The 135,000-nt window shown below is 41.7% G+C and overlaps 2 protein-coding genes across 7 annotated transcripts; one reads left to right on the plus strand and one right to left on the minus strand.

The window, feature by feature from the left end:
* The first annotated feature begins 44,737 nt into the window (after positions 1 to 44,737).
* On the plus strand, positions 44,738 to 83,212 carry fxr1 (FMR1 autosomal homolog 1). Of its 6 annotated transcripts, none has more exons than XM_061883843.1 (18): positions 44,738 to 44,884; positions 53,342 to 53,394; positions 53,489 to 53,582; positions 58,231 to 58,302; positions 58,739 to 58,887; positions 60,872 to 60,965; positions 61,142 to 61,258; positions 61,348 to 61,518; positions 65,590 to 65,668; positions 69,594 to 69,703; positions 69,796 to 69,891; positions 71,060 to 71,288; positions 74,280 to 74,373; positions 74,524 to 74,627; positions 75,997 to 76,197; positions 76,390 to 76,467; positions 78,363 to 78,445; positions 81,766 to 83,212. In XM_061883843.1, exons 1-18 carry the CDS (start codon positions 44,834 to 44,836, stop codon positions 81,943 to 81,945), a joined length of 2,055 nt encoding a protein of 684 aa, XP_061739827.1. In that variant the 5' UTR covers positions 44,738 to 44,833; the 3' UTR covers positions 81,946 to 83,212. The 6 variants fall into 6 exon arrangements, with proteins under 6 accessions (XP_061739827.1, XP_061739826.1, XP_061739828.1 ...); XM_061883842.1 differs by having other exon boundaries at positions 44,739 to 44,884; positions 75,994 to 76,197; XM_061883844.1 differs by having other exon boundaries at positions 44,739 to 44,884; positions 69,799 to 69,891; positions 75,994 to 76,197.
* Positions 83,213 to 84,580: 1,368 nt separating this feature from the next.
* On the minus strand, positions 84,581 to 90,490 carry dnajc19 (DnaJ (Hsp40) homolog, subfamily C, member 19). The gene is made up of 6 exons (XM_061883848.1): positions 90,333 to 90,490; positions 89,804 to 89,855; positions 89,611 to 89,684; positions 84,944 to 85,023; positions 84,781 to 84,851; positions 84,581 to 84,718 (listed from the first exon to the last, which is right to left on the minus strand). Exons 1-6 carry the CDS (start codon positions 90,333 to 90,335, stop codon positions 84,651 to 84,653), a joined length of 348 nt encoding a protein of 115 aa, XP_061739832.1. The 5' UTR covers positions 90,336 to 90,490; the 3' UTR covers positions 84,581 to 84,650.
* Between the last annotated feature and the right edge of the window lie 44,510 nt (positions 90,491 to 135,000).

A 135,000-nucleotide genomic window follows, 5' to 3' on the forward strand; every position in this document is an offset into this window, starting at 1 on the left:
TCACTGCCGTTGTGTCCTTGGGCAAGACACTTTACCCACCTGCTCCCAGTGCCACCCACACTGCTTTAAATGTAACTTATATATTGGGTTTCACTATGAAAAGCGCTTTGAGTCACTTGAAAAAAGTGCTATATAAATATAACTCACATTATTAGGGGGAAAAAATGGAAAAAACACAAAATATGCAATATTTTCACCCATAACACTTTTTGGTGGAGTATTTGGGATTATATAATAATTGTAGCCTTCATTTTGGATTTTGATTCATTATTATGTTGGGAGCAATGACACTTAAAACAAATCACACAAATAATCCAAAAGTCTCCTACTCATTAAAGTGTTAAAAATAAATTATATTTTTTTTTTACTGTTTACTTTTAGCACAATCAACTTCAGATCCATCCGTCAATTATTATTTTTATTGTTGTTTGTGTTTTTTGTTTGTTTTAAGCACTTCTTTAAAAAAAAACAGCTCAGTTTTTTTATAAAGCAAACACAAAATATGCAAAATTTTCCCCCCCAAAAAATTTTCAAAGTGGAATATTTCATGTGACGTAATCGGAAACGGTAATTTTGGGCATTTTTCCAGTTCAAAAAAACTATTTTTTATTTTGTCCTGATTAAGACAAATGATTTGACGGTTAAACGGTTGAAATGCTTTGAAAAATGTGGAAGGAGTAGCCGGCAGAAAAAAATGGTGGAAATGCAAGAATTCAGAAAATCCTGGAATTTTTTTTCAAACTTGGAAAAAATATAGTTTGAATTTCCAGGATGGTGGAATGTGGTGAAGGTGGAATGTTCCAGTAGGTTGACAAATGTGGAAATGGCGAAAGTTTGAAAAATGGCCAATTTATTTTGAATGGGAACATTTTCCCGGGAAAATCTGTGAATTTTCGGAATTCGTCGTGGGAAAGTCTGTGATTACAGAATAGACTGAAGAGTTTGAAGTTGTGGGACGGTTTGAATCGGGTGAAAATGTGGGAATTGTGGAACTTTGAAGAATGTGACATTGAATTCAATGGGAATTTCTCAAAAAATTGGGAATTTCGGGTAAAGATGTGACTTTAAGGTTTTACTACTTATGTATAAAATACTACACGGTCTAGCTCCATCCTATCTTGCCGATTGTATTGTACCATATGTCCCGGCAAGAAATCTGCCTTCAAAGGACTCCGGCTTATTAGTGATTCCTAGAGCCCAAAACAAGTCTGCGGGCTATAGAGCGTTTTCCGTTCGGGCTCCAGTACTCTGGAATGCCCTCCCGGTAACAGTTCGAGATGCTACCTCAGTAGAAGCATTTAAGTCTCACCTTAAAACTCATCTGTATACTCTAGGCTTTAAATAGACCTCCTTTTTAGACCAGTTGATCTGCCGCTTCTTTTCTGCTCTGCCCCCCTCTCCTTTGTGGGGGGGTTTACAGGTCTGGTGGCCACGGATGAAGCGCTGGCTGTCCAAAGTCGGGACCCGGGTAGACCGCTCGCCTGTACATCGGTTGGGACACTGCACTGCTGACCTGTCTCCACCAGGGATGGTCTCCTGCCGGCCCCACTATGGACTGTAGTCTCACACTATTATGTTAGATCCACTATGGACTGGACTCTCACACTATTATGTTAGATCCACTATGGACTGTAGTCTCACACTATTATGTTAGATCCACTATGGACTGGACTCTCACACTATTATGTTAGATCCACTATGGCCTGGACTCTCAGTATTATGTTAGATCCACTATGGACTGGACTCTCTCACTATTATGTTAGATCCACTATGGACTGGACTTTCACTATTATGTTAGATCCACTATGGACTGGACTCTCACTATTATGTTGGATCCACTATGGACTGGACTCTCACTATTAGATCCACTATGGACTGGACTCTCACTATTATGTTAGATCCACTATGGACTAGACTCTCACTATTATATTAGATCCACTATGGACTGGACTCTCACTATTATATTAGATCCACTATGGACTAGACTCTCACTATTAGATCCTCTATGGACTGGACTTTCACTATTATGTTAGATCCACTATGGACTGGACTCTCACTATTATGTTAGATCCACTATGGACTGGACTTTCACTATTATGCTAGATCCCCTATGGACTGGACTCTCACTATTAAAAACCACTATGGACTGGACTCTCACTATTAGATCCACTATGGAATGGACTCTCATTGTTATGTTAGATCCACTATGGACTGGACTCTCACTATTATGTTAGATCCACTATGGACTGGACTCTCACTATCATGTTAGATCCACTATGGACTGGGCTCTCATTATTATATTAAATCCACTATGGACTGGACTTTCACTATCATATTAGATCCACTATGGACTGGACTCTCACTATTATGTTAGATCCACTATGGACTGGACTCTCACTATTATGTTAGATCCACTATAGACTGGACTCTCACTATTATATTAGATCCACTATGGACTGGACTCCCACTATTATGTTAGATCCACTATGGACTGGACTTTCACTATTATGCTAGATCCCCTATGGACTGGACTCTCACTATTAAAACCACTATGGACTGGACTCTCACTATTAGATCCACTATGGAATGGACTCTCATTGTTATGTTAGATCCACTATGGACTGGACTCTCACTATTATGTTAGATCCACTATGGACTGGACTCTCACTATCATGTTAGATCCACTATGGACTGGGCTCTCATTATTATATTAAATCCACTATGGACTGGACTTTCACTATCATATTAGATCCACTATGGACTGGACTCTCACTATTATGTTAGATCCACTATGGACTGGACTCTCACTATTATGTTAGATCCACTATAGACTGGACTCTCACTATTATATTAGATCCACTATGGACTGGACTCCCACTATTATATTAGATCCACTATGGACTGGACTCTCACTATTATGTTAGATCCACTATGGACTGGACTCTCACTAATATGTTAGATCCACTATGGACTGGACTCCCACTATTATGTTAGATCCACTATGGACTGGACTCTCACTATTATGTTAGATCCACTATGGACTGGACTCTCACTATTATGTTAGATCCACTATGGACTGGACTCTCACTATTATGTTAGATCCACTATGGACTGGACTCCCACTATTATGTTAGATCCACTCATCGTCCCCACATCTGTGGTCCTCTCGAAAGTTTGTCATTGTCCCATTAGGTTGAGTTTTTTTCCTTGCCCTGATGTGGGATCTGAGCCGAGGATGTCGTTGTCATTTCGGATTCGTTTGTTCGTCTCAGTTAAATTTGCAGTACACAGAAAGCGTCGTCGACATGCGATTCTCTCGATATCACGGCAGAGTTCAAAAGTATCGTCTACTAATAAATCGGAGTCGTATCGCCCGGCGAACGTGTTTGTGAGATCATTCTAATCCTCTTAATCAGGATGTTGGCTCTCATTTAAGGTTGAAGTCCCGACCCTGCGGTGTGTAGCAAGAAGCTGAGGGCAAGAAGGGAGAAAAGAGGACAGGACCGGAAGGCCATTGTGAGTCCTGGAGGACGTAGACCGAGGCACAGGAGGCTCTTTTCTTCTTCCACGCCCGAGTCTCTGCTAGTCGAGGCCGTCCTGCTTGACCGACTCTGATGAAGCAGCAGATTCTCGCCTCCCTGAATCACAGACCTCCGTCCTGGACTCCTTTTCACAAAGGGGAAGGGATTCCTCCTCCTAGGTTTTTTTTTTTTCAGTGCAGGCAATCAGCCTGTTGAACACGCAGAGGGAGATGAGACATTTTAAATTAGTGTTCGCACTGAGGGACAGTGAGAGATGAGGAGAATGACGGGGGGGGGTTCTTTCATTTTCCACAATGAAATGCACCACATTGAATTCTGCGAGCGGTGACAATACGGAGGAGTCGGTAATGGAATAGGATCAGACGTGGTTCCGACGCCTTAGTCCAGTAATGAGGAATTTAAAGGTGTGCCGTTCAATCGCTGGCACCTTGTTGCCGTCACCAGCTCTTGTCTGCTGGAAAAAAACCTCTCGGTTCTTCAACGTCCAGCAGGCGGAGTTTTAACAAAACTGTAGTCCCAAACTCCCAAACTGCCAAACCAAATCAGTCTGAAAACTGTCAAATTCGTCCACCAAAGGCAAGGAAGGAAAGTATAGATAGGTGCAGAGTTCAATCAATCAATCAATGTTTATGTATATAGCCCTAAGTCACAAGTGTCTCAAAGGGCTGCACAAACCACTGGAAGAACCCACATAAGGGCAAAGAGGACTCACATCCAGTGGGACGCCAGTGACAATGCTGACTATGAGAACCTTGGAGAGGACCTCAGATGTGGGCAACCCCCAACCCCCTCTAGGGGACCGAAAGCAATGGATGTCGAGCGGGTCTAACATGATACTGTGAAAGTTCAATCCATAGTGGATCCAACACAGCCGCGAGAGTTCAGTTCAAAGCGGATCCAAGACAGCAGCGAGAGTCCCGTTCACAGGAAACCATCCCAAGCGGAGTCGGATCAGCAGCGTAGAGATGTCCCCAACCGATACACAGGCGAGCGGTCCATCCTGGGTCCCGACTCTGGACAGCCAGTACTTCATCCATGCTCGTCGGACAGAGGAGACAGAGGAGAAAAAGAAAAGAAGCGGCAGATCAACTGGTCTAAAAAGGAGGTCTATTTAAAGGCTAGACTATACAAATGACTAGAGTATACAGATGAGTTTTAAGGTGAGACTTAAATGCTTCTACTGAGGTGGCAATCTCGAACTGTTACCGGGAGGGCATTCCAGAGTACTGGAGCCTGAACGGAAAACGCTCTATAGCCCGCAGACTTTTTTGGGGGCTTTAGGAATCACTAATAAGCGGAGTCTTTTGAACGCAGATTTCTTGGAAGGGAAGTATAGATTGATTCAACTCTGCACCTATCAATCAATCAATGTTTATTTATATAGCCCTAAATCACAAGTGTCTCAAAGGGCTGCACAAACCACTACGACATACTCAGAAGAACCCACATAAGGGCAAGGAGAACTCACACCCAGTGGGACGACAGTGACAATGATGACTATGAGAACCCCCCTCTAGGGGACCGAAAGCAATGGATGTCGAGCGGGGTCTAACATGATACTGTGAAAGTTCAATCCATAGTGGCTCCAACACAGCCGCGAGAGTTCACTTCAAAGCGGATCCAAGACAGCAGCGAGAGTCCCGTCCACAGGAAACCATCCCAAGCGGAGTCGGATCAGCAGCGTAGAGATGTCCCCAACCGATACACAGGCGAGCGGTCCATCCTGGGTCCCGACTCTGGACAGTCAGTACTTCATCCATGGCCATCGGACCGGACCCCCTCCACAAGGGAGGGGGGGACAGAGGAGAAAAAGAAAAAGAAGCGGCAGATCAACTGGTCTAAAAAGGAGGTCTATTTAAAGGCTAGAGTATACAAATGAGTTTTAAGGTGAGACTTAAATGCTTCTACTGAGGTAGCATCTCGAACTGTTACCGGGAGGGCATTCCAGAGTACTGGAGCCCGAACGGAAACGCTCTATAGCTCGCAGACTTTTTTGGGGGGCTTTAGGAATCACTAATAAGCCGGAGTCTTTTGAACGCAGATTTCTTGGAAGGGAAGTATAGATAGGTGCAGAGTTCAATCAATCAATCAATCAATGTTTACTTATATAGCCCTAAATCACAAGTGTCTCAAAGGGCTGCACAAACCACTACGACATACTCGGAAGAACCCACATAAGGGCAAGGAGAACTCACACCCAGTGGGACGCCAGTGACAATGATGACTATGAGAACCCCCCTCTAGCGGACCGAAAGCAATGGATGTCGAGTCTTTCACAAGAAAGGATGGGGCGAGGTACACCCCTTTGTCCACAACTGCGTGAGCAAATAGTCAAACAGTTTAAGAACAACGTTTCTCAAAGTGCAATTGCAAGAAATTTAAGGATTTCAACATCTACGCTCCATAATATCATCAAAAGGTTCAGAGAATCTGGAGAAATCACTCCACGTAAGCGGCATGGTCGGAAACCATCATTGAATGACCGTGACCTTCGACCCCTCCTCAGACAGCACTGTAGCAAAAACCAACATCATTTTCCAAAGGATACACCACATGGGCTCAGGAACACTTCAGAAAACCACTGTCACTATATACAGTTTGTCGCTACATCTGTAAGTGCAAGTTAAAGCTCTACTATGCAAAAGCGAAAGCCATTTATCAACAACATCCAGAAATGCCGCTGGCCTGAGATCATCTAAGATGGACTGATGCAAAGTGGAAAAGTGTTCTGTGGTCTGACGAGTCCACATTTCAAATTGTTTTTGGAAATATTCGACAGGGGAAGCGAACCATCCAGACTGTTATCGACGCAAAGTTGAAAAGCCAGCATCTGTGATGGTATGGGGGTGCATTAGTGCCTAAGGCATGGGTAACTTACACATCTGTGAAGGGCACCATTAATGCTGAAAGGTACATACAGGTTTTGGAACAACATATGTTGTCATCTAAGCGCCGTCTTTTTCATGGACGCCCCTGCTTATTTCAGCAAGACAATGCCAAGTCGCATTCAGCACATGTTTACAAACAGCGTGGCTTCGTAAAAAAAAAGAGTGCGGGGTACTTTCCTGGCCCGCCTGCAGTCCAGACCTGTCTCTCATGGAAAATGTGTGAAGCGTAAAATACGACAGCGGAGACCCCGGACTGTTGAAGGACTGAAGCTCTACATAAAACAAGAATGGGAAAGAATTCCACTTTCAAAGCTTCAACAATTAGTTCTCCTCAGTTCCCAAACGTTTATTGAGTGTTGTTAAAAGAAAAGGTGATGTAACACAGTGGTGAACATGCCCTTTCCCAACTACTTTGGCACGTGTTGCAGCCATGAAATTCCAAGTTAATTATTAGTTTATGAGTTTGGAACATCAAATATGTTGTCTTTGTAGCATATTCAACTGAATATGGGTTGAAAAGGCTTTGCAAATAGTCGTATTCTGTTTATATTTACATCAAACACAATTCCCAACTCATATGGAAACGGGGTTTGTAGTTGATACATCCTCATTTAGAGATACACACTCTGTACTCAATAGAACAGGGGTAGGGAACCTATGGCTCTAGAGCCAGATGTGGCTCTTTTGATGACTGCATCTGGCTCTCGGATAAATCTGAGCTGACGTTGCTTAACACGATAAGTAATGAATAATTCCGCTTGTAATCACAGTGTTGAAAATAACGTTCAAAATATAAAACATTCTCATGCTTTTTTTATGTTCAAGAAGTTGCATTAATGGTAAGAAGTAATTGGTTTATTATTGGTTAGTGTGGGGCTTCCCGTCCTGGGGGTTCTTCAGACCACCAAGAGCCTGTTTTAGGGTTACAATATTGTTTTATTTTATTTTTCTCTCAGTTGCTTTCCAGCAATTGTCTTTTTTTCTTTCGTCCTCACTTGCGCTCTGGCTCCAGCCCCGACCCCGTATCTCCTCCTGGCTGCTGCTTATAACAGAGCGACGGCTGATTAGATAACAAGGCCCAGGTGGGCCGTCTACACTGATTTCGAGGCCGGTCCTGGCAACATCCCGCTTTGCTGCAGGCCCGCAGGCCACACCCCCTCCACAGTTAGCTTCAGAATAACAATGTTGTTACAAAGAATAAGAAAACTATTATACTCTGGAAATCTTGGTCTTACTTAAAAATCCACGCGTTTAGTTGTGTTCAGTGTTAAAAAAAAAAGATATTATATGGCTCTTAGGGAAATACATTTTAAAATATTTGGCTTCTTGGCTCTCTCAGCCAAAAAGGTTTGTTTTTTTTTGTGCTTCCGCTCACAACGTCAGACACGAAACCCCCCCGCCGAAGTGAAAGAGAATATATTCCGCCGCATATTAGCAAGTAAATAGACACTTCTCAAAAAGCTTTGCAAATTCCATTACGCTATAAAAAAAAAAAAAGAAAAACCCTCCAAAAAAAAAAAAAGGATTTGGGTTAATTTAGTAAACACAGGGTCATAGCCGCCACCAAAGCTGGGAGGGAGCGAGGCGTGCGTGTGTGCGTGTGGTGCGTGTGTGCGCGGTGTGTGTGTGTGTGTGTGTGTGTGTGTGTGTGTGTGAAGAAACGCTGACTGCGTGCAGCCGCCTCAGCAGCAGACTAAAGCCATGCAGCCACTCGACAGAGATAGCGCCTTTTTTCTCATTTGCTCCGGCCCTATTTTAATAATAGCTGTGCATAAGTAATTTCTAAAAGGCCAAGCAGGCAGGCGGGTGGGGGGGAGGGGGGGCGGGGTGGGGGGGGGGTGTTGGAAATTAAACTCCATTTTTATCTGTGAGCAGGTGGATTTCTATTTATCATTAACATGCATAGAATTCGCACAATGTTACTCCACTGTCGGAACGTCATCCAAATAATGTCGGCCGAGGGTCCGCCTTTTTTTTTTTTTTCCGTTGCTTATGCAGGAGTGGAATCCATAGATAAAAGTGCTACCTTTTTTTTTTTTTGTGCTTTGCAATTTTCCGCCAAACTAATTTGGGAAGCTTCTTATTACAGTTCAGCCTCATTTGGTTTGCATTAAAAGGGGACGGGAGCGACGGGACGGGAGGATTTCTGCCAGATTTCCGGAAGATGCTGCAGCATTTGCTCTTATATCATTAGTTAACCCCCCCCCCCCCCCCCCCCCCCCCCCCTCTTTTAACTGGTATTAAATAATCTCTTCTCATTACTGGCCCAATAATAAAACTGGAATACATTTGCCTTGCCGGTTAGATCCTATCATATCAATGCATAAAATGTAAAAAATTGTGTAAGTTAAAGCACATTCTATGAGGGAATAACACATCTAGTCGTTCTATGTCGGGGGTCGGAACCTTTTTGCCTGAGAGAGCCAAGAATGACCATGGATGAAGTACTGACTGTCCAGAGTCGAGACCCTAGGATGGACCGCTCGCCTGTATCGTTGGGGACATCTCTACGCTGCTGATCCGCTGAGATGGTTTCCTGTGGACGGGACTCTCACTGCTGTGTTGGAGCCACTATGGATTGAACTTTCACAGTATCATGTTAGACCCGCTCGACATCCATTGCTTTCGGTCCCCTAGAGGGGGGGGGGGTTGCCCACATCTGAGTCCTCTCCAAGGTTTCTCATAGTCAGCATTGTCACTGGCGTCCCACTGGATGTGAATTCTCCCTGCCCACTGGGTGTGAGTTTTCCTTGCCCTTTTGTGGGTTCTTCCGAGGATGTTGTAGTCGTAATGATTTGTGCAGTCCTTTGAGACATTTGTGATTTGGGGCTATATAAATAAACATTGATGATTGATTGAAGAAGCCAAATATTTCAAAATGTATTTCCGTGAGAAGCATATATTTTTTTTAACACTGAACACAACTAAACGCGTGCATTTTAAGTAAGACCAACATTTCTAAGACTATAATAAGTCTCTTGTTCTTTGTAATAACAGTGTTATTTGGAAGCTAACTCCGGAGGGAGCGTAGCCTCGAAATCAGCGACAGGTGCGTAGAAGGCCCACCCGGGCCTTTTTATCTAATCACCTGTCGCTCTGTTATAAGCAGCAGCCAGGAGGAGAGACGGGGTTGGGGCTGGAGCCAGAGCACGAGCAAGGACGACAGAAGAAAAAGGACAATTGCTGGAAAATACTTATTGAATAATAAAACAATATTGTAACCCTGAAACAGGCTCTCATGTCGGTGCTTGGGGGTCTGAAGAACCCCCAGGAGGGCAAGCCCCACACTAACCAATAATAAATAAATACAGTGCTCCGTGAATAAAAACAGGAAATACAACAAAATAAGAGCACTGAACAGGAAGTAAATACAAAAACACGACAAACTAACAGAAATGAAGTGACACATCGTCACAAATATTTCGATTTATTTTTTTTTAACACTGAACACAACTAAACGCGTGCATTTTTAAGTAAGACCAACATTTCTAAGACTATAATAAGTCTCTTGTTCTTTGTAATAACAGTGTTGTTTGGAAGCTAACTGCGGAGGGAGCGTAGCCTCGAAATCAGCGACAGGTGCGTAGAAGGCCCACCTGGGCCTTTTTATCTAATCACCTGTCGCTCTGTTATAAGCAGCAGCCAGGAGGAGAGACGGGGTTGGGGCTGGAGCCAGAGCACGAGCAAGGACGACAGAAGAAAAAGACAATTGCTGGAAAATACTTATTGAATAATAAAACAATATTGTAACCCTGAAACAGGCTCTCATGTCGGTGCTTGGGGGTCTGAAGAACCCCCAGGAGGGCAAGCCCCACACTAACCAATAATAAATAAATACAGTGCTCCGTGAATAAAAACAGGAAATACAACAAAATAAGAGCACTGAACAGGAAGTAAATACAAAAACACGACAAACTAACAGAAATGAAGTGACACATCGTCACAAATATTTCGATTTATTTTTTTTTAACACTGAACACAACTAAACGCGTGCATTTTTAAGTAAGACCAACATTTCTAAGACTATAATAAGTCTCTTGTTCTTTGTAATAACATTGTTGTTTGGAAACTAACTGCGGAGGGAGCATAGCCTCGAAATCAGCGACAGGTGCGTAGAAGGCCCACCTGGGCCTTTTTGCCTAATCACCTGTCGCTCTGTTATAAGCAGCAGCCAGGAGGAGGGACGGGGTTGGGGCTGGAGCCAGAGCACGAGCAAGGACGACAGAAGAAAAAGACTTATTGAATAATAAAACAATATTGTAACCCTGAAACAGGCTCTCATGTCGGTGCTTGCTGGTCTGAAGAACCCCCAGGAGGGCAAGCCCCACACTAAACCAATAATAAATAAATAACTTATTACCATTAACGTAACTTCTTGAACAGGTGCGGTAGAAACAGATGGATGGATTAAAAATGCATGAGAATGTTTTATATTTGGAACATTATTTTTAACACTGTGATTACAAGCGGAATTATCCATTACTTATCGTGTTAAGCAAAGTTAGCTCGGATTTATCCGAGAGCCAGATGCAGTCATCGAAAGAGCCACATCTGGCTCTAGAGCCATAGGTTCCCTACCCCTGTTCTATGTCAAAAAGAGTACAAGCAGGCTCCATGTGTGTTGGGCCTTTTACTGAAGCCCTAATACAAATGTGCTATTGATGTATTGCTACTATGTACTCCTAAACTCCAGAGCAGGGGTCCCCAAACTTTTGGACTGGGGGGCCGCATTGGGTTAAAACAGTTTGTGTGTGTATATATATATGTATATATATACAAAAGAAACGTTAAAAAAAATATATATATATACATATATATATATGTATGTATGTATGTATATATATGTATGTGTGGGAAAAAATCACAAGACTACTTCATCTCTACAGAACTGTTTCATGAGGGGTTCCCTCAATCATCAGGAGATTTTAATGGAAGCATTCACATCCAATGGTTTATATAGGGCACAGAGTGGGTGGGTACAGGCAGGCGTAGGGGCGTGGTGATTGGCTCATGTGTTACCTAGGAGGTGTTTCCGTCTGTGACGGCATGCTGATGTAATTTCACTGCGCTTGTTGAGGGGATGCCAGGTCTGGGTGATATACAATAAACAGTTTGTTGTGATCCGATGGTCGGATCATCACCATATTGTTATTTTGGTTCCATTTTTATATCACTCTGCGGTTGACATACTTAGTTCCTGTTTTGTTCGTTTCCATGGTCACTCATTAGTTTCAGCGGCTACTCTCTTTTCCAGCACACCTGTCTTTACTAATCACCACCTGTTTATAAGCCAGCGTTTTCTGTTCACTGATTGTCGGATCTTAGTTTATGACTTGTCTCTCACTCTCGTTTTTCGCTAGCTCTCACGCTAAGCTTTATTTTATTCCTAGCTTTCACGCTAGTTGTTTTGTGTTTCCTTCTGTGTGCCTTTGTGCTTCGGATTGTTTGTCCTAGCTTTCCATGCTTGCGCTTTTATTTGCCTTTTCTATTTGTATCAGTGTTTTTGTTCATAGCTCCTTTTGTTAATAAATCCCTTAGTTCTTAGCTTTTTGCTGTGTTCTTGCTGACGCATCCACGGAGGACCGAATCCGGCATTACAATGCCACACAAGCGTAACACAGTTTCTCTTTTAAGCACAGGTTTTATCTTTTATTACCACTGTTGTAAGGTGTGCTGGATGCAAGAATTTGCCATGTTATTGAATATTCAACATTATTGTCTTTGATGTTCCAAATGTGCTTGCTGAGTTCTGTCGAATTCCGCAGGGTCTGGTTCCTAAAAGAAGCCTTGTGATTATTCCATCTTTCTTTAAACTGTCCTTCGGTTAATTCTACTAAGTGTCGGATGTGTTGATGTCCTTGCGTGTTACCTTTGCTTGGTAAACGACTGATGTTTGTAAGCACCCCCCGTTGAGAGGACAATCAGGTTTCCTGCGGCAGTTGCAGTCCTTATTGGTTTCGGAGTCGTTCAGTCTGGGGGCGGGCAGTCCTTTTGCAACTGCTTTATTGTGATTTGAAATAATTTGTTGTGTGTTATTCATACAGCTGTAGCTCAATTTAATGTTGTTCTTGTTGAATACTTTTCTTAGAGTGTTGCCTTTGGGGAAGTGTTTGTCGATCTGATTGATTGAAAATGATTTGCAAATCATTGTATTCCGTTTATATTTACATCTAACACAATTTCCCAACTCATATGGAAACGGGGTTTGTATATAAATGTCTATGTATTGTATTTATGTATGTGTGTATATATGTATGTGTATATATATATATTTATATGTATGTATATATATATATTAGGGATGCAAATCTTTGGGTGTCCCACAATTCGATTCAATTTCAATTCTTGGGGTCACGATTTGACAATATATCGATTTTTTTTTATTCGATGCGATTCTCGAGTCAAAAACGATATTTTTCCGATTCAAAAGGATTGTGTATTCATTCAATACATAGATTTCAGCAGGATCTACCCCAGTCTGCTGACATGCTAGCAGAGTAGTAGATTTTAAAATAAAAGCTTTTATAATTGTAAAGGACAATGTTTTATCAACTGATTGCAATAATGTAAATTTGTTCTAACTATTAAACGAACCAAAAATATGACTTATTTTATCTTTGTGAAAATATTGGACACAGTGTGTTGTCAAGCTTATGAGATGCAAGTGTAAGCCACTGTGACACTATTGTTGTTTATTTTATTATTATAAATATCTAATGATAATGTCAATGAGGGACTTTTAATCACTACTATGCTGAAATTATAACTAATATTGATACTGTTGTTGATAATATTCATTTTTGTTTCATTACTTTTGGTTTGTTCTGTGTGGTGTTTGTGTCTTCTCTCAATTGCTCTGTTTATTGCCGTTCTGAGTGTTGCTGGCTCAGGTTTGGTTTTGGAATTGGATCGCATTGTTATGGTATTGTTGTGTAGTGGTTTGTTGGATTGATTAAAAAAAAAAATTAAAAATCGATTTTTTCAAAAATGAGAATCGATTCTGAATCGCACAACGTATTCGAATCGATTTTTCCCCACATCCCTAGGTGAGCCAAAACCTCCTTCCATCACTGAGAGCTTTGAATGGTTGACCAAATACTTATTTTTCACCAAAATTTACAAATAAATTCTTTAAAATTCCTACAATGTGAATTCCATAATTTATTTTTTTCACATTCTGTCTCTCACAGTTGAAGTGTACCTATGATGAAAATTACAGACCTCTGTCATCATTTTAAGTGGGAGAACTTGCACAATCGGTGGCTGACTAAATACTTTTTTGCCCAACTGTATATATATATATATATATATATATGTATGTATGTGTATATATGTATATATACAATATATGTTTATATATGCAGCATATATGTATGTATATATATCTATTTGTATATATATGTGTATATATATATATATATACATATACTGTCTGTATATATATATATATATATATACATACACACACACACACACACACACATATATATATATATATATAAAAGAAACATATGTTTCATGTACTCTAAGGTTTTTTTGTTAAAATAAAGCCAATAATGACATTTTTTGTGGTCCCCTTTTATTTATAAAAGTACCAAAATACAGTACATACAGACAGCTGGCACCAAAATATTGGTATCAGCTGCCTGGCATACAGTATAACAGGAAATTATTACCTGTGCTCAATCTGCTCTGCTCTAACGTATTTGTACGAGTAACACAAAAGTGCTGCAAGTTGGTGGTGAGTACTTGAAGTGGCTTCTGAAATACTGTGTTGAGACAGGGCACCTTTGTTCACTGCAAGCCGCAAAGTATGTGCCATCCAAACTCCACCGTAGCCTTTTCCACACTGCGTGCGTTGTCCCTTACATCAACGTGGGTTTTCGCCCTGGGGTGGTTTTTGTTGTATTTCTGTTTTTTCTCGGCGGAGTCTTTTAGCGACAACTGTGTGATACCACTTTTTTTTCGCCGTTTGCTTTTCATCCATCTTCTGTTTGTATTCATCGTGTATATCTTTATGGTTCTTAAAGAGGCGGGATATCGAATTGCTCGTACTAAAAGGAAGACGTCTTGGTTCCTCCTCGCATAACCAACTTGTTGCAGTCATAGCAAATTGCCAGTTTTTTTTATACGTCGGAGACACTTTGAAATAATCCCAAACCATAGACATGGTGTCGTTAGTCAGTCACAGAGGGAGCTCGCTTGTGAACCACGGCTACAGCACCGGCAACAATACAGTCTTGTTGTTGTTATGCTGCGCTCGCGGCGGTTTGATGAGGTCATCAATCAATCAATCAATCAATCAATGTTTATTTATATAGCCCCAAATCACAAATGTCTCAAAGGACTGCACAAATCATTACGACTACGACATCCTCGGAAGAACCCACAAAAGGGCAAGGAAAACTCACACCCAGTGGGCAGGGAGAATTCACATCCAGTGGGACGCCAGTGTTAATGCTGACTATGAGAAACCTTGGAGAGGATCTCAGATGTGGGCAACCCCCCCTCTCTAGGGGACCGAAAGCAATGGATGTCGAGCGGGTCTAACATGATACTGTGAAAGTTCAATCCATAGTGGCTCCAACACAGCCGCGAGAGTTCAGTTCAAGCGGATCCAAGACAGCAGCGAGAGTCCCGTCCACAGGAAACCATCTCAAGCGGATCAGCAGCGTAGAGATGTCCCCAACCGATACAGGCGAGCGGTCCATCCTGGCGTCGCCAGTAAACTCCCGTGTTGTGTGTGGGAGAGGGGAGAGGGGAGGGACTGCTGACTGGGAGACGCATCTACTCTGTACTCTGGCGGCGTTTTAAAAAGTCATACATTTTACTTTCTTGAAACCGATACTGATAATTTCCGATGTTACATTTTAAAGCATTTATCGGGGGACATCTCTAGTTTCTATTCCATGTCCTGTTTAGGTCTGAACATCACAGGAGGATCAAAGCAGATATGTCTGTGCTCCGCAGGCGAGGATTAGACGGGCTGTGACCAGTCATTCACGCCGGTACTTTCTGTGTCGAGGCGCGAGATCAATTTGCTCGCATTAACAGGTAAACATCTTGGTTCTTCCTTGCATAACCAACTTGTTGCAGTTATAGCAAATTGCCAGTTTTTTTTATACCTCAGACACACTTTCAAAGGATCCCAAACCATAGACATGGTGTCGTTAGTCAGTCACAGAGGGAGCTCGCTTGTGAACCACGGCTACAGCACCGGCAACAATACACTCTTGTTGTTGTTATGCTGCGCTCGCGGCGGTTTGATGAGGTCATCAATCAATCAATCAATCAATCAATGTTTATTTATATAGCCCCAAATCACAAATGTCTCAAAGGACTGCACAAATCATTACGACTACAACATCCTCGGAAGAACCCACAAAAGGGCAAGGCAAACTCACACCCAGTGGGCAGGGAGAATTCACATCCAGTGGGACGCCAGTGACAATGCTGACTATGAGAAACCTTGGAGAGGACCTCAGATGTGGGCAACCCCCCCCTCTCTAGGGGACCGAAAGCAATGGATGTCGAGCGGGTCTAACATGATACTGTGAAAGTTCAATCCATAGTGGCTCCAACACAGCCGCGAGAGTTCAGTTCAAGCGGATCCAAGACAGCAGCGAGAGTCCCGTCCACAGGAAACCATCTCAAGCGGATCAGCAGCGTAGAGATGTCCCCAACCGATACGGGCGAGCGGTCCATCCTGGCGTCGCCAGTAAACTCCCGTGTTGTGTGTGGGAGAGTCATACATTTTACTTTCTTGATACCGATACTGCTAATTTCCGATATTACATTTTAAAGCATTTATCGGGGGACATCTCTAGTTCCTATTCCATGTCCTGTTTAGGTCTGAACATCACAGGAGGATCAAAGCAGATATGTCTGTGCTCCGCAGGCGAGGATTAGACGGGCTGTGACCAGTCATTCACGCCGGTACTTTCTGTGTCGAGGCGCGAGATGATGATGTGTGTGTGTGTGTGTGTGTGTGTGTGTGTCCCCTCGCACGGCAAACATCAGCGCGGCGGCTCACGGCGGCTCACAAGCTCTGACAGCCAGCCAAGCAGGCAGGCAGTCAACCATTGTTTTGTAATGTGTTTCACTCTGCCAGTGCTGATCCTTGCTAAGGTACTTACCACGCCATTGTTGTCTAAGTATGCTATTTTCTGGCTGGGCACCTCCACTATAGAAGAGGATGCCCCCCCCCTTCCTCAAAAGAGAGGTTTGTTACAGTGAGCGTCACGCTAATCCCGCCGTGTGATATGTATATGTGTCAACACAGGACCAGAGAGTCTTTAGTCCCTTTTGAGCGATGGTGTGAATAGCAGAGAGAGAGATAGACATGTCCTCCGTGACACCACATTACTGTTTGTCAAAATAGGACCAGCGGCGTATTAGGAAAACCTAAAAATCGTATTCCGGACTAGACATATAATGTATTCATTTAAATTGTTATTAATTGAGATAATTAGTTAAATGATACATCAACCCTTGTCTGATGGACCACTTGCATTTTGTGGCTTTTACGGCCTCACAATCAAAGACTTTTTTGTTAAAATACTGAACATCCCGATGAACGGCTGTTCAGTATTTTAACATATTTTTACATAAAAGTACGATACTGCGTCTAAAAAGTACCGATATGCCACCCCGTCACGCTTGCCAACCTTGAGACCTCCGAATTCGGGGGGTGGGGGGTGGTGTTGAGGTGGTGGTGGTGGTGGGGGGGTTAGATGGGTGTATATATTTTCAATTATTTCTCCGTGTTCAATGGAGAAATCTGATCTACAAAATTTGCAGGCAGCATATATATATATACATATATATATATATATATATGTACTGTATATGTGTATGTATGTATATATATATATACACAAACATTCATATATATATATATAGGAATCCATATATATACACATATATATATGAGTGTATGTATGTATATATATATACGTGTGTGTATATATATATATATATATATATATATATATATATATATATATATATATACATATATATACACACACATACATATATATATATATATGTACTGTTTATGTGTATGTATGTATATATACACATACATTCATACTCTACATGCCCCTAAAGCTGACCAACACGCCGGATTGTAGTCAGCTGGAGGCGTGTCTTAATGAAATTAAACAATGGATGTCCGCTAACTTTTTGCAACTCAACGCCAAAAAAACGGAAATGCTGATTATCGGTCCTGCTAGACACCGAACTCTATTTAATAATACAACTCTAACATTTGACAACCAAACAATTAAACAAGGCGACACGGTAAAGAATCTGGGTATTATCTTCGACCCAACTCTCTCCTTTGAGGCACACATTAAAAGCGTTACTAAAACGGCCTTCTTTCATCTCCGTAATATCGCTAAAATTCGCTCCATTCTGTCCACTAAAGACGCTGAGATCATTATCCATGCGTTTGTTACGTCTCGCCTCGACTACTGTAACGTATTATTTTCGGGTCTCCCCATGTCTAGCATTAAAAGATTACAGTTGGTACAAAATGCGGCTGCTAGACTTTTGACAAGAACAAGAAAGTTTGATCACATTACGCCTGTACTGTATATACCTTTATATACATATATACATACATATATACCTGTACTGTATATACCTTTATATACATATATACATACATATATACCTGTACTGGCTCACCTGCACTGGCTTCCTGTGCACTTAAGATGTGACTTTAAGGTTTTACTACTTACGTATAAAATACTACACGGTCTAGCTCCATCCTATCTTGCCGATTGTATTGTACCATATGTCCCAGCAAGAAATCTGCGTTCAAAGGACTCCGGCTTGTTAGTGATTCCCAAAGCCCAAAAAAAGTCTGCGGGCTATAGAGCGTTTTCCGTTGGGGCTCCAGTACTCTGGAATGCCCTCCCGGTAACAGTTCGAGATGCCACCTCAGTAGAAGCATTTAAGTCTCACCTTAAAACTCATTTGTATACTGTAGCCTTTAAATAGACTCCCTTTTTAGACCAGTTGATCTGCTGTTTCTTTTCTTTTTCTTCTATGTCCCACTCTCCCCTGTGGAGGGGGTCCGGTCCGATCCGGTGGCCATGTACTGCTTGCCTGTGTATCGGCTGGGGACATCTCTGCGCTGCTGATCCGCCTCGACATCTCTGCGCTGCTGATCCGCCTCCGCTTGGGATGGTTTCCTGCTGGCTCCGCTGTGAACGGGACTCTCGCTGCTGAGTTGGACCCGCTTTGGACTGGACTCTCGCGGCTGTGTTGGATCCATTGTGGATTGAACTTTCACAGTATCATGTTAGACCCGCTCGACATCCATTGCTTTCCTCCTCTCTAAGGTTCTCATAGTCATTATTGTCACAGACGTCCCACTGGGTGTGAGTTTTCCTTGCCCTTGTGTGGGCCTACCGAGGATGTCGTGGTGGTTTGTGCAGCCCTTTGAGACACTAGTGATTTGGGGCTATATAAGTAAACATTGATTGATATATATAGGAATATATGTATATCTATATATATACACATATATATATGAGTGTATGTATGTATATATATATATACACGTGTATATATATATATATATATATATATATATATACATATTTATACACACATACATATATATATATATATATATATATATATATATATAAATGTACTGTTTATGTGTATGTATGTATATATATACACATACATTCATACACATATATATAGGAATATATGTATAACTATATATATACACATATATATGAGTGTATGTATGTATATATATATACGTGTACATATATGTATATATATATATATATATATATATAGACATATATATACACACATACATATATATATATATATGTACTGTTTGTGTATGTATGTATATATACACATACATTCATATATATTCATATATATATATATATATGAGTATATGTATTAATAGGAGTATATGTATATTTATATACATGTGTGTATATATATATATATATATATGAGTGTATGTATATATATATATTGACATATATATACACACACATATATATATATATATATATATATATATATATATCTGAGGGATTTCAATTCTTATATTTTGTGGTATAATTTTGATAGTAAGGGCAGCGAGTTGTTTTCCAAGGTGTGAGTTAGTTTAAATCGATCTTTTAAATAGTTTGTTTGTTTATTAGGGGACAATGTGCATTGATGAACACAATAACACTAAAAATTCCGAAATGTTTGTATATGAATTATTATGCAGTAAATTTAATGCCCAGGAAAACAAATATACATATTAATTTGACAGTACATTTTTACATTTTAAGATTCTCTGAAATGCATTTCAATAATATAAGAATGATTCTTAAGAGTTGGCTTTGTATGACATTAATTGTTAGTTTCTCTTTTTATATAATTTATTCCTGTAAGATATTCTATATTCCAACTTCTCTGCGCACATTTTCCATGCGCCCCATCCTGAAGGTGGGACATAAACTCGGTGGCAGCATTAATAAGCCCAATATAGAAACATATTTGAACCCTGCTGCTCCGCTAAGTAGATTATAAACATTTAGTACGGCGTGTTATCATAATATCCTGCACACTGCAAAACTTCCGTGGGCCAATTTAGTTCCTCCTCGATCATATTTAATTCAGCGGCGGTATGGTAATGTAGCGGCCGGCCTATCAGCCCCGCCATCACACATACTAACAAGCTTAGCATAAGCCCGGCCCGGAATGGTATGAGGTTTGAATTTCTGGAACCGGCAGCCAAATCTCACTTCAGCAGAAACTGGTAGAGCGATTTCTCTGCTTAAAAAAAAAAAACTAGTGCTAGTGCATTTTTTTGCAAGGACAGGAGGTTTGGTACCTCGCAGGGAAAAAAAATGCACTGTATGTAAAAAAAATATATATATTTTAAGGACGGCAGGACTCGTCTTGAGAAGGGTAATCAGCCGGCAGCTGAAAAGCCGGGAATGTGTATTAGGGGATTTACTCAGGGCGCCAAGGTAAAGCCTCGCCGCATTGTTGACTCATTTGAAGATGCCAACGTCTCAACTCTGCGCACTTTTAACAAACGCACACGTGTTAAGATGATGTACGCTGCACTTCTCCTCTGGCTGTAAGTCAGCGTGTATCTGCTATAAGCATGTTACGCCTCGAGGGCTCATCAGCACCCGCGCCTGTGATCCGGGGCAAGGCTGCCACTGTGAGACAACATGCCCAATCCTGTTTGTGGGACTTGGCCGCTCTCAGCTCTTAGACTAATCTAACCCAGCCTCGACACCCGGCCTCGACACACGTCCCCAAAGAGAGGGTGAAAAGTCCAGAAGGGGAAGAAGCTGGGTGTGCTAGGTCGGGGATTTTCAACCCCTGATACAGTCTGGTGTTTGGGCTTGAATATTTTTTGCAAACCAGTAATTATAGTCCGCAAATGTTGTTGTTGAGTGTCGGTGCCGTCTAGAACTCGGTAGAGTAACCGTGTAATACTCTTCCATATCAGTAGGTGGCAGCCAGGAGCTCACTGCTTTGTAGATGTCGGAAACAGTGGGAAGCAGGGTGAAGGTAAAAGGGTGTCTGTGACTGTCGCTTGTTGTTGCTGTGTGGGTTCCATGGATCATCAAGGAAGGACATTGCTTTCGAGCAAGTTTGTGTTATGACGCACACGCCATCTGCTTCTCCCTCCCCAGCAGTAGCACCGGTAACAGTTCGAGATGCTACCTCAGTAGAAGCATTTAAGTCTCACCTTAAAATTCGCTCCATTTTGTCCACTGAAGACGCCGAGATCATTAATCATGCGTTTGTTACGTCTCGTCTCGATTACTGTTACGTATTATTTTTGGGTCTCCCCATGTCTAGCATTAAAAGATTACAGTTGGTACAAAATGCGGCTGCTAGACTTTTGACAAGAACAAGAAAGTTTGATCACATTACGCCTGTACTGTATATACCTTTATATACATATATACATACATATATACCTGTACTGTATATACCTTTATATACATATATACATACATATATACCTATACTGTATATACCTTTATATACATATATACATACATATATACCTGTACTGGCTCACCTGCACTGGCTTCCTGTGCACTTAAGATGTGACTTTAAGGTTTTACTACTTACGTATAAAATACTACACGGTCTAGCTCCATCCTATCTTGCCGATTGTATTGTACCATATGTCCCGGCAAGAAATCTGCGTTCAAAAGACTCCGGCTTATTAGTGATTCCTCAAGCCCAAAAAAAGTCTGCGGGCTATAGAGCGTTTTCCGTTCGGGCTCCAGTACTCTGGAATGCCCTCCCGGTAACAGTTCGAGATGCTACCTCAGTAGAAGCATTTAAGTCTCACCTTAAAACTCATTTGTATACTCTAGCCTTTAAATAGACCTCCTTTTTAGACCAGTTGATCTGCCGCTTCTTTTCTTTTTTCTCCTATGTCCCCCCCCTCCCTTGTGGAGGGGGTCCGGTCCGATGACCATGGATGAAGTACTGGCTGTCCAGAGTCGAGACCTAGGATGGACTGCTCGTCGGGACCCAGGATGGACCGCTCGCCTGCGTATCGGTTGGGGACATCCCTACGCTGCTGATCCGCCTCCGCTTGAGATGGTTTCCTGTGGACGGGACTCTCGCTGCTGTCTTGGATCCGCTTTGAACTGAACTTTCGCGGCTGTGTTGGAGCCACTATGGATTGAACTTTCACAGTATCTTGTTAGACCCGCTCGACATCCATTGCTTTCGGTCCCCTAGAGGTGGGGGGTTGCCCACATCTGAGGTCCTCTCCAAGGTTTCTCATAGTCAGCATTGTCACTGGCGTCCCACTGGATGTGAATTCTCCCCGCCCACTGGGTGTGAGTTTTCCTTGCCCTTTTGTGGGTTCTTCCGAGGATGTCGTAGTCGTAATGATTTGTGCAGTCCTTTGAGACATTTTGTGATTTGGGGCTATATAAATAAACATTGATTGATTGATAGAGGCCTAGTCCTTATCTGTCCTTGTCTGCTATTCCCACAGTACCTCCGTGCCTCTGCAGTGAGCGGTGCGTCTCACCTGCTAATTTCTTTCCCCCGGACTCTGACTGCCTCCCTGGACCCTCGACCCCCCCGCGCTCGCACCTGGATCTCTGGACGTCTCTCTCTTGCCCCCACGGACCTCGCTAGGATTTCGGACCTCTCTCGCTTCACCCTTCTGGACTTGTTTGCTACTGCAATCAACACACACTTACAACAACCTCAGGTAACTTATATTTTAGTAACTTCCACAGATAGCCTCGCATCCACACACATAGTTGCATACACACCCCACATACTCATCAAGCCCAAATAAAACCCTTTGAGCTAGACCTCCTGATGTCGTGCCGTCTCCTTCCCCCAGTATAAACGTGACAGTTTGACTCGCTTTATTTGTCAATAACAACTTGTCTTCAGGTCTGGTCACTTTTCAGCTTCTCTTCTGCTGCCCGCTCCTCGGTTGCTTTTCAGCCGCCCTCATCGTCGTCATCGTCTTGCTCTCTGTTTTTTTCGCTCCTCCTTCTGCCTCACCCTCCGCCTTTGCTGCCCTTTTATACAGCCAGAGGAGATTCATTGATTGTGTTCCGGTTGTGCGAGCCACGCACCTGAACTCGCTTGTCGCGTCGCTCCCGGCACGGGCCGCATTCTCTGCCTCCTTGCCGCCATCTTGGGCCGGGCTCTAGCATGCCCTGCCCCGGTGCCCGTTCGCCGGCTCCGCCTCTCCACAGTATCTAATGCTTAAACCAAAAATAAACAAAAGGTGAGTGCCCTTGAGAAAAGGCATTGAAGTTTAGGGAAGGCTATGCAGAGCGAAATTAAAATTGAACTGGCTACAAAGTAAACCAAAACAGAATGCTGGACGACAGCAAAGACTTGCTGTGGAGCAAAGACGGCATTCACAAAGTACATCCGAGCATGACATGCCAATCCACAATGTCCCAATTACGAAGGATAAAAACAACTGAAATATTATTGACTGCTAAAACAAAACAGATGCGGGAAATATCGCTCAAAGTGTTATGGTTTCTGAGGGGAGATGACGACAACAGACACCAGAGTGGGATGTAGCTCTATAGATTTATTATATATCCATCCATTTCCTACCGCTTATTCCCTTTGGGGTCGCGGGGGGCGCTGGCGCCTATCTCAGCTACAATCGGGCGGAAGGCGGGGTACACCCTGGACAAGTCGCCACCTCATCGCAGGGCCAACACAGATAGACAGACAACATTCACACTCACTTTCACACACTAGGGACCATTTTAGTGTTGCCAATCAACTTATCCCCAGGTGCATGTCTTTGGAAGCGTGATGCAAAATGTGCCTTTGTTCAAAAAAGGTCCAAAAACACTGGCCTATGGTACCGACTCAATTCGTTTGGTACCAACAAAAGTACAGAATTCTACACCATTAAAAAAGGTTGAAAAACTCTGTGTTAGGTTAAGTGCAAAATGTACCATGATCTTCAGACAGCGGGGGTCATTTTCAAAAAAATACCTGTAATGTTCCGGCAAATAAATGTGTGAATGCTCATGGTTTTTCACACCAAAATTCATCTATTTATTCAACTTATTGTGTGAATGCTCCAAAGCATTCACACATGTGGTCTTTCCTTTTCTACTCCAGGTTTTGGCTCGCGCTCGACCGTCCACATTTTTCACCCGATTCAAACCGTTCCAACTTCAAACTGTTCAACCTGTTCGGGAATCGCGGGGTTTCCCGTGAAAAATTCCCAAAATTCACATATTTCCCAGAATACCAGTTTTTCCGGGACATTTTTTCCCCCAATTCACAATGAATTGGCTATTTTTTTAAACTTTCACCATCTCCACATTTTTCAACTTGTTCAAACCATTCCACCTTCAACATATTCCACCATTCTGGAAATTCAATATAATTTTTCCAAGTTAAAAAAAATTTGAGGATTTTCCATAATTCCTGCTTTGCATGATAAGCGTGACCATTCCTTTTAGAGGCAGCCTCAGTGATGTTAACTAGGGAAATCCTGAATAAATAGAGGAGTGCGTGGGGCTGTACCTTAGAGCGTGCTGGGAGACAGTAACTGAGTGTGCAGCCCCAAACCTTTCTCCTCATGAGCAAAATTGAACTCTGTCCCTGCTTGATTCCTTGCTTCTTGTCTCGCTTAATAGATAGTTCGGTGTTTGAACGTGACACAGATGAAACATTGATTGATTGATTGATACTTTTATTAGTAGATTGCACAGTACAGTACATATTCCGTACAATTGACCACTAAATGGTAACACCCCGATAAGTTTTTTCAACTTGTTTAAGTCGGGGTCCACGTTAATAAATTCATGGTAGAAAACAAAACGGTGTTTGGCCACAATACCCAGCAATATGTTTGGAGGAGAAAAGGTGAGGCCTTTTGTCAGAAAAATTGTATGTAAATTATCAAAAAACTTTCCGTTCACTGGGTTCCCACTGAACAGACGGAAGCTGTCTTTGTTCTATCGAGCCAAAGGCTGTGTTCGATGGGAAGAGACGGGAGGGGTTATCTATTTTGATCCAAGACCTGCTCAAGCTCGACCCAGGACAAGTTAAAGCCTGAGGCATATTTTTCTTTTGTGTTAATGTGACCGAAAACAATAGCTGTTTACATACCCCCCATTCCTTTAGAATCAGCTGTTATCATGTAAACAGGGAAAATCCAAACAAAAAGAGGTGGCGTACAATCTTTCTCCAGAGTGTCCTGGAGACTGTTCAAGAGTACAACCCAGGCGTTTCTCCTCAAATTGAGCCAAAATTAATTCTGTCTCTGTTTATTTCCTTGCTTCTTGACTTGTTTAATAGATGTCATCGATGTTTGAACCTGACACCTTTTAATCCCAGGAACACCATCCTTATCGTCAAGCATGGTGGTGGTAGTATTATGCTCTGAGCCTGTTTGGCTGCCAATGGAACTGTTGCTTTACAGAGAGTAAATGGGACAATGCTAGATTCTTCAGGATAACCTAAAATCATCAGCCCGGAGGTTGGGTCTTGGGCGCAGTAGGGTGTACCGACAGGAAAATGACACCAAACACACGTCAAAAGTGGTAAAGGAATGGCTAAATTAGGCTAGAAAAGTGTTTTTTTTATTGACACTAAATTCATGTAACTGAATGTTTTAGTAAGTAAGTGAGGCTCTACTTTTCAAAATGTGCCAGCTCGATGATGATAAACGAGGTCCCCGCTTTGTCCGCACCGTCTTCTTCCCCTGGACATGAGCTGTTTGTAACGTAAATCTACGTGGGTTAATTTGTGTCTTTAATGCCAAAGTTGTTTTTATTGACACTGAATTTATGTAACTGAATGTTTTAGTAAGTAAGTGAGGCTCTACTTTTCAAAATGTGCCAGCTCGATGATAATAAACGAGGTCCCCGCTTTGTCCGCACCGTCTTCTTCCCCTGGACATGAGCTGTTTGTAATGTAAATCTACAGAGGTTAATTTGTATCTTTAATGCCAAAGTTGTTTTTATTGACACTGAATTTATGTAACTGAATGTTTTAGTAAGTAAGTGAGGCTCTACTTTTCAAAATGTGCCAGCTCGATGATAATAAACGAGGTCCCCGCTTTGTTTGCACCGTCTTCTTCCCCTGGACATGAGCTGTTTGTAATGTACATCTAATGAGGTTAATTTGTGTCTTTAATGCCAAAGTTATTTTTATTGACACTGAATTTATGTAACTGAATGTTTTAGTAGGTAAGTGAGGCTCTACTTTTCAAAATATGCCAGCTCGATGATGATAAACGAGGTCCCCGCTTTGTCTGCACCGTCTTCTTCCCCTGCACAAACCATAACAGGTTGACTAAATCGGCCCTAGTGTGTAAATGTTGGTTGTCCATCTGTGTTGGCCCTGTGATGAGGTGGTGACTTGTCCAGGGTGTACTCCGCCTTCCGCCCGATTGTAGCTGAGATAGGCACCAGCGCCCCCCGTGATCCCAAAGGGAATAAGCGGTAGGAAATGGATGGATGGATGGATGAATGTTTTAGTAAGTAAGTGAGGCTCTACTTTTCAAAATGTGCCAGCTCGATGATAATAAACGAGGTCCTCGCTTTGTCTGAACCGTCTTCTTCCCCTGGACATGAACTGTTTATAATGTAAATCTACGTGGGTTAATTTGTGTCTTTAATGCCAAAGTTGTTTTTATTGACACTGAATTTATGTAACTGAATGTTTTAGTAAGTAAGTGAGGCTCTACTTTTCAAAATGTGCCAGCTCGATGATGATAAACGAGGTCCCCGCTTTGTCTGCACCGTCGTCTTCCCCTCCACAAACCATAACAGGTTGACTTAGTCGGCCCTAGTGTGTAAATGTTGGCTGTCTATCTGTGTTAGACCCTGTGATGAGATGGCGACATGTCCAGGGTGTACTCTGCCTTCCGCCCGATTGTAACTGAGATAGGCACCAGCGCCCCCCGTGATCCCAAAGGGAATAAGCGGTAGAAAATGGATGGATGGATGAATGTTTTAGTAAGTAAGAGAGGCTCTACTTTTCAAAATGTGCCAGCTCGATGATAATAAACGAGGTCCCCGCTTTGTCTGCACCGTCTTCTTCCCCTGGACATGAGCTGTTTATAATGTAAATCTACGTGGGTTAGTTTGTGTCTTTAATGCCAAAGTTGTTTTTATTGACACTGAATTTATGTAACTGAATGTTTTAGTAAGTAAGTGAGGCTGTACTTTTAAAAATGTGCCAGCTCGATGATGATAAACGAGGTCCCCGCTTTGTCTGCACCGTCTTCTTCCCCTGGACAAACCATAACAGGTTGACTAAATCGGCCCTAATTTGTAAATGTTGGTTGTCCATCTGTGTTGGCCCTGTGATGAGGTGGCGACTTGTCCAGGGTGTATTCCGCATTCCGCCCAATTGTAGCTGAGATAGGCACCAGCGCCCCCCGTGATCCCAAAGGGAATAAGCGGTAGGAAATGGATGGATGGATGAATGTTTTAGTAAGTAAGTGAGGCTCTACTTTTCAAAATGTGCCAGCTCGATGATGATAAACGAGGTCCCCGCTTTGTCTGCACCGTCTTCTTCCCCTGGACATGAGCTTTTTGTGATGTAAATCTACATGGGTTAATTTATGTCTTTAATGCCAAAGTTGTTTTTATTGACACTGAATGTATGTAACTGAATGTTTTAGTAAGTAAGTGAGGCTCTACTTTTCAAAATGTGCCAGCTCGATGATAGTAAACGAGGTCCCCGCTTTGTCTACACCGTCTTCTTCCCCTGGACATGGGTTAGTTTGTGTCTTTAATGCCAAAGTTGTTTTTATTGACACTGAATGTATATAACTGAATGTTTTAGTAAGTAAGTGAGGCTCTACTTTTCAAAATGTGCCAGCTCGATGATAATAAACGAGGTCCCCGCTTTGTCTGCACCGTCTTCTTCCCCTGGACATGGGTTAGTTTGTGTCTTTAATGCCAAAGTTGTTTTTATTGACACTGAATGTATGTAACTGAATGTTTTAGTAAGTAAGTGAGGCTCTACTTTTCAAAATTTGCCAGCTCGATGATAATAAACGAGGTCCCCGCTTTGTCTGCACCATCTTCTTCCCCTGGACATGAGCTGTTTGTAATGTAAATCTACGTGGGTTAGTTTGTGTCTTTAATGCCAAAGTTGTTTTTATTGACACAGAATTTATGTAACTGAATGTTTTAGTAAGTAAGTAAGGCTCTACTTTTAAAAATGTGCCAGCTCGATGATGATAAAGGAGGTTCCCGCTTTGTTTGCACCGTCTTCTTCCCCTGCACAAACCATAACAGGTTGACTAAATCGGCCCTAGTGTGTAAATGTTGGCTGTCTATCTGTGTTGGCCCTGTGATGAGGTGGCGACTTGTCCAGGGTGTATGCCACCTTCCGCCCGATTGTAGCTGAGATAGGCACCAGCGCCCCCCGTGATCCCAAAGGGAATAAGCGGTAGAAAAGGGATGGATGGAGGAATTTTTTAGTAAGTAAGTGAGGCTCTACTTTTCAAAACGTGCCAGCTCGATGATAAAGGAGGTCCCCGCTTTGTCTGCACCGTCTTCTTCCCCTGGACATGAGCTGTTTATAATGTAAATCTACGTGGGTTAGTTTGTGTCTTTAATGCCAAAGTTGTTTTTATTGACACTGAATTTATGTAACTGAATGTTTTAGTAAGTAAGTGAGGCTCTACTTTTAAAAATGTGCCAGCTCGATGATAATAAACGAGGTCCCCGCTTTGTCCACACCGTCTTCTTCCCCTGGACATGAGCTGTTTGTAACGTAAATCTACGTGGGTTAATTTATGTCTTTAATGCCAAAGTTGTTTTTATTGACAACGAATTTATGTAACTGAATGTTTTAGTAAGTAAGTGAGGCTCTACTTTTAAAAATGTGCCAGCTCGATGATGATAAACGAGGTCCCCGCTTTGTCTGCACCGTCTTCTTCCCCTGGACATGAGCTGTTTGTAACGTAAATCTACGTGGGTTAATTTATGTCTTTAATGCCAAAGTTGTTTTTATTGACAACGAATTTATGTAACTGAATGTTTTAGTAAGTAAGTGAGGCTCTACTTTTAAAAATGTGCCAGCTCGATGATAATAAACGAGGTCCCCGCTTTGTCCACACCGTCTTCTTCCCCTGGACATGAGCTGTTTGTAATGTAAATCTACGTGGGTTAATTTGTGTCTTTAATGCCAAAGTTGTTTTTATTGACAACGAATTTATGTAACTGAATGTTTTAGTAAGTAAGTGAGGCTCTACTTTTAAAAATGTGCCAGCTCGATGATAATAAACGAGGTCCCCGCTTTGTCCACACCGTCTTCTTCCCCTGGACATGAGCTGTTTGTAATGTAAATCTACGTGGGTTAATTTGTGTCTTTAATGCCAAAGTTGTTTTTATTGACAACGAATTTATGTAACTGAATGTTTTAGTAAGTAAGTGAGGCTCTACTTTTAAAAATGTGCCAGCTCGATGATAATAAACGAGGTCCCCGCTTTGTCCACACCGTCTTCTTCCCCTGGACATGAGCTGTTTGTAACGTAAATCTACAGAGGTTAATTTGTGTCTTTAATGCCAAAGTTGTTTTTATTGACACTGAATTAATGTAACTGAATGTTTTAGTAAGTAAGTGAGGCTCTACTTTTCAAAATGTGCCAGCTCGATGATAATAAACGAGGTCCCCGCTTTGTCTGAACCGTCTTTTTCCCCTGGGCATGAGCTGTTTGTAATGTAAATCCACGTGGGTTAATTTATGTCTTTAATGCCAAAGTTGTTTTTATTGACATTGAATTAATGTAACTGAATGTTTTAGTAAGTAAGTGAGGCTCTACTTTTCAAAATGTGCCAGCTCGATGATGATAAACGAGGTCCCCGCTTTGTCTGCGCCGTCTTCTTCCCCTGCACAAACCATAACAGGTTGACTAAATCGGCCCTAGTGTGTAAATGTTGGTTGTCCATCTGTGTTGGCCCTGTGATGAGGTGGCGACTTGTCCAGGGTGTACTCCGCCTTCCGCCCGATTGTAGCTGAGATAGGCACCAGCGCCCCCCGTGATCCCAAAGGGAATAAGCGGTAGGAAATGGATGGATGGATGAATGTTTTAGTAAGTAAGTGAGGCTCTACTTTTCAAAATGTGCCAGCACGATGATCATAAACGAGGTCCCCGCTTTGTCTGCACCGTCTTCTTCCCCTGGACATGAGCGGTTTGTGATGTAAATCTACGTGGGTTAATTTGTGTCTTAAATGCCAAAGTTGTTTTTATTGACACTGAATGTATGTAACTGAATGTTTTAGTAAGTAAGTGAGGCTCTACTTTTCAAAATGTGCCAGCACGATGATAATAAACGAGGTCCCCGCTTTGTTTGCACCGTCTTCTTCCCCTGGACATGAGCTGTTTGTAATGTAAATCTACAGAGGTTAATTTGTGTCTTTAATGCCAAAGTTGTTTTTATTGACACTGAATTTATGTAACTGAATGTTTTAGTAAGTAAGTGAGGCTCTACTTTTCAAAATGTGCCAGCTCGATGATGATAAAAGAGGTCCCCGCTTTGTCTGCACCGTCTTCTTCCCCTGGACATGAGCTGTTTGTAACGTAAATCTACGTGGGTTAATTTATGTCTTTAATGCCAAAGTTGTTTTTATTGACACTGAATTTATGTAAGTGAATGTTTTAGTAAGTAAGTGAGGCTCTACTTTTCAAAATGTGCCAGCTCGATGATAATAAACGAGGTCCCCGCTTTGTCTGCACCGTCGTCTTCCCCTGCACAAACCATAACAGGTTGACTAAATCGGCCCTAGTGTGTAAATGTTGCTTGTCTATCTGTGTTGGCCCTGTGATGAGGTGGCGACTTGTCCAGGGTGTACTCCGCCTTCCGCCCGATTGTAGCTGAGATAGGCACCAGCGCCCCCCGTGATCCCAAAGGGAATAAGCGGTAGGAAATGGATGGATGGATGAATGTTTTAGTAAGTAAGTGAGGCTCTACTTTTCAAAATGTGCCAGCACGATGATCATAAACGAGGTCCCCGCTTTGTCCGCTCCGTCTTTTTCCCCTGGACATGAGCTGTTTGTAATGTAAATCTACGTGGGTTAATTTGTGTCTTTAATGCCAAAGTTGATTTTATTGACACTGAATTTATGTAACTGAATGTTTTAGTAAGTAAGTGAGGCTATACTTTTCAAAATGTGCCAGCTCGATAATAATAAACGAGGTCCCCGCTTTGTCTGAACCGTCTTCTTCCTCTGGACATGAGCGGTTTGTGATGTAAATCTACGTGGGTTAATTTGTGTCTTTAATGCCAAAGTTGTTTTTATTGACACTGAATTTATGTAGCTGAATGTTTTAGTAAGTAAGTGAGGCTCTACTTTTCAAAATGTGCCAGCTCGATGATGATAAACGAGGTCCCCGCTTTGTCCGTACCGTCTTCTTCCCCAGCACAAACCATAACAGGTTGACTTAGTCGGCCCTAGTGTGTGAAAGTTGTCCGTCAATCTGTTCTGGCCCTGTGATGAGGTGGCGACCCCGAAAGGGACAAGCAGTAGAAAATGGATGAACGGACAGAGACAGGCCTTTTGAACGTCTCTTCTGCACCTTTTCTTTCTGCCCGGTCCTGTCCGTCTGGTCTTTCCCACAAAAATGATAATGCAAGAGCATGGCAGATCTGGCACTTACATGTAGACAAATTAATTAATGCGTACTCGGAGAGCTATCAGAATTATACATTCGGAGAGAGATGTGAGGACGCTGTGGTCTCATTACGAGAGCAGGCTGAGTGGAATTAGTGTGAATATAATGACAGGCCACACTATCTCATGTAAAAACAGCCCTGTTTTCCTCTTTCATTCATTGGCACTAGTAATTAGTTTTGGCCCTAAAACTGTCACCCCTTACTCCGGCACAGGCAGATGTGATTCGAGGTGCAATTTAATCTTGCTTTAATGAAGAACTAATGGACGCATTGCAAATTACATTTCTTTTTTTTACCCTGTGTGTGATTGAACAGTGGCTTGGGGAGAAAAAAAAAATCCATTTCCTGCTTTTGAAAAGATCAAGAGTATCTTTGATAATAGTAAGAGCGTCACCGGCAGCTTCATCGCATTGAGCCAAAAAGCTCTTTTAGCCGAATCACACAATTCATTGGAGAGGAGGCCACAATTAGTGACAAAAGCCCATGGAGCGCCGCAGGGTCCCCCCCCCCGCACCCCCTAGTCCACGGCAGGCGGAAAGCCTCCAGGGCGCCTCGTTAGAAACAAGCCATGAAGGTGTCATACAGGAACAATACGGCCTGATAAATTACCCCCGTGAAAAAAAGAGAAAAAAAAATATGTACGACTAATTTTCAATTACACCTAAAATGCATTTCCAATTGGGGAGTGAAATTGAACATGAACAAACAGATGCGTGGGCTCAATACACTTACGTAGGATATGTGGAGTGTATCAACAGCAAATGATGCAGGGTTTTTTTTTTCCCAGTGATTTTCCTCCACAAAGAGACATGGAATGAATATTGGTCATGGATAATGTTTGCTTATTGTCTGAATGCGCCAAAGCATCCAGACATATGGTTTCTCGACTTCTTCTTCTCCAGGTTTTGGGGCGCTGTACCTTCCGCGTTTTTCACCCGATTCAAACCGTTCCGACTTCAAACTGTTCAGCCTATTCGGGAATCGCGGGCTTTCACCTTGACAACAATCAAAAACTCCCGGATTTCCCAGAATTCCGGGTTTTCCTGGAACTTTTTTCCGATTCAAAATGTTTTGGCTCTTTTTCAAACTTTCAATATTTCTACATTTTTCGACCAATTTAAAAAAATTAAACATCAACCATTTCAACTCATTGAGACCATTAAAGTTTTTTTTAACATTTTTTAAAAAATTCCCGCTTTTCCCGAAATTCCAAATTTTGCTTTCTAAATTCCCAATTTTTTCTGAAATTCCCAATTCAAATGTCTAAATTCCCAATTTTTTTCTGAAATTCGCCTTGAAATCAAAGGGACGTTCTTCCACATTTTTCAACCTATTCAAACCATTCCACCTTCAACATATTCCACCATTTTGGAAATTCAAACTATAAATTTGTTCAAATTCCCAAAAATTCCAGGGTATTCTAGAATTCCTGCTTTTCCAAATCCCTATTTCCAGCTTTTTTTTTTCTGGCGACAACTCCTTCCACATTTTTAACCCACTTCAACTGTTCCAACGTCAAAAGATTCCACTTAATTAGGAAAAAATACAAAGTTTTTTTTAAAACTGGAAAAATTCCCGGTTTTCCCAAAATTTCAGGAATTCTGTAATACCTTTTCTCGATTCAATATGTTATTACTTCAACATTTCTTGACCGATTTAAAAAAATTCAACATCAACCATTTCAACTCATTGAAACCATTAAAGTTTTTTTTTTACCATTTTCGAAAAAATTCCCAATTTTGTTTTCCAAATTCCCAATTCTTTCTGAAATTCCCAATTTTGTTTTCCAAATTCCCAATTTTTTTCTGAAATTCACCTTAAAATCAAAGGGACATTCTTCCACATTTTTCAACCCATTCAAACCATTACACCTTCAACATATTCCACCATTTTGGAAATTCAAACTATAATTTTTTTCAAATTCCCCAAAATTCCAGGATATACCAGAATTCCTGCTTTTCCAAATCCCTATTTCCAGCTTTTTTTTTCTGGTGACAACTCCGTCCACATTTTTTAACCCACTTCAATTGTTCCAGCGTCAAAACATTCCACTTAATTAGGAAAAAATACAAAGTTTTTTTTATAACTGGAAAAATTCCCGGTTTTCCCAAAATTTTAGGAATTCTGTAATACCTTTTCTCGATTCAATACGTTATTACTTCAACATTTCTTGACCGATTTAAAAAAATTAAACAACCATTTCAACTCATTGAGACCATTAAAGTTTTTTACCATTTTCAAAAAAATTCCCGCTTTTCCCGAAATTCCAAATTTTGTTTTCTAAATTCGCAATTTTTTCTGAAATTCCCAATTCAAATGTCTAAATTCCCAATTTTTTTCTGAAATTCGCCTTGAAATCAAAGGGATGTTCTTCCACATTTTTCAACCTATTCAAACCATTACACCTTCAACATATTCCACCATTTTGGAAATTCAAACTATAAGTTTTTTTCAAATTCCCAAAAATTCCAGGATATACCAGAATTCCTGCTTTTCCAAATCCTCTTTCCAGCTTTTTTTTTCTGGTGACAACTCCGTCCACATTTTTTAACCCACTTCAACTGTTCCAGCGTCAAAACATTCCACTTAATTAGGAAAAAATACAAAGTTTTTTTATAACTGGAAAAATTCCCGGTTTTCCCAAAATTTTAGGAATTCTGTAATACCTTTTCTCAATTCAATATGTTATTACTTCAACATTTCTTGACCACTTGAAAAAAATTCAACATCAACCATCTCAACTCATTGAGACCATTAAAGTTTTTTACCATTTTCGAAAAAATTCCCAATTTTGTTTTCTAAATTCCCAATTTTTTCTGAAATTCCCAATTTTGTTTTCCAAATTCCCAATTTTTTTCTGAAATTCACCTTGAAATCAAAGGGACGTTCTTCCACATTTTTCAACCCATTCAAATCATTCACCCTTCAACATATTCCAACATTTTGGAAATTCAAACTATAATTTTTTTCAAATTCCCAAAAATTCCAGGATATACCAGAATTCCTGCTTTTCCAAATCCCTATTTCCAGCTTTTTTTTTCAGGCGACAACTCATTACACATTTTTTAACCAACTTCAACTGTTCCAGCGTCAAAACATTCCACTTAATTAGGAAAAAATACAAAGCTTTTTTTATAACTGGAAAAATTCCCGGTTTTCCCAAAATTTTAGGAATTCTGTAATACCTTTTCTCGATTCAATATGTTATTACTTCAACATTTCTTGACCGATTTAAAAAAATTCAACAACCATTTCAACTCATTTAGACCATTAAAGTTTTTTACCATTTTCGAAAAAATTCCCAATTTTGTTTTCTAAATTCCCAATTTTTTCTGAAATTCCCAATTTTGTTTTCCAAATTCCCAATTTTTTTCTGAAATTCACCTTGAAATCAAAGGGACATTCTTCCACATTTTTCAACCTATTCAAACCATTACACCTTCAACATATTCCACCATTTTGGAAATTCAAACTATAATTTTTTTCAAATTCCCCAAAATTCCAGGATATACCAGAATTCCTGCTTTTCCAAATCCCTATTTCCAGCTTTTTTTTTTCTGGCGACAACTCCTTTCTCATTTTTTAACCCACTTCAACTGTTCCAGCGTCAAAACATTCCACTTAATTAGGAAAAAAATACAAAGTTTTTTTTATAACTGGAAAAATTCCCGGTTTTCCCAAAATTTCAGGAATTCTGTAATACCTTTTCTCAATTCAATATGTTATTACTTCAACAGTTCTTGACCACTTGAAAAAAATTCTACATCAACCATTTCAACTCATTTAGACCATTAAAGTTTTTTACCATTTTCAAAAAAATTCCCGCTTTTCCTGAAATTCCAAATTTTGTTTTCTAAATTCCCAATTTTTTCTGAAATTCCCCTTGAAATCAAAAGGATGTTCTTCCACATTTTTCAACCTATTCAAACCATTCACCCTTCAACATATTCCACCATTTTGGAAATTCAAACTATAATTTTTTTCAAATTCCCAAAAATTTGGACATTTTACTTCAATTTTGTTATTCCCCCACAACCTGTAGAAAGGGTGGTCCCCACAAGTCATGATCAAAAACTTGGTCCCCATTCCAAATGATAACCGGTATTTGTGTGTGTGTGTGTGTGTGTGTGTGTGTGTGTGTGTGTGTGTGTGTGCTTGTGTGTGTGTTCTGGCAATGCTTACTTAATGGGGACATGGCTCTGTTTACACAGTCACCTTTAGGGGATTTCTGACGGTATGGGGACCAAAAAAACAGGTCCCCTAAAGGGAAACCTTATTAAATAATAGTCAAATCCATTCCGAAGATGCCTAGGAGATTTTTTAAGCTTTGGCCCATAAAACATGGCTGTAACATGATATATTTAATTTCAACGTATTCTTTTTTAAATGGTCCTCAGTAGTCACGTACAAATTAGTGTGGATTATGCAAAATTATTGAGATTTGGTCCCCATGAACCATATTAACTCTTTTTCCCCCAGGGTCCCCAGTAAGTCTGAACAGCACATTACTTCATCAATCCAAAGATTTAAAGACGTGTATGAGCTAACTGGGCAGTGGCTATTTTACCTCAATTTTGTTATTCCTCCCCAACCTGTAGAAAGGGTGGTCCCCACAAGTCATGATCAAAAACTTGGTCCCCATTCCAAATGATAACCAGTGTGTGTGTGTGTGCTTGTGTGTGTTCTGGCAATGCTTACTTAATGGGGACATCGCTCTGTTTACACAGTCACTTTTAGGGGACCTCTGACGGTATGGGGACAAAAAAACAGGTCCCCTAAAGGGAAACCTTTTTAAATAATAGTCAAATCCATTCTGAAGATGCCTAGGTGATTTTTAAGCTTTGGCCCATAAAACATGGCTGTAACATGACATATTTAATTTTAAAATATTCTTTTTTTAAATGGTCCTCAGTAGTCACATACAAATTACTGTGCATTATGCAAAATTATTAAGATTTGGTCCCCATGAACCATATGAACTATTTTACCCCAGGGTCCCCACTAAGTCTGAACAGCACACTACTTCATCAATCCAAAGATTTAAAGACGTGTATGAGGTAACGGGGCAGTGGCCATTTTACCTCAATTTTGTTATGCCTCCATAACCTGTAGAAAGGGTGGTCCCCACAAGTCATGATCAAAAACTTGGTCCCCATTCCAAATGATAACCAGTGTGTGTGTGTGTGTGTGCTTGTGTGTGTGTTCTGGCAATGCTTACTTAATGGGGACATGGCTCTGTTTACACAGTCACCTTTAGGGGACCTCTGACGGTATGGGGAAAAAAACAACAGGTCCCCTAAAGGGAAACCTTATTAAATAATAGTCAAATCCATTCCGAAGATGCCTAGGAGATTTTTTAAGCTTTGGCCCATAAAACATGGCTGTAACATGATATATTTAATTTGAACGTATTATTTTTTAAATGGTCCTCAGTAGTCACGTACAAATTAGTGTGGATTATGCAAAATTATTGAGATTTGGTCCCCATGAACCATATTAACTCTTTTTCCCCCAGGGTCCCCAGTAAGTCTGAACAGCACATTACTTCATCAATCCAAAGATTTAAAGACGTGTATGAGTTAACTGGGCAGTGGCCATTTTACCTCAATTTTGTTATTCCTCCCCAACCTGTAGAAAGGGTGGTCCCCACAAGTCATGATCAAAAACTTGGTCCCCATTCCAAATGATAACCAGTGTGTGTGTGTGCTTGTGTGTGTGTGTGTGTGTGTGTGTGTGTGTGTGTTCTGGCAATGCTTACTTAATGGGGACATGGCTCTGTTTACACAGTCACTTTTAGGGGACCTCTGATGTTATGGGGACAAAAAAACAGGTCCCCTAAAGGGAAACCTTTTTAAATAATAGTCAAATCCATTCTGAAGATGCCTAGGTGATTTTTAAGCTTTGGCCCATAAAACATGGCTGTAACATGACATATTTAATTTTAAAATATTCTTTTTTTAAATGGTCCTCAGTAGTCACGTACAAATTACTGTGCATTATGCAAAATTATTAAGATTTGGTCCCCATGAACCATATGACTATTTTACCCCAGGGTCTCCAGTAAGTCTGAACAGCACACTTCTTCATCAATCCAAAGATTTAAAGACGTGTATGAGCTAACGGGGCAGTGGCCATTTTACCTCAATTTTGTTATTTCTCCATAACCTGTAGAAAGGGTGGTCCCCACAAGTCATGATCAAAAACTTGGTCCCCATTCCAAATGATAACCAGTGTGTGTGTGTGTCTGTGTGTGTGCTTGTGTGTATTCTGGCAATGCTTACTTAATGGGGACATCGCTCTGTTTACACAGTCACCTTTAGGGGACTTCTGACGGTATGGGGACCCAAAAAACAGGTCCCCTAAAGGGAAACCTTTTTAAATGATACTCAGATCCATTTTGAAAATGCCTAAGTGATTTTTAAGCTTTGGCCCATAAAACATGGCTGTAACATGATATGTTTAATTTGAACGTATTCTTTTTTTAAATGGTCCTCAGTAGTCACGTATAAATTAGTGGGAATTATGCAAAATTATTGAGATTTGGTCCCCATGAACTATATTAACTCTTTTTTCCCCCATGGTCCCCAGTAAGTCTGAACAGCACATTACTTCATCAATCCAAAGATTTAAAGACGTGTATGAGCTAACTGGGCAGTGGACATTTTATTTAATTTTTTTATGCCTCCACAACCTGTAGAAAGGGTGGTCCCCACAAGTCAGGATCAAAAACTTGGTCCCCATTCCAAATGATAACCAGTGTGTGTGTGTGTGCTTGTGTGTGTTCTGGCAATGCTTACTTAATGGGGACATCGCTCTGTTTACACAGTCACTTTTAGGGGACCTCTGACGGTATGGGGACAAAAAAACAGGTCCCCTAAAGGGAAACCTTTTTAAATAATAGTCAAATCCATTCTGAAGATGCCTAGGTGATTTTTAAGCTTTGGCCCATAAAACATGGCTGTAACATGATATATTTAATTTTAAAATATTCTTTTTTTAAATGGTCCTCAGTAGTCACGTACAAATTAGTGTGAATTATGCAAAATTATTGAGATTTGGTACCCATGAACCATATTAACTCTTTTTCCCCCAGGGTCCCCAGTAAGTATGAACAGCACATTACTTCATCAATCCAAAGATTTAAAGACGTGTATGAGCTAACTGGGCAGTGGCTATTTTACCTCATTTTGTTTATGCCTCCATAACCTGTAGAAAGGGTGGTTCCCACAAGTCATGATCAAGAACTTGGTCCCCATTCCAAATGATAACCAGTGTGTGTGTGTGCTTGTGTGTATTCTGGCAATGCTTACTTAATGGGGACATGGCTCTGTTTACACAGTCACCTTTAGGGGATTTCTGACAGTATGGGGACAAAAAAACAGGTTCCCTAAAGGGAAACCTTATAAAATAATAGTCAAATCCATTCTGAAGATGCCTAGATTTTTTAAGCTTTGGCCCATAAAACATGGCTGTAACATGATATATTTAATTTCAACGTATTCTTTTTTAAATGGTCCTCAGTAGTCACATACAAATTAGTGTGAATTATGCAAAATTATTGAGATTTGGTACCCATGAACCATATTAACTCTTTTTACCCCAGGGTCCCCACTAAGTCTGAACAGCACACTACTTCATCAATCCAAAGATTTAAAGACGTGTATGAGTTAACTGGGCAGTGGCCATTTTACCTCAATTTTGTTATTCCTCCCCAACCTGTAGAAAGGGTGGTCCCCACAAGTCAGGATCAAAAACTTGGTCCCCATTCCAAATGATAACCGGTATGTATGTGTGTGTGTGTGTGTGTGAATGTGTGTGTGTGTGTGTGTGTGTGTGTGTGTGTGTGTGTGTGTGTGTGTTGGACGACACGGGGAGCAATGCGGCAAGCCTAATGGGAGTGAGCTTAACTTCGCACAGCCCCACCACATATCTGATTACTGGCACCAGTAATTTTCTCTCCTCAATAAGGGCAAAAAATTGGATAGGATGAATGAAATTTGGCTGTCATATTGCAACGAGGGTGCAGCAGGGGAGATTATGTGTTTCACATAATCGTTCATCATTTCTCAACCAGTGTTCAGGCTTAGCATAATGGAATTGGTAAACTGGTTTAAAATCTCAACGTGAGGGCCGACTATCAAGCAGACCGCGAGGGTCCCGGAGTAATGTCTTCAGGGATATTTCCACGGGCACACGCTCCCACCCAAATGCATCAACACGTTAGGTTTTTACAATAATAATTCAATATTTATGCTAATGTGACACTGTTTTTTTTCCAAATATATTTTTGGTTCGTGATCCAACCATTTACCGCCTAAGCGTAACGTATATTGAAATAGCTTAAATCAAGGTGGTATTGTAACAATCTGGACATATATGTGTGATATGTATTCATACCGTAGTTTGCCCTGCACTTTACCTTTTATTGTAAAAATGCATATGCTACCAATACCCCGTTGAGGTGCCTTTGAGCAAGGCGGTAAACACCACACCTCAGCTCAGTGGCACAGTGGCTGTTTGCTAGCCCCAGGGGTTACCGGCCCGCCACACATTCTGGAAATGCTATTTCGAAAATAAAAATAAAAACATTTAAAAAAGTGGAATGAGGTGAAATCTAATAAGAAAAAATTGACACAAAGCTCTCATGTGGGGTTTAAAAAAAAAAAAAAAAAGTTTTTCCATTGCTGAAACAAACAAACAAAAAAAAACAAAAAAAAATCAATGTTTGAATCAATTATTTTAAAGGCTCCAATTATTTCAAAAACATTACTTAAAAATGTTTTATGTGCAGGGGTCCCCAACCTTTTTGAAACCAAGAGCTACTTCTTGGGTAGTGATTAATGCCAAGGGCTACCAGTTTGATACTTAAATAAACAGCCAAATAGCCAATTTGTTTAATTTACCTTTAATAAATAAATCTATTAAAAAAACACTTAATTGAACGGTTTTAAAGAGAAGAAAACATGAAAAAAACGAAAATTTTATTTTGAAACATAGTTTATCTTCAATTTCGACTCTTTAAAATTCAAAATTCAACCGAAAAAAATGAAGAGAAAAAGTAGCTAATTTGAATCTTTTTGAAAAAATTTAAAAAATAATTTATGGAACATCATTAGTAATTTTTCCTGATTAAGATTAATTCTAGAATGTTGATGACATGTTTTAAATAGGTTAAAAATCCAATCTGCACTTTGTTAGAATATATAACAAATTGGACCAAGCTATATTTCTAACAAAGGCAAATCATTATTTCTTCTAGATTTTCCAGAACAAAAATTTTAAAATAAATTTAAAAGACTTTGAAATAAGATTTAAATTTGACTCTACAGATTTTCTACATTTGCCAGAATCATTTTTTTGAATTTTAATCATAATAAGTTTGAAGAAATATTTCACAAATATTCTTCGTTGAAAAAACAGAAGCTAAAATGAAGAATTAAATTAAAATGTATTTATTATTCTTTACAATTAAAAAAAAAATACTTGAACATTGATTTAAATTGTCAGGAAAGAAGAGGAAGGAATTGAAAAGGTAAAAAGGTATATGTGTTTAAAAATCCTAAAATCATTTTTAAGGTTGTATTTTTTCTCTAAATTTGTCTTTCTGACAGTTATAAGAAGCAAAGTAAAAAAAAAAAAATTAATTTATTCAAACAAGTGAAGACCAAGTCTTTAAAATATTTTCTTGGATTTTCAAATTCTATTTGAGTTTTGTCTCTCTTAGAATTAAAAATGTCGAGCAAAGCGAGACCAGCTTGCTAGTAAATAAATACAATTTAAAAAATATAGGCGGTTCACTGGTAAGTGCTGCTATTTGAGCTATTTTTAGAACAGGCCAGTGGGCGACTCATCTGTGTTGGTGACCCCTGGTATATAAAGTATTGTGTGGTTGCCATATAAAAACATCAAAGTTTTATTTACAAAAGACCATAAAACAAAACAAAATAATAGTTTAAATGTAAAATCGACAGATATATCTGAAGTTGATCTCGTAACTTAAGTGTTGAAAATTAAAAAATATATATAATAAAAATGTATCACTTTATGAGTGTTGCACCTTTTGGATCCCAAAGATATTTAGTGGGATTTTGTTTATCTTTACACTGTGATTACTCCAAAAAATAATAGTGAAAAAAAAATCAATGGTGTCCTGCATTATTGGTCTTTTATGGTTTTAATTACTAAATACTGCGTATTTTAGTTTTACTATGAAAACAGTTATCTTTGACAAAAAAAAGCATAAAACCCTTTTTTTTCACTTCATATTAACCTCAAGTTGACCTAGAGATGTACTGTAAACGTTAAATAATTAAACAAATAATAATAATTTGACCTATTTTTAACATTTTAATGACTGAGACCCTCTATTATGGGGGCGGTATAGCTCGGTTGGTAGAGTGGCCGTGCCAGCAACTTGAGGGTTGCAGGTTCGATTCCCACTTCCGCCATCCTAGTCACTGCCGTTGTGTCCTTGGGCAAGACACTTTACCCACCCGCTCCCAGTGCCACCCACACTGGTTTAAATGGAACTTAGATGTCGCAGTGGGAGAGTGGCCGTGCGCAACCCGAGGGTCCCGGGTTCAAATCCCACCTAGTACCAACCTCATCACGTCCGTTGTGTCCTGAGCAAGACACTTCACCCTTGCTCCTGATGGGTGCTGGTTGGCGCCTTGCATGGCAGCTCCCTCCATCAGTGTGTGAATGGGTGAATGTGGAAGTAGTGTCAAAGCGCTTTGAGTACCTTGAAGGTAGAAAAGCGCTATACAAGTACAACCCATTTATTTATTTATTTATCACTATGTAAAGCGCTTTGAGTCACTAGAAGAAAGCGCTATATAAATATAATTCAGGAACCCTTAAGGTGAAAAAAAAATAAAAAATCCATATATTTTCTTATGGTTTGAACATGAAAAATATCAAAATATCCCCCGCATGCTTTAATTTGTCAATTTACGGCCTTCGGTGGAAAAATTTTGGACACCCCTGGCTTAACCACTCTGGCTTTATAAAGTATGCAGTACAACAAAGTGATAATTAATTACACTTATAATTAGAATAATGAAAACCATACAACTGTTTCATGTATTTCCTTTCCTCACGAATGGCAGGTGAGGTTGAATTGCATTTATGTTTGTTTGAAATACCATGAATATTCATTTATTCACCTACCCAGACTGATTTAATACATGTATTTCATGAATGTATTACATATTGGCCACTAGGTGTCACAGTAGCTGTTTGTAAGTATTCACTCTGATGAAGCCTGAGCCATGGCCTTTTTTTATCACACCTGGAAATATCCAACTGCAAAGCCCAAATATAAACACCAAATAATCACAGAATATGCTGTTGTTGTTGTGTCCTGAAATTCAATCTATGGAAAATAACTTGGATGTTATTCAATTGCCGAGTAAATCAGTGTCCTAAATTTCCCTTTTGTTCATTTACTTAGGACAGAAATGAAAGATAACATCAATCATTTTTGTTTTGAACTTAACTTTGCTGACACAGCGCCAGTCGTTTTTAATCCAAATAACGGAAAGCTAGTGTTAAAGGGGAACATTATCACAATTTCAAAAGGGTTAAAAACAATAAAAATCAGTTCCCAGTGGCTTGTTGTATTTTTTGACGTTTTTTTCAAAATTTTACCAGTCCCGGATTATCCCTAAATAAAGCTTATTTTCGCTATCTTCGAAACCACTATCCATTTCCCTGTGACGTCACACAGTGCTGCCAATGTAAACAAACAATGGGAATACCACAGCAAGATATAGCGACATTAGCTGGGATTCAAACTCGGATTTCAGCGGCTTAAGCGATTCAACAGATTACGCATGTATTGAAACAGATGGTTGGAGTATGAAAGTATTGAAGAAGAAACTGAAGCTATTGAGCGAATAGCTATTGACGCTATTCATAGCCATAGCATGGCCGAATAGCTGCGTTAGCATCGCCGGTAAAATGTGCGGACCAAACGATCAGGACTTTTGCATTTTGTGATAATGGAGCAACTTAAATGCGTCGATTGGTAAGTGTTTGTTTCGCATTAAATGTGGGTGGAAGGAAACGTAATATAGTTGCAAATGCATCTGCAGGTTATCCATACATCTCTGTGCCATGTCTGCTTTAGCACCGCCGGTAAATAGCATGTTAGCATCGATTAGCTGGCAGTCAACATCAACAAAACTCACCTTTGTGATTTCGTTGACTTTATCGTTGCAAATGTATCTGCAGGTTATCCATACATCTCTGTGCCATGTCTGCCTTAGCACCGCCGGTAAATAGCATGTAAGCATTGATTTACGTAGCATGTTAGCATAGATTAGCTGGCAGTCACGCCGCAACCAAATATGTCTGATTAGAACAAAAGTCAACAACAAAACTCACCTTTGTGATTTCGTTGACTTTATCGTTGCAAATGCATCTGCAGGTTATCCATACATCTTTGTGCCATGTCTGTCATCGCCGGTAAAATCTGGCAGGGAACCATGTTCGTTTGACCGCTCTGTTCCATAGTAAAGCTTCACCGTCATCTTTCGGGAATGTAAACAAGGAAACACCGGCTGTGTTTGTGATGCTAAAGGCGGCCGCAATACACCGCTTCCCACCTACAGCTTTCTTCTTTGACGTCTCCATTATAAATTGAACAAATTGCAAAAGAGTAAGCAACACAGATGTCCATAATACTGTGTAATTATGAGATGAAAAGAGACGATTTATAGCTGTGAACGGTGCTGGACCAAAATGTCCTCTACAATGCGTGACGTCACTCGCACGCGTCATCATACCGCGATGTTTTAGCATGATACTTTCGCGCGAAATTTAAAATTGCAATTTAGTAAACTAAACTTGCAGTATTGGCATGTGTTGCAATGTTAATATTTCATCATTGATGTATAAACTATCAGACTGCGTGGTCGGTAGTAGTGGGTTTCAGTAGCCCTTTAAGAAACCCCGCCCAGACAACCCGGACAGCCTCGCAAAAGAGGACATGTCCGGGGAAGAGAGGAAGTCTAAATTATTTAACTTTTTAAAACTCTTTTACTTCAACACCCCTGCAACTAGCCCTTATCTATCGACACATATCTCCTGTTGTTTATTAATATTTGAGTATTGAGGTGCAAAAGAGGTAGTAAAAGTGCTGCCAAAGAGCAAGGAGGTGAAATAAACCTCGTTGGCGCTTTAAGCGGCACCTGTCGTCCCAGCATCCTTTGCGCGTCCAACATGGAGGAACTGGAGGTGGAGGTCCGAGGCTCCAACGGAGCTTATTACAAGGTAAATACTGCCTTATCGCGCTCTTATCGTGGCCGCGGATAACCACGTCTTAGCCGGGACATCCTGGAAGGTGCCCGCGCTTCCAGACGACGTCTAAGCCGCCCGAGCGCCGGCTAGTAACCCCTGTTAGCCGCGCTAGCAACAGCTAGCCGGCTAAGCTAGTCGTCGCCACTTCTTCTCCACATAATAACGTCATTTAATATTGTATATTAAAACAAATAATAGTAATAATAGTGTAATAATGCCGTCGCGTAACCCATTGTGGACGTTTTTTTTTTTTTTTTTTTAAGTACATGTTTTAGTTACTTAACTTATTAGGTGACGTCACGGAATGACGTCACAGAGAGTTTCGACGTGTTGCTGCTTAAAATCGTGTTTATTATAATATAAATGAAGCATTAACGCTCAACAAGGAGCCCAGTGAGTGAAGTTGAAGCGCTCTCCCGCCGCCATTGTCGTCTATAATTTGATACTTCTTCATGCCGAAGCTATTTTTTTTTTGTTTTTTTTTTTGGTGTTGCTATGAGCCAGTTGTTCCTTGTCAGTCATGAGCAGCTGACGGAAGAAGGGTGGCTGCCTGATACTGAAACCTTAAATGCTATTTCTAGTCCGCTTAAAGGCACTTTCTTCTTACCCTACTGTATTTCCATCTGATCTTTTTTCAGGTCCGACGAGCCATTATTGCAGGCGTGTCCAAAGTGCGGCCCGAGGGCCATATGTGGCCCCCAGCTAATTTGTTAAACAATCAATCAATGTTTATTTATATAGCCCCAAATTACCAGTGTCTCAAAGGGCTGCACAAACCACAACGACATCCTCTGTAGAGCCCACTTAAGGGCAAGGAAAACTCATCCCATTGGGACGTCAGTGCCAGTGACAATGATGACTATTAGAAACCTTGGAGAGGACTGTATATGTGCCCCCCCCAGGGGACCGAAAGCAATGGATGTCGAGCGGGTCTAACATGATTCTGTGAAAGTTCAATCCATAGTGGATCCAACACAACCGTGAGAGTCCAGACCAGGGGTAGGGAACCTATGGCTCTAGAGCCAGATGTGGCTCTTTTGATGACTGCATCCGGCTCTCGGATAAATCTGAGCTGGCATTGCTTAACACAATAAATAATGAATAATTCCACTTGTAATCACAGTGTTAAAAATAATGTTCAAAATATAAAACATTGGGGCTTCACGGTGGCAGAGGGGTTAGTGCGTCTGCCTCACAATACGAAGGTCCTGCAGTCCTGGGTTCAAATCCAGGCTCGGGATCTTTCTGTGTGGAGTTTGCATGTTCTCCCCGTGAATGCGTGGGTTCCCTTCGGGTACTCCGGCTTCCTCCCACTTCCAAAGACATGCACCTGGGGATAGGTTGATTGGCAACACTAAATTGGCCCTAGTGTGTGAATGTGAGTGTGAATGTTGTCTGTCTATCTGTGTTGGCCCTGCGATGAGGTGGCGACTTGTCCAGGGTGTACCCCGCCTTCCGCCCGATTGTAGCTGAGATAGGCGCCAGCGCCCCCCGCGACCCCGGAAGGGAATAAGCGGTAGAAAAATGGATGGATGGATATAAAACATTCTCATGCATTTTTAATCCATCCATCCAATTTCTACCGCACCTGTTCAAGAAAGTTGCGTTAATGGTAAGAAGTTATTAATTTATTATCGGTTAGTGTGGGGCTTGCCCTCCTGGGGTTACTTCAGACCACCAAGCACCGACATGAGAGCCAGTTTCAGGGTTACAATATTGTATTATTTTTTCAATAAGTCTCTCAGTTGCTTTCCAGCAATTGTCTTTTTCTGTTTCGTTTTTGCTCGCGCTCTGGCTCCAGCCCCAACCCCGTTTCTCCTCCTGGCTGCTGTTTATAACAGAGCAACAGGTGATTAGATAACGCCCAGGTCGGCCATTTACGCACCTGTCGCTTATTCAGAGGCCGGTCCTGGCACACCCCAGTTCACTGCAGGCAGGCAGGCCACGCTCCCTCCACAGTTAGCTTCAGAATAACAATGTTATTACAAAGAATAAGAGACCTACTCTAGAAATTTTTGTCTTACTTAAAAATGCACGCATTTATTTGTGTTCAGTGTTAAAAAAAATATTATATGGCTCTTACGGAAATACATTTTAAAATATTTGGCCTTGTGGCTCCCTCAGCCAAAAAGGTTCCCGACCCCTGGTCCAGACCAAAGTGGATCCAACACAGTAGCGAGAGTCCCGTCCATAGTGGAGCCAGCAGGAAACGTGTCATTATTCAGTATTATAATTTTTATTATTATGCAAGTTTTAAATCTCTAGATCAACATTAGAGAGAGAAAAAAAGGAAAAAACAAAAAATATGGAATATTTTCACCCAATAACTTTTTTAGGTGGAATATTTGAGATTATATAATAATTGGAGCCTTAATTTTGGATTTTGATTCATTATTTTTTGAGCAATGACATTTAAAAACAAATCACACTAAAAAAATTGTGCATCCAAGTGTTCTACTTATTAAAGTGATTTCTCTACTTTTAGGTTTCTGTTTCTTTTGAAACAGAAACAAAGTAGAGAAAGAACACTGACTTTCTTTACTTTTACTAATATTACAATGAAATATATCTGTAGCTTTACATTCTTTCTGTGTTGAAATATATGTGCAATACATTTTGTTATATAATGGCTCAGTTGTTAATATGGAAATTAAAGGGCTCTAATAAATAAATTATCATAAATCTGATCATTCCAGTGTGTTCCAGATGCTCAAAAAACCTGAAATAGTTTGCCAAAAGTATCAAAAGTTAAGGTACACCTAATTTTTACATAGCCGCCATCTTGGAAATATGCTAATTAGGTGTCCAGACATACCTAATCATAAAGATGACTTTTCCATCACATTTGTAATTGTCAAAACACATTAAATAGACACCAAGTTTGGATTTGTAGCTCATCCGGTTCAAATGTAGAGGCAAAAGCGTTTTCAGGTGGTGGCCATGTTGGATCAGCCGCTGTGGCGACCCCAAAGGTCACCAGCGCGGGCGCCCTAGCCAAATCATTTAAGTACGCCCTGAGCTACACCTGTGCCAAATTTGGCGCTTTTAGACAAAAGTGAACAAACACAACCTAAAGTCTCCCTAAGGGCCCCCACTATGAAGAACATATATCAGAATACATATTTAATGACCACACACACCATACACCCCCCTACACATTTCTATTACATATAAAATGTGGAATATAGATGGAATATAGAAGTGTGGAAATTGATGTTCTGTGTACCACACACGCACACACACCAGGCCTAGACAGGAGGAGGACAGAGTGTAGGTACACAGAACAGCACAGGGTCAAATTTGTCAAATGTGCAAGAAAATGAGAGCAGACAGTGTTGACAAACAATGTCGCAACTAGGGCTGGGCAATATATCGATATAGTCTATAGGGCTGGGCAATATGGCCTTTTTTAAATATCTCAATATTTTTAAGCCATATCCCGATACACGATGCATATTGCGATATTTTGCCTTGGCCTTGAACGAACACTTGATGCATACAATCACAGCAGTATGATGATTCTATGCTTCATACTGCATTATTATATGCTACTTTTAAACTTTCATGCAGAGAGGGAATTCACAACTAAGTCAATTGACCAAAACTGTATTTACTAAACATTTATTAAGCAGTGGCACAAACATTCATGTCATTTCAAAACAGAAAGTGCAAGATTGTGTCATTTCAAAACAGAAAGTGCAAGATTGTGTCATTTCAAAACAGAAAGTGCAAGATTGTCAGAGACATTTTAAAACACGCTATTAGCACACTTTTGTGCATGATGTCACTAAGATCAAGGTGCACTTTTTGTACAGACATCTACAATAGTTTAAAACAAATAAAGTGCACTTTTGTGCATGATGTCACACAAGATATTTCAATGAGTGTCACATAAAAATGAGCTGCATATCAAATAGTGTATGTCCTGCGGTGTTGATCTGGAAATAGTTGCTTCGGCATTTTGTGGGTGTGGCGCCGAACAGAGATGGTGACATGCAGTTTCAAGTAGGGCTGGGCAATATATCGATATACACGATATATTGCGAGTTGTCTTTGTGCGATGTAAAAAAGAACTATATGGTGATATTCGAGTATATGTTCTCACGCAGTTGCTTTCAGCTGCTGGCATTACACTACAGGCGTTTCTCGCTCTTTCCTGTCTCTCCTTCTCAAAGACAAGCGCACCTTCCTACACACGTCACATACGTATACGCCCTCGTAGAGCAGAGAGGTAGCAGCATGGGTCACGTTAGCTGTGATGCTAGCAGAGCCGTGCGAGTGGTAATACGAGAGAGAGAGTGCGAATAAGGTAGAATTAATTCCCAAGAAAAACGTCAGGTGATCCATCGTCCGGCGGTGGTTTGGCTTCAAGTAGGAATATGTCGAACACACAACCGTAATTTGTTAAGTGTGGGCCAAAAGCGTTGTTACCAAAAGTAGCATTACTGCTAATATGTAGCATCATTTGAAAAGAGTGTTTGAAACTGCATGTCAACATCTCCGTTCGCTGCCACACGCCCATTTTTCCAGATCAACACCGTATGAAAAAAAATAGTCAACAGCAGAGTTTAATAACGTCCGTAGTAACCTAAGGACCAATACTATTTGATTTCCTATTATGCAGCTTATTTTTATTTGGCACTTAAAATGTCTCTGACAATCTTGCACTTTCTGTTTTGGTAATGACATGAATGTTTGTGCCACTGCTTAATAACTGTTTAACATATGCAGTTTTGGTCAATTGACTTAGTTGTGATTTCCTTCTCTGCATTAAAGTTTAAATGTAGCATATGTTAATGCAGTATGAAGAATTTTTTTTTTAATGTAGATACATAGAATCATCAAACTGCTGTGATTATATGCATCAGGTGTTCATTCAAGGCTAAGGCAAAATATAGAGATATATTATCGCGATATAGCCTAAAAATATTGAGATATTAAAGAAAGGCTATATCGCTCAGCCCTAGTTTCAAGCATTCTTCATTCTCTAGCGAGTGACTTTTCAAATGATGCTACAAATTAGCAGTGGTGCTACTTTCTATAGAAACGCTTCTGCCGAAGAAATCAATCAATCAATCAATCAATGTTTACTTATATAGCCCTAAATCACTAGTGTCTCAAAGGGCTGCACAAACCACCACGACATCCTCGGTAGGCCCACATAAGGGCAAGGAAAACTCACACCCAGTGGGACGTCGGTGACAATAATGACTATGAGAACCTTAGAGAGGAGGAAAGCAATGGATGTCGAGCGGGTCTAACATGATACTGTGAAAGTTCAATCCACAATGGATCCAACACAGTCGCGAGAGTCCCGTTCACAGCGGAGCCAGCAGGAAACCATCCCAAGCGGAGGCGGATCAGCAGCGCAGAGATGTCCCCAGCCGATACACAGGCAAGCAGTACATGGCCACCGGATCGGACCGGACCCCCTCCACAGGGGAGAGTGGGACATATTCCCGCTTTGAAGCCAAACCTGTTAGGCGCAGAATTAGATGGAACCCAAGGATGCAGAGACGGTTTGTTCGTAGACAAAAAGTTCTTCTTTTATTCTGGGCGAAAGGAGGATGTAGCCACAAAAAACATAAAGCGATGGTGGAGCACAAAAACACACCATAAAAACGACTTAAATACAAAAACTAAACCAAAAGCGCTAGTAAAGACTAGGAATAATATTGACGGATAAGATAAAAAAACAAAATAGTAAAGTACAAAAACAAATCTCTAGGCGAGGCTAGGAAACATACTTCAAGAATGAAGTAAAACAGAAACACAAAATAGTAAACTGAAAGCGCTAGTCGGAGCTAAGTAAACAGGCAAACCTGTAAGATGCACGAGCAAAAGACGAGGGTTTAGCAAGTGAAACGAGAGTGACAGTCATGCGTGAGGAACAGCAGTAACCACAAAGTACCGGCGCTTACGGGCCGTAAGCACCCAGTTAATAAAGGCACTCTAATCAACCTCAGGTGTGTTGGATTGACCAGCGTCAGCTGCACTCCAGACTGTGGATGAGATAGAGAGTCAATCTGATGTGCAAATCGATATACAGCCAAGATCATGAAACTTCAGTTTAGCACAAAACCACCGCCAGACGATGGACCCCCTGCTGTTTTTTTGGGGAATTAATTCTGCCTTGATTTGTTACCACCTTCTTTCTCTCGTATTACTAATACCGGTATAGCGTACAACCCTACGACCTCGCCCTAGTGTTGAATGTTAATCATATAAGCTGCTATCATAACACAAAGTATGTTTTATCCGTACAGTGTCTTGAACTATGGCTATCCCTTGTTTATCGCGGTTAATTGGTACTGACATTTTTCCACAAAGTACGATTATTATTAATAAAGCAATTATTTTCATAGTTGGGGCATCGAGAACTATTTACAACATGAATACATTTTTTTACATTATTAGTTATCTAAACATGAAATAATATAGTCACCTTTTTTGAGCGTGTTCTACTGTAGATTAAAGTACTCACCGAGCCTGGAGGATCCTCCGAACGCCATCGCAGTAGCCCTTCATCCTCACTTTGGCGAGATATCTACTGATAGCTGATATTTTGCAGTAGTTTTGTAGCCTCCGATGTTGCATCCCACTGTTGTCTTATGATACTATTCGTTTCAAAGTCACCATGTGGAGATGTTTTATTTAGGAGGCAGGAGTTGAAGGTGAAGTCCATCAAAAAGTTTTTCTGTCGAAATTTCGTCAACTTGGAATTGTGGTAAAGCTATCTTCACGTCAAGATTAGCGATCGAGTTGTTCACTCAGATCCAATTTTTGGGGTTTTTGTGTGCAGCCCAAATTAAAAAAAAATGTTCTTCAGTTATATTTTGGGAACAAGTAAAAAATAAAAATGTACCGTATTTTTCGGATTATAAGTGGCCCCGATGTATAAGTCGCACCGGCCGAAAATGCACAATAAAGAATGAAAAAAAACATATAAGTCGCACTAGAGCAGGAGTGCCCACACCTTTTCTGCAAGCGAGCTACTTTTCAATTGACCAAATCGAGGGGATCTACCTCATTCATATATTTCATTTATATTTATTTATTTATAAAAGAGACGTTTTTGTTAACAAGTTAAATGTGTTTAATGATAATACAAGCATGTGTAATGCTAGATGTCATTTAGGTAAAAACATGACTTAATTTAAACTAAAAAAAGATACAAACAAAAATCGCTCACAGCGGAGGCACAACTTGGGCTAAGGAAGAAAGCTAACGCATAAACAGACTATGAACATAAATCAAACAAAACTTACTTGGCATGGCATGAAGCACGAAACTATGGCAAGGCATGAAACAAGTCGGCACAGAGCAAGAAAAGATCACATTGACGCCAGGGCGACTGACTGGCAAAGACAAGCTTAAATGCTGCCTCTGATTAGTGCTCGGGAAGCAGGTGAGCGGGCATTTTGTCCACCAGAGACAGGTGGACAAAATGAGTAACCAAGGAAACCAGACAGCTTCACGGTGGCAGAGGGGTTAGTGCGTCTGCCTCACAATACGAAGGTCCTGCAGTCCTGGGTTCAAATCCAGGCTCGGGATCTTTCTGTGTGGAGTTTGCATGTTCTCCCCGTGAATGCGTGGGTTCCCTCCGGGTACTCCGGCTTCCTTCCACTTCCAAAGACATGCACCTGGGGATAGGTTGATTGGCAACACTAAATTGGCCGTAGTGTGTGAATGTGAGTGTGAATGTTGTCTGTCTATCTGTGTTGGCCCTGCGATGAGGTAGCGACTTGTCCAGGGTGTACTCCGCCTTCCGCCCGATTGTAGCTGAGATAGGCGCCAGCGCCCCCCGCGGCTCCGAAAGGGAATAATCGGTAGGAAATGGATGGATGGAAGGAAACCAGACAAGGGAGTGGAAAAAAACAGGAACCTAAAGAGTCCAAAGGACAAACAGCACATGGCCAAACAAAAACATGATCAACATACATGACATTTTATTTATTATTGGTTAGCTTCAGAATAACAATGTTATTAAAAATAATAAGATAATTATTATACTCTTAAAAATGTTGGTCTTACTTAAAAATGCACGCATTTAGTTGTATTGAGTCTTAAAAAATATGATATGGCTCTCACGGAAATACATTTTGAAATATTTGGCTTTCATGGCTCTCTCAGCCAAAAAGGTTCCCGACCCCTGCTCGAGAGTATAAGTCTAACCCCCGGCCAAACTATGAAAAAAACTGCGATTTATAATCCGGAAAATACGGTAATCACTATTTCAGGTTTTTTGATCACACCAATATAAAATGAAGGGTAAATTTCATTCAAATAATGCCTTCATTTAAACATCCCACGTGGTGTTTTTTATCAGCTAGTTGTGTATGATTTAAATCTTCTGTCAGTTATGTGTGTTTGTTTTTAATGTTCTTGTTGAATAACTTACAATATTCTTGTCTCTTTCTGTTTTAAAAGGGCTTAGTGAAAGATATTCACAATGATTCACTCACCATTGCTTTTGAGAACAAGTAAGTATTTGCGCTCCCTCTGCAATAAATGTCCCTTTTTATTTAAAAACAATTTTTTAACGATTGTGTTTCGTGATAATTACCTTGATTTTAGTTGGCAACCAGAACGCCAAGTGCCCTTCACTGATGTCAGGATGCCTCCTCCTGCTGATGCCCCAAAAGAGATTAAGGAGGGTGAGGAGGTGGAGGTATGGATCATCTACTCAGAGGAACCGCACTTTTTTTGGAATGCTGCCTATCGTTCACAATCATTCTGAAAGACAAGAACACACATATTTTTTTTTTTTGTAGGATTTTTAATGATAAACGCTTGGAAAATGCGGCTATGGGAGTCATCTTTGTAGCCTTACAAAGCCTCTAAAACAACTTCAAAACCCTCCCAATGTTTTACATACACATTGCAAGTAAATATACGGTAAAGGCCAAACAGTTTGGACACACCTTCTCATTCAATGCATTTTCTTTGTTTTCAAGACTAAATATATTGCAGATTGTCACTGAAGGCCTCAAAACTATGAATGAACACATGTGGAGTTATGTACTTAACACAAAAAAGTGAAATAACCGAGAACATGTTTCACATTCTAGTTTCTTCAAAATAGCCACCCTTTGCTCTGATTACTACTTTAAACACTCTTGGGATTCTCTCTATGAGCTCCAAGAGGTAGTCACCTTAAATGGTTTTCACTTCACAGGTGTCATAGTTTTGATGCCTTCAGTGACAATCTACAATGTAAATAGTCATGAAAATAAAGAAAATGCATTGAAATCAATCAATCAATCAATGTTTACTTATATAGCCCTAAATCACTAGTGTCTCAAAGGGCTGCACAAACCACTACGACATCCTCGGTAGGCCCACGTAAGGGCAAGGAAAACTCACACCCAGTGGGACGTCGGTGACAATGATGACTATGAGAACCTTGGAGAGGAGGAACGCAATGGATGTCGAGCGGGTCTAACATGATACTGTGAAAGTTCAATCCATAATGGATCCAACACAGTCGCGAGAGTCCAGTCCAAAGCGGATCCAACACAGCAGCGAGAGTCCCGTTCACAGCGGAGCCAGCATGAAACCATCCCAAGCGGAGGCGGATCAGCAGCGCAGAGATGTCCCCGGCCGATACACAGGCAAGCAGTACATGGCCACCGGATCGGACCGGACCCCCTCCACAAGGGAGAGTGGGACATAGGAGAAAAAGAAAAGAAACGGCAGATCAACTGGTCTAAAAAGGGAGTCTATTTAAAGGCTAGAGTATACAAATGAGTTTTAAGGTGAGACTTAAATGCTTCTACTGAGGTGGCATCTCGAACTGTTACCGGGAGGGCATTCCAGGGTACTGGAGTCCGAACGGAAAACGCTCTATAGCCCGCAGACTTTTTTTGGCCTTTGGGAATCACTAATAAAATGAAATGTGAAGGTGTGTCTTAACTTTTGGTCTGTGCTGTATATATGTCTTGACTTTCCAATAATTTCTACAACTATTTTTTTTTTTGTGATAAAGTGATTGCATCACATACTTGTTGGTCACAAAAAAAAAAAACATTCATGAAGTTTGGTTCTTTTATCAATTTATTATGGGTCTACTGAAAATCTGACCAAATGTGCTGGGTCAAAAGTATACATACAGCAATGTTAATATAAGCAAATATTAAGATAAGTTGTATATATACTTTTGACCCAGCACATTTGGTCCCTTGGCAAGTTTCACTGCAATAAGGTGCTTTTGGTAGCCATCCACAAGCTTCTGGCAAGCTTATGGTTGAATTTTTGACCACTCCTCATGACCAAATTGGTGCATCCATCCATTTTCTACCGCTTATTCCCTTTTTGGGGTCGCGGGGGGCGCTGGCGCCTATCTCAGCTACAATCGGGCGGAAGGCGGGGTACACCCTGGACAAGTCGCCATCTCATCGCAGGGCCAACACAGATAGACAGACAACATTCACACTCACATTCACCCACTAGGGCCAATTTAGTGTTGCCAATCAACCTATCCCCAGGTGCATGTCTTTGGAAGTGGGAGGAAGCCGGAATACCCGGAGGGAACCCACGCATTCACGGGGAGAACATGCAAACTCCACACAGAAAGATCCCGAGCCTGGATTTGAACCCAGGACTGCAGGAACTTCGTATTGTGAGGCAGACGCACTAACCCCTCTGCCACCGTGAAGCCTCAAATTGGTGCAGTTCAGCTAAATTAGTTGGTTTTCTGATTTGGACTTGTTTCTTCAGCATTGTCCACACATTTAAGTCAGGACTTTGGGAAGGCCATTCCAAAACCTTCATTTTCTAGCCTGATTTAGCCATCCCTTTACCACTGTTGACGTGTGTTTGAGGTCATTGTCATGTTGGAACACCCAACTGTGCCCAAGACCCAATCTCCGGGCTGATGATTTGATTTTAGGTTGTCCTGAAGAATTTGGAGGTAATCCTCCTTTTTCATTGTCCCATTTACTCTCTGTAAAGCACCACTACCATTGGCAGCAAAACAAGCCCAGAGCATATTACTACCACAACCATGTTTGATGGTAGGTATGGTGTTCCTGGGATTAAAGGCCTCACCTTTTCTCCTTCAATGATATTGCTGGGTAATGTGGCCAAACAGCCCAATTTTTGTTTCATCTGACGAAAGAACTTTCCTCCAGAAGGTCTTATCTTTGTCTATGTGATCAGCAGCAAACTTTAGACGAGTCTTGAAGTGTCGTTTCTGGAGCAAGAACTTAGTTCTTGCATGGTAGCCCCTCAGTCCATGGCCATGCAAAGCACAATTGACTGGGGACACTGACACCTGTGGTCCAGCAGCTTCCACTTATTTGCAGATTTGCTTTTTAGTGGTTCTCGGTTGACTCTAGATCATCCTGACCAATTTTTTCTCAGCAGCAGGTGATGGCTTGCATTTTCTTCCTGATTCTGGCAGTGACAAAACTGTGCGATGAACTTTATACTTGCATGGCACAGTTGCTCTTGGGAACTTAAGCTGCTTTGAAATGGCTCCATGTGACTTTCCTCACTTGTTCAAGTACATGATTCGATTTTTCAGATATTTGCTGAGTTCCTTTGACTTTCCCATTGTCGTGTTTGTAACCCAGTCTAAAGACTGCATCACATGAGCCCTATTTAAATGGGCTCAGAGAAGTCAACAGGTGTCATCAATCATTATCACTCACACGAAGTTAAGAGGCCATGCCATGAAGCTCATTTGATTGGATTGTAACTTTTCTACATCACCAAAATTGATAATGTATTTTGCTGTATTTGCTATATACAACAAGTATGTGCACCAATCACTCTATCAGAAAAAAATAAGAGTTGTAGAAATGACTGGAAACTCAAATTATTATGTTTTTTATAAGTGTATGTAAACCTTTTACCACAACTGTGTGTGTGTGTGTGTGTGTGTGTGTGTGTGTGTGTGTGTGTGTGTGTGTGTGTGTGTGTGTGTATATATATATATATATATATATATATATATATATATATATATATATATATACATCAGTCGTTTACCAAGCAAAGGTAATAAGCAAGGACATTAACACATCCGACACGTACGTAGGATTAACCGAAGGAGCGTTCAAAACAAGATGGAATAATCACAACACCTCCTTTAGAAACCAGCCTTTGCAGAATTCTACAGAACTCAGCAAACACATTTGGAACCTCAAAGACAATAATGTTGAATATTCAATAACATGGCAAATTCTTGCATCCAGCACACCTTACAACAGTGGTAATAAAAGATGCAACCTATGCTTAAAAGAGAAACTGTTTATTATATATCATCCACATCTATCATCCCTCAACAAGCGCAGTGAAATCATTTCAACATGCTGCCACAGACGGAAACACCTCCTAGGTAACACATGAGCCAATCACCACGCCCCTACGCCTGCCTGTACCCACCCACTCTGTGCCCTATATAAACCATTGTATGTGAATGCTTCCATTAAAATCTCCTGATGATTGAGGGAACCCCTCATGAAACAGTTCTGTAGAGATGAAGTAGTCTTGTGATTTTTCCCACACCTACATATATATATATACATATATATATATATATATATATTAGTTCCTCTATTTCACGCATAAAATCCAATACATTCTCTTTCAAAGCCGTCAGCAATACCCAATTTACATTTTGTGATTTCAATACTAACCAAGTATTAGTCATATTGTTAGTAAGAGCGGTAACTCAGACAAACTATTTACAGCGGTGTACAATTTCAACATAATCGACTGACGAGGTGTTTCCTTCCTTCCTTGCTCCCTAAAAGTTTAATGTAGTTCATAAATCATGCATCTCACCTGGACAAAAGAAGTCTGTTGATAGACTTTACTCTGACAGCCATTTAGGAACAGGAAATGGTGAGAACGCCCCCACATTTTTTTATTAGGTTTTTTGGGCGAAATAGATGACCTCTCATAGGCTCCGCTTTAAGCTGACTTTTGTTTACGTTTATTTACTAGTTGGAATGCATTAAAAAAATTCCTCAGTTGTCATGTCTTTCATAATGATGTGAACGATAGGCAGAATAAAAAAAAAAAAATGTAGTTCCCCCTTAAAGCACAATCTACCTCGCCATGAAATGAAACAACACTCACTCATTAGTAAATAACTACTGTGTTCTGTTAGATTAAAAAAATGACAAAGTTGCATATTTTGTATGACACAAACCAAAACATTCCTGTTTTACCCCACACAAATGTTGACATTTTTAAAAGTCTGTGTTCTTCACGACAAACATACATTTGGTGTGTGGACCAGACACCATAACACAGAGAAAAATATACATCATGCGGACTTGGCCTTAATCCTTTTGTCTCTTTGTCAGATCCTCTCCAGGGCCAATGACCAAGAGCCTTGTGGTTGGTGGCTGGCTAAAGTCTGCATGATGAAAGGAGATGTGAGTTTTTGTCAAGACCATCTACTACTGTTGCTTTTTTTTTAAATGAAGTGATACATTGTTTCCGCTATTGAAGGTTTCAAGCTTTTAACGACTGAACAGTTATTTCATTTTAGGGGGTTTGTTATTAAATTTATATTTTTCTGCTCTATTGTAAATATCCTTTAATTAGCTTGTGGTGATCTGTGTAGAATTAGCTTCACCTTTTAAGGTTGAGTGGGTTGTTGTTGTTACAATGTAACAGTAGTGGGAACAGTGTATGTTTGAGATTACAGTATATACATAGTCATTAGTTATACAGCGCAAAATCCCCCAAAATGTAATGTCAACCCACTTTCTTACATCCAATTGTATCTAGAACCAGTGATTCTCATACATTTAAAGAAAACCAACTGAACCCCTCACGAGCCTGCACTTAACCAGTGTATCTCTTCAGTTCTATGTGATTGAGTATGCAGCCTGTGATGCAACCTACAATGAGATTGTGACCTTTGAGCGCCTTCGCCCAGTCAACACTAACAAGGCAATCATGGAGAATTACTTTCACAAGTGCAGTATCCCTGTTCCCCAAGATCTACAAGAGGCGTGAGTACAACAGCATTACACAGTCTGCGCTCGACCAGGTGTGTCCAAACTTTAGGGATTCAGGGGCCATTTTTTAATCGCAATATAAAAATAAATAAATAATAATTAAAAAAAACATATATATATATTACGGTTGTACAGTATACCGGTATTAGTATAGTACCACGGAGTAATGAATCATTTTTGGTACGGTACCTTCTCTGAAAAATACCGGTGATGCGCCATTAGTGGTTTACGAGCAGAGGAGCATGTTCGGCAGCGCGCAATCATGGTGTACTTACAAGCAGACACAGTGTGTATATATAAAAGGGAGAACAGACACATTTTGGCTTAAAAGCTAACAATAAAAGTGGAGTTATAACACTGAAACACTTAAAGAGATGCTTTAAGACATGGCTAGCTAGCTAGCGGCTAACGTCCATCCGCAGTGTTTTAGCTACTTCTAAATCACTAATCCTGGTTTCCATGGCGACAAATAAAGTACTTTTCTTACAAGTATCATCCCTGCAGGATGAGAAATAGCTGAACGTTCTTCACCACACACCGTAGCTCGCCGGCATCAAAATGTAAACAAACACCATGGGTGGATCGACACTTAACATCCACTGTAGTGATATAAAAGCAGGTATCTAGTTGATACTACTATGATTACGTCGCTATTTTTTGGCATCACAACATCTTCTTTTGTTTTTTAAAAATGTATATTATGTTTATAAACTGAGGAAATATGTCCCTGTACACATGAGGACTTTGAATATGACCAATGTATGATCCTTTAACTACTTGGTATCTGATTGATACCCAAATTTGTGGTATCATCCAAAACTAATGCAAAGTATCAAACAACAGAAGAATAAGTGATTGTTACATTTTAACAGAAGTGTAGATAGAACATGTTGATAGAGAAAGTAAGCAGATGTTAGCAGTAAATGAACAAGTAGATTAATAAATAATTTTCTACCACTTGTCCTTAATAATTTTGACAACATAATAGAATGATAAATGACACAATATGTTACTGCATATGTCAGCAGACTAAATCAGGAGCTTCTGTTTGTTTACTTATTAATAAAAGACAAGTTGTCTAGTATGTTAACTATTTTATTTAAGGCCTTAACTGCAATAAGAAACGTGTTAAATGTACCCTAAGTATTTTTGTTAAAATAAGGCCAAAAATGCAATTTTTGTGGTCCCCTTTATTTAGAAAAGTACCGAAAAAAGTTTTGTACCGGTACCAATATATTGCTATCGTTATAACACTTACATGTAAGTGTTATAACGTTATATATAAGTGTTATATAAAAAATAAATACATATATATATATATATATATATATGTTTGTATTTATTTATTTATTAATATGTTTTTGTTCCATTAAATAGGCTAAAACAAATCTAGGACAAACATGCTAAGACATTTTACATTTAGTTTAAGAAGACCAGCCTGCCTTTTAGCTTTGTCTTATTGGTGATAAGTTGTGTAGTTGTCAGTTTTGTTAGCATCAAAGTGTAAATGTTTAAAATTAATTGTATTCTTAGAAAATCCTACCCCCAAGCCACACTTTTTGACACCCTTCTCTTAGACTGATCTACTTAATATGTACTGTACAATACTTGTGTTAGGTCCCCTTTAATTTGATCTTTATTTATAATAAGGATAGACAACTATCCATAGGTCATTAGCATTTTTTGTAAACTATGTGCAATATGATTCGTCAAATGTTTAAATCAATGCAGTTCTGTGGCAATTAATTTGGCCTAAATGGGGGACTATCAAAATCCAAAATTAACAAATGAATCCCTCTGCATTCCAGTAATGTTGGTATCTTATGACAAAATGTCATTAATGCTTCACTCTGAGCACATTTACATTTGCTGTAATTTCTCAGCAATGAATCGGTAGGCTGGAGAAGCTTTTTCAAACAGAATTTTGAAAGAGGTTTAACTTTTTGTAAAATTTAGAACATTTTTTTATACATTTCAGGTGCCAGAGTGATAATGCCCATAAAGAATTTAAAAGGGCTGTGGAAGCCTGTCAAGTGTCATACTGTCCTGAGACCAGTGAGCTCATCATTGTGGTAACGAGCTTTTTTTAATTCTATTACACCTTTGTCTTATTTATCTATCTTTACTGTACCTGTGATGGCATTTACATGCTATGCTACTGTACATGTAATGGTCATTATGAATAGTGATCAAGACACTTAGCGTAATGCAAAGATCAATAATGTTGATTCATCTGTTTCATGTGTAGTCCACCAATGAGTCAACAGTGAAGCGTGTGTCTTTGCTGAGTGACATGCATCTCCGCAGCCTCAGAACTAAGCTTCTGCTAATGTCTCGCAACCAGGAAGCCACCAAACACCTTGAGGTCAGTTGGTTTGTTGTTTCCAGGAAATTATTTTAAGGATGCTGTAGGATACACTAAGATCGACCTTACAATTGCTTTTTTTTGTTCAGAACTCCAGACACCTGGTGTCGTCCTTCCAGGAGGAATTTACGGTGAGACCAGATTTGATGGGACTGGCCATTGGTAGCCATGGCAGTAACATTCAGCAAGCACGGAAAGTTCCAGGCGTCACCGCTATTGATTTGGATGAAGAGACTGCTACCTTTAGAATTTATGGAGAGGTAGGTTTCTGCCTGTTGTTTGTTGGGATATCCGTGACTATTAATGGGATCAGTATTGATCCAGCTAAAAATCAGGACTAAAAGTAAATTAGAAGTATTGTGATTGGGAAAAAAAAATGCTTGTGAACATTTCCATGCCATATACACAGTACCTTTATCATAGTATGATACAAAGTAAATACAAATAACTTTCCCATTTTGAGTGTCAACACTGCATCCTCTGTACCCTCAGCTGACTTAACTTTCTAAGAGTAAGGCTGGGCAAATTATTGATACACTCGATATATCGCGGGTTTGTTGTCTCTGTGCTATATAGAAAATGACTATATTGAGTATGCGTTCTCGTAGGGCTGGGCGATAAAACAATAACAATATATATCGCGATAGACATGTGATCGATATCAATAGAAAATGGGGTCGATAGAACGTTCGATAATTTCACTGAGTTCTGTTAGAAAAAAATAGTAAGAAACGCAGAGCCGGAACCGCACGGCATTCTGGGGGGTGTAGGCAAAGGAAGGGCTTTAGCCTCTCGACCTATCACGGGCGAGCCTGAACCGCAAAACATTCTGGGAAATGCTTACAGGAAAAAAAAAAAAAAGCAACGATTGATTGATACTTTTATTAGTATATTGCACAGTTCAGTACATATTCCGTACAATTGACCACTAAATGGTAACACCCGAATAAGTTTTTCAACATGTTTAAGTCGGGGTCCACGTTAATCAACGAAGCGGGAATATGAGTGCGGCAGCATGAGATGAAATTGTAAATAAAAAAGGAAATGTCACGTCACCAGTTTGGCAGTATTTTGGAATTTTTAAGTCCGATACGAATCAGAGTAATACTTTCTGCAAACTTTGCAAAGTCGTCGTCCCGACCAAGTCTGGGAACACGACAAACTTATTTTACCACCTGAGCCGCTCTCACCCGCTGGAGTACAGCAGCAAACCGCCACAACATCAGCCGGTGCAAGTGGAACAGCACCGAAGCGGCAACAAAAGACCACCATCGAGAGGCACTCGGCAGCAGTGCCATACGACAACAATTCAAAACATTTGAAAGAAATAAGGGATGCAGTGGTGTAACAATTAGCGAAGGACATGCTACTATTCAGCATAGTTGAGAAGTCTGGGTAAGCATTTATCTAATGTCAATATTTGCACATCGACCAGTATTTTCATTTATTTGACTGTTTTTCTTAATGCTGACCTCGTTCTAAAGGTTAAAGGTTATATTTAAAATAAAAGTATTTAAATTCAGCCTTTTTTCTCCTGGTCTTTATTTAGAATAGTTTTTTGTTTTTTTTCATCAATAATTATCGGTTATCGACTGATATGAAACACTTATATCGTGATACATTTTTTAGTCATATCGCCCAGCCCTACGTTCTCGCGCAGTTGATTTTATCTGCTGGCATTACACTACGGGCTCTTCTCACTCTTTCTTGTCTCTCCTTCTCACAGATACTTAAAATAAGTGCACCCTCTTACATACGTCACATACTGTCACGTCATACGCCCTCGCCGAGCAGAGAGGTAGCAGCATGGGTAACATTAGCTGTGATGCTAGCGGAGTGGTAATACAAGAGAAAGAAGTTGCAAAATCTGATAACAAATGAAGGAATAATTAATTCCTACGAAAAACAGCACGGAGTCCATCGTCTGGCGGTGGTTTGGCTTCAACCGGGAAGATGTCGAACAAGTATGCGGCAAAAGCGTTGCTACAAAAAGTAGCACCTACTGCTAATTTGTAGCATCATTTGAAAAATAGGGAACCTATGGCTCTCGAGCCAGATGCAGTCATCAAAAGAGCCACATCTGGCTCGAGAGCCATAGGTTCCCTACTCCTGCTCCAGCTGTTGATACATTTTAGCTGGCATTGCTTAACACGAAAGGTAATAAATAATTCTGCTTGTAATCACGATGTTAAAAATAACGTTCAAAATATAAAACATTCTCATGCATTTTAATGTGAAGTGAATTATATTTATATAGCGCTTTTCTCTAGTGACTTAAAGCGCTTTACATAGTGAAACCCAATATCTAAGTTCCATTTAAGCCAGTGTGGGTGGCACTGGGAGCAGGTGGGTAAAGTGTCTTGCCCAAGGACACAACGGCAGTGACAAAGATGGCGGAAGCGGGAATCGAACCTGCAACCCTCAAGTTGCTGGCACAGCCACTCTACCAACCGAGCTATACCGCCCATCCATCCATCCGTTTTCTACCGCACCTGTTCAAAAAGTCGCATTAATGGTAAGGACTGTTTTATTTATTATTTAGCTTCAGAATAACAATGTTATTCAAAAGAATAACAGACGTATTATACTCTAAAATTGTTGGAGTTAATTAAAAATGCACGCCTTTAGTTGTATTCAGTGTTAAAAAAAATTATATGGCTCTCATGGAAATACATCTGAAAATATTTGGCTTTCATGGCTCTCTCAGCCAAAAAGGTCCCTGACCCCTGCGCTAGAGAATGAAGAGTGCTTACTCCGCATATCAACATCTCCGTTCGGTGCCATACCCACAAAATGCTTTTTGTGGGTATGGCGTAGTGGGTAGAGCGGCCGTGCCAGAAACCTGAGGGTTGCAGGTCCGCTTCCCACCTATGGACATCAAAGTCGCTGCCGTTGTGTCCTTGGGCAGGACACTCCACCCTTTGCCCCGGTGCCGCTCACACCGGGGAATGAATGATGAATGAATGATAGGTGGTGGTCGGAGGGGCCGTAGGCGCAAACTGGCAGCCACACTTCCGTCAGTCTACCCCAGGGCAGGTGTGGCTACAGATGTAGCTTACCACCACCAGGTGTGAATGAATGATGGGTTCCCACTTCTCTGTGAGCGTTTTGAGTATATAACAATAGAAAAGCGCGATATAAATCTAATCCATTATTATTATTATTATTATAAAATGCCGAAGCAACCATTGCCAGAACAACACCGTATGAAAAAAATAGTCAACAACAGAAGGACATAAGCCATTTGATTTCCTATTATGGAGCTTATTTTTGTTTGACAGTTATTGAAATATCTTGTGTGACATCATGCACAAAAGTGCACTTTATTTGTTTTAAATTATTGTAGTGGCGTTCTGTACAAAAAGTGCACTTTAATTTAGTATTGTTTTGATATGTCATCTTAGTGACATCATGCACAAAAGTGCACTAATAGCTTGTTTTAAAATGTCTGACAATCTTGCACTTTGTTTTGGAATGACATGAATGTTTGTGCCACTGCTTAATAACTGTTTAATAAATATACTTTTGGTCAATTTGTGATTTCCCTCTCTGCATGAAAGTTTAAAAGTAGCATATATTAATGCAGTATGAAGAAGAATATTTTAACGTAGACACATAGAATCATCATACTGCTGTGATTATATGCATCAAGTGTTTATTCAAGGCTAAGGCAAAATTTGGAGATATATGTCGTGTATCATGACATTGCTTAAAAATATCGAGATTATAATAAAAGGCCATATCGCCCAGCCCTACTTCAGAGGTTTTAGTTGACTTGTGTGTTCATTTATTGTTTTACTTATTTAACAAAGTAATTCTCAACTGGTGACAAATCTTTGGGTCGCTGGTGTTTGCCTACTACAGCTATGATGTTCCCGAACAGGTCGGGTTTTTTGAGCGGCCCTTTTAAGTGAACAATAAAAAACGATTTTCAGTTGTGACTCAATCATTTGCGAGCCATTATTACCTGCGTATCTCACAAAAAATTTAATATCGTGGAACAAGTTGTACAGACCTGTGAAGCTTGCGGCATCATTCGTCAGATTGGTTAAAGTACCAATGATTGTCACACACACACACACAAGTTGTGGCGAAAATATTCTATGCATTTGACCCATCACCCTTGATCACCCCCCGGGAGGTGAGGTGAGCAGTGGGCAGCAGCGGTGGCTGCGCCCGGGAATCATTTTTGGTGATTTAACCCCCAAGTTGTCTCCTAACCTATATGTTTGTGGGTCACAATGTTGATGTTTTCTTAGATACTCCTTGTGGTGTTTTCTATATCTTGTAAAACATGGAGTTGTATAAAGCGGCCTAATGTTTTTTTTCAGACAGCGGAAGCAGTGAAAAAGGCAAGGAACTTTCTCGAATTTCTGGAGGATTCTGTCCAAGTACCAAGAAGCCTTGTTGGTATGTAAATACATATATCATTTTGTAATTGTCTATTAGAACTTTGTTTTTGCAAAATCTGACTAGTACAATATGCCTTTCACTTGCAATTGCATTTCTATGTAATCACTATGATGTGAAATTGCCTGAAAAGCTTGGGGACGCAAAGGTTTTTTTTTTTTTTTTTCAAACCGATAAAATAACGTATTTAATATTGCTGTTTTTTATGTAGTTTTAACTGCAGTTTGTGCACACTTGGAAGTGAGCGTCTCAAAAAAATTGCTTTAGCCCTCGTAGGGGTGAAATAATTCCCCCAGTAATTCAAGTGACTCGATTATAACAAATGATTAAGTAATTTTCTCTGCCTCAGGGAATGGTTTAATGGTAAAGTCAACATCATGACAACTTTGTTATGTGGTCCAATGTGATTACCTCACCCACGCAGAACAAGGAGGAAGCGAATGCATTTTTTTTACTTATTTGAGGCTGACATTTGAATTAATTAGTCAGTCATTCAATGTTTACTTATGTAGGCCTTCATCACAAATGTCTCAAAGGCCTGCACAACGACATCCCCGGCTCAGATCCCACATCAGGGCAAGAAAAAACTCAACCCAATAGGAACAACGACAAACCTCGGATGAGACTGTAAATAAACAAATGGAATTTGCCTCGTCACAAACGCCTATTTCCTCTTCCAGTTTGCCCTCGCTAAATGAAATTGTGGTGGTATTCTCCGCTTCACAACACACTTCATAGACACCTGTTTTGGCAGAGAAGATATTTACTTCCAATTTAGCATCTTTGTGCTTATGAAACCGTCACCCCATGTTTGACGGAAAACCTCAAGTTTAGTCTCACGCCGGCTTTCTATATGATAGTTTAAGAGCTTTGTTTTTTTCTTCAAACCAGGAGGTGTGCCTTTTAGGGGCCTTTTTTTTAGCTTTAGTGAGGGAAGAGTGGATTGTGAGATCGACAGGCGGATCGGTGCGGCGTCTTCAGTAATGCGGACGTTGTACCGGTCCGTTGTGGTGAAGAAGGAGCTGAGCCGGAAGGCAAAGCTCTCAATTTACCGGTCGATCTACGTTCCCATCCTCACCTATGGTCATGAGCTTTGGGTCATGACCGAAAGGATAAGATCACGGGTACAAGCGGCCGAAATGAGTTTCCTCCGCCGTGTGGAGGGTCTCTCCCTTAGAGATAGGGTGAGAAGCTCTGCCATCCGGGAGGAACTCAAAGTAAAGCCGCTGCTCCTTCACATCGAGAGGAGCCAGATGAGGTGGTTCGGGCATCTGGTCAGGATGCCACCCGAACGCCTCCCTAGGGAGGTGTTTAGGGCACGTCCAACCGGTAGGAGGCCACGGGGAAGACCCAGGACACGTTGGGAAGACTATGTCTCCCGGCTGGCCTGGGAACGCCTCGGGATCCCCCGGGAAGAGCTAGACGAAGTGGCTGGGGAGAGGGAAGTCTGGGTTTCCCTGCTTAGGCTGTTGCCCCCGCGACCCGACCTCGGATAAGCGGAAGATGATGGATGGATGGATGGGTGCTATACTATCAATGGTGTAGCGCTGGGCGTCGTTAAAGTTGTTAGTGAGGTTATCGACTGAGCCCACATAATTTGGGAATGGTGCCATCACCGAAGGCAGCAGGCCAGCAAGAGTCATAGTTGTGAGAGCATTAATGTCGCGGCTGCTAAAGCATCGGTTATTAGCAGCTAGTTGACAATGAGTCGGCACTTCAAATTTGAGGTGGTGACACCCCAGACAAGGACTAGGTCTATCGTATTACCGTTGCGAGGCGTGGGTTCATTAATTATTTGTGGTAGACCACAGCTGTTAATTATAGTCTGGAGCGCTAAAAGAATTTCGGGAGATGACAGTACGCTAAGCGTACACGGAGGCAACCTTTCTGCTAATGGGAGAAAAGGACACATTTGTCGACCGGATTCGAAGGACACTTGGAACTTTTTTGAATTGGGACAGCCTGCACGCGCCGCGATGACGTCAGCACCCCACAAATGCGCCCTGCTAAGGATGCAGCCGCCCAATTGATCCAATCCAATCCAATCCACTTTATTTAAACAACAAAATGTTTCCAAAGTGCTGCACAACAATATTAAAATCAACATTCAAATACCATCCTGAGCTCCACCAATGAATACAAATAAAAATAAATAATAATAATCCAATCCAATCCACTTTATTTATACAGCACATTTAAACAACAGTAACATTTCCAAAGTGCTGCACAGCCATGTTAAAAACAGCTGTAAAAAAAATAAAAAAAAAATAAAATAAAAAAATAAAAATAAATAAATAAATAAAATAAAAATAAAAATTATATATATATTATGCTCCACCAATGACTGAATAAAAACAAAAAATAAATAAATATAAAACCAATAAAAACAATATAAAAACAAATATGATTAAAAACTATTTTAAAGGGTAAAATCAATTAAAACAGTAAAATAGAAATCAAAGTGTATAAAAAACACAGAGGACAGAGGACCACACAACTCACGTAGTGTTAAAAGCCAAAGAATAAAAGTGGGTCTTAAGACGAGACTTAAAACACTCCACTGTGGAAGCAGTTTGAACATGGAGCGGCAGAGTGTTCCAGAGCTTAGGGCCGACCACAGAGAAGGCCCTGTCTCCCCTGGTCTTAAGTCTGGTCTTGGGCACCACGAGCTGGAGCTAGCTCTCGGACCTCAGAGCGCGCGCAGGAATGTAAATTTGGTTGAGGTCCGAGATATATTGACAATATAAACAAATACATATAAAAACAATATAAAATGAATATGATTAAACACGATTTTAAGGGTGAAACCAATTAAAACAGTAAACAGAAATCTACACTTTAAAACACAGAGGGGAACAGAGGACCACACTACTCATGGAGTGTTAAAAGCCAGAGAATAAAAATGGGTCTTAAGACAAGACTTAAAACACTCCACTTTGGGAGCAGTTCGAATATGAAGGGGCACAGTGTTCTAGAGCTTAGGGCCGACCACAGTTTAAAGTCTGGTCTTGGGCACCTGAATATATTCGGCTGAATATGGCAAAAAAAGCCACATTCGGCCTTCGGTGGAATGAGTTAAAAACAATGCCGAATAGTGGCGTGTGACGCAATTTTTTGACGCGGTGACGTTGGGATATGTTGTGTACCTGTATAAGTGTTTGAGGTTACAAGAACACACTTATTGAGATTTAGTGGGGCCTCTGTTTACATTATTAGCCTGTTGTGTAGGCTACCTGTATAAGTGTATGAGGTTACAAGCACAAACTTATTGAGATTTAGTGGTGCCTCTGTTTACATTATTAGCCTGTTGTGTAGGCTACCTGTATAAGTGTATGAGGTTACAAGCACACACTTAATTGAGATTTACTTAAGCCTTCTGTTTACATTATTAGCCTGTTGTGTAGGCTACCTGTATAAGTGTATGAGGTTACAAGCACACACTTAATTGAGATTTACTTGAGCCTTCTGTTTACATTATTAGCATATCTACTGTGGCTAAGCAGACTTTTGCCAAAAGGACAATAATTCATTTGTTGTGGGTTTATCCACTTTAATGCACTTTATTTTTTTTTGGAATGCATGTTTTGTTTGAAGGCCTAATATAAATGAAAAACTTTGTGCTTTTTTTTAAAAGCAAAGGCTACTGGATTATTAAAAAAATGTCAATATTCAATAAAAAATTACTTTATTTGAAAAACATGTCTAAATATTTATTCTAGGCTATTCATGCAATATTAAAAAAATTATGAAAAACTGCATTCATTATTCGGTATTCGGCCTTCTGCCAAGCGTTTAATTTTTATTCGGCTTCGGCCACAAATTTTCATTTCGGTGCATCCCTAATGTCATTCATGTTTTTAAAATGCAGGAATCTGTGATGCAATGTATTGGTACACTTATTTACCTCTTCACTCTTTGTCCTTAGGTAAAGTCATTGGTAAGAATGGCAAAGTAATTCAGGAGCTTGTGGACAAGTCTGGAGTGGTGAGGGTCAAGATAGAAGGAGACAAAGACAACAAGCAACCTCGGCAAGAAGTATGTTGCTTCTGCAGTTTTTTTTTATCATACTGGATCTAGTGTCCCCAACTGCCATATACTGACTTGTACATTGTGTTTTTTTGGTGTTGTTGACACAGGGAATGGTCCCCTTTACCTTTGTCGGTACGAGGGAGAGTATTGGAAATGTTCAGGTTTTGTTGGAGTACCACATCTCTTATCTCAATGTAAGCGCATGCTTGGGCGTGCATGTGTGTGTGAGTGAGTGTTCTGGAGTTTCCCCAGCAACACTGGGGAGGGGAATTGTTGACATTTGAACTTGGCATGTCAAAAATAATGTGTTAATGCATGCGATTAGTCTAAAAAAAAACAAACATTAAGTTTATTTTTACTAAACTTTTAGACATGCAAGTTATAGTATAGGAATGTAAGCACTATAATAATATACAGCACATGAAATAATACCTAAAAGGTTACGTTCAAAATATTAAATGTAGGCTCCAGCAACCCCTAAAGCATGGGTGTCAAACTCTGGCCCGCCATGTAATTTCATTTGGCCCTGGAGGCAATATCAAATTAACATTAGAGCTGGCCCGCCGGTATTATACAGAGGCGGTGCCGCTGTAACACCGCACTCACCGCTATTGCTCATACTTGCCAACCCTCCCGATTTACCCGGGAGACTCCTGAAGTTCAGTGCCCCTCCCGAAAATCCCCCAGGGCAACCATTCTCGTGAGTATCTCCCAATTTCCACCCGGACAACAATATTGGGGGCCGTGCCTTAAAGGCAATGCCTTTAACGTTCTCTACAACCTGTCGTCACGTCCGCTTATCCTCCATACAAACAGCGTGCCGGCCAAGCCTCATGAGTGAATGCAAAGCATACTTAGTCAACAGCTATACAGGTCACACTGAGGGTGGCCGTATAAACAACTTTAACATTGTTACAAATATGCACCACACTGTGAACCCACACCAAACAAGAATGACAAACACATTTCGGGAGAACATCCGCACCGTAACACAACAGAACATATACCCAGAACCCCTTGCAGCACTAACTCTAACGCTACCACCTAAAAGGTTATTTCGTTCAACCTTGGCCCGCGGCTTGGTTCAGTTTTAAATTTTGGCCCTCTCGGTATTTGAGTTTGACACCCCTGCCCTAGAGGGACGAGCGGTAGAAAAATGTGGGATGGATTGTTTCACCCTTTTTGATTACCTCTTAAGGAACTCTGAGTAAACATTGATCCTTTTCCTGATTTGAATGATGAGTATACATGTAAAAAATAGATATCCAATTCGAATTTGAACACGGGTTATCTGATCTCATTTTGTTGTGCTCCTCTTTCCTCTATTTGACCTGATTTCTGTATTTGCATTCATCCAACTAGGAGGTTGAACAGCTTCGTCTTGAACGGATGCAGATTGATGAACAGTTGCGTCAGCTCACTCAGGGCCACCGGACAACAGACAGGGAAAGAGGGGAGCGAGCGGAGCGAGGAGGAAGGGGAAATAACACGGATGGCAGTGCCAATGCTTCATCTTCAACGCCGCATGTCGGTCGCTCCTATAACAGTCGGGGCCGTGGACGCAGGGGCAACAACTACAGCACGGGCTACGGTAAGCACCCAATTTACTTCCAAAGTCCGCCTCTCTTATGTGAGTAATACAGCTTGTTGTCCCCCTTTCCTGTATCTGCAGAGGTTTCTTGTAATTGCTTATGAGTTCATACACACGACAGTTCATTTAGATTAATGTAGGCCAGGGGTCTTAAACTCAAATCACCTGGGGGCCACAGGATGCAGAGTCTGGGTGAGGCTGGGCCGTAAGAAAAGATGTCTTCAAAAAAATGTTGGATACTCCTCAGCATGTCTAGTTGTATAATGACGTTTCAAATTGTATCCCTTGTGCACCGCAACTTTCTCTGTGCAAATAAGACACGTCGGGGTGCCCCTGTGCTCAACAAAGAAATATTGCATCTCCCACTTTTCCTGGAATTGTCTTTGCTCATCACTGCAGGCTTTGGAAAAGACATGTTTGGGGTTGTGGAATATAATTGTATTCAGAATAATGTTATTTCCGCAATGCGTGTCGTTCCGCTTTTCCTCCCTACAGCAACACGGCGGTTGGCAGATAATAGTACCTGGATAGCGAGCCTAAAAAAGTGACGGCTCCCGGAGTGTTATCCGGCGTCATATAGAAATATATGTAGTGTTCATCGTGTGAGGCAATGCAAATTAAACAATATAAAAACAAATAACGGTTTGAATTGGTCCAGGTTATCGGGGACTGTTATTACTGACGGACAGGTGTCGCGGTGTGACTGCAGCCAGGCATATAAGAAAACCCTCGTCTCCATGGCAACGTGTCTGTCGCTTTCACTCATTTGCCGCTTTTCCACTAATGCAGGGGTAGGCAACCCAGAACGTTGAAAGAGCAATTTTGGACCCAAATAACACAAGGCTGTCAAGCACCATTTATATAAAACTCGCGGACCGCGCTAACATTTAACTTTCATATTAAGGTGGGGGCTGCAATATAACGTCTCACAGGCCGCTATTGCCCCGCGGGCCGCTTGTCTGAGACCATTGATGTAGAAGAAGCCTTGTTTATGGTCTTTTAGTATGTCCTACTTATACTTGCATGATATTTCTCCGACTGCTCTTAGTTTCTAGAATGTGAGTTTGAGTCCAGTAATTGACTTTTGATTAAAGATGTTCGGTAATATCGCGCTGACTATATTATCGGTCGATAAATGCTTTAAAATGTGATATCGGCAGTTATCGGTATCTGTTTCAAAAAGCACAATTTATGACTTTTCAAAACGCCGCTGTACAGAGTGGTACACGAACGTAGGGAGAAGTACAGAGGGCCAATAAACCTTAAAGACTCTGCCTTTGCGTGCCGACCCAATCACATAATAGCTACGGCTTTTCACACACACAAGTGAATGCATGCATACTTGGTCAACAGCCTTACAGGTCACACTGGGGGTGGCCGTATAAATAACTTTAACACTGTTACAAATATGCGCCACACTGTGAACCCACACCAAACAAGAATGAAAAACACATTTCGGGAGAACATCCGCACCGTAACACAACATAAACACAACAGAACAAATACCCAGAACCCCTTGTAGCACTAACTCTTCCGGGACGCTACAATATACACCTCCCACTTAAAACTTACGACATGCAAAACTCACTAACTGTGACATGAAACATGAAACTAAAAAACTCACTAGACTGTGGCTTGAATAAACAAAAACTTACTGTGGCAAGACATGGAACAAGCATCAAACTATGGCATGGAAAAAATCAGTATCAGTAATGTCGCCAGCCGACTACCTGGCAACTACAGGCTTAAATTATAATGTCATGATTAACAACAGGTGCGTGAGTCCAAACAAATGGGGCAGGTGAAACTAATGAGTTGTCTTGGAAACTAAAACTAACCAGGGTGCACAAAAACCGGAACTAATGGAGTCCAAAAGTAACAGAACATAACTAAACCAAACATGATCATGACACAAGGTACCTTTAGAATTAGTTCCATTTAAAACACAATTGTATACAAGATATATACTTAGGGGGTCCTCACTCCATTTCTGCATCAGTTTAGGGGGGCTTTGGACTGGAAAATGTTGAAGACTTCTGTTGTAGAGCATTCAGGACCAGTATCTTCTTTGGGTGGCTTTTCCGCCGTGTAACAACAGGAACTTTTATCCTTATTTATGTTACACACAGACGTCTTCGAGTGACGGACCGGTCAGACTAGACCGCAACCAACATGCATGTCTGCGTAAAAACCCAGTGAACAAGGCTACTAATGCTCAATTGTCCAGTTGGTAGAGTAAGGAGAAAATAACAATTTGATACACGTTGAGCAGACCATTCGACAGTGTCTCCATATTTTATGGATTAATGTCCGCTGTGTGGATGCTGATGCGCTTCAGTGTTATAACTTCACCTTTATCTTTAGTTTTTATGCCAAAATTCGTCCGTTCACCCTTTTCTGTCTACACACTGTGTCTGCTTGTAAGTACTCTGTGATTGTGCACTGCCGAACATGCTCGTCTGCTCGTGAACCAGCAATGACACGACACGACATGACGACCAATACTTTTCAGAGGCAGTATAGTACCGAAAATGATTCATTTGTATCGCGGTACTATACTAATACCGGTATACCGTGTAATCTTAAATCCTCATACAGACATGGCATGAGACACTGAAATTCAATGACAAATGAGAAAAATGGCCTTTGCAATGTTTGTCAATATTTTTTCAAAACAAATAGTATTTTGCAATGCAGAGGTTTATGGTGTTTTCCGTTAGGTTGGTTAAACACTCAGTTTTTCATTTTAAATGAGCATTGAATGAATGAGTATACAAAGGTTACAATTAATTTTGAGTCTCTGATTTTCCTTCATTAATTTTTTTGTCAGTATTGGTGTAAAATGCTCTTAAATACGATTAATTATGATGCTAAAAAGGTCTTTAAAAGTCTTAAATTTGACTTGTTGAAACCTGCAGAGACCCTGTGTGTACTCATTTTGCTGTATGAAATCTACCGTTTTCATTTGATGTCTCTTTATGATTCTGCCAGGCACCAACTCCGAGCAGTCCAACGCCTCTGAGACTGACTCTGAGCGTCGAGATGAGCTCAGTGACTGGTCTTTGGCTGGGGAGGATCAGAACAGGTGAGAAAAATTACACGGTGCAAACGGCTCTTTGTTAATCTTTAGTCAGGTGTCTTGAGTTTTTTTACCAAATGTTCTGTACCATACTGTATCTGTTTTGATAACATTTAAGCTTTGGTTTGACGGATGCATTGGCTGACTGACTTACAGGGAAAGGGAAAGAGGGCCACGTCCACAAAGAGATAGTCGCAGGCGGCCTGGACCTGGCAGAGGACGAGGGGGACGAGGAAGAGGAGGATACAGTAACAGCTCAGGTGAATGAATACGCTTTTAAATGTGGTTTGAATTAGAGATGTCCGATAATGGCTTTTTTGTCGATATTCCGATATTGTCTAACTCTTAATTACCGATTCCAATATCAACAGATATATACCGTATTGTTGGGAGTATAATTCGCTCCAGAGTATGAGTCGCACCTGCCGAAAATGCATAATAAAGAAGGAAAAAAACATATATAAGTCGCACTGGAGTATACTGTAAGTCGCATTTTTTGGGGAAATTTATATGATAAAACCCAACACTAAGAATAGACATTTGAAAGGCAATTTAAAATAAATAAAGAATAGTGAACAACAGGCTGAATAAGTGTACGTTTTATGACGCATAAATAACCAACTGAGAAGGTTCCTGGTATGTTAACGTAACATATTATAGTAAGAGTCATTCAAATAACTATAACATAGAACATGCTATACGTTTACCAAACAATCTGTCACTCCTAATCGATAAATCCCATGAAATCTTATACGTCTAGTCGCTTACGTGAATGAGCTAGATAATATTATTTGATGTTTTACGGTAATGTGTTAATAATTTCACACATAAGTCTGTCCTGAGTATAAGTCGCACCCCCGGCCAAACTATGAAAGGAACTGCGACTTGTAGTCCGAAAAATACGGTACAGTCGTGGAATTAACACATTATTATGCCTAATTTTGTTGTGATGCCCTGCTGGATGCATTGAACAATGCAACAAGGTGTTCCTTGTTGCATTGCCTCAAAACATGCCTCAAAACAGCAGCTTGGAATTTGGGACATGCTCTCCCTGAGAGAGCATAAGAAGGTTGGTGGGACGTGGGGGGGTTGAGTATATTGTAGCGTCCCGGAAGAGTTAGTGCTGCAAAGGGTTCTTGGTATTTCTTCTGTTGTGTTTATGTTGTGTTACGGTGCGGATGTTCTCCCAAAATGTGTTTGTCATTCTTGTTTGGTGTGGGTTCACAGTGTGGCGCATATTTGTAACACTGTTAAAGTTGTTTATACGGCCACCCTCAGTGTGACCTGTATGGCTGTTAACCAAGTATGCTTTGCATTCACTTGTGTGTGTGAAAAGCCGTAGATATTATGTGATCGGGCCGGCACGCAAAGCCAGTGCCTTCAAGGTTTTATTGGTGCGCTGTACTTCTCCCTACGTCCGTGTAGCACTCTGTACAGAGGCGTTTTAAAAAGTCATTCATTTAACTTTTTGCAACCGATACCGATAATTTCCGATATTACATTTTAAAGCATTTATCGGCCGATAATATCGGCAGTCTTATATTATCGGACATCCCTAGTTTGAATGCATGTTGGTAGAAAAGCAGGATGTTTGTGTTATGTTTAAATAAATGACTGACTTTGCAGCAGGGCCCCGGGATGACAACGGTGCCTACGTCGTCTCGGAGACCAACACAGAGACAGACCAGACGGCCGACACCGATGCGAGCGATTCTAACTTGCTTGTCAACCGCCGGCGAAGATCTCGACGACGTAAAACAGATGAGGACGCCACAATGATGGATGGAATGAGCGAGTCTGACAACGCTTCAATGAGTGAAAACGGAATTGGTATGAAAGTCACAAATTAAGGAAAGATCACCAACGTTGTTAAAAACAGCCCAATTTTCTGTCCGACTAGGCATGAAAAAATTATCGCATTTTTCTTTTTATATATATAATTGACGGCAGCACTAGGAAAAAAACAAGTTGTCATGTACGAGGCATTCATGTTCAGCTTCAAATTCCTTTCAACACCCATAGATGACTCTGAAGCGCTGCCTCAACGCCGTAACCGTAGTCGACGACGTCGTATTCGCTTGCCTGAAGAGAGGCAGCCAGGTAACTGGTGATTTCTCGTATCCATCGCCTTTTGCACCGGTAGTTTTTGGGTGATGTGTCAGCATATTTAGCTTTTGACTAAATCATATTTTTTGATCAAATTCTAATCGTCTTAAATGGTTTGATGTGTTTTCTTCTTCTAACCACAAGCATGTGTTTGCTGTGTAAGTTGGCTCCAATGTAGACCCGCACTGCCAGACTTACGATTATTGGTCTTCACTCATGCAAAACCTTATTTAGTAATGAACGACTAGGATAAGACATTTACCGACCCTCTATTATATATAATAATGTTCTTACTTAAATATTATATATTAATTAGTTGCCTAAAAGGGGGAAAAAATGACTGATTATGAATTAATTCTGACCCAAAATGGTTCTGGCAGTCAAAGATTAGATTTGCAACATCTCATCTATGACATTTAGGGGTCCATCCATCCATCCATCCATCTTCTTCCGCTTATCCGAGGTCGGGTCGCGGGGGGAGCAGCCTAAGCAGGGAAGCCCAGACTCTCCTCCCCCCAGCCACTTTGTCCAGCTCTTCCCGGGGGATCTCGAGGCGTTCCCAGGCCAGCCGGGAGACATAGTCTAACCGACGTGTCCTGGGTCTTCCCAGTGGCGTCCTACCGGTCGGACGTGCCTTAAACACCTCCCTAGGGAGACGTTCGGGTGGCGTCCTGACCAGATGCCCGAACTACCTCATCTGGCTCCTCTCCATGTGGAGAAGCAGCGGCTTTACTTTGAGTTCCTCCCGGATGGCAGAGCTTCTCACCCTATCTCTAAGGGAGAGACCCACCACCCGGCCGAGTAAACTCATTTCTGCCGCTTGTACACGTGATCTTGTCCTTTGGGTCATAACCCAAAGCTCATGACCATAGGTGAGGATGGGAACATAGATAGACCAGTAAATTGAGAGCTTTGCCTTCCGGCTCAGCTCCTTCTTCACCACTACGGATCGATACAGCGTCCGCATTACTTTTCCCTCACTCGTGAACAAGACTCCAAGGTACTTGAACTCTTCCACTTCGGGGGCAGGGTCTCCTCCCCAACCCGGAGATGGCAGTCCACCTTTTTCCGGGCGAAAACAATGCACTTGTATTTTCAAGTGCTGATTCTCATCCCAGTCGCTTCACACTCGGCTGCGAACCGATCCAGTGAAAGCTGAAGATCCTGGCCAGATGAAGCCATCAAGACCTAATCTCATTCAAAAAGCAGAGTCCTAATCCTGCAGTCACCAAACCGGATCCCCTCAATGCCTTGACTGCGTCTAGAAATTCTGTCCATAAAAGTTATGAACAGGATCGGTGACAAAGGGCAGCCTTGGCGGAGTCCGACTTACTGCCGGCAATGCGGACCAAGCCCTCACACTGATCATACAGGGAGCGGACCGCCACGATCAGACAGTCAGATACCCCGTACTCTCTAAGCACTCCCCTCAGGACTTACTGAGGGACACGGTCGAATGCCTTCTCCAAGTCCACAAAGCACATGTAGACTGGTTGGGCAAACTCCCATGCTCTCTCAAGGACCCTGCCGAGTATATAGAGCTGGTCCACAGTTTCACGACCAGGACGAAAACCACACTGTTCCTCCTGAAAAAAAACACTCTTGGGAAAAATCATGCATAATGGTGGAATACAGCAAAAAATTGTGGCCAAATTACATTTACTGAAAGGACAAACATGTCCCTGAAGGTTAAAAAGACCAACAGCCTTATTTTAGACTAGCTAACTAATATTCATGTGATGTGATTGATAGAAGCAGTAATAATGATTTTTTTGTTTGTTTATGACCGTCACTAACTCTTCAAGAAACAAGTTCCCCTTTAAACATGTCATCTAACCTGTTTTTGCTTTCATGCTAAAATGCATGAATCTGATCTATGATCCCTGCAGTGACAGTGGCTGACTTCATGTCCCGAGCCGACTCTCAGAGCAGACTGATCTCGACCAAGGAAACTAAGAAAAACACGGATGAGGTTTGTGTTCAATCATTCTTTCCCTTTTGAGGAAAACTTTTACAAACCACTAATCTTCATTGAATAAAGGTGTTTTGTTGAGTGTACCTGTCGATGAGTACCTTTCACATTTTAATCGATACGTTACCAATTCCTGGTACTTTTCTTTGTATGGTTATACATCTACATCCTTTTAATGACAAAGTCTATTATTTTTAATGTAACATTTCAGATTTAGCTGATTATGATAACTGAATTTGTCAGGTTCAAACACTGATGACATCTATTTAACAAGACCAAACGCAATGAATTAAACATTGACAGAATTAAATGTGGCTCAATGTAGAAAAACAATGAGTGTTCCACGCTCTGACAAAAGATTGTACACCTCCTCTTTTGTTTTGACTTTCCCTGATTAAATGGCAACAGCTGTTTCTAAAGGGACGGGGGTCGTAAACAGCCATCGCCTCTGATTACAAAGCAGTTCAAAGAAAGGTTGTAAAACAGTTGAAAGAAAATGTTTATTTTGATTGATTGAAACTTGATTCCACAGTACAGTACATATTCCGTACAATTGACCACTAAATGGTGGCACCCTAATAAGTTTTTCAACCTCTTTAAGTCGGGGATCACGTTAATCAATTCATTGTAAAAAGTTAAAGGTCCATGGAGCTTAGGAAGTGCATGCTTTCTTTGCTTTGTAGAAATTAGGGTCAAGACAAAATCTTTCTGTGGATTACAGTACATCAAAGAATCAGAACACCTTCATGTTGCTTCCCATCCTACACAGTGGAGTTTTACAAGCCTTCCGCTTGGTAGGATCTAAGACAGCTTTTGTCCTGTAACCGGGCGAGCTGAACTCAATGTAGCACAATCTTTTGTGATGACTTAGATATAATTATTCTGACAGTATTGTTTAGTTTTTATATTATTTTCTTATTACATTTCTGGGTCTCATTTGCAAGTATTATATAGTAGCTCTTGTATCAAGTTGCAATTCCAAGACAGTCTTTTCCTGAAGCTGAATGTTGTTTGTTGCACCCTACAAAGTGTTATACTGTAAGTATTGTGTTTATTACACACCTAATGTTTGATTCTAGCATGCATTTTAGTTGTTTGTAGTTTTCATTACAAAATTCAGAGGTGATGAAATAGCCATTTAAAGTTAAAGTACCAATGACTAGGTGTGGTAAAAATGTGTCCTCTGCATTTGACCCCATCCCCTTGTTCTTCCCCTGGGAGGAGAGGGAATCATTTTTGGTGATGTGACCCCCAATTCCAACCCGAGTGCCAAGCAGGGAGGGTAATGGGTCCAATTCTTAAAGTGTTTGGTATGACTCGGCCAAGGTTTGAACTCACGACCTACTGATCTCAGGGTGGACACTCCAACCACTAGGCCACTGAGTAAGTCTTTGGCTTTGATATAAAATCACTAATACAAATCAGAATCAGAATACTTTTATTGTCATTGTATGGAAACAACAAAATTGGACAGCAATCCAGCTCAGTGCTTTTAAAACAACCTACGTAAAATAGTCTTAAGACAACAAACAATAATAAAAAAAAAAAAAGTAAATTTAAAACATTGCACAGCAGTTCTCTATCAGAAGTAAGCAAGTTAATAAAGTAGTGAGTGTTCAGGTACGTGCAAAGTTTAGGGCAATAACAGCTCTAGGATAGAAACTGTTTTTCAATCTATTTGTCCTTGCTTTGATGCTCTTATGGCGCCTGCCTGAGGGCAAGAGTCCAAGTCAGTGGTGACCTGGGTGGGATGAGTCCCTGAGGATGCTGTTTGCTCTCCTGTTCCAGTGGCTCTTATACAGCTCCTCTAGAGATGTAAGAGGACATGCAGTGATCCTCTGGGCCACGTTTATGACCCCCTGTAATTTCTTTATCTCTGCCGCCGTGCAGCTAGAAAACCACACCGAGATACCTATATAGGTCAGTATTGACTCAACGGAGCAGGGAGCAGGTTATCAGCCAGATCTATTTTCCTCAGCCTTCTCAGAAAATACAGTCTGTAGTGGTGTTGCTTTTCCAGGTCATGTTGCTTGAGATGTTCACGCCCAGGAACTTGCACTCTGAGACCCTTTAAACCTCCTCTCCCACGATGTAGCATGTCAATGGTAAATCCATTATAAATTAGCATCAAACTTGCATATTTTGTCAAAGAGGAGCCTTACTTTAGGTTTGTGCGTTTTCTAGCGTACATATTTGCTTTGTTGGCATGGAAAATTGCAACATTACATCTCTAGAGGCAAACACTTGCCTCCTCACCAAGTGTTTGAGTCTGTGTTTCTGAAACTGGACATGGAGTCTCAAGCAATCAAGTTACCGTGTTTTTCGGAGTATAAGTCGCACCTGCCAAAAATGCATAACAAAGAAGGGAAAAAACATATATAAGTCGCACTGGAGTATAAGTCGCATTTTAGGGGGGAAATTTATTTGATGAAACCCAACACCAAGAATAGACATTAGAAAGGCAATTTAAAATGAAGAATAGTGAACTACAGGCGGAATAAGTGTACGTTATATGAGGCATAAATAACCAACTGAGAAGGTGCCTGCTATGTTAACATATTATGGTAAGAGTCATACAAATAACTATAACATATAGAACATGGTATATGTTTACCAAACAATCTGTCACTCCTAATCCATAAATCCCATGAACATTTTTTAATTTTCCTGAAGGAACTCTCCTTAAGGAATCAATAAAGTACTATCTATCTATCTATCTATCTATCTATCTATCTATTTATCTGAAATCTTATACATCTAGTCTCTTACGTGAATGAGCTATATAATATTATTTGATATTTTACGGTAATGTGTTAATAAGTTCACACATAAGTCGCACCCCTGGCCAAACTATGAAAAAAAACTGTGACTTATAGTCCGAAAAATACGGTATTTAAATCTGGCACCTTTTGAATTTTACATTACGGTATTGCTCGGTTGGTAGAGTGGCCGTGCCAGCAACTTGGGGGTTGCAGGTTCGATTCCCACTTCCGCCATCCTAGTCACTACCGTTGTGTCCTTGGGCAAGACACTTTACCCACCTGCTCCCAGTGCCACCCACAATGGTTTAAATGTAACTTAGATATTGGGTTTTACTATGTAAAGCGCTTTGAGTCACTAGAGAAAAGCGCTATATAAATATAATTCACTTCACTTCACATTAATTGACACTTGGAATTTGGTTGGTACCATTAAAAAATACCAAATTCGGTACACATTATGTTGAGGCTCAGCCAAAACTTGGTAAGATTCATGTATTGTTTTTGTAAACGTTTAATAGTTGTTTTACTTTGCATCTTTTTCCTTGTTTGTTTTTCTAGGTTCAGGCGAATGCCACAGCCGAGCACGGCCCAGAAGTTGTCTCGACCACCACCAACGGTTCCAACGGCGCTGCAGAAAATGGCGACACTGCCCCAGACGTCTCCGCCGAGGGCTCCAACAATGTCGACCCTGACCTCCAATCTGCTGTAAACGGTCTCTCTTTGTCAGACCCAAGCTAAAGAATATAATTGAAAATATTTTGGAGTCTCAGTCACGTGAGTAAGTCTCAGATGTTAAGATTGCAGCAAGAACTGTTTTTTTTTTTGTTTTTTTTTTTACATTAGGGAAATTTGAAACCTGTTTCACTGTGCACATTTTAGTGGTCTGTACTTGCACCACCTCTTTACACACTCCTGTCCGACTATCCATGCAGTTAAGTCTATTTCTTCTAGCAGCTCTTCCTGTACAAGCTTGCCAAAGATAGTCTAACACACAAGACTATGGAAATGTTCATTTTCAGTCCAAGGAATGAGTGTGAACTTAGTATTTCAAATAGTCAGGGATTCCACTCAAGCCCATACTGCGGTATTGACGCTCCTTCTTTTTTGTAAAGGTTTCGGGACATGAAGACGCTTCCAAAACACGTTCGGAATATTGTGCATCTGAAGTACTTCACTGTTTGTCTGCATGGGCAGTACCACAATGCAGCTGGGTTTATCGGAAGCCCCTGTATGCTTGACGTTGACGTGATCAGCTGTTGTGCCTTGAGGATAGTTTCAAACCTGATGCGCACAATATCTGAAAGCTTTTGGCTTGGTTTCAGTCGTTGATGCTCGCTCGCCGCAGTCGGACCAGACGGCTCGTTTTTAAACGCTCGCTCGAGGGCTGGCGAACGCAACCACTGAAAAGAGCTGTAAAAATACTTTCAGAGGCATATCTTTTAAAAGTCAGGTGTGACTGTTCTAAATGTTTGTTATCCTTTATATACTAATAAGTTTGACGTAGCTGCTTTCTCTTTTTCTATATGCAACCACTTTGTCCACCAGGAAATGTTAAGAAAAAAAAACGGAGGGTTGTTTCCTTTGCACTGAAATGTATTTTTCTGTCAAGAGGCAAATGTGTTCAGAACCCGCCTTGTTCCTGTTTCGGTTCTGAACAGAGGTGTAGCGAACAAGTACGGTGTCATGATTTTAGTTTGGCTGGAAACCGGTGACGACTTTTCCACAAAGGAAGGTTTATTTATTTTATGTACAGTATTTAAAAAAAAGACAAAACTAAACAAAAGGCAACGTTTAACTTGACACTAAAAGCAACATCATGAAAGGCTTTGGCACAAATGACAAATTTGGACTACTAAAAGTTGCGCCAGCTCAAGTTTTTCCTGTTGGGTCGACAACAGTATTTGTTTTTTTTCTAAATGATCATTCTGTTTGGTTGATGTGCAATATGTTTTGTATGCAGGTAGTTCTTAAATAAATAGGATCTTCCGTGTAGATCTAAAAGCTGTGTGTGTGTGTGCTCTCATCTCCTCAAAGGAAAAGGGTTGATTTTGACCCACAACAAGGTTAGAAAGTTGAATTTTGTTTAATTTTAGGACTCGATGGAACAATCCCATGAAGAGTAGAGTGGTAACAGTAGGCTACCTGCTTCCTTGTCATCCTCGACAGCACACTCCTTTCAAGCCCACATAAACAACATTACCCGGTCTGCTTACTTTCATCTACAAAACATTAATCGACTTCGCCCATCCCTTACCCCACATTCTGCTGCCATACTAGTCCATAGCCTGGTCACCTCTCCCCTCGACTACTGCAACTCTCTCCTGTTTGGTCTCCTTCACAAGTCACTTTCTCAAACTTCCGCTTCTCCAAAACTCTGCAGCCCGGGTAATCACCAGAAGCCCTTCAATTCAGCACATCACCCCTGTTCTGCAGCAACTCCACTGGCTACCTATCAAACATCATATCCATTTTAAAATAATTCTCACTTTCAAAGCCATCCATAACCTCTCTCTGACTTGCTCCATGTCGCCACGCCCTCACGTTCCCTAAGATCCTCTTCATCCATCCGTCTCACTGTCCCCTTATTTAAACTGTCCACCATGGGTGCCCGAGCTTTCAGCCACTCTGCCCCACATCTTTGGAACTCATTACCACCAGACATTCGTAACTTGGACTCAATATCCCTCTTTAAATCAAGACTCAAAACACACCTATGCCTGACTCCTTATTCACTGTAATCATCTTATCTTTTTGTTGTTGTCGTTTTTATCCAATTTGATTTTATTGTTTAGATTTTGTACGGTGTCCTTGAGTGCCCAGAAAGGCGCCTTATAAGTAAAATGTATTATTATTATTATTGCTGTTATGGTGTTGGACCTGGTTGGGTGAGATTGCAAAATGGGTGACTGAGAGGAGATGGCTGCCAGCTTCATTGAGGTCATCAGGTGGGCACCCTTCTTCACCGGTGTTACCTCCAGAGGGCTCAGCGTCCCAGGTGAGCCCCCGCCCCCCTCTGCTTGTAACCATTATGTGCTGTAGGTCTCACTAGATCTCCAGATGGCGTCTCTCCTCTTCACCTCACAGCCGCCGACTGGCTGTCTCTGCTGCTCCCGAGAGGGCTTTGATGGTGTTTTGCAGGGTTCGACCTCGAACTCCAATGTCCTTAAGCAGCCTGATGGTTGTCCGGCCCACAAAGCCTCTGCAGCCAACTTCCACTGGGCAGACCTTGGCTTTCCCTCTATTCTGCTCAGCATCACCTGCCAGTTCAATGTATTTAAGGCTTTTGCGTTGAAACTCCTCCTCCACAGCAGTCTCCCAGGAAACCGTGAGTTGTATTATGTACACGATATGCAGCAAAAAAGAGTTCTATGAACAATTTGTACAATGGATTTATTTAAGAACACACAACTATTGTTTTAAGTGCGAAAGTTGGTTCACTGTTGTCACTTAGTCTGGGCTTCAATGAGATCTTTAGCTTCATTAATCTTTGCTGCAAGGTAGGGAGATCCACCTGGAAGAACACAAAGAAATATTTAAAATGACAGAAATCTTGGTCAGTACCATTCAACATACCTCGATCTGGGTGGTTTAGTATCATCAGTTTTCTGTGGGCTTCTCTGATTTTATTCTTACTGGCAGTGGGACTGAAAGACACAACAAAGTGTAAAGTTACTAGTCCCCCCCACTTGTCTGTTAGCCTGGAATGACAAAGTGGTGCGGGTGCAAAGAAACATACCTAATGCCTAAAACTAAAGCAGCTTCTCTCCTAGTCATCTTAGGTTCAAACCCACCTTTGTAGTAACCACCTCCAAATGCCTTCAGAAAGAAACATACAGTTCTTAAGTCACCTTATCCTACTAAAACTCAGTACAGTTAGAGAACGTGTGCAAACACCCAAAGCTGAAAATCCAAATCCAGTATTCCAATCTTCCAAACTTGCTCAAAGCGAGCCGTTTGGAGTTTAAGACTTTAGTGACATATTTTGCCTTAGTTACGTCAGCGGATAAGTCCACCCAAAGAGCTTTGCGTGACGCTACCATTTTATTAAAGTGTTAACAAGTTTCCTTATTTTTCTCATGGAGATAGGACTGCTAAGATGACGTATCAAAACATCCATCCATCCATTTTCTACCGCTTATTCCCTTTCGGGGTCGCGGGGGGCGCTGGCGCCTATCTCAGCTACAATCGGGCGGAAGGCAGGGTACACTCTGGACAAGTCGCCACCTCATCGCAGGGCCAACACAGATAGACAGACAACATTCACACACTAGGGCCAATTTAGTGTTGCCAATCAACCTATCCCCAGGTGCATGTCTTTGGAAGTGGGAGGAAGCCGGAGTACCCGGAGGGAACCCACGCATTCACGGGGAGAACATGCAAACTCCACACAGAAAGATCCCGAGCCTGGATTTGAACCCAGGACTGCAGGAACTTCGTATTGTGAGGCAGACGCACTAACCCCTCTTCCACCGTGAAGCCGAAACAAAGTCACACAGAGGAAAAACTAAAAAAAAAAAAAACTGTCAGGGGCGGTATAGCTCGGTTGGTAGAGTGGCCGTGCCAGCAACTTGAGGGTTGCAGGTTCGATTCCCGCTTCCGCCATCCTAGTCACTGCCGTTGTGTCCTTGGGCAAGACACTTTACCCACGTTGCTCCCAGTGCCACCCACACTGGTTTAAATGTAACTTAGATATTGGGTTTCACTATGTAAAGCGCTTTGAGTCACTAGAGAAAAGCGCTATATAAACATAATTCATAATTCACAGGCCTGACAATGTGGCCACTAAGGCCTTTAGAGGTTTTAAAGCACATCTTCCTGAGGGCGTATCAAAACAACACTAAATTAAAGTGCACTTTTGTGCATGATGTCACACAAGATATTTTAATAACTGTCAAATAAAAATGAGCTGCATAATAGGAAATCAAATAGTGTATGTCCTTCGCTATGTGGTAGGTTATCTCCTTCTGCTGTTGAATATTTTGTTCATACTGTGTTGATGTGGAAATGGTTGCCTCTGCATTTTGTTGGTGTGGCCTCTAACGGAGATGTTGACATGCGGAATTTCAAACACAGTATAGCTCGGTTGGTAGGTTCGATCCCCGCTTCTGCCAACCTAGTCACTGCCGTTGTGTGCTTGGGCAAAACACTTTACCCACCTGCTCCCAGTGCCACCCACACTGGTTTAAAAAAAATGTTACTTAGATATTGGGTTTCACTATGTAAAGCGCGTCGAGTCACTAGAAAAAAGCGCTATATAAATATCACTCACTTCACTCTTCATTCTCTAGCGCAGGGGTAGGGAACCTATGGCTCTAGAGCCAGATGTGGCTCTTTTGATAACAGCATCTGGCTCTCAGATAAAGCTGAGCTGACATTGCTTAACACGATAAGTAATGAATAATTCTGCTGTTAATCAGTGTTAAAAATAAAGTTCAAATTATAAAACATTCTCATGCATTTTAATCCAACCATCTGATTATCGCACCTGTCCGAAACGTCGCATTAATGGTAAGAAGTATATTTATTATTCGTTAACTTCAGAATAACAATGTTATTTAAAAGAACAAGAGACTTATTATACCCTAAAAATGTTGGTCTTACTTAAAAATGCACACATTTAGTGGTATTTAGTGTTAAAAACTACTATATGGCTCTCACGGAAATACATTTTGAAACATTTGGCTTTCATGGCTCTCTCAGTCAAAAAGGTTCCCGACCCCTGCTCAAGCGGGTGACTTTTCAAATGATGCTACACATTAGCAGTAATGCTACTTTTGGCGACATCTTCCCGCTTAAAGCCAAACCACCGCCAGACGATTTACCCCTGCTGTTTTTCTTGGGAATTAATTATTTCATTTGTTACCAGATTCGCACATTCTTTCTATCCTATTACCACCCACACCACAGGTAACTTTACCCAAGCCGCTACCTGTCTTCTTTTGAGGCCGTATATGTAAGAAGGTGCACTTGTTTTACGTCTCTGTGAGAAGGAGACAACAAAGACTGAGAAGAATCTGTAGTGTAATGCCCGCAGCTTAAAGCAACTGTGTGAGAACTAGGACTGGGCGATATATCGCAGGTTTGTCTCTGTGCGATATAGAAAATGACTATCGTGATATTCGAGTATACCTTCTCACGCAGTTGCTTTTAGCTGCGGGCGTCACACTACAGGCTCTTCCCACTCTTTCTTCTCACAGGCAGTAAGCGCACCTTCTTACATACGTCACAAATGTATACGCCCTCGCGGAGCAAAGAGGTAGCAACAAGGGTAAAGGTTAGCTGTGATGCTAGCAAAGCCGTGGGAGTGGTAATACAAAAGAAAGAAGGTGTGAATCTGGTAACAAACGAAGGAAGAATGAATGCCCAAGAAAATCAGCAGGGGGTCGGCTTTGAGCGGAAATATGTCTAATAGACAACTTTAATTTGTCAAGTGTGGGGCACAAGCGTGGCTATCAAAATTTTCATTTGAAAAGTCACATGCTAGAGAATGAAGAGTGCAAACTCCGCATGTCAACATCTCGAACAAAATGCTGAGGCAAACATTTCCACATCAAGACCATATGAAAAAAACAGTCAACAACAAAAGGAGATAAGTTCCGCAGTAAACTACAACATTGCAAAGGACGAATACTATTTGATTTCCTTTTATGCAGCTCATTTTTATTTGACAGTTATTGAAATATCTTGTGTGACATCATGCACAAAAGTGCACTTTGATAGCTTTAAACTATTGTTGTGGCGTTCTGTACAAAAAGTGCACTTTAATTCAGTGTTGTTTTGATATGTCATCTTACTGACATCATGCACAAAAGTGCACTCACAGCTTGTTTTAAAATGTCTCTGACAATCTTCCACTTTCAGTTTTGGAAATGACATGTTGGGGCCACTGCTTAATAACTGTTTAATAAATACACTTTTAGTTGAGATTTCCCTCGCTGCATGAAAGTTTAAAAGGAGCATATATTAATGCAGTATGAAGAAGAATGTTTTATTGTAGACACATAGAATCATCATACTGCTGTGATTATATGCATCAAGTGTTCATTCAAGGCTAAGGCAAAATATGGAGATATATATGGTGTATCGTGATATGGCCTAAAAATATCGAGATATTAAAAAAAGGCCATATCGCCCAGCCCTAGTGAGAACGTATACTCAAATATCACGATAGTCATTTTCTATATCGCACAAACAAACCTGCGATATATCGAGTACATCGATATATCGCCCAGCCCTATATACAAGTATAACCCATTTACCAATATTTTAAGATTTATGGTTCATATTGGGTTATTTCATTAAAAGGATACTGAAATGAGATGTTCTTATTCAAACGGGGATAGCAGGTCCATTCTATGTGTCATACTTGATCATTTCGCGATATTGCCATATTTTTGCTGAAAGGATTTAATAGAGAACATCCACGATAAAGTTCGCAAATGTTGGTCGCTAATAAAGCCTTGCCAGTACCGGAAATAGCAGATGATGTGCGCGTGATGTCACGAGTTTTGGAGCTCCTCACATCTGAACATTGTTCTCAATCATGGCCACCAGCAGCGAGAGCGTTTCGGACCGGGAAAGGGACAATTTCCCCATTAATTTGAGCAAGGATGAAAGATTTGTGGATGAGGAAAGTGAGAGTGACAGGACTAGAAAAAAAAAAAAAAAAGACCATACAGTGGGAGCGATTCAGATGTTTGTAGACAAATTTACTAGGATAATTCTGGAAAATCCCTTATCAGTTTATTGTGCTACTAGTGTTTTAGTGAGATTATATGGTCGTACCTGTACAACCTGAAGGTCGGCCCCTCACCTTTATTCAGCCCCAGTCGACGGGTGGTGGCGATGCCCATCTCTGCCCTTCGCAAGGGACCCTCTTCTAAACACGATCTTTCAAAATGATCGCTGCATAATACACTACTTTGTGTGTGTGGTCCAATCCAACCGCGTTCGCTTGACCGCTCTGTTCCATAGTAAAGCTTCCCCGTCATCTTTCAGGAATGTAAACAATGAAACACCGGCTGTGTTTGTGTTGCTAAAGGCGGCCGCAATACACCGCCTCCCACCTACAGCTTTCTTCTTTGACGTCTCCACTATTCATTGAATGAATTGCAAAAGATCCAGCAACACAGATGCCCATAATACTGTGGAATTATGCGTTGAAAAGAGACAACTTATAGCCGTGAACGGTGCTGGAACAAAATGTCCTCCACAATACGTGACGTCACGCGCACGCGTCATCATACCGCGACGTTTTAGTAGGATACTTCCGCGCAATATTTAAAATTGCAATTTAGTAAACTAAGCCGGCCGTATTGGCATGTGTTGCAATGTTAATATTTCATCATTAATGTATAACTGTGTAGTGGCTTTCAATAGGCCTTTAAATGAATATTTACTTACAGTCTTGGGGAAGCTTTGAAGGACTTGCTTCACCTGAGGCTCCATCTGCTTCAAGGCCTGCAAGGCAAAGCGACCTGGGCGAGGGAGCAGGGGAGGGCAATGCATGAAAGGTCGGTAACACAAATAGAAAAATAAATATACATATATATATATATATATATTTCAAAAATATGCAGGAGTAACGAAGACGTACCTGCGAACCCAGCGGCGGCCAGAGTCAGTCCCACTGCCACCATGGAACTCGCCTGAAGACACACCAAGGTAAGTGAAGTGAATTATATTTATATAGCACTTATTCTCAAGTGACTCAAAGCGCTTTACATAGTGAAAGCCAATATCTAAGTTATATTTAAAGGTGTGTGGGTGGCACTGGGAGCAGGTGAGTAAAGTGTCTTGCCCAAGGGCACAACGGCAGTGACTAGGATGGCAGAAGCGGGAATCGAACCTGGAACCTTAAAGTTGCTGGCACGGCCGCTCTACCAACCGAGCCACACCACCCCACGAAATCAACATTTATGTTCACCTCATCGGCGTGTTTTGTGTACAATAAAACGTCAACAAAAAAAAACGGTTAACGAAACTTTGGTTCAGTTGAAGTAAGCACATTTGATCCATGCTAACGTTAGCCTAGCTTACCCGTCTTAGCATGTAGTGGCTTACAGCGACAACAACAACGTCGTGGAATATTCTCGACCTGTTGAATAATTCCACCTCGCACTTACCATTTCTGTGTGTTTTCTTCGCTGATTTAAATAAGAGCGAAGTCTCTTTCGACCTCCTGACGTCGCGGTGTTTGTGTCGGAAACGTCTTCTTTCTCTTCTTCATTTTGTGGCGACCAACGTTGCAGGTGCACAGCGCCACCTACTGTACTGGAGTGTGCGTCCTCAGAGTGGATAGTAAGGGGTAGAGAACATATGGCTCTAGAGCCAGATGTGGCTCTTTTGATGACTGCATCTGGCTCTCAGATACATCTTAGCTGACATTGCTTATCAATCAATCAATCAATGTTTATTTATATAGCCCTAAATCACAAGTGTCTCAAAGGGCTGCACAAACCACAATGACATCCTCAGTTGAGCCCGCATAAGGGCAAGGAAAAACTCACACCCAATTGGATGTCGGTGACAGTGACAATGATGACTATGAGAAACCTTGGAGAGGACCGCATATGTGGGCAACCGCCCCTCCCCCCCCCCTTTTCAATCCATAGTGGGTCTAACACAGGGGTCACCAACGCGGTGCCCGCGGGCACCAGGTAGCCCGTAAGGACCAGATGAGTCGCCCGCTGGCCTGTTCTAAAATAGCTCATATAGCAGCAATTACCAGTGAGCTGCCTCTATTTTTAAAATTGTATTTATTTACTAACAAGATGGTCTCGCTTTGCTCGACATTTTTAATTCTAAGAGAGACAAAACTCAAATAGAATTTGAAAATCCAAGAAAATATTTTAAAGACTTGGTCTTCACTTGTTTAAATAAAATCTTAAATTTTTTTTACTTTTCTTATAACTTTCAGAAAGTCAATTATAGAGAAAAAATACAAACTTAAAAATGATTTTAGGATTTTTAAACATATATACCTTTTAAATTCCTTCCTCTTCTTTCCTGACAATTTAAATCAATGTTCAAGTAATATTTTTTTATTGTAAAGAATAATAAATACATTTTAATTTATTATTCATTTTAGCTTCTGTTTTTTTAACGAAAAATATTTGGGAAATATTTCTTCAAACTTATGATGAATAAAATTCAAAAACAATATTCTGGCAAATCTAGAAAATCTGTAGGATCAAATTTAAATCTTATTTCAAAGTCTTGAATTTCTTTTAATTATTTTGTTCTGGAAAATCTAGAAGAAATAATGATTTGTCTTTGTTAGAAATGTAGCTTGGTCCAATTTGTTATATATTCTAACAAAGTGCAGATTGGATTTTAACCTATTTAAAATATGTCATCAAAATTCTAAAACTAATCTTAATCAGGAAAAATTACTAATGATGTTCCATAAATTATTATTTTTTTCAAAAAGATTCCAATTAGCTAGTTTTTCTCTTCATTTTTTTCGGTTGAATTTTGAATTTTAAAGACTCGAAATTGAAGATAAACTATGTTTCAAAATTTAATTTTCATTTTTTTTTCATGTTTTCTCCTCTTTTAAACTGTTCAATTAAGTGTTTTTTCCATCATTTATTCTCGACAAAAAACCTTCCGTAAAAGGAAAAAAAATGTACGACGGAATGAAAGACAGAAATACCCATTTTTTTATACATATAGATTTATTTATTAAAGGTAAATGGAGCAAATTGGCTATTTCTGGCAATTTATTTAAGTGTGTATCAAACTGGTAGCCCTTTGCATTAATCAGTACCCAATAAGTAGCTCTTGGTTTCAAAAAGGTTAGTGACCCCTGGTCTAGCATAACGGTGAGAGTCCAGTCCAAAGTGGATCCAATATAGTAGCGAGAATCCCGTCCATACTGGAGCCAGCAGGAAACCATCCAGAGGTGGGTAGTAACGCGCTACATTTACTACGTTACATCTACTTGAGTAATTTTTGGGATAAAATGTACTTCTAAGAGTAGTTTTAATGCAACATACTTTTACTTTTACTCGAGTATATTTATAGAGAAGAAACGCTACTTTTATTCCGCTCCATTCATCTACATTCAGCTCGCTACTCGCTACTGATTTTTATCTATCTGTTAATGTTTGTTTTGGTTTGTCAGACAGACCTTCAAAGTAGGATCTATCACATGCCTGCGTTCCACCAATCAAATGCAGTCACTGGGAAGGTTTGACTCCGTTTCACCTATCAAATGCAGTCACTGATGACGTTTGATTCCGTTTCACCAATCAAATGCAGTTACTGGTGACGTTTGACTCGGTTTCACCAATCAAATGCAGTCACTGGTTACGTTTGACTCCGTTTCACCAATCAAATGCAGTCACTGGTGACGTTTGACTCCGTTTCACCAATCAAACAGAGCCAGGCGGTCACATGATTAACTGCACACTTTTTTTTTATAAACCTTTATTTATAAATTTCAACATTTACAAACAGTTGAAAATAATAACCAAAGTAAGTACAAAAACAGTACAAAACAGTATAAAAACCGTACAAAACAGCGCCAGGGGGTTGTAAATTCAAAGTAACTAAAATAGAATGCAAAAACATATATAAAATAAACAAAGTGCAAAGCCATAGGCTCACTCAATCTCAGTAAATAACTTAAATTTGGACCCCCTGGTATATAGAGTCTTGGTCAAAAGTTGACATAGAACTGTAAAGAACATAATGTCATGGCTGTCTTGAGTTTACAATCATTTCTGCAACTCTTTATTTTTTGTGATAGAGTGATTAGAGCACATATTGTTGGTCACAAAAAAAACATTCATGAAGTTTGGTTCTTTTATGAAATTATTATGGGTCTACTGAAAATGGGTCAAAAGTATACATACAGCAATGTTAATATTGGCAAGTTTCACTGCAAAAAGGCAATTTTGGTAGCCATCCACAAGCTTCTGCTTGAATTTGTGACCACTCCTCTTGACAAAATTGGTGCATTTCAGCTAAATGTGTTGTTTTTCTGACATGGACTTGTTTCTTCAGCATTGTCCACACATTTAAGTCAGGACTTTGTGAAGGCCATTCTAAAACCTTAATTCGAGCCTGATTTAGCCATTCCTTTACAACTTTTGACATGTCTTAGGGGTCATTGTCCTGTTGGAACACCCAACTGTGCCCAAGACCTAACCTCCGGGCTGATGATTTTAGCTTGTCCTGAAGAATTTGAAGGTAATCCTCCTTTTTCATTGTCCCATTTACTCTCTGTAAACTATTGGGAACAAAACAGGCCCAAACCATAATACTACCACCACCTTGCTTGACGGGAGGCTTGGTGTACCTGGGATTAAAGGCCTCACCTTTTCTCCTCCAAACATATTTGAGTTGAGTTTGAGTTTATTTGGAACATGCATGCATACAACATGATACATCACCATTTCCAGTTTCATGTTCGAAAAGGTGTAGGAAGAAGCAGAGCTTATTTATTAATACCCCTTTTCTTTTACATAGAAGTAGCTTAAACTTTTCAGAATCAGAATCAGACATTATTAATCCCCGAGGGGAAGTTTAAATTTTCAGCACAATCCCATTCAAGGTCAGACAAACATTTCTGTCATGTTTGTGTAATTATATTTTGCTTTTGGACACTCAGTTCCTGTTTTGCACTTCCTGGTTTGTTTTGTTACCATGACAACTCATTAGTTTTCACCTGTCCTCATGTCTTGCACCTGTTTTCACTGATTATGTCACTGCTATTTAAGCTGTCTGTTTCTGTTCTTCACCCTGGCAACATCACCTCCTGCACCCGTGATGTCCATGCTGCTTTTTCTCATACCCTTGTCACTGTAAGTTTTCTCGTTATTTATGCCACAGTGCAAGTTTTTGTTTCATGTTTATAGTTAATTGCCTTTTTGTATAGTCTTTTGTTTCATAGCCCAGTTTTTTGTACCGCCATTGTGCACGTTTTTTGTTGGTTCCTGTTTTTAGTTATGGTGTAAATAAAAATATGTACCTTAATTCACGCCTGGCTCGCGCCAACTTTCCTTTTCCTTCTAGGAAAACAAACCCCACAGTCCATAGTCGTGACAATTCCAGGGAGACAGAACAGGATCGCTGACGGGTCTGCCAAAATTGCGGCGTTCTTACAAAAAAGGTGAGATACTTTTGTTCACTTCCTGTTCTCAATTATCATAAGTAATCACAATACATAAAAAAAAAAAATAGATTCATAAATAATAAATGGTGACGTAAGTTATATTTCATATGATGAGATAAGTAAGATTATTTTGAGAATGGATGAAATACATTTAGAATGTTTATCATGGTTCTTCTTTTTTGTACTTTCTTGAAGTGGATCATATTAGTACATGGTTTGATTGCTTTGATTAATCCATTCCATCATTTAATTCCACATACAGATATGCTGAAGGTCTTAAGTGTTGTACGTGCGTACGAATGTTTTAAATTACATTTCTTTCTAAGATTATATTTCTCCTCTTTTGTTGAGAAGAATTGTTGTATATTCTTGGGTAGTTGATTATTATTGTGTGTAATTTTTAGCTGTTTGCAAATTCACTACTTTGTGGAATTTCAGTATTTTTGATTCAATAAAAAGAAGGTTTGTATGTTTTCTATATCCAACATTATGTATTATTCTAACTGATCTTTTTTGTTACACCGTAGATGAATGTCGTGTACTTTTGTAATTATTTCCCAATATTTCGACACAATAACTTAGATATGTAACACTAGTGAGCAGTAGAGAATATGAAGTGATTTTTGGTCTAAAACATGTTTTGCTTTATCCATTATTGACGTGTTTCTTGCTACTTTATGTTATATATTTTTTTACATGAGATTTCCAGTTCAATTCATCATCAATCATTATACCTAAATGTTTGGTGTCATTTATTCTTTCAATTTATTTTCCGTCTATGTCAGACTTTCCCCTGACAGTTTGTCTATGTTTTAGTTTTTTCCTCTGGATTTGTCTGTTTCCTCTGTGTTTAGTATCTTCTGTCTTTAGTTCCTGTCTAGTGCTCTTATTTTGTCAGCTTCCTGTCTTGTGCTGTGTTCCTCCTCAGCTGCGGCTGATTGGCACCTGGCCACACCTGTTGCCAATCAGCCCGCTCCTATTTGTACCTGCTTTGTCTTGTGTCAGTTGCTGGATCATTGTATTGTCGTTGCAACATATCAATCTTGTCGTGCTACCTGTCGTTTCCTTTTGTTAAAGCTACTACCTGTCATGCTACATTTTGTCCTGGTCGTCGTGGCGGTAAGCTGTTTCTGTTAGCATTAGTTATTTCCAGTTTTTCTGTTTGCTATCCACTAGCTTCCATGCTTAAGTTCCTTTTTGTTTTCTAGCTTCCAGTGCTAGCTCCCTTAGTTTGCTATTCCGCCCATGTGCGTGCTTTTTGTTTGTTCTTGTTTAGTGTTAATTAAATTATGTTTTCATATTCTATGCCTGCATCTCGGGGTTCGTCATCACCAACTACCTGTGACAGTCTATTTGTGTTTGACTTTCTCTTCTACTGTCACCAAATAGCATTTTGTTAGTCTTACTGAGATTCAACAATAGTCCATCCATCCATTTTCTACCTCTCATTCCCTTTGGGGTCGCGAGGGGTGCTGGCGCCTATCTCAGCTAGTCTGTTATTGTCAAATTATCTTTTTAATTTGTTAATTTCTTCAAACATATTGCTGGGTATTGTGGCCAAACAGCTCAATTTTTGTTTCATCTGCAACACATGGACAAAGAGAAGACCTTCTGGAGGAAAGTCCTGTGGTCAGATGAAACAAAAAATTAGCTGTTTGGCTACAATACCAAACTTCATGAATGTTTTTTTTGTGACCAACAAGTATGTGCTCCAATCACGCTATCACAAAAAAATAAGAGTTGTAGGAATGATTGGAAACTCATGACAGCCATGACATTATGTTCTTTACAAGTTTATGTACTGCAGAATAGAATAGAACAAACTTTATTGTCATTATATTTGCATATAACGAGATTAAAGAGTCCAACTTAAGGTGCGGTAGTGGGAACAAATATGGGGGGAAATAAATGACATAAGAGGTAAAAAGGAAAAACTAACAATTGAAATAAACAGACTACTATCCAATAAAAATAATAAGCAATCCTGTACAATATACAAAACACTATAGAAATACAAAATACTGTACAATATACAGAACAAGACAAGAGTACCGAAGAAATAATAACAATCAGTGTCAGACGTATTGCACTGGAAGGGTAGTATTGCACAGTAGGGTGTTTAGGGCAGGATATTTTATAGGCTTGAATTATTATTATTTTAAGTTAGAGTTCAACATGGTGACAGCTTTGGGAAAGAAGCTGACTCTGAGCCTGTTTGTTCTGGCTCTGATGCACCTGTAGCGCCTGCCTGATGGTAGCAAGTCGAACAGGTGGAAGCCAGGGTGTGTGCTGTCTTTGGTGATGTTGTTTTGCTCTGTTGAGGCAGCGGGAGTCGTGTAAATCCTTCTGGATCGCCTGTTTGTCTGCTTCAGTGCAGCTGGCGTACCACACTGTTATGCAGTACGTCAGCAGGCTCTCGACAGCCGAGCGATAGAAGGTCACCATCAGCTGTCTCTCCAGTCTGTTCTTCCTCAGCACACTTCCTCTGTACATATCAAATGTGGATTTACCCACAACAAAACATAACAAAATGGGAGATAAAAGGAAAAAAAACTAAATAATTCATGCACTTGTGATCTTAAGATATCACATTAGAGCATGGGTGTCCTTTTTTTTTTTTTTTTTTTTTTTTTTTTTTTTTCTTTGTCATGAAAAAGGGAGGTTTTTTGTCATAAAAACGGGAGGATTTTGTGGATCAGTGCACTAATTGTAAGTGTAAATTGTGTTTTTTATGTTGATTTAATAAAAAAATAAACTTTTTTTTTTTTTTTTAAATAAAAATGAATAAAAAATTATTCTGCGGCCCGGTGGTTGGGGACCACTGCCGTAGTGTTTGTGTCAGAAACGGCCCGAATTTGCCGTAAAAACTAGAGGTGGACGATTTAAACTATTTTTTGATATTATCAATACCAGGGTGGTATCTGATTGATACTAGCGTTAAATAATTTTGTTTGTCAGTGATATTCTTCATAAATTGTTTTTTTTTTGTTTTTTTTTACACTCTTTCTGGATAAACCCTTATGAATGACGACTTTGAATACAACACAATAGTAGTGTTAGAGTTGTTTTGAATAACTTTATTTTGCAGAACAAAATATGTATGTCATGGAATAAGGAATACATTTATATATTATCATCATCAATCTTTATTGCAGACCTTAAGATCCATTAAGCATATAAAAATACAATACAAAACATTAAAAACAAAACACTAAAACATTAAAAAACAAAACAATAAAACTTATTTTTATTATTATTACATCGTCTTATACTGTTGTACTGAATATGTTTTGTGTATTTGGTTGTTTTGCACAAACTTTTTTGCAAAATTTTGCAAAGAAATATGTGTAGTAAATAGGTATATATATATATATATATATATATATATATTTGTATTTATTTAAAAAAAATTCTTATTTAAATATGAGCATAATCACTTTTGACCCCCCAACGTCTCTGTGTTTGTGTCGGAAACTTTTTCATTTTATGGCTGGTCGCAAGCAAGGTTACAGGTGCATAGCGCCATCTACTGTATTGGAGTGTTCTATCCACAGGGTCAGTACTTAGTTTACAGACTATTAAGTTAAAGTACCCATGATTGTCACACACACACTATGTGTGGTGAAATTATTCTACCCATCACCCCTGATCACCACCTGGGAGGTGAGGGGAGCATTGAGCAGCAGCGGTGGCCGCGCCCGGGAATCATTTTTGGTGATTTAACCCCCAATTCCAATCCTTGATGCTGAGTGCCAAGCAGGGAGGTAATGGCTCCCATTTTTATAGTCTTTGGTATGACTCGGCCGGGGTTTGAACTCACAACCTACCGATCTCAGGGCGGTCACTCTAACCACTACGTTGGTGTATACATATCAAATATGTATTTACATAAAACCACACAAAACAAAAGGGGAGAGAAAAAAAACTAGGTAAGTAAGTGTTTTTCAACCATGACAGCGGAAGGCAGGGTGCAGGTAAAAAGGTGTCTAATGCTTAAACCAAAATTTAAACAAAAAGGTGAGTGCCGCTAAGAAAAGGCATTGAAGCTTAGAGAAGGCTATGCAGAACGAAGAAAATGCGGTCTGGTGTGCCGTGTGAGATTATTTAATTTCACCTGATTGGGTTAAAAATATATTTTACAAACCGGTAATCAAAATTCGCAAATACTATGCCGTTGTTGAGTGTCGGTGCTGTCTCGAGCCTTGCAGAGTAACCATGTTATACTCTTCCATATCAGTAGGTGGCAGCAGGTTGCTTTGTAGGTGTCGGTAACAAGGTTGTCGTGATCATAATATGCAGACGGTAGCGGGAGGCAGGGTGCAGGTAAATAGGTATCTAAAGCTTAAACCAAAATTAAAGAAAAGGTGAGTGCCCCTAAGAAAAGGCATTGAAGCTTAGGGAAGGCTATGCGGAACGACACTAAAACTGAACTGGCTGCAAAGTAAACAAAAACCAAATGCTGGACGACAGCAAAGACTTACTGTGGAGCATAGATGGCGTCCACAAAGTACATCCGAACATGACATGATAATCAACAATGTCCACAGAAGGATAAAAACAACTGAAATATTATTGATTGCTAAAACAAAGCGGGTGCGGGGAATGGAACTCCTGGAAGACATGAAACTGTGACAGAAAAATACCAAAAAAAGATAAAAACACCAAAAGCTGTTGCTATAGTTACTATCCCTTGTGCTGAAGTTGTACTTTTCTATCCGAGACGACTCACAATCTTGGATTGCGAGTCGTTTCGTATCAGTGTTTGTGTCCGGAACATCGAGTACTGTGACGCGGACAAAGCAGAGACAGGGCGATAACACGAGTGTCAGCACATTTGCATTTCTGAATGATCACATATTGTGTCCAACTGGGGTTGCTGAAAATGTTGTAGTCATACTAAAGACTACAAAAACGGGACCCGTTACCTCCCTGCTGGGCACTCAGCATCAAGTGTTGGATTTGGCGGTTAAATCACCAAAAATGATTCCCGAGCGCGGCCACTGCTGCTGCTCACTGCTCTCCTCCCCTCCCAGGGGTTGAACAAGGGGATGGGTCAAAAGCAGAGGACAGATTTCACCACAACCAGTGTGTGTGTGACAATCATTGGAAATGTAACTTTACTTTTGAGTTTAAAAAGGGGAAAAACAAGTACAAAACAAGGAAAAGAGAACAAAGAAGAAACTCAGAGAAAAACCCTGAAATAAAGAACAAAGAGGTCTTAACCTTATTATACATTAGGGGAGTAACTACCAATGCAACGGCTCATGAAAAAACTAAATTAAAACAGGTAAACCTCACACGAAAAGAAGACAGTTACTTGTACATCCAAAAGACAAAATAGAACAAGACAAGAAATGCAATGTCATCTACGAAGTCCCGTGTAAATCATGCGGAAAATCATACATCGGATAAACGGGGAGGAAAGAACTTCAGAAAGAATGCGAAAAAGAGACAACTGGAAGGTTTGCAAGTAGCCTAAAACAAAAATCCATCCATTTTTTTTCCATTTTCTACCGCTTATTCCCTTTCGGGGTCACGGGGGGCGCTGGCGCCTATCTCAGCTACAATCGGGCGGAAGGCGGGCTACACCCTGGACAAGTCGCCACCTCATCGCAGGGCCAACACAGACAGACAACATTCACACTCACATTCACACACTAGGGCCAATTTAGTGTTGCCAATCAACCTATCCCCAGGTGCATGTCTTTGGAAGTGGGAGGAAGCCGGAGTACCCGGAGGGAACCCACGCATTCACGGGGAGAACATGCAAACTCCACACAGAAAGATCCCGAGCCTGGATTTGAACCCAGGACTGCAGGAACTTCGTATTGTGAGGCAGACGCACTAACCCCTCTGCCACCGTGAAGCAGGAAATCTTAAAATCAGCCATATTATTGCAAAAATAGATTACCACATCATGGACACCGGGACAACGACAAAATCATCGGCACAGAAAGTAACAAATTCAAGTAAACCATCAATCGGGATCAGGGAGCATACCTGGGACTCCGTCCTCCATTAACCATCAAGTTGCTGTGGAGGAAGTGGTACCCAACCAGGTAGACTTGACAGGTCTGCCTGGTTGGCCACGCCTATAAGAACAGCCGATAGGCAACACGTCCCACTGGTCAGGTGACCCTTCTGAAGAAGACTGCAGAAGATTCCATCCATCCATCCTTCTTCTTCTGCTAATCCGAGGTCGGGTCGCGGGGGCAGAAGCCTAAGCAAGGAAGCCCAGACTTCCCTCTCCCCAGCCACTTTGTCCAGCTCTTCCCAGGAGTTCCCAGGCCAGCCGGGGGACATAGTCTTCCCAACGTGTCCTGGGTCTTCCCTCTGGCCTCCTACCGGTTGGACGTGGCGTAAACACCTTCCTAGGGAGGCGTTCGGGTGGCATCCTGACCAGATGCCCGAACCACCTCATCTGGCTCCTCTCCATGTGGAGGAGCAGCGGCTTTACTTTGAGTTCCTCCCGGATGGCAGAGCTTCTCGCCCTATCTCTAAGGGAGAGCCCCGCCACCCGGCGGAGGAAATTAATTTCGGTCGCTTGTACCCGTGATCTTGTCCTTTCGGTCATAACCCAAAGCTCATGACCATAGGTGAGGATGGGAACGTAGATCGACCGGTAAATTGAAAGCTTTGCCTTCAAGCTCAGCTCCTTCTTCACCACAACGAATCAATACAGCGTCCGCAATACTGAAGACGCCGCACCGATCCGCCCGTCGATTTCGCGATCCACTCTTCCCTCACTCGTGAAAAAGTCTCCTGGGTACTTGAACTCCCCCACTTGGGGCAGGGTCTCCTCCCCAACCCGGAGATGGCACTATACCCTTTTCCGGGCGAAAACCATGGATTCGGACTTCGAGGTGCTGATTCTCATCCCGATCGCTTCACACTCGGCTGCGAACCGGTACAGTAAGAGCTGAAGATCCCGGCCAGATGAAGCCACATCATCCGCAAAAACCAGAGACCTAATCCTGCGGCCACCAAACCGGAACCCCTCAACGCCTTGACTGCGCCTAGAAATTCTGTAAAGATTCCATCTAAACATACCAAAAATATTGTCTGATTACGAGAAAATTTAAAAGGGCAGTGAAGTGGGGATCCAACCTGCAACGCTCAAGTTGCCACCAACCCTGAACATCTGCCATCAATTGAAGTCTGAACATGGCCCGAAACACGTCACTATCTCACATAGTGAAGGGCCCTCATTATGGCCCCTATCATTTGCATAATTACAATGTTCTTTATTCCCACTATATAGCGGATGTATCCAAATTGTAAAGCGCAGTTGAGCCACCGTCTTTCCTTTTCGCAAACCATCTCCTTGTCGCTCGTTCTGCCGGTCCCCGCAGGCAAGAGGTCCCGATCGGGCAACCTGACGGACTCCCATTTTCAAAAGGACTTAAAGCGCCAACTGTGTGGAGAAATGAGAGTTTTACTCCCTAAATCATTGGAATTATAGAGCCGGTTGCATATGGAGGACCCAGTGGCGGGTACAAAAGCCCACAGGAAGCAGCTATTTCTGTGTGTTTTATGAACCCAACCAAGCAATTTAATTCTTTTGTTCGGCAGAGTTCTACTTCATTGATTAACAAAAGCAGGGATATATTTTTTTTTTGCAGCCCCTTTTGAAAAGCCTGAAATGTCAAGCCTTTTAAAGGAGATTATTCTGCCTGTGTGCAATGAATAGAGCCCAGAGTAACCTTTTGTCTACAATTAAATATTCCGGCATAAATATAAAAGGAAATCATAGATGGGGAAGATTGAGTCAGGAGAGATTGGAGAGGTAGATCCTCTGCCAGATAGCAGCCTGGTTCTAATTAGATATGCCAGGCAGGCGGCGAGCAGTCACTCTCCACAGCACACCGAGAGAGGAAGACAGCCCGAGAGAAGACGAGGGGGAACCTATCTGCTCATCTGTCTGTCCGCCGTCTTCCTCTCGGGCGTCCGCAAGGTATTTCCAGAGACTTTGTGTTGTTTTGCTCGCTGCCGTTGTTTGTTTTCCGGGCATTTCTCCCACCTGGGAGAGAAGAGACGGAAAGGCAATGCCTTCTGGGAACTGCATAAACAGAGAAAGTTGTGTGTCTTGTTACGATTCCGCGGACTGATTAGGAATGACAATGCGCCACTTTGGGGACGAGTTCTTCTGCTCCTGGGACTAGACTGGAAGAATGTGAAGTTTTGATTTGTGGTGCTCCCACTCGGATGACTTACTGTCCCAGGCAAGTTCTCTTTGGACTAACGCTTGTTGTTTTGGACAAAACCTTCTGAGAAGTTTTGCAACGAGTTGATCAAAGTTTACGGGTGATGCTGGGGCTCTGGATTATTCTCCCGACCAGTTATCCTTGCTGAGAACTCTGAGAAGGTGTCAGTCCTTCAATAGGGGAGAAGTTTGTGAGGCTTTTTGGAGCTCACATCTAGTAAAAGGAAAAACGTACATTCGGGCAAACATATGGTCATGAGCTTTGGGTTATGACCGAAAGGACAAGATCATGGCTACAAGTTTCCTCCGCTCTCCCTTAGAGATAACTCTGTCATCCGGGAGGAGCTCAAAGTAAAGTCGCTGCTCATCCACATGGAGAGGAGCCAGATGAGGTGGTTCAGGCATCTGGTCAGGATGCCACCCGAACGCCTCCCTAGGGAGGTGTTTAGGGTACATCTGACCGGTAGGAGGCCACGGGGAAGACCCAGGAACCATTGGGAACACTATATCTGCCGGGTGGCCTGGGAACGCCTCGGGATCCCCCGGGAGGAGCTGGACGAAGTGGCTGGGGAGAGGGAAGTCTGGGCTTAGGCTACTGCCCCCACACCCTGACCTCAGATAAGCGGAGGAAAGTAGATGGATGGATGGATGGATTGATTTTAATCAAAGTAAAGGAGTTGTTTGTGAGGATGAATGTTGACTTACAGCACTGTTTTTCCAACCTTTTTTGAGTCAAGGCACATTTTTTAAATTTAAAAATACCGAGGGACACTCATCAGGCAGGAAACTCCACGAGGTCCTCCTGCCTTATTTTTAGTTTGTTGGTGTTTTCCTGTGTGTTGTGCTTTTGTTATTGTCTTGCACTTTTATTTCAGTGTTCTGCTTTGCGCTAGCAAGCAAGGCTATTTAAGTTTTTGCTATACTTCTTAGTGTGGACATTGTTTCTTGGGTTAGGGTCATGTACGGATGCACTTTGTGGACGCCTTCTCTGCTCCACTCACTGTAAGTTTTTGCTGTCTTCCAGCATTCTGTTTCTGTTTACTTTATAGCCAGTTCAGTTTTACTGTTGTTGTGCATAGCCATCCCTATGCTGGGTTGCCTTTTCCTTATTCTTTTGTTCATTTTTAGTTTAATTAAGCGTTACATACAAACCCTGTTTCCATATGAGTTGGGAAATAGTGTTCGATGTAAATATAAACGGAATACAATGATTTGTAAATCCTTTTCAACCCATATTCAGTTGAATGCACCACAAAGAAAACATATTTGATGTTCAAACTCACAAACTTTATTTTGTTTTGCGAATAATAATTAACTTAGAATTTCATTGCTGCAACACGTGCCAAAGTAGTTGGGAAAGGGCATGTTCACCACTGTGTTACATCACCTTTTCTTTTAACAACACTCAGTAAACGTTTAGGAACTGAGGAAACTAATTGTTGAAGTGGAATTCTTTCCCATTCTTGTTTTATGTAGAGCTTCAGTTGTTCAACAGTCCGGGGTCTCCGCTGTCGTATTTTACGCTTCATAATGCGCCACACATTTTCCATGGGAGACAGGTCTGGACTGCAGGCGGGCCAGGAAAGTACCCGCACTCTTTTTTTTTACGAAGCCACGCTGTTGTAACATGTGCTGAATGCGACTTGGCATTGTCTTGCTGAAATAAGCAGGGGCGTCCATGAAAAAGACGGCGCTTAGATGACAACATATGTTGTTCCAAAACCTGTATGTACCTTTCAGCATTAATGGTGCCTTCACAGATGTGTAAGTTACCCATGCCTTGGGCACTAATGCACCCCCATATCATCACAGATGCTGGCTTTTGGACTTTGCGTCGATAACAGTCTGGATGGTTCGCTTCCCCTTTGGTCCGGATGACACGTTGTCGAATATTTCCATAAACAATTTGAAATGTGGACTCGTCAGACCACAGAACACTTTTCCACTTTGCATCAGTCCATCTTAGATGATCTCAGGCCAGCGGCATTTTTGGATGTTGTTGATAAATGGCTTTCGCTTTGCATAGTAGAGCTTTAACTTGCACTTACAGATGTACCCACACTCTTTTACTACGGAACCACGCTGTTGTAACACATGGCTTGGCATTGTCTTGCTGAAATAAGCAGGGGCGTCCATGATAACGTTGCTTGGATGACAACATATGTTGCTCCAAAACCCGTATGGACCTTTCAGCATTAATGGTGCCTTCACAGATGTGTAAGTTACCCATGCCTTGGGCACTAATGCACCCCCATACAATCACAGATGCTGGCTTTTGAACTTCACGCCTATAACATTTTGGATGGTTATTTTCCTCTTTGTTCCGGAGGACACCACGCACACGGTTTCCAAATATAATTTTAAATGTGGACTCGTCAGACCACAGAACACTTTTCCACTTTGCATCAGTCCATCTTAGATGAGCTCGGGCCCAGCCAAGCCGGCGGCGTTCCTGGGTGTTGTTGATAAATGGGTTTTGCTTTGCATAGTAGAGTTTTAACTTGCACTTACAGATGTAGCAACCAACTGTAGTTTTATGAAGCGTTCCTGAGCCCATGTGGGGATATCCTTTACACACTGATGTATGTTTTTGATGCAGTACCGCCTGAGGGTTTAAAAGTCCGTAATATCATCGTTTACGTACAGTGATTTCTCCAGATTCTCTGAACCTTTTGATGATTTTACGGACCGTAGATGGTAAAATCCCTAAATTCCTTGCAACAGCTCGTTGAGAAATGTTGTTCTAAAACTGTTCGACAATTTGCTTACAAATTGGTGACCCTCACCCCATCCTTGTTTGTGAATTACTTAGCATTTCATGGAAGCTGCTTTTATACCCAATCATGGCACCCACCTGTTCCCAATTAGCCTGCACACCTGTGGGATGTTTGATGAGCATTCCTCAACTTTATCGGTATTTATTGCCACCTTTCCCAACTTCTTTGTCACGTGTCGCTGGCATCAAATTCTAAAGTTAATGATTATTTGAGAGGGAAGTCTGGGTTTCCCTGCTTAGGCTGTTGCCCCCGCGACCCGACCTCGGATAAGCGGAAGATGATGGATGGATGGATGATTATTTGCAAAAATAAAAATGTTTATCAGTTTGAACATCAAATATGTTGTCTTTGTAGCATATTCAACTGAATATGGGTTGAAAAAGATTTGCAAATCATTGTATTCTGTTTATATTTACATCTAACACAATTTCCCAACTCATATGGAAACGGGGTTTGTACCTTTTTTACCTGCACAACAAACCATACTCTCCTCACCCGACACATTCCGACTTTTACAAAGCAGTTAAGTACCTGCTGCCACCTGCTGGCATGGAGTATTACGTGGTTACCCTGCCAAGCTCTACACAGCACAGACACTAAGGAACGGCACATTATTTGCAGATTATAATCATTGTTTTGCGGAAAAATATTTTTTGGACCAATTAGGTGAAGGTGCATCATTTCCCACGACACACCAGACAATATCTGGGTTGAAAAACATTGACTTACAGTATGTAATCACAGCAGGGGTCAATCAGTTTATACTGTAACATTGAGGATGTTTGAGAGGGTGAGGGATGTCCAGTCGCAAGGCGAGTGGGGAAAAAAGACGGTGGCGTGTGTGCGGTGATTGGAAAGAAAAGAGCAGAGGCGAGTCACAGACTTCACGGTCGTGATGGCTACTCTTGACCCTCGTGTAAATGTGTGGAAAAAATGACTAAATACGAAAAAAATGTTTTTAAAGAAATGAGGCCAATTTGTTGTCACATTGTATTCACAAAAGTGTTGCTTTAAACCTAGTGGTCAGAGAGTGTAACTGCAGTCTGCAACTTTTCCCAGGCCAGGGACCCCAAAAATGATGAAAGAAAGGAGCAGGGACCCCGACTTATATATCTTGTATGGAAATATGATACTATTTTACATTAAAGATGCCTTGTGACTCTCACTATTATGTTAGATCCACTATGGACTGGACTCTCACTATTATGTTAGATCCACTATGGACTGGACTCTCACTATTATGTTAGATCCACTATGGACTGGACTCTCACTATTATGTTGGATCCACTATGGACTGGACTCTCACTATTATGTTAGATCCACTATGGACTGGACTCTCACTATTATGTTGGATCCACTATGGACTGGACTCTCACTATTATGTTAGATCCACTATGGACTGGACTCTCACTATTATGTTATATCCACTATGGACTGGACTCTCACTATTATGTTAGATCCACTATGGACTGGACTCCCACTATTATGTTAGATCCACTATGGACTGGACTCTCACTATTATGTTGGATCCACTATGGACTGGACTCTCACTATTATGTTAGATCCACTATGGACTGGACTCTCACTATTATGTTAGATCCACTATGGACTGGACTTTCACACTATTACGTTAGATCCACTATGGACTGGGCTCTCACTATTATGTTGGATCCACTATGGACTGGACTCTCACTATTATGTTGGATCCACTATGGACTGGACTCTCACTATTATGTTGGATCCACTATGGACTGGACTCTCACTATTATGTTAGATCCACTATGGACTGGACTCTCATTATTATGTTAGATCCATTATGGACTGGACTCTCACTATTATGTTAGATCCACTATGGACTGGACTCTCACTATTATGTTAGATCCACTATGGACTGGACTCTCACTATTATGTTAGATCCACTATGGACTGGACTCTCACTATTATATTAGATCCACTATGGACTGGACTCTCACTATTATGTTAGATCCACTATGGACTGGACTCTCACTATTATGTTAGATCCACTATGGACTGGACTCTCACTATTATGTTAGATCCATTATGGACTGGACTCTCACTATTATGTTAGATCCACTATGGACTGGACTCTCACTATTATGTTAGATCCACTATGGACTGGACTCTCACTATTATGTTAGATCCACTATGGACTGGACTCTCCAACTATTATGTTAGATCCACTATGGACTGGACTCTCACTATTATGTTAGATCCACTATGGACTGGACTCTCACTATTATGTTAGATCCACTATGGACTGGACTCTCACTATTATGTTAGGTCCACTATGGACTGGACTCTCACTATTATGTTAGGTCCACTATGGACTGGACTCTCACTATTATGTTAGATCCACTATGGACTGGACTCTCACACTATTATGTTAGATCCACTATGGACTGGACTCACACAATATTATGTTAAATCCACTATGGACTGGACTCTCACACTATTATGTTAGATCCACTATGGACTGGACTCACACAATATTATGTTAAATCCACTATGGACTGGACTCTCACTATTATGTTGGATCCACTATGGACTGGACTCTCACTATTATGTTAGATCCACTATGGACTGGACTCTCACTATTATGTTAGATCCACTATGGACTGGAAAAAACAATTTTTTTTTTAGAAAAATATACATGAAAATATTTGTATAGGAATACATATTGTAAGTCTTGATATATACAGTATCTCACACCACACCTCTCACACTTCAGCAGCATATTTATTACCGTCTATAATCTCATTGCAACAGCGGCTTGGTATTTAACTCTATGATCCATCCATCTATCTTCTTCCGCTTATCCGAGGTCGGATCGCGGGGGCAGCAGCCTAAGCAGGGAAGCCCAGACTTTCCTCTCCCCAGCTACTTCGTCCAGATCTTCCTGGCGTTCCCAGGCCATCCAAGAGACATAGTCTTCCCAACGTGTCCTGGGTCTTCCCCGTGGCCTCGTATCGGTTGGACGTGCCCTAAACACCTCCCTAGGGAGGCGTTCGGGTGGCATCCTGACCAGATGCCCGAACCACCTCATCTGGTTCCTCTCGATGTGGAGGAGCAGCGGCTTTACTTTGAGTTCCTCCCGGATGGCAGAGCTTCTCACCCTATCTCTAAGGGAGAGCGGAGGAAACTCATTTCGGCCGCTTGTACCCGTGATCTTGTCCTTTCGGTCATTATCCAAAGCTCATGACCATAGGTGAGGATGGGAACGTAGCTCGACCGGTAAATTGAGAGCTTTGCCTTCCGGCTCAGCTCCTTCTTCACCACAACGGATCGATACAGTGTCCGCATTACTGAAGACGGCGCTGTCGATCTCACCATCCACTCTTCCCCCACTCGTGAACAAGACTCCGAGGTACTTGAACTACTCCACTTGGGGCAGGGTCTGACCCTATGATTTATAATAAAACAATAATATTAATAAACCAAGGCAAATGGAGTGTGACAAAAATCCAAGAGTGTATGTATGTGTGTGACTATGTGTAGGAATTAACTGTTGGGTGTTACCGTACATGGGCAAGTCCAAAAGGGGGCAGGGCAGGCTCATAGATCCGTCAAACTAGCAGGAAGTCGGGGGCTAAGCGGGGCGTAGAAGGTCCGTGTCCAAGCGGAAGGGCGAGGTCCAAGAGGCAGTCAGGGAGGCAGAGGAAACAAGGAACAAGACGAGACACACAGCTCGTCAACGACAAGGAGGACACGAGACAATTGATACAACGGGGAAGTTAACGCAGAGAGCAAGAGTGAGCATAGAGCATGACGTGGCTTAGAGTACCCGGACAGAAGATTACGTTCTGACCCGGAACGCAGGTCTGCACTGGCTTAAGAAGCCCAGGAAGCTCATCATTGACAGGTGCGCTGAGTGCTGATTGACTGCCACCGGAGTGACGCGTGCAGGAGATGAGCTGCCGTGGGCGTGTCCCGAGCTGCGCTCAAGCATTTCCTGCGCATACGTGTTCAATCAATCAATCAATCAATGTTTATTTATATAGCCCCAAATCACAAATGTCTCAAAGGACTGCACAAATCATTACGACTACAACATCCTCGGAAGAACCCACAAAAGGGCAAGGAAAACTCACACCCAGTGGGCAGGGAGAATTCACATCCAGTGGGACGCCAGTGACAATGCTGACTATGAGAAACCTTGGAGAGGACCTCAGATGTGGGCAACCCCCCCTCTCTAGGGGACCGAAAGCAATGGATGTCGAGCGGGTCTAACATGATACTGTGAAAGTTCAATCCATAGTGGCTCCAACACAGCCGCGAGAATTCAGTTCAAGTGGATCCAAGACAGCAGCGAGAGTCCCGTCCACAGGAAACCATCTCAAGCGGATCAGCAGCGTAGAGACGTCCCCAACCGATACAGGCGAGCGGTCCATCCTGGGTCTCGACTCTGGACAGCCAGTACTTCATCCATGGTCATCGGACCGGACCCCCTCCACAAGGGAGGGGGGGACATAGGAGAAAGAAAAGAAGCGGCAGATCAACTGGTCTAAAAAGGAGGTCTATTTAAAGGCTAGAAACAGGGTGAGTGACCGCCGTGAATACCAATCATTTTATCGTCAAACAAATGGGTTCTGTTAGGTGGCGAATTGTCCAGGGTGTACGCCACCTTCCGCGCGATTGTAGCTGAGATAGGCTCCAGCATCCCCCGCACCCCAGAAAGGGATAAGAGGTAGAAATGGATGGATGGACGGATAAAACCACCAATGGTAACATAAGCTAGTCGGGGGTGTTCTTGTTGGTGTAAAACAGTCTAACTAGTTGGCAACAAGGTACTATTGCCAAGAACTGATGGTTCTGGGGCTGCATGAGTGCTGCTGAGACTTCAGGCAAGCTGTGGTTCACTGAGGGAAACATGAAATCCAACAAGTTCCGAATGACGTCGAAATTCAAATTGGCCGTGACAATGAAGAGAGACACAAATCCAAACAAAACGCGTGTCATGATCACAGCCGACGGTTTGGTCTTCATTATGAGTTTCTGTAATATTTCCTGTCCAGCGCTCCTATTTCTAATATTATTTTATTTTCCACTTCCTGTTTGCCAATCAACCTATCCCCAGGTGCATGTCTTTGGAGGTGGGAGGAAGCCGGAGTACCCGGAGGGAACCCACGCACTCACGGGGAGAACATGCAAATTCCACACAGAAAGATCCCGAGCCTGGATTTGAACCCAGGACTGCAGGACCTTTGTATTGTGAGGCAGACGCACTAACCCCTCTGCCACCGTGAGGCCCTAGTGTGTGAATGTGAGTGTGAATGTTGTCTGTCTATCTGTGTTGGCCCTGCGATGAGGTGGCGACTTGTCCAGGGTGTACCCCGCCTTCCGCCCGATTGTAGCTGAGATAGGCGCCAGCGCCCCCCGCGACCCCGAAAGGGAATAAGCGGTAGAAAATGGATGGATGGATGGACTTCCTGTTTGCCTCCACCGCTTTTTTTGTCTGAGCGCTGGTTCCCCCACCTGCCCCTGATTGGCGATCAGGACATACCTGTCCCTCTGCATCCTGAAGGTTTCTGATTTGATCCTCAGTCCTCCCATGACCAGGTGGAGTAGGGGTGGGTGAAATGATGCATCACGATTAGGATTTGGACATCCTCAACGAGCCCCACGGAGCGCACCGGTCAGTGATGAGCTTCCTGGGCTTCTGAAGCCAGTGCAGACCTGCGTTCCGGGCCAGAACGTAATCTTCTGTTTGGGTACTGTAAGCCACGTCATGCTCTATTCTCACTCTTGCTCTCTGTGTTTTCTTCCCCGTTGTTTTGATTGTCTCGTGTCCTCCTGAATCGATGGACGATTTACAAACATTCCAAAAATGTATTATTTAGGTTCAGTGTGACTTTGACTTACGAGTCCCCCAACTTCTATCTCTCGGCTGTTTGTTATGCTTTGAGTTGCGAGCGTCAATTTGCGACTTTGCTAACTATTCTTGTTTTATGTAGAGCTTCAGTTGTTCAACAGTCCGGGGTCTCCGCTGTCGTATTTTACGCTTCATAATGCGCCACACATTTTCCATGGGAGACAGGTCTGGACTGCAGGCGGGCCAGGAAAGTACCCGCACTCTTTTTTTACGAAGCTAGGCCATTGTAATACTTGTGTTGCTGAAATAAGCAGGGGCGTCCATAAAAAAGAAGGCGCTTAGATGGCAGCATATGTTGTTCCAAAACCTGTATGTACCTTTCAGCATTAATGGTGCCTTCACAGATGTGTAAGTTACCCATGCCTTGGGCACTAATGCACCCCCATACCATCACACATGCTGGCTTTTCAACTTAGCGCCGATAACAGACTTGATGGTTCGCTTCCCCTTTGGTCCGGATGACACAACGTCGAATATTTCCAAAAACTATTTGAAATGTGGACTCGTCAGACCACAGGAACAATTTTCCACTTTGCATCAGTCCATCTTAGATGAAATCGGGCTCAGAGAAGCTGGCGGCGTTTCTGGATGTTGTTGATAAATGGCTTTCGCTTTGCATAGTAGTGCTTTAACTTGCACTTACAGATGTAGCGATGAACTGTATTTAGTGACAGTGGGTTTCTGAAGTGTTCCTGAGCCCATGTGGTGATATCCTTTTAGAGATTGATGTCTGTTTTTGATACAGTGCCGTCTGAGGGATCGAAGGTCATGGTCATTCAATGTTGGTTTCCGGCCATGCCGCTTACGTGGAGTGATTTCTCCAGATTCTCTGAACCTTTTGACGATATTACGAACCGTAGATGTTGAAATCCTTAAATTTCTTGCAATTGCACTTTGATAAACGTTGTTCTTAAACTGTTTGACTATTTGCTCACGCAGTTGTGGACAAAGGGGTGTACCTCGCCCCATCCTTTCTTGTGAAAGACTGAGCATTTTTTTGGGAAGCTGTTTTTATACCCAATCATGGCACCCACCTGTTCCCAATTAGCCTGCACACCTGTGGGATGTTCCAAATAAGTGTTTGATGAGCATTCCTCAACTTTTATCAATATTTATTGCCACCTTTCCCAACTTCTTTGTCACGTGTTGCTGGCATCAAATTCTAAAGTTAATGATTATTTGTAGCATATTCAACTGAATATGGGTTGAAAAGGATTTGCAAACCATTGTATTCTGTTTATATTTACATCTCACACAATTTCCCAACTCATATGGAAACAGGGTGTGTACTACTCATATGTTTAATGCGCTGACTATCCATAAAGCGATGCGGCTTCATAGCTTACCAAAGTCGTAGTACAACATGTTGGTAAATTTTTGAGCGCCGTATGAAATGTTTAAACATTTAAAATGTTGGTGTTGTTTACTTGAGACGCATCATAGTGCAGGATACACTAATCTCGTATGTTTGACTGCCATCTACTGGTCACACTTATCATTACACCATGTACCAAATAAATCAGCTTCGAGGTGGTTAAGCTCAACCAAACTTATTCCGTACATTAGGCGCACCGGGTTACAAGGCGCACTGTCGAGTTTTGAGGGGAATAAAAAGGTTTAAAGGCCTACTGGAATGAGATTTTCTTATTTAATCAATCAATCAATCAATGTTTATTTATATAGCCCCAAATCACAAATGTCTCAAAGGACTGCACAAATCATTACGACTACAACATCCTCGGAAGAACCCACAAAAGGGCAAGGAAAACTCACACCCAGTGGGCAGGGAGAATTCACATCCAGTGGGACGCCAGTGACAATGCTGACTATGAGAAACCTTGGAGAGGACCTCAGATGTGGGCAACCCCCCCCGAAAGCAATGGATGTCGAGCGGGTCTAACATGATACTGTGAAAGGGGATAGCAGCTCCATTCTATGTGTCATACTTGATCATTTCGCGACATTGCCATATTTTTGCTGAAAGGATTTAGTAGAGAACGTCGACGATGAAGTTCGCCACTTTTGGTCGCTAATAAAAAAGCCTTGCCTGTACCGGAAGTAGCAGACGATATGCGTGTGATGTTACGGGTTGTGGAGCTCCTCACATCTGAACATTGTTTACAATCATGGCCACCAGCAGCGAGAGCGATTCGGACCGAAAAAGCGACGATTTCCCCATTAATTTGAGCGAGGATGAAAGATTCGCGGATGAGGAAAGTGAGAGTGAAGGACGAGAAAAGAAAAAAAAAAGACAAGGGCAGTGGGAGCGATTCAGATGTTATTAGACACATTTACTAGGATCATTCTGGGAAATCCCTTATCTGCTTATTGTGTTTCTAGCTTTTTAGTCAGATTATATGGTCTTACCTGCATGGCGTAGTGGGTAGAGCGGCCGTGCCAGGAACCTGAGGGTTGCAGGTTCGCTTCCCACCTATTGACATCCAAGAAATCGCTGCTGTTGTGTCCTTGGGCAGGACCCTTCACCCTTTGCCCTCGGTGCCCCTCACACTGGTGAATGAATGATGAATGAATGATTCGTGGTGGTCGGAGTGGCCGTAGGCGCAAACTGGCAGCCACACTTCCGTCAGTCTACCCCAGGGCAGCTGTGGCTACTGATGTAGCTTACCACCACCAGGAGTGAATGAATGATGGGTTCCCACGTCTCTGTGAGCGCTTTGAGTATCCAACAATAGAAAAGCGCGATATAAATCTAATCCATTATTATTATTATTATTAACCTGAAAGTCGGAGGGGTGTGGCCACGGGTGTGGTGACCCCCAGTGTCTCCGGTGGGAGGAGACAAGAGAGTCCGCTCATGTCTACAGTAAGAGCCAACTTATTTCCACCATTTTCTTACCGAAACCTGCCTGTTGACATGTGGTAGGGAACCAGGTTTGCTTGACCGCTCTGTTCCATAGTAGAGCTTCACCGTCGTCTTTCGGGAATGTAAACAGGGAAACACCGGCTGTGTTTGTGTTGCGAAAGGCGGCCGCAATACACCGCTTCCCACCTACAGCTTTCTTCTTTGACGTCTCCATTATTCATTTAATAAATTGCAAAAGATTCAGCAACACAGATGTCCAGAATACTGTGGACGACTTATAGCTGGGATCGGTGCTTGAGCGAAATGTCCGCTACAATCCGTCATACCGCGACGTTTTCAGTAGGCTACTTCGCGGGAAATTTAAAATTGCAATTTAGTAAACTAAACAGGCCGTATTGGCATGTGTTGCAATGTTAATATTTCATCATTGATATATAAACTATCAGACTGCGTAGTAGTGGGTTTCAGTAGGCCTTTAACTGTCCCAACCAGTGCATCGTCTCACTTCTAATTCTCATCTGTCAGTCCGGGAATAAGCACTTGAAGTCATAAACATCATGACAAAGGGTCTCTTCTGGGTATAGAAATAGAAGTAACACACAGACGCTGCAACAATAGTATCACACAGACCTTGGCCTCCCAGTGCGCTTTATCAGACCTTTGGGGGGGTGATTGGAGCAGTCTGCAGTAATGACTGCAGGTCTCGGGGTTGCAACCCTGTTATGATAACTAAACTCTGAGGTCAAACGCTCTAAATGGCGGGCCGCGCTGCCGGCTGATGACGCGTGATAACAGCAGATGAAAATGCCTCTCGCTTTTGTCATTCGGGGCTTTTTTCATTTTCAAATCTCCACAATTTGCATATCACTCGGCGGAAAATCAAATCAAAACGTGAGGCGGGGCGGACCAAATCAACCAGGTTGCGTAACAAACCTTGTACTCGTGTCGAAAAAAAACCCGCCAAAAAATACACTTCTGAGGAGTAATCCAGCTTAAACCTCAGCACTTGAACGGGTCGGCCATAGGGCTGCACCACTTGTCAACTCTCAATCCCGTTTGTGATCCGATCAATTAAAGGCCTACTGAAAGCCACTACTACCGACCACGCAGTCTGATAGTTTATATATCAATGATGAAATATTAACATTGCAACACATGCCAATACGGCCTTTTTAGTTTACTAAATTGCAATTTTGAATTTCGCGCAGAATTATCCTGCTAAACATCGCGGTAGTGGATGATATGACGTCACGCATTGTAGAAGACATTTTGGTCCAGCACCGTTCACAGCTATAAGTCGTCTCTTTTCATCGCATAATTCCAAAGTATTATGGACATCTGTGTTGCTGAATCTTTTGCAATTTGTTCAATGAATAATAGAGACGTCAAAGAAGAAAGCTGTAGGTGGGAAGCGGTGTATTACAGCCGCCTTTAGCAACACAAACATAGCCGGTGTTTCATTGTTTCCTTGTTTACCTTCCCGGAAGATGACGGTGTAGCTTTACTATGGAACAGAGTGGTCAAGCGAACATGGTTCCCTACCACATGTCAATCGGCAAGTTTGGGTGAGAAAATGGGGCTAATAAGTTGGCTCTTACCGTAGACATGAGCGGAGAGCTTGCGCGTTTCTCCTGCATCCGTCAAAGAGGCAGCTGCGACTCTCTTGCCCCCTCCCACCGGCCGTTTGTGATCCGATCATTTAAAGGCCGAAAGAAACCCACTACTACCGACCACGCAGTCTGATAGTTTATATATCAATGATGAAATATTAACATTGCAACACATGCCAATACGGCCGGTTTAGTTTACTAAATTGCAATTTTGAATTTCGTGCAGAATTATCCTGCTAAACATCGCGGTATGATGACGTCACGCATTGTAGAGGACATTTTGGTCCACCACCGTTCACAGCTATAAGTCGTCTCTTTTCATCGCATAATTCCACAGTATTATGGACATCTGTGTTGCTGAGTCTTTTGCAATTTGTTCAATTAATAATGGAGACGTCAAAGAAGAAAGCTGTAGGTGGGAAGCGGTGTATTGCGGCCGCCTTTATTAACACAAACACAGCCGGTGTTTCCTTGTTTACATTCCCGAAAGATGACGGTGAAGCTTTACTATGGAACAGAGCGGTCAAGCAAACATGGTTCCCTACCACATGTCAACCGGCAAGTTTCGGTGAGAAAATGGTGGTAATAAGTTGGCTCTTACCGTAGACATGAGCGGAGAGCTTGCACGTTCCTCCTGCACCTGTCAAAGAGGAGGCTGCGACTCTCTTGCCTCCTCCCACCGGCCGCCCCTGACCGTCGGATGCTAAATCTCAGCCCAGCCCCAACGGCTGATTTCGCCTCGTCGAGAAACGTGGCTTCCCTCAGAGAAACTGGCGGTCACCACAACCCTCCGACTTTCAGGTTGTATAGGTACCACCATATAATCTCACTAAAACACTAGTAACACGAATAGCAGATAAGGGATTTTCCAGAATTACCGTATTTCCTTGAATAGCCACCGGGGCGCTAATTAATTTAAAACCAATTACCACTCCTGCGCTTATTCAAAGAATGCGGTAAAAGTAAGCAGGAGCTAATAATTTTAAAACCTCTTCTCACCCCTGCGCTTACCAATGGCATGCAGTAAAAAATGTAATGTGATATAAAAATAATAATAATAAACAATTAATCTGCGTCCGCGGCCCAGTGGTTGGGGACCACTGATCTACAGCTTGTCATTGTGCTTACTTACACACCATGCTGTCTGCGGGCCGGTAGGACACATGCATTTCGCTGCTCCTTGTACGGGATTGCAATGCATACTTGGTCAACAACCATACATTTTACACTGATGGTTGTGATATAAACAACTTTAAAATTCTTACTAATATGCGCCACACTCTGTGAACCAACACCAAGCATATTTCTGGAGAGCATTAGCTCTGTAGCACATTATAAACGCAGCATAGGGATTACCCATAATGCCTGCATCCGTGACTCTTGGCTATTATACACGGGCCAGTGGGTGTATGGATGGTGTAGCCAGGAGTCGTGGATGCATTGCATTGTGGGTCGGTGTTGTGTTGCGTTTGTGGTGTGTTACAGGACATATGTTCTCCAGAAGTGTGTTTGTCATCGTTTAATGTGGGTTCGCGGAGTGTGGCACGTATTGGTGGGAGTGTTGAAGTTGTTTTATATCACAACCATTAGTGTGATCCCCGCGACCCCGAAAGGGAATAAGCGGTAGAAAATGGATGGATGGCATTAGTGTGATCTGTATGGCTGTGGAACAAGACCCATGGTTTACACACAGGTAAAGCAAAAAAATAAACTCCTCCGCCATTTTGGGGAAGCATCACTTGTGACGTCACGAACTTGACTTGGCGGTAAAAGTAAGCATGCTCTTATCAATTTGGGGAGTGAGTTTTACCCGGCTGCAATTCAAGGCATGTGCATATTACATGCCCGGCGGTTATTCAAGGAAATACGGTATCCTAGTAAATTTGTCTAATAACATCTGTTTGTTTGTTTTTTCCTAGTTCATCACTCTTACTTTCCTCATCCACAAATCTTTCATCCTCGCTCAAATTAATGGGAAAATCGTGGCTTTCTCGGTCCGAATCGCTCTCGCTGCTGGTGGCCATGATTGTAAACAATGTTCAGATGTGAGGAGCTCCACAACCCGTGATGTCACATGCACATCATCTGCTACTTCCGGTACAGGCAAGGCTTTTTTATTAGCGACCAAAAGTTGGCAACTTTATCATGGATGTTCTCTACTAAATCCTTTCAGCAAAAATATGGCAATATCGCGAAATGATCAAGTATGAGACATAGAATGGACCTGCTATCCCCGTTTAAATAAGAACATCTCATTTCGGGTGCATCTCTTCGGAGGTGGGAGGGGCCTATCCCCAGGTGCATGTCTTCGGAGGTGGGAGGGGCCTATCCCCAGGTGCATGTCTTTGGAGGTGGGAGGAAGCCGGAGTACCCGGAGGGAACCCACGCAGTCACGGGGAGAACATGCAAACTCCACACAGAAAGATCCAGAGCCCGGGATCGAACCCAGGACTACTCAGGACCTTCGTATTGTGAGGCACATGCACTAACCCCTGTTCCACCGTGCTGCCAGAGGCATTGTCATCAAAATGGTTCATGTATACAGCATCTATTGCTATTCAGACAAAAACATTGGCAGTGATGGACGGGACCGACTTTTGCTGGTGTTTCCTGCCTTTACCCATTCAACATATCCTTACCTGCACATTACCTACCTTCCCTGCATCCTGGAGTCACACTGGTGCTTCTTTCTTTCACCCATACACGCTGGTGCTTCCTGCCATCACCCAGACAACATATCTTTACCTGCACATCACCTACCTTCTCTGTATCCTGGAGTCAAACTGGTGCCTCCTTCTTTCACCCAGTCAACATATCTTTACCTGCACATTACCTACCTTCTCTGCATTGTGTGGTCACACCGGTGCTTCTTGCTTTTAAGCGGCCATCTTGAGACGGCAGCAGCGCAGCAATTACTCGAAGGCTCGTAAAATCAAAACCGGAGCAGTTAGAAAAACTATTTGCGCAACTTTTAATCAGAAGGGTTCAATCTCTGTCCTGTGCGAGTTTGAAGCCGACACAACAAACGCGCTCAGAGGAGATAATGTTTGAAAAGAGGTGACAGGTTTTCACAACATTTTGTTTTGAAGGGGTAATTGCCAACTTCCGATTGAATTTTGCTGAAGGTTGTAAATTAATGAAATGTAGGTCTAAGTGAGACCTACATAGAGATTTTTGTTTCATGTCTCTACAACATTCGTATCGGAAGTTACAAGCAGTTTTGTCCTTGTTTTCTTCCCAAGAGCAGTTTTGTCAGTGTTTTATTTTTAGGTGGCGCTAGAGCAGAATTTTGAGTTTTGGGGGTTGTTTTTTTTATTAGATCGCAATTTTCACCAGTCCTGATGTGTTTGTACAGTTTGGTGAGTTTTGAAGTATTTTAAAGGGGTCAAATTACAGCTTAAAGAGGCAAAAATTGCATTTTTTTAGGAAACTTTTGTTTTGAAGGGGTTTTTGCCAACTTCCTGTTAATTTTTGCCGAAGGAAGTCAGTGTATGAAATCTAGGTCTCAATCAGACCTACATAGAGGTTTTTGTTTCATGTCTCTACGACATTACTAACGGAAGTGACAAGCAGTTTTGTCTGTGTTTTCTTTAAAAGAGCAGTTTTGTCAGTGTTTTATTCCTAGGTGGCGCTAGAGCGCAATTTTGAGTTTTGGGGTTTGGTTTTTTATTAGATCGCAATTTTCACCAGTCCTGATGTGTTTGTACAGTTTGGTGAGTTTTGAAGTATTTTAAGGGGGTCAAATTACAGCTCAAAGAGGCAAAAATTATTTTTTTTAGGAAACTTTTTGTTTGAAGGGGTTTTTGCCAACTTCCTGTTAATTTTTGCTGAAGGAAGTCAATGTATTAAATCTAGGTCTAAGTCAGACCTACATAGAGGTTTTTGTTTCATTTCTCTACGACATTACTAACTGAAGTTACAAGCAGTTTTGTCTGTTTTTGGGTTTTGTTTTTTTGATTAGACCGCAGTTGTTGCCAGTCAGGATGTTTGTAATAAATTTGGTTGGTTTTGAAACATGTTAAGGGGGTCAAATTACAGCTCAAAGAGGCGGCGGTATAATAATAAAAAAAAACTTAGAAATACAATAGGGTCTTCTGTCCCAAAGGGACATTCGGTCCCTAATAATTTCAACACCCAAGTCTTAGTCGAAGATGCCTTTTCAATTTCTATTTAATAGTGTAGTTTATGACTTGAACCAACACACAAACAGCTCGTTGAAGATCCAGCTTGTCCGAGCCCGTGTATAAATCTGCTAGGACGCTCATTTTTTTCGGCTCCTTCCAAAGAGTACTGCTGGCTCGGCAGAAAGGAAACAAGAATTATTTCATCACACAGCTCTACCGCCGGAGCCAGATTTGACATTGGCCGCACAAAGCTGGTTGCATAATCCTTTTATCAAACCCTCCGATGGAATACTGAAAATACTCGGACTGAGAGAAATATTATTAAGGTCAATTCTATCTCTAGTTTACTTTCTTTCAAAGGGGGGGAAAAAAAACACCATACCTTCCAATTTTTTATCTGGGGGGGAGAATAATGACTTCATTCTTGTATATTGAGACCAAACTGCTGAGTTACCAATGTTCTCTGACCACTGAGGGAATATGTAGGGACCAAGAGAAATACAAACCCCGTTTCCATATGAGTTGGGAAATTGTGTTTGATGTAAATATAAACAGAATACAAGGATTTGCAAATCATTTTCAACCCATATTCAGTTGAATATGCTACAAAGACAACATATTTGATGTTCAAACTGATAATAATAATTAACTTAGAATTTCATGGCTGCAACACGTGCCGAAGTAGTTGGGAAAGGGCATGTTCACCACTGTGTTACATCACCTTTTCTTTGAACAACACTCAATAAACGTTTGGGAACTGAGGAAACTAATTGTTGAAGCTTTGAAGGTGGAATTCTTTCCCATTCTTGTTTTATGTAGAGCTTCAGTCGTTCAACAGTCCGGGGTCTTCGTATTTTACGCTTCATAATGCGCCACATATTTTCAATGGGAAACAGGTCTGGACTGCAGGCGGGCCAGGAAAGTACCCACACTCTTTTTTTTTACGAATCCACGCTGTTGTAACAGGTGATGAATGTGGCTTGGCATTGTCTTGCTGAAATAAGCAGGGGCGTCCATGAAAAAGACGGCGCTTCGATGGCAGCATATGTTGTTCCAAAACCTGTATGTGCCTTTCAGCATTAATGGTGCCTTCACAGATGTGTAAGTTACCCATGCCTTGGGCACTAATGCACCCCCATACCATCACAGATGCTGGCTTTTCAACTTTGCGTCGATAACAGTCTGGATGGTTCGCTTCCCCTTTGGTCCGGATGACACGTTGTCGAATATTTCCATAAACAATTTGAAATGTGGACTCGTCAGACCACAGAACACTTTTCCACTTTGCATCAGTCCATCTTAGATGAGCTCGGGCCCAGAGAAGCCGGCTGCGTTTCTGGGTGTTGTTGATAAATGGCTTTGGCTTTGCATAGTAGCGCTTTAACTTGCACTTACAGATGTAGCGACCAACTGTATTTAGTGACAGTGGTTTTCTGAAGTGTTATGAGTCCATGTGGTGATATCCTTTAGAGATTGATGTCGGTTTTTGAAACAGTGCTGTCGGGTGGATCGAAGGTCACGGTCATTCAATGTTGGTTTCTGGCCATGTCGCTTACGTGGGTGATTTCTCCAGATTCTCTGAACCTTTTGATGATATTATGAAGCGTAGATGTTGAAATCCCTAAATTTCTTGCAATCGCCCTTTGAGAAACGTCTGAATAGTTTTCTTCCCTTTTGGTCCGGATGACACAATGTCGAATATTTCCATAAACAATTTGAAATGTTGACTCGTCAGACCACAGAACACTTTTCCACTTTGCATCAGTCCATCTTAGATGAGCTCGGGCCCAGAGAAGCCGGCTGCGTTTCTGGGTGTTGTTGATAAATGGCTTTGGCTTTGCATAGTAGCGCTTTAACTTGCACTTACAGATGTAGCGACCAACTGTATTTAGTGACAGTGGTTTTCTGAAGTGTTATGAGTCCATGTGGTGATATCCTTTAGAGATTGATGTCGGTTTTTGAAACAGTGCTGTCGGGTGGATCGAAGGTCACGGTCATTCAATGTTGGTTTCTGGCCATGCCGCTTATGTGGGTGATTTCTCCAGATTCTCTGAACCTTTTGATGATATTATGAAGCGTAGATGTTGAAATCCCTAAATTTCTTGCAATCGCCCTTTGAGAAACGTCTGAATAGTTTTCTTCCCTTTTGGTCCGGATGACACAATGTCGAATATTTCCATAAACAATTTGAAATGTGGACTCGTCAGACCACAGAACACTTTTCCACTTTGCATCAGTCCATCTTAGATGAGCTCGGGCCCAGAGAAGCCGGCGGCGTTTCTGGATGTTGTTGATAAATGGCTTTGGCTTTGCATAGTAGAGCTTTAACTTGCACTTACAGATGTAGCGACCAACTGTATTTAGTGACAGTGGTTTTCTGAAGTGTTATGAGTCCATGTGGTGATATCCTTTAGAGATTGATGTCGGTTTTTGAAACAGTGCTGTCGGGTGGATCGAAGGTCACGGTCATTCAATGTTGGTTTCTGGCCATGCCGCTTACGTGGAGTGATTTCTCCAGATTCTCTGAACCTTTTGATGATATTATGGAGTGTAGATGTTGAAATCCCAAAATTTCTTGCATTTGCACTTTGAGAAACGTCTGAATATTTCACTTCCCTTTTGGTCCGGATGACACGATGTCGAATATTTCCAAAATCAATTTGAAATGTGGACTCTTCAGACCACAGAACACTTTTCTACTTTGCATCAGTCCATCTTAGATGATCTCGGGCCCAGAGAAGCCGGCGGCGTTTCTGGATGTTGTTGATAAATGGGTTTAACTTGCACTTACAGATGTCGCGACGAACTGTATTTAGTGACAGTGGTTTTCTGAATTGTTCCTGAGCCCATGTGGTGATATCCTTTAGTGATTGATGTCGGTTTTTGTTACAGTGCCGTCTGAGGGATCGAAGGTCACGGTCATTCAATGTTGGTTTCCGGCCATGCCGCTTACGTGGAGTGATTTCTCCAGATTGTCTGAACCTGTTGATGATATTATGGACCGTAGATGTTGAAATCCCTAAATTTCTTGCAATTGCACTTTGAGAAACGTTGTTCTTAAACTGTTTGACTATTTGTCCCATTTACTCTCTGTAAAGCACCAGTTGAACTGGCAGCAAAACAGGCCCCGAGCATAATACTACCACCACCATGTTTGACGGTAGGTGTGGTGTTCCTGGGATTAAAGGCCTCACCTTTTCTCCCTCCAAACATATTGCTGGGTGTTGTTGCCAAACAGCTCAATTTTCGTTTCATCTGACAACATCACATGGACAAAGGTAGGACCTTCTGGTGGAAAAGTTCTGCAGTCAGATGAAAGAAAAATAGACTCAACCTACTATATACAAAACGGATATGGGTAAAGTTATATTTGAAGATAAACTTTTAAGTGTCATGTTAGTTAAAATTAAGACTTTAAGCCAGGGGGTCCCCAAATTTTTTGACTGGTAGGCCGCGTCGGTTTATGAATTTATTATGGCTCTACTGAAAATGGGAGCAAATGTGCTGGGTCAAAAAGATACATACAGCAATGTTGATATTTGCTTACATGTCCCTTGGCAAGTTTCACTGCAATAAGGCGCTTTTGGTAGCCATCCACAAGCTTCTGGTTGAATTTTAAGGCGTAGTTTGGATCTGTAACTAGAGTACAGCCCAAAACATCTCTCCTCATTGAGCAAAATTTAACTCTGTCTCTGCATGATTCCTTGCTTCTTGTCTGTTTAATATATGTCATCAGTGTTTGAACCTGACACCTTGGCAAGTTTCACTACAATAAGGCGCTTTTAGTAGCCATCCACAAGCTTCTGGTTGAATGTTAGAGGGTAGTTTGGATCTGTAACTAGAGTACAGCCCAAAACATCTCTCCTCATTGAGCAAAATGTAACTCTGTCTCTGCATGATTCCTTGCTTCTTGTCTGTTTAATAGATGTCATCAGTGTTCGAACCTGAGACTTTGGCAAGTTTCACTGCAATAAGGCGCTTTTGGTTGCCATCCACAAGCTTCTGGTTGAATTTTTGACCTCTCCTCTTGACAAAATTGGTTTTCTGTCATGGACTTGTTTCTCCAGCATTGTCCACAGGTTTAAGACTTCTAAAACCTTAATTATAGCCTGATTTGGACATTTTTTTACCCCGAGAAAGTCTTATCTTTGTCATGTGATGTCAGATGAATCAACAAATGTAGCTGTTTGCTCACAATACCTAGCAATATGTTTGGAGGAGAAAAGGTGAGGCCTTTAATCTGCTGAGGAAGAATCTTGGGTTCGAATCCGCGTCGTGACAACTATTTCTCCCGCCTGGCCTGGGAACGCCTCGGGATCCCCCCTGGGAGGAGCTGGACGAAGTGGCTGGGGAGAGGGAAGTTTGGGCATCTCTGCTTAGGCTGCTTCCCCCACGACCCGACCTCGGATAAGCGGAAGAAAATGGATGGGTGGATGGAACCTTAGCCAGGGCCTGAGCATGCGTGGTTTTTGCTCGGTGGTGAGAAAGAATTTGCCATCGAGAGGCAGGCGGCAATCCTAAACGAGGTCCGAGTCCAGGCGAGTGGTCGAGGATCGAGGGAGGCAACTGCGAAGAGGACAAGGAACAAGTTAGCGAGGCAAAACAGGCCAAAGGGACAAAACGAGGCGAGGACAACGAGAGGGAAGCCAGAGACGTATATGTTTACTACAAGGAGTTAATGACCTCCTGGCACAGGATCCAAGGAGTGAGTGGACTTTATGCCGCTCCCTTGATTCCTGCCAGGTGCTCTGATGACAGGCCTCCTGCATTTGCGGCGAAGAAAGGGCGTGGAGCGATTGGAGCGTGTGGGAATCTGCTGAGGAAGAATCTTGGGTTCGAATCCGCGTCGTGACAACTATGTCTCCCGACTGGCCTGGGAACGCCTCGGGATCCCCCCCTGGGAGGAGCTGGACGAAGTGGCTGGGGAGAGGGAAGTTTGGGCATCTCTGCTTAGGCTGCTTCCCCCGCGACCCAACCTCTGATAAGCGGAAGAAAATGGATGGATGGATGGAACCTTCACCGGGGCCTGAGCATGCGGGGTTTTTGCTCGGTGGTGAGAAAGAATTTGCCATCGATCCCCCGTGGGTGCCCGGCATGGTCCGTGGGTGTTTGCACGGGATCGGCGCCCAACGGAGGTGGTGCAGTTTCATCCCAAGAAGAAACTCTTGTCTCTTACCTGACGACCGAGGTTCATCCCACTGATGGAAAGATGCCGCCTCTTCAGCCATTAGTGGCCTGAGTTGACTCCCGGTGTTTGGGTCTTAGCCTGCGTGTTCCACGGTCAGCTAATGGACGTGCCGTCTGAGGTGCAAGCTGTGTGTGCGATGCCGCCTTGTGTCAACGGCGCTATAATCATCCCCCTGAGGAAGTGTGACGCGTTATGGAGGAAATTGAATGCTCTATTATTATTATTTCGCAAATAAAAATCTATATGCATGATTAAATCTACTGTCGAATGTCCTGGTCAGCTGTGATTCTACTGACCCAAAACCTTTGTCCATTTGTCGAAGGAGAGACAACGAGAATGCGGGCTCCCGTAGATGTGATAAAAAAAGGTAACGTGTGCTTTGTATTACCTGGCCGTCGAGGTAAGACTATGGATAGCGGACTGTATCAGTTATTGTCCGCCATGTATGTCGCAATAATACAAAGCACGCACTACCTGTTTTTATCACATTCTCAGGAGCGCGCATTCTCGTCGTCTCTCCTTCGACAAGTGGACAGAGTTTTTGGGTAAGTAGAATCGCAGCTGACCTGGATTTTGGAAAGTTCTCTTGCCGTGTGAGAAGTGTTGTATCCCAAATAGCTGCAATCGCTTTCTCTTAAGGCAGGGGTGTCCAAAGTGCGGCCTGGAGGCCATTTGCGGCCCGCGGGGAATGTTTTAACGGCCCCACGGCACATTTTAAAAATACGATTGAAACATTTTTCAAACGTAAAAAGTGATATAAAAGAGCAAACGGGTGAAATGTAACAAGAAAATGTTGCAATGTTTACTCTAATACATGGGTGTCAAACTCTGGCCTGCGGGCCAAATTTGGCCCTTGAGGCAATATCAAATTGACATTAGAGCTGGCCCGCCAGTCCTATAAAGGCATACTCCATACAAACAGCGTGCCGGCCAAGTCACATGACAGCGACTTGTACACACACTTAAGTGAATGCCACGCATACTTGCTCAACAGCCATACAGGTCAGACTGAGGGTGGCCGTATAAACAACTTTAACACTGTTACAAATATGCGCCACACTGTGAACCCAGTTACAAGAATGACAAACATATTTCGGGAGAACATCTGCACCGTAACACAACAGAACAAATACCCAGAAACCCTTGCAGCACTAACTATTCTGGGACGCTACAATATAAACCCCCCGCTACCACCAAACCCCGCCCCCCACCCATCTCATTGTTATTTTATTTTAAGATTTTTTAGCCTGTGAAAAATGTTAATGTTGATATTTACCTCAGAAGGCTGCAAATAGAAACGAGGCATTAAATGTTTTATTTAAATTGTATTTATTTTACCATTGATGTTTTTTCGTTTGTTTTTTGAAAGTTGATTTTGCAGTATTAAGTTATATAATTATTGCTTGTTGCATATTCAGTGTTAAAGCAAATCAGTGGAGCAAACTGAGCAATAATTAATTTATTCATGCACTTTCTTTTGTTACTTCTAGGCTTGAATGTTTGATTCATTTATTATTATTTTATTTTCAAATTTGTTATTAGCCTGTGGAAAAATTTTATTTTGATATATACCTCAGAAGGCTGCAAATAGAAAAGAGACACTCTATTTTTATTTAAATGTTATTTGATATGCCATTGAGATTTTTTAATTATTATTTGAAACTGGATTTTGCATGTCACTAAAGTTATATAAGCCTTGCTTGTTCAATATTTAATGCAAAACTTGTTTGGGTCCCTATTAAAAGGTTCATTTGTTCAACTTTGGCCTGCGGCTTTGTTCAGTTTTTGTATTTGAGTTTGACACCCCTGATTAATAACTCAAAGCTGCCATGCAGGCTGTTTGTTTCTTTAAAACATAATAATGAATCAAAATCAATGTCATTATGAATTATTGACCTATTCAAGGCTCCGATTACATCACATTAAATTTTCCATTTTGAGATATTTTTTGTGTAAAATGTTGCATATTTTTTGGTTGCCACACGTTTTTGTTTTAAAACGAACAAACAAAAAACATAAACAACAATAAAACTTATAATTGATGGATAGATCTGAAATTGATCTTGAGATTATTGTCTAAAAAGTAAACAGTAAAAAAATGTAGGATTTTATTTTTTAACACTTTAATGAGTAGGACCTTTTTGGATCCCCAATAATTTTAGTGTGATTTTTTTTTTAAGTGTCATTGTTCAAAAAATAATAATTAATTAAAAATAATTTAGTTATGACTTATTGACCTTTTTAAAGCTACACTTATTATATGATTTAAAATATTCCACTTAAAAATGTTATTGGGTGAAAATATTGAATATTTTGTGGGGGGTTTTTCTAAAAAAAATGGTTTTCTTCGATAAAAAGATCGTACAACTTCATTTGTTTAAATGTTATATTGACAGATAGTCCTGATGTTGATGTAGAGATTTAAGCCTATAATAATAATAATACTAAATAATGACACATTTTGAATATTTTGTTGACTAAAACAATGAGTGGGGAACTAAATGTATATTTTTTTATAAATGTATAGTTTTTTAAATAAATAATATCAAAATGTCCCCCACTTGCTTTGACTTTTCAGTGTGCGGCCCTCAGTGGATAAAGTTTGGACACCCCTGTCTTAAGGTATCCATCCATTTTCTACCGTTTGTCCCATTCAGGGTCGCTGGAGCCAATCTCAGCTGCATTCGGGTGGAAGGCGGTGTACACCCTGGACAAGTCGCCAACTCATCGCAGGGCTTTCTCTTCAGGTATTCATGTGTGATTTCCACAAATGTAGAAGGATAAACACGGGCATGACTGGTTGACTCTCCTCCATATTCCCGGTGGTTACCTCCGAGTTACGAATTTGCTTTATTACGAAGCTAGCTGTGGCGCGTTCTTTTCTGACGTCACTTCCTTTCCGAACTCAGTTTGTGTTAGAATATTTCTCCATAAGTTATCACACAACTCTCATACTTAAAGGCCGTTGCTATAGTTATCATCAATTGTGCTGAAGTTGTACTTTTCTGTCATGACTAGGACTTGGATTGTTTTCCCGAGGTGCAAAGCGACTGGATCGGACAACGGTCGAAGGTACGAACATTATTTAATCTTAAATCAACACAGGAACAAACAAAAGGCGCTCACAAAGAGGTACAACAACTTGGCTGTGAAACAAAACTTGTGCTAAGGCAAAACTATGGACATAAACTAAAACTTGCACGATGGCATAACTATGAACAAATAAAACAAAAACATGTACTGTGACCGACAAAAGTGTAAGAAAAAAGGCAGCATGGATATCATGGTTTTGTTGAGGGTGTAGGAGGTGATGTCGCCAGGCTGACTACCTGGCAACTACAGGTTTAAATAATGCTGTGGTGATTAGTGACAACAGGTGCGTGAAATGGGGTCAGGTGAAAACTAATGGGTTGGCATGGAAACTAAGCAAACAAGGAAGTGCAAAAACAGGAAACAATGGAGTCTTAAGCAAAACAGAACATAACTAAACAAAACATGATCACAAGACATGAAACTTTTCGATCTGTGCAAAGGGACAACTTGCAATCTTGGACTGCAGTCGTCTCTTATTAGTGTTTGTGTACAGAACATCGAGTACCGCGACGCAGACGAAGCAGAGACAGGGCGATATCACGAGTGTCGGCACATTTGCATTTCTGAATAATCATATATTGGGTCCAACTGAGGTGGCGACTTGTCCAGGGTTTACCCCGCCTTCCGCCCGATTGTAGCTGAGATAGGCGCCAGCGCCCCCTGCGACCCCGAAAGGGAATAAGCGGTAGAAAATGGATGGATGGATGGATGGGTCCAACTCATACTTGCCAACCTAGAGACCTCCAAATTCGGGAGATGGGGTGGGCGGATTTTGGCGGGGGCGGGGTTAAGTGGTAGAGGGGTAAGTAGATTGTAGCGTCCTGGAAGAGTTAGTGCTGCAAGGGGTTCTGGGTATTTGTTCTGCTGTGTTTATGTTGTGCTACGGTGCGGATGTTCTCCCGAAATGTGTTTTTCCATTCCTGTTTGGTGTGGGTTCACAGTGTGGCGCATATTTGTAACAGTGTTAAAGTTGTTTACACGGCCACCCTCAGTGTGACCTGTATGGCTGTTGATCAAGTATGCCTTGCATTCACTAATGTGTGTGTAAAAGCTGTTGTTTATATGGGAGAAAAGCGGACGTGACGACAGGTTGTAGAGTATGCTAAAGGCAGTGCCTTTAAGGCACGCCCCCAATATTGTTGTCCATGTGGAAATTGGGAGAGTAGTTGCCCCGGGAGATTTTTTTTGGGGGGGGCACTGAAATTCGGGAGTCTCCCGGTAAAATCGGGAGGGTTGGCTAGTATGGTCAAACAGCCTTAAAAGCAGCCTCAGTGATGTAACCAGGGACCTCCCAAATAAACAGAGGAGCACATGGGTCTGGACCTGAGAGTGTGGTGGGAGATTGTAACTGAGTGTTCAGCCCCAAACGTCTCTCCTCATTGAGCCAAATTGAACTCTTGTCTTTGCCCGATTCCTTGCTTCTTGTCTGTTTAACAGTGTTTGAACCTGACAGTTTGTAAACGATCAATGACACAAAACTCAAGAAATGCTTAGTCCAGACAAGCAGGTTAAGAACCAAGCTCTACTTTGTCATAATTCCTCTTGTCAGTTGCGTAAGATAGCTGCCAAACCCATCATTTTGTCAAGATTTTCTTTTTTCTTAAAGCAGAGAAGAAGAATCTTTGAATTGCCACGTGTATAAAGCCTTTCACGGCGCTGAATGAACACGCCATCTGCGGGGCCTTTCCTATTTCCTCTTTTCTTTTTCTTCTCCCCTTTTTCTTTTCTTTCCAAGCCTTGTAATCAAATTTGAGCAAAATCAAACGGCGGGAGGATGGAAGGAAAGCAGTAGGGGGGCGGAGGGTTCAATGAAAGTACCTTTTGTTGGTCTGAAACGAGCAAGTAATTTACAAAAATGCCCTCTCTTTGTGCGGGGGGCTAAAGGAAGAAAGAAATCAGTAGCTTTTAGAAGCTAGGCCTTGCGCTGCGACGGGGAAGATAATGAAAGCCGCCTTGTGTTTGTGGGATAGAAAGCGTCTCAAAAGGCTGACTGGGCCCCGGCTCAGGGTTAGCTCGGCTTCAGAAGGGAAAGAAAAAAAGAAAACAGTCTCGCAGGCATACGGAGGAGTCGTGTGGACCCGGCGCGCATGTGTGTGTGTCTTTCTAAGTGTTGGCAAAGGGCGGCAAAACAGGACAGCCGTGCCTTTTTTTTGCCACTCTTGGCGGAGGACGCCGCAGAGAGGAGAAGCCGTAGTTGTGAGATGCTGAGGAAGGAGGAGGCGAGGGGAGGTCCGCGGCATCTCTTCTCACCTGTTGTCGCTGTGGGCCCCTGCAACACTGCCACCAAAGTGCAGGCAAAGAGCGGCTGTGTCTTTTTTTGCCACTCTTGGCGGAGGACGCCGGAGAAAGGAGAAGCCGGAGTTGTGAGATGCTGAGGAAGGAGGAGGCGAGGGGAGGTCCGAGCCATCTCTTCTCACCTGTTGTCGCTGTTGGCCCCTGCAACGCTGCCACCGACGTGCAGGCAAAGAGCGGCTGTGTCTTTTTTTTGCCACTCTTGGCGGAGGACGCCGGAGAGGAGAAGCCATAGTTGTGAGATGCTGAGGAAGGAGGAGGCGAGGGGAGGTCCGAGCCATCTCTTCTCACCTGTTGTCGCTGTTGGCCCCTGCAACGCTGCCACCGAAGTGCAGGCAAATAGCGGCTGTGTCTTTTTTTTGCCACTCTTGGCGGAGGACGCCGGAGAGGAGAAGCCATAGTTGTGAGATGCTGAGGAAGGAGGAGGCGAGGGGAGGTCCGAGCCATCTCTTCTCACCTGTTGTCGCTGTTGGCCCCTGCAACGCTGCCACCGAAGTGCAGGCAAATAGCGGCTGTGTCTTTTTTTTGCCACTCTTAGCGGAGGACGCCGGAGAGGAGAAGCCATAATTGTGAGATGCTGAGGAAGGAGGAGGCGAGGGGAGGTCCGAGCCATCTCTTCTCACCTGTTGTCGCTGTTGGCCCCTGCAACGCTTCCACCGAAGTGCAGGCAAAGAGCGGCAAAACAGGACAGCCGTGCCTTTTTTTTTTACCAGTCTTGGCGGAAGACGCCGGAGAGAGGAGAAACCGGAGTTGTGAGATGCTGAGGAAGGAGGAAGCGAGGGGAGGTCCGCGCCATCTCTCCCACCCAAGTGTACTTCAGGATTTCCGAGGATTTCTTCAACTAATTTTACTCCCGACGGCTTCTGCCTTGGTTTGGAGTGGGGTAGACGTTCACTGGCATGGATTACATCTCTGATTCCAGCGACCTCTGGAGAGCCTTTTGGATTTTTACGGGTCAGAACTCGCATAATTTGTGATGAATATTTAGGTCTGCGCCATCTGTGTGGACCTGGCCTATGGACGGTTCCCTCCGTACTGTGGACGTACCTTCACCCAACACACGCTGGTGAGTTGCGACGGTCTTAGTAGCGGCAAAACAGGACAGCCGTGCCATTTTTTGCCGACTCTTGGCGGAGGACGCCGGAAAGGAGAGGCCAGAGTTGTGAGATGCTGAGGAAGGAGGAGTCGAGGGGAAGTCCGCGTCATCTCTTCTCACCTGTTGTCGCTGTTGGCCTCTGCAACATGTCCACCGAAGTGCAGCGGCTTAATACACTGCAGGATTTGAGAGGATTTCTTCAACTAATTTTACTCCCGATGACCTCTGCTTTAGTTTGGAGTGGGGCGGACGTTCATTGGCATGGATTACACCTCCGATTCCAGCCACCTCTGGAGAGCCTTTTTGATCTCTAGGGGTCAAATATTCAGAACTTGCACTATTTGCGATGATTATTTAGGTATGCGCCGTCTGTGTGGACCTGGACTACGGACGGGTCCTTCCGTATTGTGGACGTACCTTCATCCAATACACGCTGATGAGTTGCGACGGTCTTAGTAGCGGCAAAATAGGACAGCCGGGCCTTTTTTTGCCGACTCTTGGCGGAGGACGATGGAGATAGGAGAAGCCGGAGTTGTGAGATGCTGAGGATGGAAGAGGCAAGGGGAGGTCCGCGTCTTCTCTTCTCACCTGTTGTCGCTGTTGGCCCCTGCAACACGTCCACCCAAGTGCAGGGGCTCAATGTACTGCAGGATTTGAGAGGATTTCTTCAACTAATTTTACTCCCGACGGCTTCTGCCTTGGTTTGGAGTGGGACGGACGTTCACTGGCATGGATTACACCTCTGATTCCAGCGACCTCTGGAGAGCCTTTTGGATCTTTAGGGGTCAGATATTCAGAACTTGCACAATTTGTGGTGATTATGTAGATATGCGCCGTCTGTGTGGACCTAGCCTGCAGACGGTTCCCTCCATATTGTGGACGTACCTTCATCCAACACACACTGGTGAGTCTTAACAGTTCTTTCTTTGGTCCTGTTCATGCAAAGCTTTTCAGTCCAAATCATATTTGACCATTTTGATACAACTTGTTGCTTGCCTGTTGCGGTTGGACAGGGGTTGGTACGTGTGCCTCACAATACGAAGGTCCTGAGTTCAATCCCGGGCTCCGGCTCTTTCAATCAATCATCAATAAATGTTTATATTTATTCAGCCTTAAATCACAAGTGTCTCAAAGGGATGCACAAGCCACAACGACACCCTCGGTTCAGATCCCACATCAGGGCAAGGAAAAACTCAACTCAGTAGGATGACAATGAGAAACCTTGGAGAGTACCGCAGATGTGGGTGACCCCCACCCCCAGCTCTCAATTTACCGGTCGATCTACGTTCCCATCCTCACCTATGGTCATGAGCTTTGGGTTATGACCGAAAGGATAAGATCACGGGTACAAGCAGCCGAAATGAGTTTCCTCCGCCGGGTGGCGGGGCTCTCCCTTAGAGATAGGGTGAGAAGCTCTGCCCTCCGAGAGGCGCTCAAAGTAAAGCCGCTGCTCCGCCACATCGAGAGGAGCCAAATGAGGGGGTTCGGGCATCTGGTCAGGAGTCCACCCGAACGCCTCCCTAAGGAGGTGTTTGGGGCACATCCGACCGGTAGGAGGCCACAGGGAAGACCCTGGATACGTTAGGAAGACTATGTCTCCTGGCTGGCCAGGGAACGCCTCGGGATCCTCCGGGAGGGGCTGGCCCAAGTGGCTGAGGAGAGGTAAGTCTGGGGGCTTCCTTGCTTAGGCTGCTTCCCCCGCGACCCAACCTCGAATAGGCGGAAGAAGATGGATGGAGTTAATGCCGGTGACGTATAGTGGGAGGATTAACAAATAAATACGCTTCTGTTGTGTATGTATCAAAGGGAAGGAGGCGACACCTAGGCGGAACTGCTGTTCACTAGGTTTATTAAACCTTTGATGAATGTGTGGGGTGAGTATGCTACCACAAGTGAATGAGTGCGGACAATGTATGGAATTAACAATGTGAGTTTTACCAGAGGGTGTTGGAACCTTCGCCGAATCCAAGGGAGAAGGCAAAGAGGCAGATAGCAGTTAGGCAAGCAGTCAGGGACTGGAGAGAGGCAACAATGTCCATGTCAAAGCAGGGGTCGAGGATCAAGGCCGGCAAGGAGAGATCCGAAAGTAAGTCGTGAGGCAAGACACGTTTACAGGCAACAGGAAAGACTCTGTGGAAGACGCAAAGTACATCAAAACGGGAACGAGGAAGAACACAAACAAAGCGAGCAAGGAACGAGGGGTACCAGACTTGATGCTTACTCAGGGAGTTCGGTTACGTTCTGGGGAAGTCTCTTGGGTCCGCTGGCTTTTATGCCGCTCCGTCTCATAAGGTCCCAGGTGCACTGATGGGCAATTGCCTGCAGCCTTGTAGCTGCGTGGGTGTGCTGCGCACAGCTCGAGCTAGGGGCGTGTCCAAGCGCTCTGCCAGCAGAGGATCAATGACGGTTTGAAAACACTGAAGTAGAGTATGTTTGACAACCTACACCTCTCAATAGAAAGACTCAAATTAATCCACAATGTCAGAACCCATGGCACGGCTGTCTCACTTGTGAGTACATTCGAGCACCAAATAAGATGTGTCAATAAATGCGATTGCTTCCCCCGCAAGTTAAAAATGATCACCGCCAAAAAATGACATAAAAATAGATAAATAGCATACGGCATATTTACAAGTAGTCTTCATGTACGATGATAGTGAATAATGCATCTAGCCGCCCAGGGACCCGGGTTAGACCGCTCCCCTGTGCATCGGTTGGGGACATCTCTGCACTGCTGACCCGCTTGGGATGGTTTCTTGCTGGCCCCACTATGGACTGGACTCTCACTATTACGTTAGATCCACTATGGACTGGACTCTCACATTTTTATGTTAGATCCCCTATGGACTGGACTCACACTATTATGTGTGATCCACTATGGACTGGACTCTCACAATATTATGTTAGATCCACTATGGACTGGACTCTCACTATTAAGTTAGATCCACAATGGACTGGACTCACACTATTATGTTGGATTCACTATGGACTGGACTCTCACTATTATGTTAATCCACGATGGACTGGACTCTCACTATTAAATTAGATCCACAATGGACTGGACTCACACTATTATGTTAAATCCACTATGGACTGGACTCTCACTATTATGTTAGATCCACTATGGACTGGACTCTCACACTATTAGGTTTGATCCACTATGGACTGGACTCTCACATGGACTAGACTCTCACACTATTATGTTAGATCCACTATGGACTGGACTCTCACAATATCATGTTAGATCCACTATGGACTGGACTCTCACATGGACTAGACTCTCACACTATTATGTTTGATCCACTATGGACTGGACTCCCACTATTATGTTAGATCCACGATGGACTGGACTCTCACAATATTATGTTAGATCCACTATGGACTGGACTCTCACAATATCATGTTAGATCCACTATGGACTGGACTCTCACAATATTATGTTAGATCCACTATGGACTGGACTCTCACAATATCATGTTAGATCCACTATGGACTGGACTCTCACAATATCATGTTAGATCCACTCAATGTCCATTGCACCGGTCACCCTTTTGTGTTCAGTTTTTCCTTGCC

The sequence above is a fragment of the Nerophis ophidion genome, linkage group LG22 (assembly GCF_033978795.1).
Source record: "Nerophis ophidion isolate RoL-2023_Sa linkage group LG22, RoL_Noph_v1.0, whole genome shotgun sequence".
NCBI lineage: Eukaryota > Metazoa > Chordata > Actinopteri > Syngnathiformes > Syngnathidae > Nerophis > Nerophis ophidion.

Coding starts and splice junctions, on each gene's coding strand:
- fxr1 (XM_061883842.1), top strand. CDS start 44,834: ATGGAGGAACTGGAGGTGGAGGTCCGAGGCTCCAACGGAGCTTATTAC. Junction 53,583..58,230: donor AGGAGGGTGAGGAGGTGGAG/GTATGGATCATC, acceptor TCTCTTTGTCAG/ATCCTCTCCAGGGCCAATGA. Junction 71,289..74,279: donor CAACTACAGCACGGGCTACG/GTAAGCACCCAA, acceptor TGATTCTGCCAG/GCACCAACTCCGAGCAGTCC.
- dnajc19 (XM_061883848.1), bottom strand. Junction 85,024..89,610: donor TTCAAAGCTTCCCCAAGACT/GTAAGTAAATAT, acceptor TTCTTTCTGAAG/GCATTTGGAGGTGGTTACTA. Junction 84,719..84,780: donor ACTAAACCACCCAGATCGAG/GTATGTTGAATG, acceptor GTGTTCTTCCAG/GTGGATCTCCCTACCTTGCA.